Source organism: Nyctibius grandis, chromosome 7 (assembly GCF_013368605.1).
Source record: "Nyctibius grandis isolate bNycGra1 chromosome 7, bNycGra1.pri, whole genome shotgun sequence".
NCBI classification, from domain to species: Eukaryota; Metazoa; Chordata; class Aves; order Nyctibiiformes; family Nyctibiidae; genus Nyctibius; species Nyctibius grandis.
This window is the reverse complement of record NC_090664.1, coordinates 55216881-55361059: the sequence shown is the minus strand read 5'-3', so window position 1 is coordinate 55361059 and position 144179 is coordinate 55216881. Positions and strand designations below refer to the sequence as shown.

Sequence of the window (144179 nt, the reverse complement as noted above, 5' to 3'; positions counted from 1 at the left end):
CCTTTGAGTTCACCTGGGCAGGCATTAGGATGACATGAAATATTCCCCATTCTAGCATTTGTGCCACAGCGAGAAGACCAAGATGGCATCAGCAGCAAAAGAAATGATGGATGAACATCTTCAGGGCAGACATTTGATTTGGAGGATTCTTGTTACTTCTGCAGTTGAGGGTAGATTATATAGTTCCTGCCCCAAAGGCTTGCTCCTAACTACTCCAGGGAAGAAGTTATGCTATACTGCACTGTAATAATCCCTCATCGTTCCTAGTAGGCTGCCGTGTTTTTCCATTTCCTTTAGTTTGCTTGGCCACAGGGCTTCTACATTTTTTCATTTACTTTTATGTAACAAGAATATCAGGTAGAAAGATTAAGTGGCTTGATGCTTGGCTGATTCATTACTTAGGTTTATTAACTAAGATAGTCAGTGTGGAGCATTAGAGGGAGATTGGTAGAAAGGGGGTGGGATGGGCATGAGATATTATTTCAGATTGTTTATCTTCCTATTGTGTTCAACAGCAATAAACACCAGGGTCTCTCCACACCGCAAAATGAAGACTAAATTTCTCTACTTTTGACTTTTCTCAAATACTGGATTAATATAGCAGTAGTAGTATACCAGCAATATACTGGTAGTAGCCTACTAGTAAACAGTAGAAATATAATCAGCAAGCAGTAGAAAAATTCCTGTGATGACAGCAAAGGGTTTGTACAGTACAGGAGGTAGGAATAAATGATCCTAGAGTCTTTTCCAGCCTTGAAAGTCAATGAAGTCTAATGCAGCTTGAAATCCCTCACGCACACCAAAGACCCTAGGAAGAACAGCTGTATTAAATTGGACTTAAAAGCCACCATCCTTGGCACTGTCCAGTAGTCTCCAGCACAGAGGTGAGTAGTGTGGTTTTCCAATGGTATAAATTATAACCTGCTTCCAGTTTTGACTCCATTATTCCAAATTCATGAGCTGATTGAAAAAAGGGCTCTGATATTGCTGAATACAATACATTGGGCCATGAAGGAATAGTCTTAGATATGCATCCCCATAAATTAAACTGAGATAACTACATAATTTTACTGAACATTAAACAGCCTCTTCATTTGCTGAGAACTACAGCCTGATTTCAAAAGCTGTCCTCTGCTGAAATCTTCCATATCCTGTTCTTAATCTCCTAAGCCATCTCAACCCTGGAGCACAAATATTAGAGAGGGAGATGCATTTTCATTCCATGTGCTTCCTCTGCTTGGATGTGAACAGCATTCACAATATCTTAGCTAGCCCATGTGCAAAGAGGACTTGGTTTTGTCAGCATCTGTTGCTTCGAAGTGAAGTGAGCTGCATGACCTCTTCCATCATCAAATGCAATTCACCACTGTTAAAAAGAACCCGTACCATATTCTTGCTTCAGTAAACACTTAAAGCTCCATCTTACAAGCAGTTAGCTCTTTCTCTTCTTCCTCTGTTTCTCCCATTACAATGCTGTTCCCAAACTTCAGTGGAAGCACGACTAGGAATGTCTAATTTCAAAATATATACATATTACTTTTCAGATAATCCCCACTATTCCTGTGCCATGCTTTACCTTAAACAATTCTCTTTCTTTCCTTCATCTTCCCTCAAACAATTACAAAGAACAGCCAAAGCCTTTCTCAGACATTACTTTTAGCCAAGTTCTTATACTCTCTGCACTGAAGCCAAGATGACCAAGACAGAAACACTCGAGAGGAGTCTTCTAAATTTGCAAGATTTTACAAGTTTATAAAAGTGAGCTTTGACTCAAATTAAATTGTATTTCTATTAAAGTTCATCCTGTCTGCTCCTGTATCTGTTCAAACTGTCTATAATTTCTAGAAGTCTTATGGTTATCAAGTATTCCAGCACTGAACTTAAGCAGCCAGCCTGGTTTCTCAGGTTAATCTAGATTGATTCCATATGGGGCATCCTTTGGTATCATGTGGAGAGCCTGACAATGTGCTTATGCAGTTTGGATTACACTTTATATGAAATAAAATTACGCTCGGGGGAAAAAAAATCTCTTTCCTTGGTTAATATTGTTACCAGGAAGAACTTACTTCCTTTCTTCCTTCTGCTGCCCATACTCCTGGTTATATTTGGGGGTCACTGCGTCCAGCCAAGCCCCACGTTTCTGGCAGATTAAAGATGTGTTTCACTCTCTTGTTTTTTTAGATAGTTGAACTAAACTATCACCAATGTCTTTTCTGGCCCCAAAATAAGAAAATTAAGTGGCCTGTATCAGCCCTAACCTTGTACTGCTTATTGAGATGAATAATTCAATTTACTTCCATGGGTCTAATATGAATGAGACAGGGGGATGCAGGAGCAGATTCCCCCTGGCTGGTTTGAGCCAGCTGTGAGATCTGGGACCTGCAAAGCCTAGGCATACTGGGCAGGATAAAGGGGAAGGTGATGACCCTTTAATGCTCCCCTGGTTAAAATATCTCCATTTACATGTGGTTTAGATAGCTTAATAAGGGAAATGCAAAGCTTACTTCTGCAGCTACAGCTTTCAGACCTTTTTTCTCCTTGGCTTTCAGGTGTAGAAAATGATGTTTAGATATGCTCTGGGCATTGGATGCTAACCAAGACTGTCAAGCACTTAGGTGCTCTCAGAGACTTCTAGCTGCTCACTTGGAGCAAGCGTTTTCCACTGAGCAGAGAAGCAGGATATTGGAGTCAAGATTATGTCCCCCCCATCCCCCAGCACTGAATCAAATAAAACCTTCCTCCACCCACACATTGCTATCTCAGCTTAACAACAAAAACAACCTGCCAATCTCTCCCCACACAGAAACCTTCAGAGTTTTCATCAAAAGTAAAGGAAAGGTACTGCAAAATTTTTCAACACGCCAGACAGAAATTGCCATCATTCCTTTCAAATCATCTGCTGTTATTTTCTCTGAAACCACTGGATGAATCAGTTCAGGAGCAAAGGAGTGGGGTATTTCCTGTACCAAAAACATGGTACAAGTAAATACAAGAAAGTTTTGTTCCCCTCTAGAGGAGCACTTGTTGGCCAGATCTGTCGGTGTTTGCTGAGTAAAACTTCCATCCGGAAAGTCAGAGAGGCAAAAGCAAATGGGATCCTTTAAATGCAGTTGTAGGTATGGGGGAGACTAATCTGGGCAAGGCTACCAACACAAAAAAAAAGTAAATTCAAGAAAGACCTACTCCAAACAGGGACAAGAAAAGAGACAGGAAAATAACACAGTGAGATTCAATCTTGATAAAGCTGAAACAGCTAGGGAAAAGGAAAGCATCCAAAACATTTGCAGTGGCAAGGAACAAAGAGAACTAAAGATAAATAGAGTGTGATGGAAAGAATATGGCAGAATAAAAAACTGAATTTAGGTCCTCCCAGACCTGGTTATTACCGTAGCCATGGGGCTGTGATGACTTACTAGAAGCAAGCTGGAGAAATTAATTTATATTAATAAGGGATTCATAAGAGTAAATTGTTTATCCAAGCTGTAGGCTATGCAAGGCTTTGGAGTACCACATCGCTTAATGATGTGTTAAAAAACACAATCAGGAACTCATTTGAATCATTCGCATTATTTCAAACCTTTCTCAGTATGCCCCTCTCTAATCTGCAAACATGGACTCAGCCCATGAATTTATCTGGATCACAGCATCCTGCAAGTCTTCATTGACCACATTCATGCTAGTGAATAACAGAGAGGTTACACACCATTCTCAGGACAACATATGGCCAAACTCTTAAGCCAACCAGCTAAAACCTCCATTGCCCTTCTGCTCCCCAGGTGGCTTTATCCATACCACCCATTGTGAACCTATGGTCTCTGTTACCCACCCAAAGCATTATCCAGGCTCTTTCAGGGAAGGCACTGCTCATCCTGGACCAAAAAACAATTAGGGATTGTGCTGACAAATTACACAGTGCGGACAACTGCGAGCAGGCTGTTGAGTCCCTTTCCTGGCCCTCTGCACCTCAGTGGTGTAGGTTCAGCTTATGGGGTACCCATCCAGCTATGCTGAACTGAAGGGAACCAGCATATACATGGATAAAGGTGACACTTAAGTAAGTCATCATAAGTAGCAGTAGTCCTTATGGGCATGTCTTTTGCTGAACAGACAAGGTATGAGGAGCACGCTGAGTGGACAGCAGATGATGGAAGATGTACAAGCTTGAACATAACTTTTCTCTTACCTGTGAGTCACTTACCAAGTTTTGGGTTTTTTGATGGTCTTCACCACTGCTGTAAAACAAGATTAATTACAAATTGTATAGGATTATTCTTTGAAACCCCTTTTTGGCTTAATCTTGTTTTTCAGCTCTGTTCACTATGCTGTGCCACAAGATGGACAAAATGGAGTCTTTGAGCCCATTTCACTCGTTTCTTCTTTGGGTGGTTTTGATGCTATATGAGAGTGTGTATAAATTTCTGTACATGTGTTTTTGTTCATGTAAACAGACCTTGGCTGTTTTCAACCAAATTTAAAAGAAGGTTGAAAAACTCAGATATGGTAAATTGCTAAAACACTTATTAAAATAAGAAAGGGAAAATAAACACTTATATGACTAGTGCAAACCAGATTTCATTTATTCCACTGCTCATAGAACAAGCACTTTTTTGCTTTAAATTTAAGTCTCATTGCATATTTAGCCCTTTGGTATTTCATGCAAATCATCACACAGGAAAGTACATTAATCTAAGATTCCCAGCCATGACACAGTTTCTGACATTTACATTGAAGTGAAATCTGTGAGGAATATGAAGCCAATTCCTGTGTTATATGCATGAGAAATAAACTGTGTCATTAGCATTCAGGGTGTTTTAGACCTCCTTTTCTGCTGTAAATCACTATAATTTTGCAGAATTTATTTGTAATTTGCTGACAGCTTCCTACTATTGAAACTTAAAAACTGGAAAACAGTATTTCATTTATCCATCTTGGACATTTTCTGTTAATAGTGCCATTGAAACACAGACCTGCACTTAAAAAAACCTCAACAAACACAGCAACAGAAAGGGGAAACCTTCCCATCAAGACCTATTATATAATAGCTCCCCTGGGGAAGTGATGAGCACATAATTTCTTGAAATACCGAACATGAGCTTTTTCAAAACCAACAAGTGTGCACTGGAGAGAAAACCTCTACTGGCAAAGAATCAGACCATTTAATAGTCCTTTCCTATCTCTACAGTCTGTGATTCTGTGAAGATCTCTAGGGGCCAAATGAGCCACAGATATTTTGACAATACTTTCCAGTAGTTTGTTATCAGTCACAAGTGAGAAAACAGCTGGGGAGTTACTAGAGCAGTTCGTGGAATTTCCCAAACCAGGTCAGACTGAGCAACCTGTCACCTTGGTACATGATAGATCCAAGAGTGGAAGTGATTAATACCATGTAACATCTAACTATGCTACCCATACTGCTCTGCTGTAAAGACCTATGCCTGTCATTAACAAAGACATTGTTCATTAATCCCGTACTAATTTCATGAGGAAAATTCAGAAAAACAAGGATGAAGACAACAAAAACTGATGAGGCAGGGGAACAACATTTTTCTTTTTTTCCTAGATTTCTTTCCAGTGCACCCCTGTTGACCCACCTATCTCCAGGCTCTGGTCTGCAACCAGACAGCCAAGGGCAGCGGCTTTGCTCAACAAACAAGCTTGTGTACCCACTGCATGTGGATTTTGCCTATGAATCACCTTCTGATGTTGTTCCAGGTCTTTTCTGTGCATTTATTAAAAACCATTCCAAGAGTGGGATGGACATCAGACGAAAGACGGCTCGGTAGAAGAAGCTGTAATTTCATATGGAATTGCTTCAGGACTTATCAGTCTGAGGAAACTGCACAGATGTTGTATTTCTAAGCATTAACTTATCACTGAATAGGCGCTGTTTTAACATAATTTATATTTCAGTCTTGGGATTTCCCTGACAACCTTCTCCAAATCATTTCTAGCTGTTAATGTCCTGTCAGATTTAATGACTCTGGCTTCTTTGACAGTTTTATCCTTAATGTGAAATAAATGCCTTCCTGATGCTTCACTGTGTGTTGCTAATGGGGTAGTAGCTTAGCATTTTTATTCATGTTTGTCTTTTGGTCTTCAGAGGCCAATCAAAGCTGGCCGCTAAAGGCCACGAAATGGATCCTGATGGCTTCACTGAAAGTTAGACCAGTCTTCTGGACAGGTGGGACTGCAATGGTCACTGAGGCAGTTGTGGAGGGGGATAAATCTCAAAGGAAGCCACTCCTACTAGATAACCAAGGACAGACGAGTTACTTGAGAGACAAAATATTTTTGCCAGAGGAAGCAGAAAGAAGGGAAAGTATTGGGGCTTGTAGGACATTATCACAGGCACAGGATCAGCTGCTTTAAGCATAGGTCAGAGGAGGGAAAATTTTTGCTCACTTGAACTTCTTTTACTCCATACAGCCAAATATCCAGGTTTCACTGTGTACACAATCTAGTCACAGCACCACAACCTGTATAACCAGCCCTCATGTATCAACCACAGGTATTTACTCCAGACACAGAGAGGTCTGGCATTTCTTTACTCAGCCCTTGTAAGCAACAATATACTTGACTTAGGTCAGAAATCCTCCATAAGACTGTACTGACTCCCTCTGCTCTTGTAATGTAGGAGAAAACCTGTTCAAAAGCATCTTTGAACTACAATTCCCTGATCTATCAAATGCTTGATTCAGTGAGTCTGGATCCAATCCATCTCCAGCAGGATAAGTGGCTCTCTCTGGGAAGTTATCATCTTTGCAAAGACCAAATCCCTTCCTCAGGATTTGCCTTTGCTGGGCTGCAAATCTCTATACTGTAGCTCCTAGGGACTTATTATTATGGGAAGAAGATAATAGTTATGTGATTTGTCTCCTAGATGGTCAGTGTAAAGAGAGGCTCCTCCAAAGGCTGTCACCACCTCTCAGCCCCCTCCTTTGAATAGGGAGAAGTGCATGCAGCCTAGACTGCTGGCTTTTGTGTCAAACTTTGATGCTTAAATTAGGTGAATATCTCCCTCCCCACAGTGTTTCTGCTACAACAGACCTCCATAAGGATCCAGGAAACTTGAGGGCCTTAGCTACAGAGGTGGAACAGTGTGTTTGTATCAAGAAAATGGTGATCCGGGTGACACAGCTGTATGGAATACTTAAAACATAGGCAGCATGTTCTAACACTGACAGAAGACAGAAATTTCCAACCCAAACTTCAAGGAGTACCAATTCTCTTCCCCTATATCATGCAGGCTACTGAGTGATGCATATTGTTCTACAAGCATGATGACAGAAAAGCAAGACACTCAAAGCAGCATTTTCCCCATGGCAAGGCTTGATTCTGCCTTCTTTGGGTGATTTTTCTGTGCCTGCTTAGTGTGACCAAAACATCTTCAGAACAAGACAATGCGAGAAAACGAGCTGGCCCAGAAGCACAAAATGTGAGATGGAGAAGGGACTCTTGTCTCTAACACAGCAAATATTTCAGAGAACCTCATTTTTCATACTCACTGTTTCCTTCTCTGATTTTTTTAGTCTCTTTTTTTTTTCCACATAATAAGCCAGACCAAAAAAAACTCACAAAAAACAAAACCTTCTCAAAAGGTCAAAATAGAAGAATAATATTTCATACTGCAGGTTATGGAGCCATTGCATTCCTTTTCAACAACACCAGAACCACATAAGGAAGTTTGCAAATACCATTTAAAATCACGGGGAATGTGATTTTAAATTAAAATATTACCTATTTAGGTAATACTCAGACTAGCTAAAATTGTAATAACTGGTACCAGCTATCACTATGAGTAGCAAATACTTTATAGGCAAGTTATCCCTTAATCTGCCAGTACACTGACAACATTTAATTAATCTGACTAAAGGCCTGGTGCTGTCTCAATGGGGTAAAGGAATGTTTTGCCATTTATTTAGAGCTAAAACATAACCCAATTGCCATTTTTAGGTACTTGAACACTGTCTGGTTTTCCAGATGTGCAACACGGTTCATTTCAACAGCACAGCCAGCTAGCTGTTTTCTAAACAGATTTAGAAGCCTAATTTCTGAGCTGACAATATTTTTTTTGCAATATCTGTAATGTTTAAATGCCTGCCCTTCCAATGATCCCTGGTCATCATGATTTTTCTTTGCTCTGTAAATGAATATTCATGAAAAAAACCATTTCCAGGCCACAATGGAGGGATAAACTACTTGGGTTTCACATGCAGTTTATATATGTGAGAAATTCCAGGTTTACAACTTTTCCTTCTACTCCTTTTCAGTTCAATCAACCTACTGGAAGGGGCATTTGTTCCAGAAACCAGTCTAGTATGAAACCTATTCAACCCCTAGGCTGTGAATGGAAAATGCTGTTATCTATATAAAGTGCTCACATGGTATGTCCTTATGTATTGGCCCATTTAATCTTCAAATGGATGACGGATGGACCACGCGGTGGATAACGAACTGGCTGGATGGTCGCACTCAAAGAGTTACGGTCAACGGCTCGATGTCCAAGTGGACACCAGTGACGAGTGGCGTTCCTCAGGGGCCAGTATTGGGACCGACCCTGTTTAACATCTTTGTCGGCGACATGGACGGTGGGATTGAGTGTGCCCTCAGCGAGTTTGCTGACGACACCAAGCTGTGTGGTGCGGTCGACACACTGGAGGGAAGGGATGCCATCCAGGGGGACCTTGACAGGCTTGAGAGCTGGGCCTGTGAAAACTGCATGAAGTTCAACAAGGCCAAGTGCAAGGTCCTGCATGTGGGTCGGGGCAATCCCAAGCACAAATACAGGCTGGGCGGAGAATGGATTGAGAGCAGCCCTGAGGAGAAGGACTTGGGGGTGATGGTTGACGAGAAGCTCACCATGAGCCGGCAGTGTGTGCTTGCAGCCCAGAAAGCCAACCGTATCCTGGGCTGCATCAAAAGCAGCGTGGCCAGCAGGGCGAGGGAGGTGATTCTGCCCCTCTGCTCCGCTCTCGTGAGACCCCACCTGGAGTACTGCATTCAGCTCTGGGGCCCCCAACATAAGAAGGACACGGAGCTGTTGGAGTGAGTCCAGAGGAGGCCACGAAGACGATGAGAGAGCTGGAGCACCTCTGCTATGAAGAAAGGCTGAGAGAGTTGGGGCTGTTCAGCCTGGAGAAGAGAAGGCCTCGGGGAGACCTTCTAGCAGCCTTCCAGTACCTGAAGGGGGCCTACAGAAAAGCTGGAGAGGGATTTTTTACAAGGGCATGGAGTGATAGGATGAGGGGGAATGTCTTTAAACTGAAAGAGGGTAGATTTAGATTAGATATTAGGAAGAAATTCTTTACTGTGAGGGTGGTGAGACACTGGCCCAGGTTGCCCAGAGAAGCTGTGGCTGCCCCCTCCCTGGCAGTGTTCAAGGCCAGGTTGGATGGGGCTTGGAGCAACCTGGTCTAGTGGAAGGTGTCCCTGCCTGTGGCAGGGGGGTTGGAACTAGACGATCTTTAAGGTCCCTTCCAACCCAAACCATTCCATTATTCTTTGATTCTAAATATAAAAGACACCACTACATGTGTAGTCACTGTTTTGAGATAGAAATAGTCTCTTTTTTTGTGGTATCAGCAGCACTTTCAGCAATCACTACAACAGAGTGAAGTAATTTATGCCCGCTAGGTCTCAATTTCATACAAATCCTTTCACAAACTAATTTCCGAATTTGAATAATTTCTTTCAACAACAGCAAAAAAGTAAAGTTATTATATTCTTGGGATTCTCCAACAATCAGTAATGCAGAAACACAGGAAATAATAACAAAATTACTTTTTAAAAAAGCACATACATTTGCAAACTCCTTCTTTTTGGCCAATGACCACACCCAGCACAACCTGCAGTTCATCCTGTATCCATCTGTTCAAACAACTACAGAATAATGAAACATTTCTGGACATTCCTGCAATAGCCTTCTATCCATCAGCTCTGGCAGCTGCTTGGCAACTCTTTACTTGGCCTTTTAAAGTCAACCCACCCTAAGAAGAAAACACTGCAAACCTCTACAGGCAGCTTGTTTGCCTGCAAATTGATTAATTTTGAGCGTCTTGAAACCAAAGCCAGTGTGCTGATAACATGAAGCAAACAGAGGGAGCAGTGGGTTGAACAGCTCGGAACGAACTGTTCCTGCTTTTCAAGTCAGGCTGATATTCTCAGCACATATTAGGTTTTCCAAGGGATGGAAAATGAGCACCCTGGGCAAGTTTGAATGGCTTGAGAAGAGATCTTCCTCGCTATCCACCTCCTCAACTCAGTGATTGTGGACACACCCTTTGCTAAACATACAGTAAAGCTCTTCATGCTGCTCAAGTCTGAGATCAATCTCTCTGTTTGCTGAAATTCAGGGGCTTCTCTCTCTGAGACAGCCCTGAAAATTCCTTCCATTATTCCATTGATAAAACAGAAATATTTCATATAATAATATATACTGATAAGACACAAAGGCTGAGATGAAGAGGCCTCTTATGAAACCCAGTTAAGAAACACTTGGGTTATCTCAACCAGATGTTATTAAACTCACCACAGGAATTACTGGCTTAGATATGCTGGCCTGTGCTAGGAAGCATTCAAGCCACATGATTAAAACAATCTCTTTTAGCTTTAAATCCACATATCCTTGCAGCTATTGAATTTGCTAACTCCTTCGGAGTTCATGGGACAATATCAGTTTATACCATCTTTTCAGAAAAGTGTTTGCAAAGAAAAGCTTAAAAGCATCAAGAGAACAAAAGATTCCCTTTTCCTTTAATAATTTTCAAGTCAATGTCACAATCTGGAGGGATCTGCCTCAGGATTTATGAGTTATATGAAAAGTTAGCCTACTTACCTACCACGTACGCTCATCCCACAGTTTCTAGACATGCCCAGTCGTAGCCAAGGAAAATTTAATTAAGCTTGACTTAAGTCTAGATAAACAATTTAAAGCATTTTAAAATGCTCTCTGGGGCTCAAAAAAAAGCAAACAAGCTTCACTAATGGAATACATGATTTCATTCCACAAGCTATTGCTGAAGTTTCTTCAATTTGGCTGAACATCTGTAATGATTTTCCAAAAAGAAAGCAATAACTATTGTTTGTAGCTAGAGGGCTTGATTTTGTGTCTCATCTGATTTTTCCTGACAGTCCTCAAGATGCTCCCAGGAGTGCTCTGGTCTTTTTTCTTTTTTTAATTCCCTTCCCTTCCTTCATGTATAGCAAAGCATCCTGAGGAACCATGACAGACAGGGAACGGAGCTGTCACCTGCTTGTTCACTTTAACAAAGTGTGCTCACAGCATGTAATACATAACATCAGCGCATGCATGGGCATGGTATATCTAGAGTCCCTCTAAAACGTTGAGTTCCTCTTGCCTAAGTGTTTTTGGAAGGAGACGAAGATGATGTATCGTTGCAACCAGCTTCCAGCGTGCACCTGTGTTTACTTAACTTCAAAATTAAGTCTGTGCTGGACATTGCTGGATAAGGTGTTATCCTCTAAAAGCTGGTTAAACTCTTTATTCTCATTAGAAAAACACTGAAATTAAGTTGTTAAAGACAAGTCCTGAATACATTTCAGAGCATACTGAAGGTAATCTAAGTGGGTGGCTTACAGTTCATTGAACTGTGACATATTCACTGTTCCCATAGCCTGGAAAGATTTCCAAGAGGTACAAACCAGTGAGGCAGGGCCAAGCAAGAAGGTGTCAGAGAGATGAAGGGTACTGCTTACATTGCTGTCAAGACCCAGGCATGACGAAAGGCAAGAGAGTGACCTGAGAAAGGCGCTCACATTGAGATCGATGAACTAGGGCCAGAGACCAGCTATGAACAGCAACTTTAAAAGCCTCCAAGGACTTTTGCCAACGTTTGGTGATGCCATTGGGAGTCCAATCATGGCTCACTGCCAACGTTTGGTGATGCCATTGGGAGTCCAATCATGGCTCACAACTTCATCTTTCCTATGTAGATAACAACAGCAACCTGTCTGTGTTTTGTCTTGAACCTCAAAAGCACAATGTTCCTCACATTAAATTACCCAATACAGGGCCATGACTCTTAGAGAGACCAGAATACAGCTTCTAAGGGACTTTAAGGAAAAAATATTATCTATTGGTCTGTCTTGGGCCTTGGCATCCTGAAAGGAAAAGGTTACGGAAACTGTACCCTAAGCAAAAAGTGAAAGGGGGAAAAAGTTGTTTGTTTGGTTTTTTGTTTCCAAATATAAAATGAAGGGAATTCTCTGTTGCCTTATATAGGACTGTACAGTTCTGGGCAGCTAAAGCTAGTGCCACCAAATTTCAGTGCTCAGGAAACCATATACTTAGAAAACTGAGAAAACTTTCCTTTAAAGTTCCTAAACAGTGTTAACATTTACCATGCACAATATCAAGATCATCAGAATAATAGCTGCAAACTGCTCTTCCATGTAAAATCTTTCGAGGGAAAAGAAACACTAAGATATTACTTGTCCTCTTTCCACCAGATATGGGAAGGAGAAGGAGAATTATTTTAGGGTAGAGTTAAACTTTTTTTTTGGATAAAAGTCCATGTTCTGTTAGTCATCACAATGGAAATATGATGTAAATCAGCCACAGTCAGTTGAGTTCTGCATTTCTTTACTCTACCTGAATTTGTGTCCTTTGTTATTCCCATAAATAAAGAAGTCCATAAAGGTCACTCAAAACCAAGCAAGAGTGATACATTAGTATATCCTCATCAATGCAAGGTATCAGCCTATGAAGCCTTTTGGTTTTCTTCTTTCTGTTCGTCCACCTGTTCGGTTACTTCATAGAGACAATTCACTGTCCTTTATTTCTTCATTATTCTTTCATTTCAGGCATAGTTTACTCTTCATTTCTGTTCTTATTATTTGATTGATGTTCTGAAATATTAGAGCTGCAAAATTTATTTTTTAATGAAAAATTCTTTAGAAATGAAGGAATTAAAAAAATCAGAAAATACTGCCCTGGTGGTGTACATGTGCTCCACTTCTGAGCATTGTTATTTATTCATTTTGTTAGAATTTTTGGTTTGAAAAGTTTATCATTATAGTTCTGACAGGTGATCTCTGCCTTTTTTTTTTGTTTGGGGGTATTTTTTTTGAAAATGAACTTATGGATGCTTTAAAAATGTAAATGTGAAGGATGTCTATGAAAACATAAGTTGAAAATGTAATATGAAATGTCTTGGTTCTGTGCCATTGCCCTATTCTGGATGAAATATCAGACCTACCATTGATTTTGTGTTTTTATTACTTCATGATAACTGTGTCCAGGTCATAAAAACACACAATTCTAAAACATCAAGAAAATATCCAACCTTAGCTGAAGAGAAGTTTTCTGTTTGGTGGGGTAGGGGCGGGAGCAGAAAACATGTACCTGCTTCCACCATGAGCTGTGAACTTCAAGTATGACATTAATGGGCACTTGCTCAGAAACAGTCCACACACTTACTTATTACAGCCTATAAAAGCAACGTCCTGCTCCCATCCCTTGTTTGCTGTGAGCAGTGAATGTCAGCACAGCAGCGCTGGTGCCTGATGTACCAAACCAAAACATCCCTTGGTAGAATAATTACCCGGTGCTGAGATCTGTGCTACCATGGCTGCTTCACCTCCAGAATGAGAGCTGGCTTGGTTGAAGGTACAAGATACACTGGCTGTATAGGGTGTAAATACGTGCTGTGACACAAGATGTGCCTCATTTACAGTGCACAGCAAGACTTCAGAGTTAAATTTCCATTTACTCCTTGCAAACAAGGTTTTACTAATGTAAGGAAGCTCTTTGTTTGGAAGATTTAAGCAATCAGCACTTCACAGCAAGCACTGAAGATCTACATGACTGCAGCATTAGAAAGGTGAGGTTTGGGATTCCTAAAATTTGAAATTTGATCTACATATACTGGAAAGTGAGAAAAGAAAGAGAATGGGAAAGTATATCTTTCAAGCTGCCCACATATCACCCCTGACAATCACAGAATCACAGAATGTTAGGGATTGGAAGGGACCTCGAAAGATCATCTAGTCCAATCCCCCTGGATTAAATTATATTAAATATACTTATTTATATATTTAAGTATTAAATATACGTGTCCTCCCTCTTCATGGGTACATAGTCTTTTCCCTCTGTCCTCAAAGACATGTCAGAATCTCCTAAAAACCTTCCACCTAGCCAAGTCCCCGAAACAGGCTGCTATCATTTGTCTTCCCCTCCGCCTGCAAAATAAATCCTTCCTCCATATGTTCTGCTGTACATCAACAAAACAGGTAATAAAGATGCCAAGAAAGGTTATTTTCCATATTTTTTTTCTTCCTCAGCTTCTGTGAAAAAACATGACAGGTGGCTTCAATAAAACATCCTGCGTGCTTGCTTTTTGTTGTCAAAAGGCTGACAAAGAATGGCTTGTCTGTCATATCCCTCTTGCAGTCTTTACTGGGACAGGCTGAGACAGAGGATTTTTGCAAGCAACAGTGCTCCCGAGCTTTTCTGGGTGGCTGGCCTGAACACCGTGTGTGTGCAGATAGATATATCAGACAGTTTTGATGCACTGGAAGCTAATACCTTCTCTACAAGCCAACCAGGGCTACCAAGGATTTATTACAACTGAGCCTCGGCCAGTGAGTGTCACTAAAAATTAGCTGTAAAAAAAGGAAAAAAGCATGGTGGCAAGAAAATTTGAATATTAAAAAAGTATTTCAGAACTTATTTTTGGCCCCAAGCCTTGTTTTGAATCCTTCCTTTGGTCAAACAATGGCAATGAGATCAGAGCCAGGCATCTAGTGCCCACTAATTACTATCTGGGCTGATGCTTGCAGTGAATAGCTGGTGGGAGGCCCAGATAGGATGGGAAATGGTTTTGCTGAAGTATTTGCGTGGATTCCCTGTTGGTGGTGGCATGTTTCTTTATGGGCTTCCTACACTGCTCTCCCTCACACAGTGGGGGAACGCCAGCCAGGTGACTCACTGAGATTCTGCCCCGTGTTTACTGCAACAGCCTTTTCCACAGGGACTTGCTCACTGTGTGGAGCCTGATTTTCCCAAGAACATCTCAAAGGGCTAATTTTAAATTAACAAAAGCTTTGGAAGGCAGGGAGAGGGGGGAGGGGGATTTCTTGTAGAAGGAAAGAGATGGCAGAAATAGACTCCTTCCTTTTTCCTTTCTCTTGTCCAAGATAAGGAAACATCACACGCTAAAGGCAATTTAAAAACAACTTAAAAGGCAGATAAATTTAGTCGCAAGTATTCCACTGGGTGGACAATCGAGATATAGAACAAGTCTTCAGCCAGAAGTTTTTTAGGAAAAACTACCAATGGTCAAGGCAAAGGAGAAAAATCAAGGAAATACTGTTCATATTAAAACTACCATAGGACCAGGTCATAAATCCCTCTAGAGGAATGATGGTCCAGTAGTTAATGCAATGGACTTTAATTTATGCATTCCACCAGGTCTCCTAGTCCAGTCTAGGCTTCCTCTCTAACTTTGACAAAGTCACTGCAGCTTTTCTGTATCTGTCCTCCACTCATAACAATGATATTAACATGAAGATGGCTAGAACCATGAGCAGCTATGAGCTTTGCTGAAATTATCATTATATTAATGAGAAGTTGCACCCAGATCTAAAGAGGCCTATTGTACACTGCAAGAATTAAGGTTGGAGGATTTCATTGGGGAGCTCAGATACTCCTATTACTTTCCAATTCATGGTCCAAGTTTCTAGCTAATTGATAAAAACTAAAACACGTGAGCTCTGAAAACTGGTCCTGTAAGATGAAGAGATTTTCTTCCTGAGAATATGAAGCCAACAGCATAATTTCATTGTGTGTCTCTTGGAAAGGTGGAAGTCAACTCATCCACCAACAGAAAAGGGAAGCTGAATTGGGATGCCTTGATATACTTCGATTAGAGGTGTCCTTCTGTAGGAGGGGTTGACTGGCACATGATAAGAATAAATGTATAATCTTCAGAAAGCCTAAGAGGAAATGTCCTCTATCACATTAAAGAGTTCATGTTCCAGTTCTATGAAGACTCAAACTCTTTCAAATCTTTAAAAGAGTGAAAAGATTCATTATTCAAGGAGATAAAAACTGAAGTTGGTGAATGAATTTTTCAGGCACTGCTACAGTCTGATGGTTCTTCTGTCAAAACTTGAAGGGACTTGTAGCTCTGAGGCAGGCAGATGTTATCAGAAAATGGCACTGGCAACTACTCAGTAGAAGTAGAGGTTTCGCATGGAACCAGACCTAATATAGTCATACTCCAGATTTAATACAAGGAGTATAGTAAAGCCCTCTTCTTTTATATCTCTCATCGACTGTCCTCCTGCTACTCATATTGACTGCTTTCTCAGTGGTCTTTGGGTTATATGGAATTTGACCCAGCTTCTAAAGTTTGATGGGCCAACAAAGATATGCTATCCGTTACTGTGGTGAACACGTATCAACCATAGGTCAGCGCTAGCTTGAGGATGTCTCTATAATGCTCCATTGCACTAAGTAAACGTGTCTTTAATCTCTCTGTACCATTTGGAAAATAACAATATTTCTTTGATTTTTCCCTTTTGATTTTCTTTTCTGTTGAGATTACAAGTATTAAAAGGCAAGCCCTTCCTCTTATTACAAAAGGATACATCAACACAAGTACGACAAACAGTCCAGGACCTCTTCCTTGGCCCTGAAGGCAAGTGTTGTGATTCGTCTCATGGCCATATGACTAAACTTTCTTCCATGAGAAAAAAAGTGTGGCCCCACCCATACTGCCTACTGGGAACAGTCTCTGACCTGTGATATTACTTGAACCATCTCTGAGCATTGTCTGGGAAAGAGAAAAATTACATGGAGCAAAACTGTTTCAGGGAAGGTGCTAACAGCTGATCACTACAAAAGATTGCAGGTCCAGCCATGGTCATCTTAATTTAACAGCATAGACCCAGTTTAAGTGTACAATGCCCAAGACAAAAGGCCACAAGGTTGATTGGGGCCTGTAGGTATTGCCATAAAACAAACAAACAAAAACCCCATATTTTTCCAATTCACTTTTTGATTTGGCTTCTGTTAATTCAAATCACCAGTCACGAGCACCTCCCTGAAGGAAAATACTGACTTGGAGGCAGCATGCAGTCTCTACACAATTACTCCTCCAGCAGATGCTCTTGTGCTCTCCCAGCCATTCTCTGCTGGTTTTCCAGCTCTGGAAAAACAGCACAATATGTTACACCAGTGCATGAGAGGAAAATGCCATTAAAGTACATGACTCTCTTGACAGAGTGGTGGAGGTGTATATTGATTGGCTTGGCTGTGGTGCACTCGTTTGGCGTCTTTGAAACACGCAACTGTGAAAGCAACATCATTCAGAAAATCCTTCCCAAGTGTAGTGAGAAGGAACTGCTGGTGCTATGGAGCAAAAAAGATTTCCAAAGCTTGATTCTAATTTCCTGATTTTTAAAAAGAAATTGCTCATCTGCAGCTAATCATGTTTGCGCCTTTTGTTGTCTCCAAGAGCAACATTTTCCAAGGTGCTTTTAATGAACTGAACAGCCTCTTAAAGGCTCATGAGAGACAGAGAGACTGTCAGAGACAAATCGCTTTATTTGATTATGCTTCACAAGATCTTGGTACATTCTCAGCAGAAAAGAACACAAGAAAGATTGATCCTCCTCCCACTTAAATCAGTTGGACTTTTTCTCTAAGGTGGGATCAAATCCAGAACATAGTAATTAGAAATGTGTTTTGATGAAATGTTGTTATGTAGTGTGAGGCGTGTAACCAGAAAAGCAGATTAGGTTACAGGAGAGATGTAGCTGGAGATGACTTCCAAAGGCAAAAAAGGCCAGGAGAAGTCAAGGTGGTAGGTTTGAAAATGGAGGGCTCACCTAGGAACAAGGAGGGGCCTCCACACAACCTCAGCTTCACCTCTCATGGGGGCTTGGACCCTTCTGACTTGTAGGACATAGTGCTGTAACCCCACCTACATTCTCAATAGCTTTGCCAATAGATAAAGGCATTTATTTATAATGAACTCTTTCATGTGCCTTGGCAGAAAAGCACATAGTTGCTGAACAGTTGGGGAAATGTTTTGTCAGAGATAGTCTGGCTGAAGGCTTGACTATAACACTGTTTGCTAGAGCTCTATTGGGCTACATTTCTCATTTACAATCCTCTCTGCTTTTGCTGTTTTGTATTCTTTAATTATTATTTTTAATCTATCTAAAAGATCACTCTTCCTCAAACCCAGATGAAATTTTCAACATTCTTAATTTAGTCATTCAGCAGCAAATTCTTGCAATTACCCACAAGTAACACGGTCTTGATAGCAGGAATTTTCATGAACTCTTTTGACAGAAATCACAACAAGAAACCTTCTGCACTTTTAGATGCAGTCTGTGGTTTGTCTGTCAACGTGTCTCCCACTTTCACTCTCTCCGTCTTTCTGGAAGCCAAATATTGCATAGAATTTGAGCATAGAATCTGAATCATTTTAACATAAACTGAAACTTTGTCAAAAGTTTATTCACAAGCTATAGATTCAGCCCCAGAGAAAAATATACTTTCCTTTCTGCTCTGTCCTTTTGATGATAAACTGCTTTTGAACAAATGAAAAACCACTTAAGTTTTCATCTGTACCTTTCCTGACAAGTGAAAAATTGACGGACACCACGAAATAATGTTTTCTCTTACATATTTTCTTTCTTTGGTACAACTGAGATTTGGCTAGGACAGAACATCAGTCTGCCAGAATTATGTGGTAGGAGTAGGATTCATGGTATTTCAGACCCAGTCAATATAATTAAGCAAGATTTGTTCTATTTTAAATTCAGAGAACATGTCCATCAGCTTAGAAGTAACTTCCAGAATGTTTTGTTCTGTTTTGTTTTGTTTTGTTCTTAAACCATGCTAGTTCCAGGCTGATTTCCAGGACATTTGAGTTTCAAACCCAAATAAGAACTTCTGAGGAATCATCTAAGCTGAACCACCAGGTGTTTGACAAGACTTACCTGTTGAGAATAGACAGATGTTCTCTGCACACAGAGTTCTGTTTAGCTTCAGGCCTCCCTGTAAGATCTTCTGTCACTGCAAAAGTAGTATTTTCAGCAGTATCTAGACTCTCTACGAGAAGAATAGAGCAAAAACCTTCAACAACTGTGACCAGGTTTGTTAGGCAAATGAAAAATAAAATAATCTCAAAAGCCCTCCAATGTTCCAACAGTGCTGATCTATGCTGATGTAAAAAAATCTCAGATGCCTACATTAAAAAATACAAGCTATTACTCTATCTTTGTTCTTCTATTCGATTGTAAACTCATTCAAATAATATCAGGTTAAATCTAACTCAGCCTTTTCAGAGCTATAATAACCCCAAAGCAAATTACATCCTCAGTTTGCTGACAGGAGTCTTAAGGGTCAGAACTCTGAATTCCATCACTTTGGTGTAGTGCCAGGGATTTTGGAAAGGAAAAAAAAAGTAAAAATCAAGTAAACTTCATATGCGTCTTCACAGATGTAAATAATTTTAATAAAACTAAACTGTTGCCTGGGACTATGTGCAGCCCTAAGACTCATCCATGTTTTATTTTGACATGTAAAATAAGACCTAATGAGAAGTTACCATAGGTTTATGAGAAGAGAAAGAAGAATGTTATTTTTATTTCATTTCCAAACTGTTGTGGAGCCAGTAAGGGATAAGAATGACTCGTGCCAGATACAACGATGTACAGTTTAGACTGTGGTTACTGAATATTGTTTATTATATAATATCAGCAGAAAGACATGGAAAAGGAATAATTCCAAGGCATCTTCTGTGCCTGCTGTACCCTGAGTTTCCAGAAGATTTTTTTTAAATTCATAACCATTATGAATTTAACCATTATTTACCCACTAACCCTTAATGCTTCAAAATTACGAAGTAGGGTTCCATATTTTCATTATCCTATATCTCAAGCGAGATGCTTACATATATGGGTAGGTAAATGTTCAGGAAGAAAAACACTTCTGAAAATTAGATCACTTTTCTTGACATGTTTGAGTTTGGAATAAAGCATTGGGCTCAAGAATTCCAATTTTCATGGTGGTTGTTTTCCTGCTGGTGATTTAACACCATCATGGACTCTTCTCTGATATCTGTCATGCAGCAGAAACATGTTTTCCCTTACAGTCTGCAGCTGAATGTTTACAATTTAAATGGCAGTATTTCCTCAGATATTGGCGTGCTTTAAACAAATTGTTCAGACAGCACTGGCATAATTTGCTGTAGGAGGCAGAAATAAATTCTGAAAAAAAGTTTTGCTCACCTAGGTTGTTAGTAGAGGAAAATCTGGGCCACTGGGATTCAAAGCATGGAAGCCAATCACTTGGACTCCGTTATCTGGCAACAGTAACAAGTTCTTATTGCTTACATGACCCAATCATTAGAGGAGAATGTGAAATCTGAATCATTTTTTGGAAATAATATCTCTCTGGATATTATTGGAAGCATAAGGCAGCTATGCTATAACTTAAGACATCTCAATCAGATGTTTAAATGGAAATGGGATCAATCAGGTCCGTTGCTTCTAAGCACAAAGATAGAAAGTGAGGGAGTCCTGTCACTATAACAACAGTCCCTCTAGCTTTCATTAGCCTGACAGCTCTAAAATTGTGCAAACCATTAAAAGATGTCATTAATTTTCCAGAAATGTCTTTGGGATTCTAGTATTGAAGTGGACTGTGTGTGACAGATTTCTGTTCTCTTCTCAGTTCTTCCTCCTACAGAATAAGCCTAGGCATACAGAGTGCGACACACAGTAATAATCTGTTTTGCTCCTTGGCATGAGGAGGCTCCAGGATTATCCACTCCACATGGCTTCCCTAAAAGGAGAGGAGGAGAGCGGGCAGTGCACTCTATAAATTGCTTCCCGGGGAATATTAAGTGAGCGTTTAGGCAGTAATGATCCTCTCGTGCCTCCTTGGGCAGGGAAGGGTCCCGTTTGCTCTGGCCCAGACTAATTTATCAGCACATTTGCCTTGGTAACAGCGCTGCTTTTTCACATCCCTATTTTCTGTTGAATCAGTGATTTGGTTGTTTCAGTTCCAAGTTTTCTTAATGTTTTCTTTTCTTTTTTTTTCCTATGAACTTTGATAAACAGTCTTATTTTTCAGGTCCTGAATGATTATTTTCACCTGCCTGATGACTCCATAGTTTTCCTTCTCTGGTAAAAACTGCATGGAGGTAACAATTTATTTCCCGTTGCAAAAGTTTTCACTCTAATTAAGTGACACAAAGAATATCTTGGTGTAGCTTATTCTTTAGTCAAATGGACATAGTTTTTTTACATCAAATGAACAGAATTTTTCTCTTTCAATCAAGGCTATATTTTGTCTAAGAACCTGTAACTGCTCACCCTATTAATTCACCTGAAAGTGGCCATATGATCATTTGTGTGGGGAACCATACGTCGTTGACCATGATCCTCAACTTAGCACTGACAGTGCACCATGGCTATAAAACTGTCATGGTTTTTTAGCAAAATCCTGTTCATTTTGAAATGAAATCATAAAGAATGATAAGGACTTTCACCCTTAAAGCCTTTTAATGGGATACTGAACTTTTAAATGGAGTTAGTTTCTTCTTTTTTTGTCATAACTGTTTTTTTTCTCAAAGAAGCCTATGGGTAGAGATGCAGTCAGCCTCATTAGTTGGTCATCAGAAATGTGTAGGCCTGTAAGGCTCTACTATGAATTACTCTACACATCTTATGTCAATATTGACAGGAGGTATTTAAGATATCATGATGCTGATGAATACTGAGAAGTATTTAAAGGCAAGTCAGAAGTTTTCTGATTAATTCTCATAGAAATGTTCCATTTCTAATTTTACAATATCCACTTAAATTCATATGGGAATTTTTTTTTGTTTTGCAATGAGAACCTTCATGTTAGAGTATGAAGGTGTCAGTTTTGTTCTCAGACTCCATGTTGTTAAGAAATAGGAAACAAAAAATAAAACTCAGTTAACAAAGGTTTTCCCAAAAATCCTTAAGTATATCAGGACAGAAATAAACAAGACAATTGAACAGTGGTACCTTATATGTCCTTGATTTGAATTTATGTTCTTTCTTTTCTGAATTTCCCTTCACCTTACTGCAATCATGTGTATTGCTGTTGCCATTGTATTTTTTCTTTCATTTTCAATAACAGAAGTGCAACCACAAAGTTTTGGTTATTCACTTTCAATTTTGATTTTTTATTTTTACATATAGCAGTATTTTCTTAAATAGTCAACATGGACTTGGCTCTCCTTTTGCATATTTACTGTGAGTTTCAGAGTGAAACCAATTAGAACATCACAGTTTGTTCATCTGTTTATTTTACATGGGATTCTGAAACAGTAGTGGGGAACTGCTTAAAAATTTCTGAGATTTATTCTTTTTCTCAGCATCAGCTTAGAGCTCCAGTGCTCTAAGCAAATGAAGTTTGCTTGGAGCTGCTCTTCTTTGTAACTTGCTGTGCTCAGGGATCATCATTAAAAGAATTTGTCCTCCCAGAACTTCTCAGGTACAGAGGGCTCGATGAACAAAATAATTTACTTTGTGTGCTATGACTCTATCCTAGCACAACTGTTTGCTGTTGTCTACTTATGTCTTTATATTGGGACTCTATTAATTTCAGATGTCTTTTCTCTTGCTTGCTTCCCTAAGCTTAATAAACTGTGACTTTTCATCAAATATTAATAACTTAATAATAAATTGTAGTGTCGTTTACAACATGGGTGCATTCAGAAAGACATGTACACTCTTAAGTGGGGATGCCACATGCTGTTAATTTTGGATAAAGCAGCAGTTTTATGCTTCATCTTTAGAGAAGGTTAGGGGAATTCACAGTTCTTACTCCTAATTTACACAAAGGGCAACTGCAGCATGGCTTACTTTATTTGTTATAGTAGCAATCATTTTGGCACATTCTGGCACAGGAACTGAAAGCAGAATAATGTCACCAGAGGCCGTTTCCTACACACTACACTGGAATTGCTCAAAAATCTCAGCTGGAAAACAGCCTTCTGAGGCCTGAGATCATAAAGGGCTTCTCGTGCGTAAATGACACTGATCCTGGTGACGGAACAAGTAGTTAAACCCTCTGCAAGCTCAGAAAGAGCATGGAGAAAAAGCCCAGAAAATTACACTTGCTTTTGTAATTTTGTTTTATTTTTTTTCCACCAGCCTATGGTCTGCACACAGATGTCACTGGCTGTGACCCATGTAGAGAAAGGGGTGGGGGGATTTAAGAAAAACCCTGTGCTGTTACAGTTGCAAGCAGAGGGTCCCTTAAAGCATCCTCTGAAGTCATGATTCCTCTTGTATGCTGTGCTCCACTTTCAGAAGTGTATTTGTGTTTTCCTAAAGTAGCTGTAAAAGGCAGGTCAGAAGGAGGCATCTGTTCATCTGACCCTGTAGGGTGATGAGTTCAGACATAACATTTCAAGAATAAAATTTAAATTGACAGCTTCCACTTCTAGAGCAAATCAGCATTGTACAAAATGATGTTACTCAGGTAACAGTCTGTGTTAGGAGTGCTCCAGACCTGACCATCACTTCACACACACCCTCGCAGCCCAAGATAAACATATGGCTTTCATGAGGGGATGACAAAGCAAACCTTTTTCCCTCACTTTGCTCCATTTTTGATATACAATGGAAAACAGACCAGTGCTGCAGTAAATGAAATGCAGTTTTACTTTAACCTGAAGGGACACTTGTTTTTAAACATAGCAGTGACTACGAGAAACACGATAGCCATGGTTTTGGCACAGAAACTGGTAGTGCAGTTCCTCAGGGAAATACTTGCACACCCTGGTCTCTCCAGTCTCTGGCCCCACAGACACAAGAGCCCTGTGAGCCACAGCCCCTTCTCCACCTGCTGGCACTCAGACCCCATTCACACATGTGCATGCAGCACAGGGAGCCCCTTGCCCAGGAAAATATTTGGAAATGGAGTTTAATAAGGAGACAGGACAGACTGAGCTGAGCAAGCCAACCCTGGTTTACACGTTTGACTGCTTTTATCTCCTTATCCCTCTGTTTTCACAGAGTCATCGAATGGTTTGGGTTGGAAGGGACCTTAAAGATCATCTAGTTCCAACCCCCCTACCACGGGCAGGGACACCTTCCACTAAACCAGGTTGCTCAAAGCCCCATCCAACCTGGCCTTGAACACTGCCAGGGAGGGGGCAGCCACAGCTTCTCTGGGCAACCTGGGCCAGTGTCTCACCACCCTCACAGGAAAGAATTTCTTCCTAATATCTAATCTAAATCTCCCCTCTTTCAGTTTAAAACCATTCCCCCTCATCCTGTCACTACTTGCCCTTGTAAAAAGCCCCTCTCCCGCTTTCCTGCAGGCCCCCTTCAGGTACTGGAAGGCTGCTAGAAGGTCTCCCCGGGGCCTTCTCTTCTCCAGGCTGAAGAGCCCCTCCTCTCTCAGCCTGTTTTCCCACACTTGCTCCTCCCCAAGCCACACTGATTGGTCCTTCCCCCAGACATCCTATAATAAGTCTCACACGCTCTCACAATTCCCGTAACGACATCCCGCAATAAGTTTTACACCATCCTTATGCTCCTCCCTTGCATTCCACTATGAGTCCTGCTCCTGTGGAGGCAGTAAACCCTGCAGCTTTCAAGGCCACATGGAAAGCATTTCTTTGGCCAAGCCAAGCCGTCTCAGCAGGTTTCAGCCCTGACCATGGGCTGATCACCCTCTTGGGTAGCCTCAGGAGCGACTGAGTCAGAGTACTCCATTGGCACTAACTACATTATTGGGGTTCCTCCACCTATTGTAGTTCCTCAACTCCTTTATGAGCCTTTGTGTTTATGGTGATTAGCTCTTAATCACATACGCTAACGGATTGTGGAAATATCCTGCCTGCTGCCTAGTTTATTGCATTTCTGGCCAGCCTTTGCATGGCACCTAGCATGATTTGTCCTCTTGCTGATCCAAAAATATCATGTTTTGCTGCTTCCCATTGCCCAGGCTGCATTAAGCTCCCAAGGTCGGGGGAACCCTGTCTGGCCCACACCTCATTGTGTTCTCTTCCTTTCAGCCACCCTATATCAATCACCAGCTTCTCCTCACCCATATCTGTAAAGATTTTGAGATCCTATAAAACTCTTCCTGATATACAACCTCTGTCTCATTTGTTGTTATGCGCCTTTCCCTTTGTCTCCTTCCCTCCAATTAAGACACTGGTCTTCTCTCCGGGTCTCCTTCTCATTCACTCTGAGTCAAAGACGTGATGCCTGCAACTCTGCTCCATTCACGTCCCTACTCAAAACTTCTTTTCTCTGGAAGACTGACCAAATCAGCTGGTGAAACATCTTCTCCACCCCACTGTGAGATATAAAGGCAAGAATGAAGAGATCAGTGAAAAACAGCAGTAACTTCGTTTTATCAGGCAGATATTCTAGATTTTGCAGACTGATTTTAAAGCAAAGAAATCGATTTTGAAGCAGGGTCCACATGAAACATTTTCCCTTTCCCAAACCTGGTAACAAACATAAGGGTACATAATCTCTTCTTTCCAGACTCATTCCAGTAGCCACAGAATCTGCACAACCCTTCTGCTGCCCCCAGGACCGACCACAATTAGAGCAAGGCAATGAAAAACTCCACCTCCCAGAGGTGTGTATCATAAAATTTAGCAGTATCACAACGTACATTCTCCAAAACTAATACTTTGAAGACCCCAATAAGAACAGATTGTTCAGTTTCTCTATTTGTTATACCACCCATTGTAGGACATACTTTTTCCATGTTCTTTGATGCTTTACTAGAGCAGGGACTGTGCAATGTGGCAATGGTACAACTCAACTGAAGTCAGAGGATTTACGCAGTCTGAAGACCTGGCCCTGCATTTCACCTTGGCCTTTCCAGCATGCTGATTTAATTTATCCCAAGGCCAGGAATTAAAATAAAAAACAACAATTCATGCCTGGTTACATTTGTGCTTGCGACCTACGCCTGTCCGAACGGGAGTTGGACAGGACAAAGCACAATGCACTTCCTTGCTTTTATTGCTTTCATTCACTTCATGTCATGCCAAAGAAGGTTGATTTAGGAAGTTCTAGTAATTAACTGCTGATGTTTTTGACTGCTGTTCCCAAGAGACTTACAATGACTTGTAATGGCTGTTCTGCAGGAAACTCTTTCTGGAACGATTGTAGATAACGTATATTCTCCGTGCGGCTTTACTTTTACCTGATTATTTTTTTAAGCAAGGAACATAATTTTTCCTTTAAGCAAAAGTCACCTGTTCCCTGCATCTCGGAAACCTCACAAATCACCCTTCTCCTCTCAGACCATACTGACATTTTGCTGTCACAGTCCACAAAAGAAAGAGGCTTCCTAATTCAGTTACACATGACACATAGGATGTGTAAAGTGGACAAAACAAGCAAGGAGAGAGTAAAAATTAATGCTGTCTTTATAGTGTAAGTTATGGAGTGCCTTTCACTGCTCTTAGCAGCTGAGAAAACTCAGAAGGAGGAAGCACAGGAGCAACATGTATTTGGAGAGCACAAGTTGTTAGAAGAATTTAAATCTAGGCTGGTGCAATTAGAGAAGACTCTTTGCTCCATGGTCTCATGGCTGTTTAGTCTCCCACTCTTCAGGATGCTTCCCTGTATTTTTAACTCATTGTTCTGTTAAAAATTAGGGGATGCCTTAGCACTGTTGCATAAAACCTAACAAATTCCACCCAAAATTAGAAGAAATATAATTATCATTTAATTCCTCTTTCTGTGCCCTCTGCTACTCATACACACATGCATTTCTCAAAGCATATGGCGCACAGCCATTAGATACCTATTTTCTCTTTTATATGACTAAACAGTTGGGTATCCATAGCTATATTTCATACTGTAAAAAAAAAAAACCCTGATTTTCAGATTTTCACCTACTATGTTCATCTGGTATTGACATTGAAAACTTCTGAAAAATAATACCAATAAAAGCAGAGTAGATTCTAATGTCTGTGTTGTATTTGTCAGGTTTGTAAACTGGAATCATAACTTTAATAAAACTGGATTGTTTCTTACAGAACTGACTTGACCAAGAGCGACTCAGGAAGGATATCGTGCATGATAGGAATTCAGCCCTGAGAAAGACGTCAGTCATAATAAAACTCTTCTGTATTGAAGTGCTCGTAAAAGACTGGCTTTCTTCACACGCCATTGCAAATCATTACTCATTTCTCACACTATCTAGGACTGACATTTACCAGCTGTGATTTGCTATTGTGATATTTTTCCCTTTTACTTCTATTAACCAAATGCAAACAACATATGACAGCAAATTTGAAATCATATCAACAATGTATTACAGCCACTTATAAACAGGAATACAGAGATGTATCATAGACAATAAGACATAAAGGCACGACCCGCGAACATTTTCTCAGCCAAAATGTAATAGCGTGTAAGACAGTTATCTTCCATGTGAGATAAATAAAAGTATGGAGCACACTGATAACAGTATTTAGCTGATTTGCACTTGGCATGAGTTTGGCCCTTAGTATGTTTTTCTCGTGAATTTAATGGTCAATAAAGTAAATGAAGTGTAGGCCTAAAACTGCAGCACAAAGTAGAAAAAAATCTGGGTAACATGAAAATCATTGATTCATGATGTCCTGTACCTCTAGAGTAAAATGATTTGTAACCTCTTCCATGTTCAATCTTTAAGGTGGATTTTTTTTCCTTTTACTTGGGTTACTAAAATTAATTTACTGTTGCACCTTCCACCCCTACTTCTGATGACGGCTTTTTAATGTTTAGGATTTAATCTCTACCAAAACTTCACTAATGTGACCCATGTCATACGCACAGCTGACTGAGTGGCTACTCAGTAGCTGTGATCTTCTGTTGGGGTTTTATCTTCTCTTTAGAAATAACCTTGCGGAAACCTGATGTCCTCAGGGGAACTGTGCCACACAGATCTGCACAGGTGGAGACCACGGACCACTCCCTTCCCTTAGCCAGAAGTTATATTTGTCCACACTCCCTGCAGCAATGATCCAGAATTCAAGGTCTGGAGGCCTTGGCTCATACCCACAACACTTAACAAAACAAGTACATCTCAGCAAAAGGTATGTTTGCCGAATGTAACTTTTAACCTCATATTCTTTGTGTATTGTACAGAGAGGAGTTGAGCAGTTTATTCTTTTTTTGGTTACACATTCTTTGCTAGTGCTTTGTCAATTAATAAATATTTGCTGAATTCCAGTGCATGGAGTATTTATACAAATGCCCAGAATATTTCTTAGATTAATTTGGAAGTCTTTTGCCAAATGATAAGAAAATAAGCAGAACATCCACACAAGGTACAGATATCTTGGGTGTTTTATCAGGATTTAGGATTGTGACACAGTCCTAGTGCTGTTATACAAGAAACCTATGCTTGCAAAATCTCATATCCAGGACACGTTCCAGGTCTCAACTCTGATATGCCTCCTAGGTGCCCACATGAGCAATCAAACTTTATCAGCAGCTCCTTCTCCAAATGCTGGCAAACACCTGCTGCTCAACGCTGTGATTTCTTTCACAAAGAGCTGTTTCTCTACCTCACAGCCAAAAGCTGTAAAGTGGAAGATGGAGGTAAGAATGGTCCAGGAGCCAGGAGGAATCTCTAACCCATCATCTCATTCACTTGTTTTGTCAAGTATATGGGTCTATAAACACATTCTTCTTTTCTGATTCACCTGAACTAGTCATCCTAGCCTCCTAAGAATCAGTATAATCAGCAGAGATCCAGCCAGCAGCAAGCAGGGAAATGAAAAATGCAATTCACTTAGTTAGGAACCTAAAACAGGTCAGGTGGCTCATGCCCATATTGTGCCTATTTCTCAGCAGTGGCTTTAAAGATAGTCCTGAGTCACTGGTTTACATGGAGATACCTACCCTGCAGACACATCTGACTAGATTAGATGGATCCTGCATGAGATTCACAGGCGAAACTAAACTTCCTACAGCAGGAAGCCACCTGAGCAGAATAACTATTGCCAAGACTAGTTGACAATGTTGGAAGCTTTTGGTTTGGGATGTCCACTTTCAGACACATGAAAGACCTTTATTTTGAGATTGTGGATGCTCACTACTTGCCTTTATAGGCATTGGTACATCAAGCAAACAGATCATGTTATGAACTTTTCCTAGTACATCAAGCAAACAAATCATGTTATGAACATCTCCTAGTAAGGAATGTATGGACCAGCTGCGAAAAAGAAATATTGCATCTGAACCCACCAGCCTTGTTGCATCTCAGCCAATTAGCCTCCATAAAAGAATGAGGGTTTATAAGTTCTGCTTCAGAGCTCTATTAATGCCACCCTGATGCTTCCAGGTTTACTATCTCTGAGTATCTGAATCTAATCTCTGCACAGGACCACCTCATCTCAAGCTGTCCACAGCCAACTCATTATACTCTATTTTTTCATAAATTATCTCAGATTTCTCAAATGGGCCTTGAAAATTGAGGCACCCAGATCCATGAGTTGCTATAAGACATTTTAACTTGTGTAGACCATGGATGTACTATGTAAAGCACGCTGTGAATAGTATGTAATGTGTACAATGCCATGGAAGCCACACACTAGCTGAAACTCATCTTGATGCCAAGAGCCAGAGATCAAAGAAACAGTGCCCTTGTTTGAGGGTCTAGCAAAAGTCTCAATGCTATCGTTCTTCTGAATAGCTAAGAGCTGTGCCTTTAAGAACAACTTCCATGAAATGTCAACAGTTGCAGTTCAGCATAATTCCTTCCTTCAAGCAGAAGAAAAATTAAAAAACCCACAGCAGATGAAACTTGAAATCTTGGATTACTGATAAATATTTATCTTAGAAAAAAGTCACTCTGCATGCTTGAGAGGGTTTTCTTTTTAAAATCGATGCTTGTTTCCATGTCGATACAGTCAACAACTATTGCTAATGAGGGACATCACAAAAATAGGTTGCTTTCCACTGTAAAAACAGTCCCTTCCCACCCTGGTTGAAATGACAAATAAAATATCTGATTGAAAATGCCCTTTTTCCTTCTCTAGTTTCATAAACAAAGCTGCCAAGGAGAAACTGTTTCCTTATTTCAGAGCTACTGTTGGATTTATTATCTTTTAGCCAATGAAAACAAATAAATGAAGAGTGCTAGTATATACAAAGTGTTCTTAATGGGATGAGTTTTCCTTAGGTTATTCAGCAGACTGGGCCCTGAATCATACGAACACGCAGGAGCAATAATTTTCTTTCCATGAAGAAACCTCTCTGTTTCCTACATGATCTTATTGCTGAACAGAAAAATAAAATAATGCACTTCAGTCATAAAGTCTTTGGAGTTTGATTCTTAAGTTTTACGTTTCTACAAACATGAGCTGAAGAGACAATTATTACAAGACAAACTTCGATGTGAGTTAACTTTTTATCACCTGCTCCACAATAACAGTCCATAAACCAGGTGTGGTCAAAGTGAAATAATTCAGGGCAGCTTCCTCCATAGTAAACTTACCCTGAGACAGGAAAATGAAACAGTTACCAAAATAATGTAAATCTATATCTTGTATTACATTACATTTTTGGAATCATACCCCAAATCATGTAGGCACTCTGAAAAACTCACTATTTTACTCCTTCAAAAAATTGGTACCAGCATTTTCAGAAACAACCAGTGATTTGAAGTCCTCATGGTTTAATGGAGCTCCCAACCACCACCAGAAATTCATGCCTTCTCTAAGTACTTCAGTTTCAGCAATTGAATCTTGGTGGCCCCTAAGCCTCAGTTTATCACTTCTGAAAAACTTGGCTTACAGCTGTGTCATTTTTCCAAGCTCTTCAGCTTTCCTCTGATTTCTAAAGTGACCATTTCCTGTCATTTCAAATTAGTCCATTAGATATATTAGGAACAAAACCAAAAAGAAATCCGCCTCAGCAAAGTGGAGACTTGAAAACAACAGATTCAAGTTGTCCTTTTTGCTGTACCTGGGAACAAAACACACAGTGACAGCAGAGATTCATTCATGACAGTCAGTCATCATATCTCAAAGTTTTCACAGATTTGACCAGCATAATAATGGCAGATATGTAGAAAAACAAACACCAGCAAGTTCATCAAATTAAATCTGAATTTTATGCACAAGGATGAGTTTTTCTCAAGTGGTTGTTGCTATAATAATAGAACAATTTTTCTGCTGTAGAGTAGACCTGCAGATGGATAAGAAACCTACTCAATGTGTGCACGTACCCATCCTGTCCAGACTGCCAATAAAACTCTGCAACATGACTGCCTCTGCTCTGATTTTGATCAGGATGATACAACTCATATCAGACGAAACAATGACATGTAATCAGATCTTTGCAGTTTTCGCTACCGCTTGGGTAGGCTTCAAACAGAACATGGTGGACGCGTGTGCATGGAGTCAGACAGTAACTCATGCTTTAAACCAGCTTCAGACTAGTTGGTTTAAGTGTCTGTAGCTGCCTAGATGTAACACCACTGAGGTCAGTTTGGGCTACTCTGTCCCACTCTGACTGTGCTATGGTTCCTAACTTCTCGTTATTATTCCACTGATCTGATGAGGCCCATGAAAAATTTACCATCTAATCTCCCAGATTAATTTCCACTAGCAAATGAATTATTAAAAAAATGAGGAGGAAATCTGGGCTGTTACTATTGCCATTGCTTTGAATGTTTTATTTGTATGGGACATTCTGTACAAGACAAAGTTAAATATACATTTTGTACAAAGGAGACATATACGACACCTTACCAAAATAGTACCTCTGCTTACATATTCATCTACATACACAATATGCTGTGTCTGTTGTTAGCTAAGGGGTCAATTTTCAGTAGAGGGTGTATTTTTTTATGCCACAGAAGAAAAGAGAATGAAATTAAGACATCATGCAGACCAAATGCCAAAGTCACCAGTGTCTTTCAATGCTCAATTATCAAACTGTTGCTGTTTTGTTCATTTCAGGAAGTCACATTCATTGGGCAATGAAAAAGAAAATGAGAAACAATGAAGAGGAAAACATAATTAAAAAAAAAAAGATGCATGCTGCTGGAACAGGATATGATTCTACACAGATCTGTGCAAAGGTTTTTGCATTGCCATATAACATTTTGCATTGCTTTGATTGACACAAAAATCCGTGTAATGTCTTAAGGGAAATAACTTCTAGTGCTTTATATCAAATAAAAACATGTAAGTCTTCTTCTCGATGCAGACGGTGATTGAGGTAATGCTCTGGCATTTTTCTGAGAAAAACTAGATCTAAATTAATGTTTTGGTTACACATTTCCTCCTTATGGAAGGATGCCCTAGCAAATATCAAGAGCCATCTCTAAGGACACTGCCACTGAACCCTGGTGAAAGATACTGCTTTTAGGCTCCAGAAGCAAGGATGGTGGAAGGAGCTTAGAAATGCTGAGGTTCTCAGTGCTCCAGCTTGGTGGAATTACTGTACACAGGTGGTGGTTTGGTGAATGCTTTATTTCTGCCTTTGTGGGTGAGGGCACAGGTGAATCTGGAGTTAGTTCATCTTAAACAGATGACAGGAGGACAGTGGACTTTGCAGAACAAATATACATGGACACAGTGACAGAGAGTAGGTAAGAAAGATCTGTCTCACTGAGGTTCTGTTGTCACAGAAATTAAGTTTCAACAAAAATACTCTCCATAACCAGTGATGAAGGAGCCTCAAAGCTCTCTGTAGCTTGTTTTAGAAAGAGGGTCAGAGTTCAGGGCCTCTCCTCTTCTTCATTTACCCTCCAAGATAAACCATAAAACACTATTTCCAAACCCTGTTCACTAATCTATACTTTTTCTTGTACCCTGAAAAATCCTTATGTCTTCATGGGTGAAATCCGTTTGAGGCAATCTTCTTGGGCTCCCTTTCTACTCATCATCCTACAGTCTGGAGCACAGTTCTTCTCATCCTAAAGCAAAGATATATCACACCCTAATATCTCCCCTTCTCTGAACAGACAAAAACACCTCCTCTGAACATGTCTGCACTGTAGACATCCTTATTTTAGTCAGTTGAAATCTGGCCTGTCACAAGGCAGCTCCCTCCTTCCCCAGATGAACACTTATCTTCACTGCTCTCTATCAGGGAGTGGAAGGTTATCTCCAAACTGACATAAATTATGTAGGTTTACTAGACTGGAAAATCCAGAAAGGAATTTTTTGTTAAACCTGGTTCCAAAAATCTTCCACCATTTTTCATCTCTACAGGATTTTCTGTCCAAGTGCATTCTGAAAAAAAATCTTATTTCACAGAATCACAGAATCACAGAATCACAGAATCAACCAGGTTGGAAGAGACCTCAGGGATCATCGAGTCCAACCGTTGCCCTTACACCACCCTGTCAACTAGACCATGGCACTAAGTGCCATGTCCAGTCTTTTCTTAAACACATCCAGAGATGGTGACTCCACCACCTCCCTGGGCAGCCCATTCCAACGTCTAATAACCCTTTCTGTAAAGAAATTCTTCCTGATGTCCAACCTGAACCTCCCCTGGCGAAGCTTGAGGCTGTGCCCTCTTGTCCTATCACTAGTTGCCCAGGAGAAGAGGCCGACTCCCACTCCACTACAACCTCCCTTCAGGTAGTTGTAGACTGCAATAAGGTCACCTTGGAGCCTCCTCTTCTCCAGGCTAAACAACCCCAGCTCCCTCAGCCGTTCCTCATAGGTCAGACCCTCCAGACCCTTCACCAGCTTGGTCGCCCTCCTCTGGACTCGCTCCAACACCTCAACATCTTTCTTGAAGTGCGGAGCCCAGAACTGAACACAGTACTCAAGATGCGGCCTCACCAGTGCTGAGTACAGAGGGACGATCACTTCCCTAGACCGGCTGGCTACACTATTCCTAATAGAGGCCAGGATACCATTGGCCTTCTTGGCCACCTGGGCACACTGCTGGCTCATGTTTAGCCGGCTGTCGATCAGCACCCCCAGGTCTCTTTCCACTGGGCCGCTTTCTAACCACTCTTCCCCCAGCCTGTAGCGCTGCATGGGGTTGTTGTGGCCGAAGTGTAAGACCCGGCACTTGTTCTTGTTGAACCTCATGCCGTTGGTCTCGGCCCATCTATCTAACCTGTCCAAATCCCTCTGAAGGGCCTTCCTACCCTCCAGCATATCGACACTCCCACCCAGCTTGGTGTCATCTGCAAATTTGCTGAGGGTGCACTCAATCCCTACGTCTAGATCATCATAGATATTGAACAGCACCAGCCCCAGAACTGAGCCCTGGGGAACACCGCTAGTGACCGGCCGCCAGTTGGACTTTGCCCCATTCACCACCACTCTCTGGGCTCGGCCATCCAGCCAGTTTTTAACCCATTTAAGAGTCCACCCATCCAAGCCCTGGGCAGCCAGTTTGTCCAGGAGGATACTGTGGGAGACAGTGTCAAATGCCTTACTGAAGTCTAGATAGACTCCATCCACAGCCCTGCCCTCATCTACTAAGCTGGTCACTTTGTCATAGAAGGAGACCAGGTTGGTCGAGCAGGACCTGCCTTTCATGAATCCATGTTGGCTGACCCCGATGCCCCGATTGTCCTGCATGTGCTGTGTAATGGCACTCAGGATGATCTGTTCCATCACCTTGCCTGGCACCGAGGTCAGGCTGACAGGCCTATAGTTCCCTAGATCGTCCTTCCGACCCTCAATTTTACGTTATGTATGCCTTGTGAGGTAGGTGGGAGCATCCAACTATATTTGCTTCACGGAAAAAAGTGTGGACTATAGTTCACAGAAACTGCAAAAGCAACAAAGGCTTTGGATCTGGGATCTTTGACTGTTTGGGATCTCCCACTCCCAGAAACACTGAAGCTCACACTGAGTCAAGGTCTTCCTGGGAAACTGGAGTGCTTGAAGTATGGATGGTGAATGTATCTTAAAGGCAGTATTGAGTCCACCTATAGCTGACAGTACAAACATATCCCTATATACACAAAGATGAAAGGTCATGAATCATCCCTGTAGTAGAGTCAGGTATGAGGTCAGATCTGATGCTGCCTGTGCCTGAGTGGGAGATCTTAATATCACAAAGTTTAAAGAAGTTTGCCTATCTGATCTAAACCAAACAAATTATATTACACTGAAGTAAATAAAATTAAAATCACTGAAACTCTGAGATGCTTTACTGTATATAGATAGTTTAATGTGTATGGGAAGCAAAGGGGAGACGTTCATTCAAAGACTACACCTTTTTGGTACTCTGTTATGGCTTATATTCAGGTTGGTTTCCAAATCTAGCTGAAGTGCTAATTTCCCGAGATCTTTATTTGCATAGTCAGTTTGGTATCTCCACACTGCACACAGTAGGACATTGGACTTTTGTTGGAAATATTGATTTTGAAAAGAGTAGCTTCTTTATCAGGACCCAGAGGAGTTTGCATACTGACTAGGAAGAAGGTGCAATGATAAATAGCAAAAAGTAAAAGTTCTTTATTAAACTTCTATGGAATATTCACTCTCAAGACAGAGGACTAATTCTAGAAACACCATTTATCTGCCTTTTTTTCCAAGGCATTTTTTCCAATCTTCAGTTCAGTGACTTGTTCCAGTTTTGGTAAAGTGTTGCCAAAGTATGTCACTCCAAGAATTCATTTCGGAATATAAACTGCTGTTTCAGTACCTTGTGATACATCTCCATAGCACATCATTTCAGTACATGCACTTTATTTAATCATGAAAAACGGTATCTATCACAGATAGGCACCATTTAAATTTCAAACCTAAGAGCTCTTCTATTTTCTTGTAATTATGAGGAAGCAAACCACAGATTTTATCTATCACTTTGCTGTAAATTAAGCCTAGTGTATAAGTAGTTACAATGGCATAAATGTAAAGATACTGATACAGCTTTCTCTCATCCAGAAAGAAAACTGAGCTACATCAGTGTGAGGCACTGTTACACACCAATTGCACCCAGTATAAGGAACGTACTAGTGTTATTATTCTGGTATACAAAACCACAATCCTTACTGCAAGTTTTATGACACAACGAGAACTTTGTATAGATCAGGCTTTAACTGAAAAGCCCATACAGTTACCAATCTGTTTAGTGCAAAATGAGACTTACTAATATCAGGTAAAGAAATGAGTATATATTTCTTGGATGATATTTTATACTTGCACTGGAGTTTTGTAGGTGAAGAACTAGGCAGTACAGAGAAGGCATGTACAGTGACAGAAATCTGGGTTCAGTATCTTTCATCAGATGCTTTGAAACAATTGCAGGATACTGAGTGGATCCAGAAAGAGACCTCAAGGGGATGTTGATGACTTCACTGCTTCATCTTAAACCTTGATTTGGTGGTGGAAACTCAAGCCTGCTTTCAGAAGCTGTATGTTAAAGGCAGTGACAAGGAATTTACGTGTTATTTATATTATAAGCAAAATATCTGAAGCACGAGGTGATCGAGGTGAAACTCTTCCAGTCTGCAAACCATGTCATTCTTCCTCATTGTAAACTGCACAACTCTTGTCTTATTTCCCGTATTGGTGGGAATAGGAATGTGCTAATTCAGTCATTTCCTTTTTGTCTTTACAAATAAAGTGCGGGTCAGGTCAGTCACAAGATTGGTTCTGTGCCATTCCAGTCAATAACAGCTCCTTGCCACCTAGAAATGAAAGCAGTTGTTTTACATCCATCAGCTAATCAGGTCATTGGAAAGGTAACCCAACACCCCTCAACCACCCAGCGAACCTTAGAGAGACTAGGATGGACTCATTTGGGTTAATTAATCATATCTTCTCAAAGGGAAAGGAACCTAATTTTAGGTGCCCAAGTTTGGAGGTCAGTCTCCTTACCCTTCCTCCAGTCTCTTCTAGGCAATAGAGTCCTCAGCAGCAGATGATTCAAAACAAGTACCTTCGTGTTGCAAAGACTGTAGAGAATCCCCAAGATGGGTACAAGAATTAACGCTACATAACCAGAATGCTCAGTCTCAGCTGTTACTAGGTAATTTGCACACTCTTATACAGGCAAACCTCTGATAAGGAACTCTGTGACTCTGATAGCCTGAGACCGGATCATTTCATTTAGCAGCTATCTTTGCTCCTGACCTTGGTTCCTCTGAAGTATCCAGTGGCACACTTTAATGGCAACGTTTTGCTTTTCCTGTGCTGAGGTTTTGCTTTTTCTCTGCCCTCATTCCTTCTTCAGAATAACACTAAACATGTATACTGAGAACAATGTTTTCAAATGAGTCCACACGCACGTGCACAAAAACCTTCCATGTTTTTAATTCCTGGCTCTGTACTGGCTGCTACTGCTCAGCTGCCCACTCCAAGAATGGGACCAACACTGAAGGCAAAGAAGGTATCGATCCGGCATTTGTCACCAATGTCTTCAAATCATGGCAGAAAACAAAGATCTGAACCAAGACCTGGTGAAAGCAGGATGATACTCTCCAGTGACCTCATTGGGTTGAAGTGAGTCAACTTTCTGTAGAGTCAGAGTCATTCACTGCATGAGTTGGACCCTCATCCGTGGCATTTCTCACGTTTGCAAGGTCATGGTCCAGATCTTCTAAGAACTAAACCCTTGCATTCCCAGTGTCAAGTATTTATATCTGTTTTGAAAATCTGTCTCAGAGTACATGTGCACAGTAGTTAAGACATTGGTGAGGGGGTGGAGACAACTGTGAGTTGCCAGAGTGCCACATTCTTTCTGTCACCGAGGAAAGAATGTGTCAGCAAGGGTATGGCAGCTCAGTCCTTTCGCTGAGCAAGTCAATTAACTGTAAAACAAAACCAAAAGCTGAATTCATGCAGTGTTCAGTGCAAAGTCTCAAAGGAAGTGACCATCTGAGGGCTGTTGTGAAATTTTTCCTTCTTTTTTCATTTTGCTGAGAAAATAAAAATAAACATTTTGCAGAAAGACTGTCCTCATCCCAGGACTTAGTAGGAATACATGACAGTGATGCCTCACATCTTAAGCTAAAAGCAGAATATGTTCTAGCTGGGGATATTCGACACAGTCCAGCATTCAGCAGTGAGAGCTGTCCCTGCCAGAAGATCAGAATATCACCTTCAGAACAACCAAATGCAAGTGGGAAGTACAATCACCACCTTTTGTCCCCATTGCATTTTTCAGGTAATGCCATCAAATCATCCCTTATCTTTGTGTACAATCTTCCCAAGGCACCACCTTCTATCTCTCCAGGGCGATTAAAGCTTTGAGAGGGATCCACAGAGACCCCACAGAAGCCAAAAGACACTGAATGAAATCTGCTCTGAGACTACTCTGTACTCTGTGAAAATACTGACATGTGCTGATACCATTTTTGCTGTTATGGCTTAAGATGTTGTAATCTCTACGCAGTGAGGATCTGGTCTTTTTCAAAACAGGCTTTCAGTAAAGAGCTTAAACAGAAAATGTTATTTTGAAGCAGGACTCAAGGTAACTTTCATAACAAGCCTTATCTCCTGCGTTTATTTTCAAACCATTTTTCTGAGCCATTTGTAGACTGAAAAGGAGTCTTTGGCTGTTTGCTTTTACAGAGACGGATTCAAAATTTTTTCACCTATTGAATCTGCACAAGAAAAAGTGTCAAATAGTGAGGAACCTCACTCACAGGTGCTGAACAAGTATTTTCTTTACAGACAGAAACAAAACTGTCCGGACAATTCAACGTGACCATTTCCCCAAACTATCCTGCCACAATGTAATTCAAATGGAACCCAGATTCTAGCTGCTGATTCAATTATAATTTATCAGATTAGCAACGTGAAAACTACATTTGACTCATGTGGTTCAACAACAGCCTCACCCAAGGGTCATGGAATTAACGGGAACCCAAGAGGAACTGGTTCAGGCCCTGAACAATGCTCAGTCTGGAATAACATTCAGAGAGTATCTCCTGTACTAATCATTTGGTATTGTTTTAGAGCACACCAATAATTCAGGATGAAATGCCCATGATCTCCTCTCCTCTTATCCACTAAATTTCCACTGGATGTCTCACTTCAAAGCCAAACAGATGAACAGATGAATGTATCATACAGCCTCACTACCACAGAGGAAAGCTGATGCTAGAGGGTTAACAAAATATACCACTGCATTCATATTATAATATCAGATCAAAGATTTATTCCCCTCAGGCAGAGCTAACAGATGTTATTTCCGCCAGTGCAGAGAGACGCCGAGGATCGTGACTGTGATATAAGAGTATTCTTCAGGGAAGAATGGGATAAGACGTCTGCACGGCATCTCCCAAACCACCCAGAGATGCACATTCCAGACATCCCTTGGTCAGAATCTGACTGCTGCTACAGATGTCTAGGGCTGAAAGCCACAATAAAAGCACATGACTCTTTGGTTGGGAGCCTGCAGGTTAAAGTGATACCTGTTAGTGACTAGTCACTGTGGCCATATGAAGTGTTACCTGCTCTAAATTCAAATCTCGCTTTTCTGATGTTTTATAGAATAGGGATTAAAAACATCAGTGTCTTCCTCCTGCAGAAGCAAAACAATGCTTTTCCTCTGATAATAATAACAAAAATACCTAAATAGAGAAACAGCCTATTAAATAGGCAGTTTTCTCTTTGGGAGAGGATAAGAGAACAAAGAGCAGACAGATGTTAGGCATATAACTCAATGCATTACAGGACGGTGGTGGTCAGGTATTGGGGTAAACAATGGGTAAGGCTCTTCATGGATTAAAACAGAACTGAGTCATGCAAATGAAAGGAAAAACCCCAATCAACATTTGGAAACAATAGTTAATCTTCCCAGTTCTGATTGTTCAGACTGTGAAATTCTCCACACTGCCTGAGAAATTATCCTGCATTTTTTGATGAGAAAGCTTTGATAAGGAGCTTCATCATGAATGCTTGGTCAAAATAAGTAATGACTCTTTGCTTGCTTGCTTGCTTGACTAAAAATTAGTTTAGGAGTGTTTTCCATGATTGTATGATAGAAAACATTTCTTTTTTATCTCCCAATTTGTTAAAATATCGGTTTGTTTGGTTTGTTTTTACTTTTCCGTATATACTGTTTCATAGTTGGAAGAAAAAGTTCTTAAAACAAAAAGGAAAAACATAACATGAAAAACCTTTAACAGTAAGGCTGTGCTTAAATAAATACGCTCAAAGCAAATGGAGAACTCTGAAAACAAGGGGCCAGGCTGATCAGGGTAAATCAGACAGTCCTGTTAATGGTATAAACAAAATAAATTGACACTGAAATTTGCTGGTAATTTACTTCTCTGGTAGATTAAAGCAGGGAATTCAAAATAAACAAATATCACCATTACGAAACTGCATAACTTTGATACAATGCCAGGAATGGAAGATGTTCTAAGAGCAACTTTAAGTAGTTGCATGCATTATTCATCCCCACTGTGTGGGTTTCTAAGGCTATATATTATTTATTTTTGTTTGTAGTCATGCTTATGTGTCACTGAAAGAGAGGAAACAATACAATCTATATGTGCAGGGAGCCTGGACTAATGTCACTGCTGTCATGTTACAGGATGCATCTTCTACTTTTCTGTAACTTTATAATGGCAGCCCTGCATGAACACGCTGTTTGGCAGCCATTGTCTTTTTTTTTTTTTTTGGTGTTTTTTCACAGGACAAATTGTGGCAAGGAGAGAAGGGAAATTACAACAGAAATCTGAAGCTGCTTGGCTTACTGATTAAATAAATGTTACGGTCTTTGACAATGAGGCTTTTACTTCTTGCTCCAAAGATTTTCAGATAGCAGCTTTCAAAGCTGAGCTGATGGAGTTGATATAAAGAGGATTTTTCTACTTGGTTAAATTTCTCCATTTTGCTTCTTTCATGTCTCACTAAACTGAAAATGTTCTCATTAGCTTCAGTATGACTTGGATAAATTGCTTATAAGTACATCATTTAATATTATATAGACCTCAAAATGCCATGAAAATCCTAACATGACAGGAACTAGCCTTGTATTTAAGGAGAGAATATGACTTAAGAACCGTCAAGAATAACTTCACAAAATACGGTGTTTTGTGATCTTGAGAAACACTGTGCTGCCCATAGACACGTGGAAAGTTTGAGAAAAGTGAGACCGTTGAGCACAGGGCTTCATGCATCGACAACGGTACTCAAGTCCCCCAGTGCAATTACATTTTTCGGAAAAAACTGATGAAGATGGAAGAAGTCTTCTCCTTTTCTCATTATACCTCTATAATAAAAATCAATTATTTTTGGAAATCTAAATTTAGATCTATTGAAATCAAGTCGTGCTCTCAAACTGACTTTGGCTCAGTCAGTTCTTGGTGATATAACGAAGGTTCCTCTAAGAATGAAGTGAATGTCTTAGCCAGTTTGATGTTAACAACAATAACACACAATTAAATGTGTAATAAATATTATCACAGCCTGGCCTATTCAAATCCTTTCTGATTTTTAAGCAGTAATTTTGCAAGTTTACTTGCTGCAATATTTTTTATCACACTGCAGACTTACATATATTATTTATATCAATAACTGAATATATCTGTATGAAAAAATGTAGTTTCACTTACTTTGTCCTAATACAGTGCTCAAGTGGAGGAGTAAGATCATTTTCTTTATCTTCAGCACACATCTGAGTTGTGTCTGCAGAGACATATGAGATATTGTTAGGGGCTGGAGTATATTTCTCTTCATACAGAATAGCTTCTAGGAACTCCACCCATGGAAGTGATGGACTGCCACTCACACTGTAAATCTCCTAGCCCACAATAGGCACATATCCACTTTGGATTGAAATACCCTGGAAGAGGAGCACTGATGGCACTTCAATAGCATCTCATGCCCTTGTTCACACCATCTGAACAGAGTGGCCCCAGACGGGGCCAGGAACGCTCAGCGTAGATACCACGACTATGGCTCTTTGCAAATAGCATGGGCTTTACAGATGACCTTAGACTGCAGGCACTCACTGCTTTGCCACATCTTAAATCCTTTCAGCCTGTGGTCTACTGCCTGTTCATGTGATGGCAAGCTAAAGGCTGAAAGGGGGTGACTGAATGCAAACTTGCTGTTGGAAATGATCCCCAGATTGTGCCCAGTATTAGTTGTTCTGGGTCAGAAACTTGCCCAGAATTGTGCTGACTACTTAACAGTAAGGATGATCGTGGGACAGTGTTCAGATTCATGCCCTGAGCCAGGTTAGTTTACTAAAATAGAGATGGTTTCAAGCAAAACATGGATTAGATGGTGAAAGAATATGCTGGAGGGCTGTCATGAGGTTTTTCTTTTGCAACTGATGTCATAATTAGTAAGAAAGCAATTTTCGTTACTCAAATGCTAAGGACAGTGGTAGTTGAATAGTAAACACCCAGTCCAGTCCAAACTGGGTTAAGATTCCTTCATCCTGGAAAAGAAGATTGTCCCTTGACTGTCAAGAAAGCAGTGCACAGACAGGAGAAGACTGAGTTGTGCTGGATGTAAGAGAGCTACCATAGGCTGTGAGCATTCCTTTGGGACGGAGAGACAATTGCACTGTTCCGGGGAAAACAGAGAGGTCAGTGTCTCAGACACTGGATCTGTCAACAGTGAAAGTAGTCGCTGAACTTCCCAGGGAGAAAACATCCTGCGACCAGCTTGGATGTCAGTCTGCTCAGCTGTTTCCTGTTTTGGAGTAACATTTTAAACTGCAGCAGATTAGGGTTTTTTCTTTTTCTTCTTTTCTGTCTCTGATCCAGACAACGGGCAGGCTGTGAGCAACAAACGATGCCAAGACAGGGTGTAGGATATGGGTCTGCTTCAGTGAGACTGATGTAGACAGGATGGGAGGCAATTGCTCTTATGTTCACAGCTGCCAGTCTCAGATATATCTGGCTTCCTCACGTCAGAGAGAGAACCTGGCTCTCCCTTGCCTGTTGATCTTGTCAGTATAAATACATGCAGAAAACTGTGAATGACTGTAAGGGCTGGAGTAGTAGGAAATAGACAATATTTTAAAGTACATAAAATACTGGCAGTTTTCTCCTAGATCCTCAGGATCTTAAAGGTACACAGGAACCTTCTGAGTTTCAAAGGGCCTCTTTTATCCTAATATTGAAGAGTTTATAATGGTTTCTTAGAGGTCTCCAATAATATTTGGACCCCTCTGGGAATTCCTGATACTGATGTTCTGGATCTTCTCATAGTGAGAAGCAACAGCCACCATCCTGACCATAGTACTGGTAGCAGGATAGGCATATGGCATGGCTGCCTTTCGAAGTCATTGCCAACTTGCTGAATTTTGTCATTTCTAGACTTGTGTTCTTCTGACCAGGAGGTCTGAATGGAAGTTTTTCATACAAAGGAATAGTAAAAAAGTATCACCAAAGGTGTATCTTACAGGAGTAGGCGGGGAATATCTAGCAAAAAAACTCTTCTGAAAGAAAGTGTTGTAATCAATATACCAGCCTTCCCTAGAAGCTGCCTCCAGCATCTGAACCTCTGCTAATTTCACTGTTTGTGCTACCTTCTGTGGGATCTGCAAAGGGGCTGAGGATAGTGTCTATGACTCTGGAAGAATCTTCTGAGAAATTCAGTTATATTCTTCTTAGCAATTATTTAGCTGCTTTTTGAAAACACCTTTAAAAGGATACTGAGTTGAAGGCATGCACCAATGAGACATAAGAATGAGTTATTAAAACAGATTGTACAAAAATTCCCTATATCTTCACTTGGAGACAACATACTGTAAATGTAACATAGGTAGGCGTTAACTGTATATATTGGAAAGGAGGAGCAGTATCTCTCTGAGCAGTACAACACGCTCTTTCATAAAGTGCTCTCTGTGACATAACAAAAATCCCACAATCTCCACTCAGTCCCTAAATAGCTGACAAAGGAAGATGAGCAAAACGCAGAGGATTATTCTCAATATAAAGTGGCAATTGCTATAACCCCCAAAATGTAATTCTACTCCTTCTTTCTGCATTTTTGCCTTTCTTGCCCAGTGTAATTTCTTCAAGATTTCCCAAAATGTGACCTTGATTGTAACATTCCTAATTATAAACAATATTCCCAATTCAAGGAATTCACCTTCTTGCTAATGAAAAGCAAACAACTTTGCTAACCAGCACCAGTGAGATGTGGCTGTGCAGCACCCAGGATCTCATGTTGTATCTCTAGGTAACACTGCCTAACCATTGTAGTTTGTTGATATTTCCACAAAGGAAATACCAGTAATACTTAGCATTCTGATACTTCCATCTGGTACTGTATGCACGGTTTAGATGTATGATCAATGTCACCTTTTGGATGTAAAGTAATTTCAGTTTTTCTCCAGACCTAACAAAGGATTACTGTACAGCCACAACTAGGAACGCCTTTCCCTGGAATGACAAAATTATTTGCATTTTACAGCCTGTTGCAGAATTTCACAGATAACAAAAGATTTCCTAGGACACATCCCTGGAAGAGGTTATAGCCACAACAAAAAGATACCTGTCTCTCAATTCAAGTTTAGCCTTTAAGGAGAAATATAAAATGTGCCATGACAGGTTGAACAGTAAAGGGAAAAATTTATCCAAACTCTGAGCACTTTCTCATCCAGGGGTCTCAGAGTGCTTGGTAGCTCTGGATTTTGGAAACGTTCCTGATTTATTAATGATGAAAAGACAGATAAGGACACCTGTGTTGGACTGTATGTTACATGGTACAACACAATAGAAAAAATGTGTCTTGATCTCTCTAGTCCTACGCTGAACTATATAATCTGTGTAACATACAAAGAATATTTTATCTGGGACAGACCATGTGGGGACAAGTTGGCAGCTATAGTCCTGTAAAGGTTAAGCAGTTTTTTGAGACAATATATAATGTGATCACTACAATAGAATGACAGGGATTTTAATTAAAATAAGAAGATAAATAACAGAGAGAAAGATGATTGAATTCACTACCAAATCTTGTAAGATGTTGAAGCCCCCAGCACTCCCACCATACAAACAGCTTTGCCACAGGGACTCAATTAGAACATACAACACTCGTGTATATCTCATTCTGTCCAAGAATCAGAATGTAGGTGCAAACAAGGAATACAGACAGCTTATTTTTAAAGAGTGAACTACAATAGAGTGGCTCCTTAAAATTCAGAAGGAATTTGATATAGATTGTATAAGTATATTGAAGGAAAGAAAACAAGAGATAAGTAGGATATTATTAGCAAATAGCAATTTAGTGGTCAAGAATGTCTTAATATGGCAATAAGTAGGAGCTTTCTAAGCATCAGAATACTTCTTGTCCAAATGCCTGCCAGTTGGAGAAATACGTAATTACTGTAAAAGCAGCTGCATAATTTGGCATGGTTTCCTGAAAGAATGAGTGTAACAAGATCTTTTGCATGCTTGTGTTTCCAGGAATGCTTACAAGCAGGTAAGAGACTAGACTTTGTTAGCAGAATGCTGCCATCGTCTGAAGTAGCTGGTTTTGGAGGCAAGGATTTCATGCTTCCACACCTTCCCTGCTCATTTTACTACAGGCATGAAGGATTGAGGAACAGAAGACTTGCACTTTTTGTCTGTAGAAATTATGTGAGATGTGAAGGAGAATGGGAGTAGTTAAATACCATTTATAGTCCTGGGAGCATGAATAGACCATATCACAATCTGTTCCTTGGAAATCAGTGTCGCTGAAAGATTTACTAGTCTGTATAAAGCAGCACATGCTCACTTTTAACCCTTTCAAGAGCTCATCCTCAAAATTTCCTCGTGAAATCTAATTTCCCCAATTAATCACCAAAACCAATTACGGAAATTAGGAAACAGACACACAAATAATCTTTAATGCCTGAGACCACCATTGTTTGTATTACTGGATTCTTCTTTCTGATGTGATGCCACCACCAGAGATGAAATGCAGAGTTACAGGTTGTTACATACCAACAGTTAGCCGTATTTCTTCTTCCTGGTTGGCCAAGCCATCATAATAATATAGATCAAACCTCCGCTCTGTTTTCCAGTCACCTAGTAAATCCTTTTCCAAACAAAAAAGCACACTGAAGTGGCTTTCACTGCATACCAACCAAATTGGGTATTTAGGGGTCTTCAAGTAATAACCAACCTAAAAGAAAGATACAAAACATTAGAACATCACGGGGGGCAGGAGGAGGAACAATTTGCTGTGGAAAACATGAGATGTATAAGACCACTTATTTATTATAGTCTACAAACATTAATGAAGGCTCATTATATACTGCTGATGAAGCAGACCAGGATAGTTCTGGTAAATCATGGAACATATAAAGCAAGTGTCTGGCTTTGAGTTATAGGCAGGTAATGAAATCCAGCTGTAGCATCCTTACAGCAAAAAGATCATATCCCAGATGATTAGAACCAAAAGAAACCCTATCCTCTTCAATAGCTATAAAACCACAGTGAGTTTAGGTCAGGAATACTACACGAGATCAATGGGAGACCGTGCTCTTATGCAACAGTACTTGGAAGCCAGGCAAGAGACTTCATGGGATCTCAGATGACATGAGACACCCTTGTGTGGGCAACTAAACTGAGCCCAAAATATTTTCTTGGATTAAGAATATAACACATTCCCTTCATTTGGGCATCTTCTTATAGCTCACAGTCCAGATATGTAAAGTATTTTCAGCTACTAGGAGAAAGCAATAACAAGTACTTGTTTTGATTCATCATTCTTAAAAATGAAATATTGTCAGCTGGAATGGTTAGACTCGATGATCTTAAAGGTCTTTTCCAACTTAAATGATTCTATGATTCTATGAAAAAAACCAATTATTTCTTTACCAGATGCCTTTTCTAAGCTTTTGCCCTCCTTTTGAAAGTTTGAAAGTATATTTTTTTATAAATATCCTAAATATTCTGTATCAAATTGCATATAAATTATTTTCATACTCATTACCGATTTGATGTATTATTCTTAAATCTACCAGCTATTTAAAATGTGAGCTACTACAGCAATTCTTTGGATTTGTGAGTAATTGCTTTTAACTATAAACGTATACATTTATCAGTTTAATCAGTTTTTTTCTGCCGCTTCACCCCATAGTCTTTAAGGTTCAAGTCCAGCAAAGGATTGAGGCTAGTTTTATCTATCTCTCAGCTCATATCTATTATTTCTCATGGAATTTATGTTTTAAGGCAGACATATATATGCTTTAATACCTGGAGGAGTGTATCTATGGCTTTGAAACTTAATATATGCTGATATAAACTGAGTCATGGAAGACTCCTGCATCCCCTGAGGTCAGTGAATATCTTGTAGTATTTTCTTCACCTCACACTAATGTGTTCTGAGACAGATACCATCTTCGTATTGCATGCTGCTGCTTTAGAGCTGCAGTATCAGTTAATGATTTTAGCCCTTTCAGTAGAATATAACAGAGTAAAAATAGTGAATAGATTGTTTAATGTAGCAAAGAAACCATATTTTTCCCAGCTGGGGTTTTAATATTCAGCTACAACAGATATTTATTATTCGCTATATTCCTGTCACTGAAAGCTTTATTCTAAGTTCAAAATAAGACTGTTTTTTTCTGCCATTGAATTGTTGTTTTTTGTATCGTTGATAGATTGCTCAGGGAAACTAAAAACCCAAATAAAACTTTTTGCTTTCAGTGGAATGTTTCTGACTGCAGCTTTGCTAATTATTCTTATAGTAAGACAGAAACACTACTGTGCAGGATGCTATGTATAACCGTCTTTATTTTATCCCCAGTTTCATGTATCCTTTGTAAACAGATGTTGCACTGCTGGTATGCTACCAATTGGCAAAATAAGGAATGGCAGCCAAGTGTGCAAATATATGTGCATAGAAATATAATATCAGTTTCTGTCTCTGTAATACAGACGCGTGGATTAAAGAAACTTTGCTAGTTTAGAGGCTCAGGTAGTTTTGAAGAGGTTTGCATAGTAATATGGTAACTGTTATAATCTACAGAAATCATCTCTGCCTATTGCTAATTTTACCTTTACCACTATGGGATTTAAATCATGCTTCAGCATATGCAGGGGGTGCTAGTGGAAACTGGAAGACTTTTAACAGAAAAATTCTCATACATGTTTTCTAGATATAAATTTGCAGATACAGCTTCTACAGCACAGCCCTCAGTTCTTCACCTTGGGCACGCAGGTGCAAATGTCATCCAACATACTGCTAAAAGGCAGAAGCCAACATATATGCTGTTGTAATTAAAAGTCTAAACAGCATCCTAAATGATAAGGAGTGCGTGGGTTGTTTATTATTGAGATTTATAATTTATATCTGAAGTGTTATATGAGTACAAAATAATTTATCTACCCCAATGAGAATTTCTTCAGATGTTAGATAACAAGCCTCTAGCTATTTAAGTAACTGTTCCCTGACTCATTACTTTGTTAATATCTATTTAAAACAGCCTTTTATACAACAGATTTGTTTTTTATGTAAATTCTTGGCTTAAAAGTACAGAAATTTTTTTACAAGGTTACAAAAATACTCATAACAGGAGTTATCAAGAAGGGAAATACGCAGATGCAACAAAAGACGGCAAATTAGAAGGACACGGATGAAAAGATTCCGTCTCACAAACATGCATATTTTAGTATGCAGATAAATCAAAGCCAAAAGGAACAGCCAGTCTTCTCCTAAAAATGTGTTCTTCCTACATATGTCTGCTGAAGTAACTTCCAAGCTTCATCAAACAACATTTGACAAAACAAGATCAGAGAGATACAGAACTGTTTCAAAGCACACATCCACTCCAATTCTTACTCACATGAACAGTCCTATTGAAGTCAGGACAAATTGTTCAGATGAGTAAGGTCTGTAGGAACATTTTCCAAATATGTATAGTTTTCAATTACAGTGTGTGCAGAAGAAGGCAAGGACATGAACTTTAAGACAATAACGAGAGTATAAAACATTGAGGGTCAAATCCTCATCCCCCGTAAAAAGGGAGAAGTCTTCATTTCAGTTACATCAGTTATACTAGCTGAGGATCAGCTGCCACGTTTAACATCAAATTGCATTCCAGGTGTTGGCTGATCCCTACAGGTGTGCTTCTCCACAAAACTACTGGCCACTCTATCCCACTATCACCACCTTCTAAGGGCTTCGGTCTCTCCAGATACCTCACGTTATTCCTACACTAGTAGATTAAACAGGCCCAGGATTTGTTTCCTAGCTTTAAGGTGAAGTGGCATGGAACGATTTTATCCATAAGGCTAAAATTTCTTCCTCTCCCCAACATGTTACTTTGTCTAGACTTCTTATAAGGAACATCTCTCTCCCACAGTGTTCCCCAAATTACGTCCAGATTTTTTCCACAAAATATAATATGGAATCATGTTACTGACAAAGGACAATCCTCATTGTGAGGATTCCTTTGCCTGCTTCTTCAAGCATCAGTTGTTGCGTGGACTAAAAGTATGCCCTCATTTAACTGGTCCAGCTGGTAAGTGGTGAGTTCTTCTTCAATTGCCTGGCCAGGTTGGTCGGTGATAGTGATCCTGGAATACAACTGGACTTTGAAGCAGAACAGATAAGAACAGGCGTGAACACCCAATGCTCTGACTCCTCAGGAAATCCTTTAAACTCAGTCAGAGTGTGCGTCATCCCCCAAGTGCTTGCCAGAGAATGGAGCCCTTCTTTCCAGCTGTTGTGTGCTGCCCTATGAGTATAATGCCAGCTCTGACTTCCAAAGGTAAATCAGGGATATGTGACTTGAATTTATTTTATTAAACACTATTATTTTTATTAAGGGCCCAACGGCTGTACTTCTACTTCGCAGAACAAAAAAAGAATACTTTTTTTTTGCTGCTTGCAGTATCATAATACATTAAAAAGTAATAATGCATTATGATTCAAATATTTGTTTTCAAACATACTCATTAATCTTCTTCAGGAAAAAAAAAAAAAGTAAGGGCGGGAATGACTTAGGTGTCTTTTCATGCTGCATGTTTTCAGTTCCTACGGAGACTTCACTAACCCTAATCCTCTCCTTTACAAATCCCTTAAGAACGCTCACAAATTTCAGGGACACAATTCGCATCTTTGGAAAATGCCAACCTTTCAAAAGCAAGCACCTTCAGAGGGCTCATTTTCAACACTATGGGTGGTCTTTTTCCACATCTGACTTTAGTGTGTATTTGCACAATGGTGAAATTAAACCTACAGACAACTATTTATTACTGGAGATTTATTCCAGTGTATCTGCCACAATGAGCGTACACTACTTCACCATTCAGATTTTATTTGCTTATTGAACAAGGCTATATTTTGCCATGTGTATACCAAAAGAAACAAACAAGAAATATAACCTAGATTCTGTGTCTCTTGAACTCCATTAAACAATTTACCTTGAACAGAAACAAACATTCGGTTATCATCGCTATGCAGTGGCCACAATTCAAAGAAGAAGAGAAGATTATATCAAAACCAAGGGGTATCATTGGATATGGCTAATGTGGTGGCATTTTTCTCCAGGAGTTTTGTTATCATTTAACATAATTTCATGTCCTTGCTTGCTGGACTTTACTTTTTTTTTTTTAATTAAAATTACATTCTGTTATAGTGCAGACTTCAGTCAGTTCTTGCTTTATGTTTGTTAGCCTGAATACAACTATCATAAAAGCTTATTTTCCAAAGTAATCATGCAGTGCAATACTGAGGTCCATGTGATTCCACAAAGGTCTGGGTTCTGTTAAACTGAGTAATTGCTAGTTGTACTGAATCCAATAGGATTGATAGACAAAAGGATAATTGCACAAAGCTTTCACAGTTACAGGCCAGAGCCTATTGTTTGTTCTGTCAATGTTTTTTCCCTGCTATTGCAATGACCTTTACTGAATTAATATTAAACAATGTTCCAACAGTGTTAAGACTGAAGTATCAATGGTATAAAAACAGATACCCTTGCAATAGCCCTTGGGTAATCAAGAACACCACTGAATCAGTTCACTTATTCCACCAGCACTATTAAAACACCAGGTCAGCCATATTACTATTATATTTGCATATAGTTAAGGGACACTGTGAGGGTAAAGCTATTGCCATTAATATGTATTTGATTTCAATCAGATTAAGAAAAATAAAATCAATGTTCACAATATCTGACATTCAGAGTATGATTAATTTAATGACTATGCCAGGTTAGGCAGAAATTGAAGAGGTTTTGGCCAGATATTTATAAATTGTAGTAGAAAACATTACTTCTACGTGGGAGCCCTAGAGAATTTCTCTGCAGCTTTGAATCCTTTTTGTTGTAGAAAAGAAAATCTTTCTGATGACGAACTGGGGAGAAAAAAGGGCAACATTAATGAAGAAGAACAGAAAGAGATGTGTGTTCAACCCCAGGACTACCAAACCAAAGGAAAGACTCCTGGAAAGCACTGGCTTTTGACTGAAGTTCTCTTATGCTGCCACAACATAAAAGGAGACAGCAGTTGTGACAAGGCAAATAGACCTCAGGGTGCCAGGTAGCCTCAGGATCTATTCTTTATCCTTGTTCCATTCTGCTTCTTTTCTGGTATGTCCCATCAAGTGAAGAAATGTTGAGAGAGGTTCAGATCCTCATTCAGACTTCAGCACTTTGCTATTCCCTCAATACACCTAAAGGAGTTTGTAATTTATTTCAATAAGTTACTTCACTGCAATGACAAAGATAGATAAGTCAAAATTCAGTCCACTTAACTCTTCAGCATCTATTTCTAGGCCCTCTATCTTAGGTTGGCCCTTAGTTTAGGTTAGCTTTGGCTGTCTGTAAAACTAAACAAGGAAGCGAGGAGTATTGTCAGAAGTTTGGACCCCTCTGTTCATCAGCTATAAAGGAGTTGGCTGGACTCTTACCTGAAGCATTTTCAGCCTATAAAGGACCTAAAGTTAGATGAGATAAATCCAGATTTAAATGCAGGCACTTATAATCTAGAGAGACATGTGGAAAATATTTAACTTATCGTTTTCTGTTTTGTCTGTTTGCAAAGCATGCAGAACTCTCTTAAACATGTGGGGTTTGTTATTCTTATTGTCTTAAATAAAAACTCTGTGATTCTATTTTATTTGGAAGGATGTTGACAAGAAATCAATGCCAATATCCCAGCAACAGTGACTAGCCTCTGGGAAGACAACTGTCTACGGACAAGTAGGAGGACAATAGGACTTCATTAAAGTAAATTTCATTTTCAGGCTAGAAAGGGAGATGTAAAAATAAAGAATGAAGAACGGACTTTTAAAATGGCCAATGCCTTGTCAGCCTTATTTCAGTTTAACTTGTATGTATCACGTGTTTTGCCCACAGTGGCGCTCACAAATGTCTTACATAAATAGCAGGGTCCCTTGCCGAGTGCATCCATGCGGCACAATATCTACCGCATACCCATTACTGAAAAATAAGTGGAAAATTAAAACCAACCATCAATTTCCACTTCGCACATGCATATTTTTGTTGTTGGTTTCTTAAACGAGATGGCTAAAAACCTCTTTCTAAACCTCCCCCTCCGCAACCCCACCAATGACCTGGCTTGAATCCAGTCCATCTGACTGAGAAAGGCGCCTGTTTAGCAGACATATTTCCCAGCGAAGAAGGTTATAGAAAGGACGTTCCACAGGGCAAATAAACAGGTGAGGTGCCAGAAGACAGAGCATGTGTGCTGAATTTAATAATTCAAGTAGGTCTTGTTATAGCACAGCGTGTGCTGGTTTCATCAAAAAGACCAAAGATAATATTTCCCATCTGTGGAATTTTAATGAATAAATTCTGTTTATTTATGTTTCTCTCGCTTTTTAAAAGAAACAGGAAAAATGAGCATAACTTCTTTGTCAATGCCACGTTCTCCATTTTCAGAAATGCAAAAACTAAAAAGCATCAGTCTTCAAATGCTGACAGCTGAGGCAGAGACTTGGACATTGTCAAGAATCAGAGCAGGGTGAGTTTGGGAGATCAGATGACAGGAGGTTTAACTACTATAGCAGGACAGGTCAAAAGCAGGAGAGAATCAGTGAAGACAAAGAAGAATCAGAGACAAGGTTCAAAAGAGATAAATAACCTTGAATGCTTCCATTACTTCATGTACAACAGCACATACCTAAAGTGGTTTCAAAAAGCATTTCAGAATGATGGCCACATTCATCAGCCAGTATTGCACTAACTTTAGAATGAAAGATTCAAGAGGTCTGTGCTCTCTTCCCAGTTCAGCCACGAGCTTACTGGATAACTTATTGGGATAAGCACTTCGACTTTTGTTCATCTGTTACCTCCCCAGTAAAATGGAAATGATACTTGAATCTTTTGCAAAGCACAGATCTGTTCATAGGAAATGACACATAAACGCTAGATATTGTTATTGTTATTATCTTTATTAATTATAATAATGATAATAATGATAGTAGTATCTTTTAAATTCTTCAGATGAGAATGCAGATGATTCTTCTCTTTTGTCACCGTTAGTCTCTTAAATGATCTGTTATAAATACAAGGAGCATCTGTTTCCATCTGTTTCTACTTTAACGTCACAATAAGTTTTGAAAAGAGCATTTCATCATTCAAAGTTTTTTCACCTTCAGTTTTAACACGGCATTTAGGCCAAAGACTCTGACCCAAATGCAGGGACTTTCTCACTCACAACTTCTGTAACTGGCCCTGCCCATTTCTGTCCCTCAACCTTTTCTCTGACGTCTTGTCCCTGCTGCAGAAATGACCCTGCTTCCCTGACACTACTGCTAAACTACTGCATGCTGCAGCCAAGCAAGCAGAGGAAAACCTGCACCAATTTTTTGTGGGCTGACGACCTTTTGGAAACGTTTCTATTGCTTTAAGAGCTCCAAAGAAATCCCAGGAAACCTAAAATCTTAATTTAGGCTTCTTAATTAAATATGTAAGATCAGATGGAATTAATATAGCTTAAATATGGGCTTAGCACAAAGAAAAGAAATCCAAAGAAGTGTAACTTGCCTACTGAAAAGTAAAAGAATTGGACTTTTACCTTTTTTCATTAAAAAATACGGAATCTCACTATGAAACTAAATGTTTGCATATGAAATAGATTGAATGAATCCATCTGTCATCGTGCAACACTTTGCAACAAGTAATTACATTACAAAAAATATACTGAGTATGGTGATATTTTAGGACTAAGAGTGATGATTAGACATTAATAATTCCAGACAAATTACACGAAGCACACATTTTTCCAGTCAGCAAGGATAACACCTTCGGCATGATCCACTGGATCAGCAATAGAGGGATTCTTCAGGCAACCACTGGGAAAAAGGGACTGATCATTTTGTTTTGATTTGCTACTGTTGACGTTTGACAGAGGATTAATTCAGTTCTCATGCCCTCATGATATTTTCAACTCAGAAGACACGCCAAGGAAATTGTGGATCGTATACAAATTCCCCACATTTTAGACAAGGGAGATAAAAGAGTATAGAAATCTTTCTCTATGTGGATTTACTGCATCTCGTCTGGAATCTTGCACAGCTCTTCCTAAATGCGTTGGTAAGTTGGAAAAAGTCTAGAGGAGAGCAATAAAAATAAGCTTTGGACAGGATGTACTGATGAAAAAGGGAGGAACTGTTACATCAGCTTGCAAATGTCTAGCGGATGGGGATGAATTGTTTAGGGGGCAGGCTGGAATAGAAGTAAGAATGATAAGCAAAGGAAACTAAGTAAATGAACAGTCAGATTTAATATTAGTACATCTAAAGCACAAGCTGTGTAGTAGATATTAAAATCTCCACACTTGCAGGTACCTGCAAACCTGTATTTGCTCTTCCTCATATTTTAAAGTAGAAACATGAGAAAAAAGGTAAGATCACAGTTATATGCACTACAGTCAACTAATAAATGGCCATCTGAACAAAAGGCAGGAACTTCATGGATACAGATTTTTAAAAGAAAGTCTACTATATAACAGGACATAAAAATATCCTGAATTATCCCCTGAGAGACTGGCTGGATATGACCTAAAGGGAGTTTTCCAACTCTAATGTCTATGATTCACCATACATCACGCTCAGGATTTTCTTACTCCTGGAAACAAAAAAAAACACCAACCAAAAATGACAGTCCTTTTCCATTACTGGTTTCAGTTACCATCCTGATAGCCACAATGTAATTGGATGCTGAATCCACTTACTGAAACACTGAGAGGAAGAAGAGAGTCAGTTTGAAAGACCTACAGGCAAATGCTATTCTCAGTTCTACTGCAAACTATACCAGTGACACTTATTTTTCCTAAATTGTTCTAAACTTAAATCTTTGTAACAGAAAGCAGAATCTGGCCCCTCATGCTGAAGCCACAGAGGAGACTCCCCGGACTTTAGACCAAAGTCCACCAGAATTTGACTTTTGTGCTAGTCCTAAGGCAGGCATTGCAGCATGCGCTGAGACGTACGAACTGAAACGCAGAGCATTCACACACGTTCTTATTAAAAAGCAACACAATTTGCATCAGACGCTTAACTAGTGTAGACGGAAAAAAAAAAGGAAAATACATCTACTGGAGTTTCTGTAACTGATTAAGAGTCACTGGCTTGGAAAACAGATCACTGCTCATGAGTCCAGCTCCCATGCAAGAGCACAGAAGTAGAAGAAACAGACCCCCTCCACCATACAATTTGCAGAATAAGTGGAAGACAGTGTCTGATTTTCTGGATAACTTTTTATTTTATTTTTAGAGGGCAGATGGAAAGAAATAGCTCTTACCTGCACTGACCTCACTTACCATATTGCTCCTTAGAAGTCATTTTCCTCACTAGGGAATGGAAAAAATGCTACAGTGGTGCATAACCATTTTTTAAGGTTTTAAATGTTACACCGTTTATAGAAAAGGACAAGGAGCTTGAACTAGACACAGAAGCTAATTTATTTTTACTCCAGTTTGTTCGGAATTAATCTGATTCGGATACACTGATATGCTGTCTTGACTGAATTTAAGCTTTATTATAATCTTGTGAATAATGTAAAGGAATGCATTAATTAAAAATAACAAAAATTATGACTTTTCAGTAGCAGGAAAATGTAACTGACTTTAGCCATATGGGGAACAGTTAAAATCAAACTTTGTTTTCAGTCACGCATTTATATTAGATCAGTACAAACAAATTCTTTGCTAATCACTTTCAAATTTTTATAGAGGCACTGACTACAAACCCAGATGGAAATGTTACAATTATCTAATCTAGCATCTAAAACAAGCAAGAGAATTTCAAATAATATCCTTGCATCAAACACAAGACTGACTGTTTAAGATAGAACATATCCTTAGGAAAGATGCCCATCTTGACAACAATGTCTGTTGATGGAGTAACAGTGAAATCCTTATACAAGTTTCTCCAGAGTTAAATTAATGGCTGTCACTTCTTTGAAATTTTTAATCTATCTTTTAATTCTCATGATCACTACAATTAAAATACTAATTTCAAAGACATGTTAAAGGAAACATTCCCATTATATTGACAGCTATTTAATTGTCTATTATTTTCCTTACTGATAATACAATATGACCACCATTACAGCATGGAGTAGAGGATTCAATCAATCTGGCTCCCCATCACATAGGAACTTGTGGAAAACTGCATACTTAGAGTGAGTTTCAGCTCCAGATTCAGTTGCTTATACATACATGACTAAGATACAGACGTCCATATGTGAGCTGGGTATCCAACTCCACTATAACCAGGCTGCCCAGGGAAGTGGTGGAGTCACCATCCCTGGAGGTATTTAAAAGATGTGTAGATGTGTTGCTTAGGGACATGGTTTAGTGGTGGCCTTGGCAGTGCTGGGTTAATGGTTGGACTTGATGTTCTTAAAGGTCCTTTCCAACCAAAACAATTCTATGATTCTATGATTCTATAATCAGTGGAGATTTAGTGAATACAGTCAGGGGAACTTCTTCAGCCTAGAGTACACAATTATGTTTAGTCGGTTGAACAGCTTTTAACTCCACAGACTGCACTGAGCCAGCCCTAATTCATCTATACAGATCTATAGAGTAGCCACTTAGATGGAAGTGTGTTAGTCTGTAAGTGGACTCCTGCTTCAGGAGATCAGTTAGAAAATGACACGGGCATGTAAGATTTGAGATGCTGTAGACTACCCAATTCATTTACCAAGGGGTGGCAGTTGTAACACAGAACCTGCATCCAGAAGGGAGACCACACTCTGCCTTGCGGCATCTAAAACAGCACTAGATGCCTCTGAGTGAGCAACTGAATCAAGCCCATAATTTCTTAGCTGCTATACTCACTCTAAGCCAATTAAAATTTAATTGTTTCCTTTTTAATTAAAATCAGAAGAACGGAAAGCATACCTGACAAACATCATAGTGCTCGAAGAGAGACAGCAAACCAATATCACTGCGGCTTGTGATACCTTTCAAAATTGTGATATTACCATTTCCAGAGTCCAGCTCTATCACATTGTTGAAAACATTGGACACAGCTTTGCCAGTCAAAAGCAAGTTCACCAATTCCTGTTTGTGACATGTTTAAACAAATAAACAAAAAACACAATAGTTAAACATCTTGTCTCTACCAGACGTCAGTACAAGATTGATTCAAGATTGATAAAGTTACACATGTACCAGAACCTTAATTTATGTGGTGCCTTTAAGTTTAGGGTTAGGTTTAGGATTGTTTATAAAATTTTTTCCAGATATTTTTGTGAAAGTCTACTCCCAAAGTAAAATGAGGAAATATTAGCAGAGTTTTCAATGTTCATCTTTCCAGAGGCAAACTGCTGATAATCAATTTACTCTTACATCCAACTCTCAACCTTCTCATATTAGTGTTGGGTTCTTTTTTTTAATTAAAATATTTTGGTGTCCCTTTTTCTCTACAATGAAAGCTACAGCATGAATGATATAAATTAAAAGCCTGTACAGTACTATCTGATATTTCCACGTGTGCTTAGTGATGTATTTTGTATGTTGGACAAGATACGCTACAAGACTTTTTTTCCTCACTGATTATTTCTGGATGAACTTAAGTCTCATTCAGTAAGACATTCACTCATACGGCTTCACATCTGATCCATATCACTAATATGCTCATACTTACTATAGCAAATTGTTGATTATTTCCTCTACAATTGAACTAGAAGTACAGGTGTGTCCAAGGCTAAATACATGTGAGAGGTGGATGTGTGTGCACGTGCACGTGCGAGTGTGCATAAAGTTCAAGGAACAGAGACACCAGACATTTTGCTTAGCGTAAGATCCCACAAGGGTCAGCTAGGATGTAACAGCACGTAACAATATCTAGCAGCAGACTGTGCTACAGCAGTGAACCGGTAAACTATTAATAAATAACATATGTCAAGAAATATGAGGGGAAATAATAAGAAGGTTTACAGAAAAAATAGTCCAAACTACCATGCCCAAAGACATGAATAACACTGGTATTGTCAGTTTGGACTTGATGTATGATTTTAAAAATACTACACACATTTATAGCCCCATGTTTCTCCTGAAGGACTCCCCGAAGTTTATAGATCCTTACTGATGTTTTTAGGACTTCTAATACACCAGTGATGTTCCTTCACCTTCTTGAGGAATCACCTTGTAACCACAGTATAAAAGTCTTCTAGCAACAGTACAAGAGAAGAACATGAAGCTTGCCTTTTGCAGCCAAAACGGCAGTACATTTAATAGCTGTGGACCATATTAAGACCACACAACTGCCTATGTCCCAGTTTTGGAGGAATCTGTGTCCCAGAATTTTGGGATCTACATTCCACCTACATGTCCAGGGCAATGCATTTCCAACTGGGTGAATGAATGCCTCTGCAGGCCTAGAGCCAGTGGGAGACATTTGGTACACGAGCTGGAATTTAGACTACATAAAGTTGAGGTCCTAAGTGTCAGACAGCAATCCAGACTGCTTATTTTGAAGCACCACATGCCTTTTAGACACACCTATAATAAGTCAGTATCTCCAGTTTGAAGTACCAGTTAGCTGCAGTCAGCATCAGCTCAGTTAGCTGGGCAGTGACCGTTTACATAGGAGCTGGACGTCACCTTTCTGAAATGGCAGGGAGGAAACACAGTTTGCAGTCCCAGTGGTATCTCAGCACTAAAACCAACTAAGGAGTTCAAAGGAGGCAGATGAGAGGAGTATGAGCACACACACACAGAGGTGTAGACACAGGCAGACCAGAAAACCAGGCCAAAAAGCAAACGCTCTGAAAGCAAAGACAGCAATATGCCAAAACACAAGGAAAAAAGAACAAAGGTTGAAGGTGCTTGATATTATGGGGAAAAAGGAAAAACATAAGGAACTGAAAATAAGAAATGCCATCTCTTCACAGAGGTCAGTTCACAGCTCCGCGTGCAGAGGTGTATAACATCCCCAAGACCGTAATCTTAACTTACCTGAGTACAATAGCCATGGCTGCCAATCAGTCGGTTTGTAAGCACATCAAAATCATTGCGCACCCTGAAAAGGAGTGGACGATACAATTAAATTAGGAGTGGAGAATACAATTAAATTTAAATACAATTGCTTTTTTTTTTATTAGACTTAACATCTCTAAATCTTGGGGGGAAGATTTATGGTTTCCCAACCATATAGTTCTACATTTTGGAATCCTTTCAAGGTGATTTTTTGCATGGAAAAAAAAAAAAGTGTATATATCAAATAAACCTGTGGCAAGCAAAAGTTTGTTAGAGATAGACTACAGAAAATAGCTGTAGAGGAGAAGTGAAGCCATTGTCACCACTAGTTAGAACTTTAGAAATCAGAACTACTGGACTACTTGTCTTACAGAATTACAGAATCACAGAATGGTTGAGGTTGGAAGGGACCTCTGGAAGTCACCTTGTCTACCTCCCTGTTCAAGCAGGGCCACCTAGAGCCAGTTGCCCAGGCCCATGTCTAGATAGTTTTTGAATATCTCTAAGGAGGTAGACTCCACAATCTACCTGGGCAACCTATTCCAGTACTCAGATAAGATGTTCTCACAAATGCATGTATTTGTTATTCTTATCATCAATACTTGGAATACACCTACAAACTGAAGATGATATAATCTATACACTATATTGCCCTTGAAAAGAAGAAGAAAAGAAAAAATGAAAAATACTCTAGGTGTACACATTTATAATACCCCTGTGTGGTCCCTTCTTCTATTTTATGATATCAAGGAAAAAAGTCTGTGAAATTGTATTATTAATAATTACAGAGTAATATCTCCCAAACTAAGTTACCTCTCCCATACCTCCATACTGAATTAGTGATTGGTTGATGAACTAAAAAATAAAGGTTGTAACTGTGATCATTTTTATTCTGCAGATATAATGTATTTGCAAACACTATTTCATACATAAATAAACGTCTAATCTAGTTTTGAGAAAAAACTGTGTACTATATTCTGGGACAGCTAAGATAATAAACTCCACAGATTAATTCTATGGTTCATAAAAAAGCTATTTCTCTTTAGTATAAAATACGTCGATCTCAATTGTTTTGACTACGTACTTATTTTGGTATTGTTACAAGGGTAGAGCGAATGCCTGAATGATCATCAACTCAAACTTAGTTATTCTCATACATCTGGCCTTCTCACTCTCATTTGACTTGTAAAATCTTCTATGCGCCCAAATATTCATATTTCCTGGCAATTAGCACAATTAGTTAAAAATAAAAAATATTTTGTTTGTAATAAAATAAGAGTTAAATTGATGTGGTTAGAGTACAGCTAGCTAGAAATTTCCCTTCAACATTGCTATACATGCTCTGTTAAAAAATTGATTTCGTAATAAAAAGCTCGGACATTGCCTGTCTTCACCCCAAACTTTACGTAATTATTTTCTCATGGGATTTCTTTGAATGACAAAATTAAAATGTAATATATAATTTATAAGATTTCTAGCCCTAATAATACTTAAAATTATTTAAATCAAGTCATAGCCATTGAATCACAATTCCCTTTTTAAAAATATGCTTTAAAGATAATTTACAAGTCAGTCTCAATCCTAACAAAGTGCCACAATAACATCTCTTGCTAGTGTGAAATCAAAGACAAGACCATGGAAAGTGTGCCTGTGATATGGAAAATTCTCTCATGCAACATTGCAAGGAGTGGATGAGGCGATAATAATCTTTGGATTTTGGCCATTTTTTAGTTTTAGAAACAGCTTCATCTTGAAAACGCCATAGCCTTGTTTGAAATGAGTAGACTATACAATATGCGTCAGTTAGGGACGATGGGACATACGACAAAGACAATAGGAGGAAGTTCTAATTTCATCTGTAGGTACAAACAATATGGGAGTTTAGAGGTGTATCTCAGATTTTCAAGAAGAAGAACATCTGCCTTTCAAATCATCTCTGCTAATGAGGAAACAAACATCAGGCATATAGCTACGAGATTTACACCTATTCTAAATGGTTTTAAGATTATTATCCATACCTGCCAAAGACTTATCAGCTTCTCTGCAGGTGTATTTATCGTGTTATAATAAAAGGGATCAGTTTTTAAGTGCAAGTATGCTTCAAGCATTGTAAAAATAACAGATAATGATAACAATGTGTTTTGTTTTCTGCCGGGCTGTGAAGACATTCATTGATGACAAGCAAATCTGAAGCATTTGTTCATTCTGGTGTCTTGGCTATCTGATGTCAAAGCAGATGTAATGAATAAATCACTACTACTAATACTACTTTGTCCCTGCATGGAATTTTCTATTTATAATTTTTAAATCACTTTAAAACAGAAAACCCCATTAATTTTAAGCCAGGAGACTTTTAAGCATATGTTCAAATACTCTTAAGCGGAATCTTCAGTAGGAATAATTTCCTGAGCTGATACATAATCAAAAAGTTGACAATGAGATCTGCTAAATTTCAGATCACTCTGTAAGATCTCCCAGCTTGATTTTTATTTTTAGTCGTGCTTTGTGCAAAGTAATGTGGCTTATGTCTGTACTGAAACCAGGGAGGAGAGAGCTTGAATTCTCTATGGAGCGAGTGAAGCTGTGTCTTCTGCTAAGGCAGAAGGAGCCTGTTGAGATGAGAGACAGACAGCAGCAAATACACTCAGATTAACTTCCTCATGTGCGTAAAGTCATAGTTTCAACTTTTGCTGTGTTTCAGTTTTTGCCCTGGGACACCTGAATTGCTGAATTCTCCATTCAGCAGCACTGGAATTCCTTAGTCCAGCTTTTCTAACATCTTGACAAAATGTGGACGCATTTTTATATGCTCACAGAACTAAATGACATGGTAAAACTCATCTCCATATACTTTATTAATTTTGTGCTGTTCTTTTAAAAAAATATTTATTTAACTATCTTTTTTCTTTTTTTTTTCCATAACAAGGCGATCGGAGTGAGGTACCTATATCCTGAGGCTTAACTGTCTTTTCATTCAGCATGCAACCAAACATTTTTTCCTCACATTATTTTTGCATAAAATGAACATTGTTATGTGGCAAAAACAAAAGATGGGCAGGATGGCTTCAGAGCAAATATCTACTTTATGGCAACTGAAGAAATTCTGGAACCGGAATTCAATAACATACATCTGGGTGAATGATACATATTTTTTCATGTTTTCTAATGCTGCTGGTTTTAGGGCAGGAATGCCTGAAATAGCCTTTCCAAAAAATATCATTATATATTATAAATCTCATTTTCTCTCCATGCTCCTGTTGGTGATTCTGTGTTAATCTTCAGCCTTGTTGAAACTGTTAGTTTCAAGTTTTAAATAATGTATTTATTAAGGATGTAAAGTACTGAAGATATATAGATGTTCTGAGCTAAACCGTTGACTGCTCTGAATTGTCACAGCCATACTAACATAACTTTCTGACTTCAAGGTAGCCGTGACAGTTCTTAATAGGAATCCACCTCATGTTTTCAATTCATTCGTCCATTCTGGGATATACAAATTATAAAAAAAATATTCTATGAGTTTAAGACAGATGGATAAAAATAACAGAGTTAGAAGAAAATGTAACAGCAGTACAAACCTTAGCACTGATAGTGGATTGATAAAATAAATTACAGTGATCTGTATGGAGTCTACTAAAGTTTTAAAAGTACATAAATATAAATCCAAAATATAAATATTTTGAGCACTGGATGCTACAGTATAACATATTCTGTTATCAGATTAACTTTTTCTTAGCAAATAACACTGAGTTAGATAAATAAAAGATTTTTAAAATGCTTCATACACATTAATTCTCAATTTACTTCCAGGAAAACTCTTGCCAAGTCTTAAATGGAGAACATCTGAGCATTGAATATTAAATACAAAAGTCATATACAAACTGTAACACTAGGAATAACTCCAGACTATCAAAATACGAGTTAGTTCATGTCAGTTATTTACCCTCGATATCGTTTGGATTGACGGCAGGACAAATAAAGCAATATAAAACAAAACATGGTGCATTCAAGTAAGTGCTAGCTGTTTTACAGTCCTTAGCTCTGTGGCAAAGCTGTAACAGAAAATTGATGACCTCACTTTGTTCATGGCAACAGACAGCTATATTAACAAACACACAATTACAAGTCTACTCCGAAAATAGAATTTGGGTTGGGAGGGAGAAAAACTCATTTTCAAGCATAAGGATTTCAAATAATTACAATGGGGATGTGGAAAATGACAGGCTGATTGTGTAAATGTTCCATCATATTTTTTTTTTTATACTGGCACACTGCAAAGGTTTCAAATGAATGTTCAAAAAAGAAGGGAAGAGCCCCTCTGGAATAAAAAAAAAAGAAAAAAAAGATTGCTGTTTGGGATTCAAACCAGTGAAAGCAAGGAAGTGGCTTCATTCTTTATTTATCACTTTTTTCACGTACCTGCTAATTTCACAAAGTTCTTAAAATGTACATGTACTGAGGTAATCATGCACATTTAATTTATCAGCTCTGCTGCTACAGGATGCTAACACACCATAGGAAGTATTTATATTTCAGAGGGATAGATCTGATGTGAGAAGTGATTAATCTATTGGCACATTCAACCCACTATTTCATTTTTTAAAATAAATTATATTTCTTATTGAATACGATATGTCTTCCTGGGCACAACACATTAAGTAAATATGCTAAACCCGGATCTGTTTAATCATGTTGAGCAAACAGCTGAATAGTACATAGTATGACAGTACACTGGCTGAAATTTGGCAAAAATATGACAGTGTTTTTGTTACTACTCTATTTTGTAGTAGAATCACACTTATTCTTTCACATCTTTGGAGTCTTTTTAATAAATATACTTTATGCCCCTAAAATCAAAGGAGTTCATTCCTGAAATGCTTTGATTTCCTGAAGGAAAGGGAAAAAAAAAGCTTGGGAAGATGACAAAGCTGATCAATCACTTAGGGAGGGGCTTCATATCACTAATTTTTTTATATCTAAGATGAACACATAAACATCAGCTAATCACTCTGGGCTTCTTTACATTTTTGTACATTGAGAGAAACTGGTACATCCTGAAGGAAATTTATGTGACCTTGTTTAGATAATTTTCACAGTAGAGGAATAAACTCTACTGGAAAATACCTTTTCTTGATCTGACGAACATAAAGTAAATGGAGCCTGCCATGACTCAGGCTTGGCTATCTAATTGCTATATACCAGGGACTGGACAGATAAATCATACTCACAAATATGCTGGCACTGCAGACAGGCTGAGTATATGGGTTTTTTTTTAGATTACAAGCTGAGGAATAAGGTTGCTATAGAAATGACAACACCCCGTAGCCAGCCTTGAAAAAAGAATCCTCAATTGCACAAGCCAATTAAAAGCAATGCATGAACACTCAATTTCAAATAGTTACCTTGTTATAAATTTTAGCTCAACAATAACAGAATTTGAGCCCTTAGATATGGTAGAAGCAGAGGAACTTCAGATGTTCAGAAGAAGCCACTGTCAAGTTATGGAGCAGCTTTCCTATGAGAAGAGACTACTTAGACGAGGATCATTTCACTACGAAAGGACACAACTGATGACTGCAAAAGAAGTCCAAAAACTCCTCAATGGCAGGGAGATGATTAAGGAACATTTACTCACTACTTTTCATAACAAGAAGTAGGCAACACTCTGTAGACTTATTGGGCAACCAGTTCAAGCAAAAAAAAAAGGAAAAACTCTTTCACAAAGCACATAACTACATTGGGGAACCCATTGCCACAGGATGTTGTGAAGGCCAAAAGAATTAAAGGGTTTAAAAAGGTTTTAGAAAAATTCATGGAGGATGGGTTCATCAAGGGCTAATAAACTCAATGGTCCGGATACAACTGCCAGCTTAGGAAGTCTCTGAATTACTGACTATCGGAAACATGGAGAACATACCAGCAGAATAATTGCTCTATATTCACCCCATTTCTTACACAGTTTCCTTCAGCTTTCCACTATCAAAGACAGGCTAATAAGTTAGATGGACCTTTCCTTTGATCCTATACGGACAGTCTTATGGAACTGAGGGGCATTTAAATCCACATATCTCAGATACTTCACAGAATCACAGAATGGTTAAGGGTTGGAAGGGACCTCTGGAGATCATCTAGTCCAACCCCCTGCCAAAGCAGGTTCACCTAGAGCATGTTGCACAGGATTGCGTCCAGGCAGGTTTTGAATATCTCCAGAGAAGGAGACTCCCCACCCTCCCTGGGCAGCCTGTGCCAGGGCTCTGGCACCCTCACAGTGAAGAAGTTCCTCCTCATATTCAGATGGAACTTCCCATGTTTCAGCTTGTGCCCATTGCCCTTGTCCTGTCACTGGGCACCACTGAGAAGAGTCTGGCCCCATCCCCTTGACACCCACCCTTATTTGTAAGTGTTGATAAGATCCCATCTCAGTCTTCTCTTCTCCAGGCTGAACAGCCCCAGCTCTCTCAGCCTCTCCTCATAAGAGAGATGCTCCAGTCCTCTGATCATCTTTGTAGCCCTTCACTGGACTCTCTCCAGTAATTCCTTATCTTTCTTAAACTGGGGAGCCCAGAACGGGACACAGTACTCCAGATGTGGCTTCGCCAGGGCCGTGTAGAGGAGCAGGATTTCTCAGAACAATACTCTGTGTTTATATTAGCCATGGTGTGGACTACAGACGTATCCCATACTGGGATAAAGCAGAGTTGCGGAGAGAGGGAAGAAAGGAAGATGAAGTTCTCTGCATCTGGCAGGTAAAATCCAGCCATCCTAGTTACTCTCTTTTACAGAAAAACACATTTCCTAGTTGCTTTCTTGGCTTTTCATACTTTTCTCAGTGGTAGTTTAGGAACTTGTAATCTAGACACACTTTGACCAGGTTTATTGAGTCACAGGGTAAGTTTACTGATACACTTTCATTTTGTACTAATATTGTTCTTTAAATTAAATAACTCTTCTCGGTCCTTCTTGTTTACTTACAACTGCTACCCTCCCATTTTTTAGAAAATAGCTATGTCCCCTCTCAAAATTTGTTTTTTAGGCTAGAAAAGATTAAAAAAAATTTTTCTTCTTTTATAAGACAGATTTCTCATTCCCCTGGTCTTCCCTTTCCCTACATTTCTCCCAGTTTTAATCAGTGAACCCAACTTGACATGGTATTTCAATGAGGACGTGCCAGTTCCTTGCAGAATCTATTAATATTTCTTCACCTCCTAAAACTATTTATGCTGATACACCCTACGAGTAGATCCAATGCTATTTTAGAATGCTGGCTCAAAGTCACTGTGTGCTCCACTACTCTTCTCAACTCCTCATCCTGCCATTTACAATTTATGAACCCCCATAGTACAGTTGTGAGTAGTCTTTGTTTGCATGACCTTGTAGTTGCTGTAGTTAAAAGAAATTCATTTTTTATAACCCTCATCATGAAGCTAAGCCAACTCTTTTTGTACAATATAATTTCTTCTCTGTACTGACAGTGCCTTTCGAGTCATCAGTACATTTCATTAGCACACCACTCCCTTTTTCCAACATTACTGTAGGGAATAAAAACTAAGTTTAGTCCCAGACTGATCATTGAGGAACTCTATCAGTAACCTTCTCCACGCTGATAACTGTTTTCTGAGTCCCTTTCCTTTATCACCTTTAAAAATCTTAAAAGATCTCTTATTTTCACATTGGCAAATGACTTCTCATTTGGCATGATATCAAATACAAAAACCTCTTATTACCTCTCCATTAACTAATTTTATTCTAATTTTTTTTTCAGTTTAACTAATGATTCTCCATTTGGTACTACAATTGCATGCTTTACTGAAGTTCAGATAGAAATCACCTATTTCATTTCCCACTTTAAAAAAGTATCTCTTTCATGGAAGTAGAATATTAGTTCAGTCTTGTATAACTTATCTTCTGTAAAATCAGAGTGCATTCCCTGCCATTTTCCATTTATCTCTGTAGTTATCACTCTCTTCAGAATTTTGCCTACAGCTTTTCAACTTGCTGAGATAAAGGCTAAGTTGCTTGGTCTGCTTTTCCATCTTTCTTAAATCTAAGCATTGTTTGCTATTAAACAGTTATATGGTGACCTCTATTGTAAAAAGGTATTAAGCATCATTGTCACTGTATCTGTGATTTTAGATGCTAGTTATTTCAGTATTTGGAGATGGAAAGCATCCACTTCTCCAGACTTACTGCACCAGAGATGCAAGGTTACTGTATGTTTTAATGGGGCAAGTGACAAAGCATATAAGCTTTTAGGATCAAGTCCACTCATAAAGTCGGAAAAAAACAAGAGAGAGCTCAGAAAGTCTTGCATAAGTTTAGGAATGAGATATAGGCAAAAAGACATCTGGTTTATTCTTTCCTTCATGTTGTGTAGCCTTTACTTTTTCAGGTTCAATTCTACCTCCCACAAAATTAATTCAATTTCTATGCATGGATTCTAGTTATCCATCCTAACTTTGCACCATGTTGTTCTCCTTACTGAAATGTAAGGCAGAATATTAATTTAGATTTGGAGCATTCTTTACATTATTCCTAGTATCAGCCACATCCACTCTATGCAAAAACTTCACATCTTTTCCTGATATCTTTTAATTGATAAGGAAATTGCTTGTTGTTGAATTTTCATGACTGAAGGTCTGGATCTGACCTTGCCTGAATCACATTATTTCTATATTTTCCAGCACCAAGACTCAGACCACTAGTGCTAGAGCTATTTGTTGCTTACCACACTTTTTTCATTCCTTTGCACTCTTTAGAGATCAGAAAATTCTCCACAGAATGAGCTAATAAGCTTCCTTCTCTTCAGGCATGTTCCTCAGCTTTATGATTTATCCTGATCTTCTCTAGAAGGAACTGGATGTGTCAGGGGAACAATCTAGATTTTTTCCCCTGTTGCCGTAAGAAATCCTTCTGTTGCGTATCCACACCATATTTGCTGTCGCCCACTATATAGTCCACTTCTCTGTTCTGTGGACCCATGCTGACCCATGCTGGTGACAGGCTTCCTGAATTTTCTTAATAGGGGGACAAGAGTCACATGTGTCTCTGCATTATCAAATCCCAGGTTTTTTCCTTTTTTTTTTTTTTGCATTATTTCCCAATATGCCAGTCCCTTACCTAGCAAGATGTCAAACAGAATCAGTATAACACCTATTTGTCTTCTTGATTCTTCCTTTTTTTGCTGTTTGGTTTCATTTTTTTGGTTTCCTTTGCCACTAACCCTTGTTTCTTGTTCTTCAGTACAGCAAACTTCTTCAAACTCTTCCTCTTCTTTGCTTTTGTGGTCATGTTTCCAGCTGGGTCACATTCCTTATCAAGCAGGCTATATAGCTTCCTTATCTTCAGATATTATTTGACATATGCCTACATATTTGTGTGACCCTACTTTCCTTTTCTGCATCTTGTCTTCAAAATCCCATTCTACCATCATCTCTAGCTTTCTTCTTTTGTCCTTGAGTCCTCTCTTTCTCAAGTGTTATAAGGTGACATTTCATGCATCAATATATTCCACTGCATATCCACTTTTGAAAGAATATAAATCTCATAGCTTCAAATCTTGGTCTCACATCCTCCTTCAAATACTGCTAAGGCTGTCTCATTAACTTCTTTCAAGCAAACTCCCTTCTTTATTGCTTCTTAGCAGCTGAACCTGCAACCAGTGCAAGCTGGTGAAGGGTCTGGAGGGTCTGACCTACGAGGAACAGCTGAGGGAGCTGGGGTTGTTTAGCCTGGAGAAGAGGAGGCTCAGAGGAGACCTTATTGCAGTCTACAACTACCTGAAGGGAGGTTGTAGTGAAGTGGGAGTCGGCCTCTTCTCCCGGGCAACTAGTGATAGAACAAGAGGACACAGCCTCAAGCTTCGCCAGGGGAGGTTCAGGTTGGACATCAGGAAGAATTTCTTCTCATAAAGTGTTATTAGACATTGGAATGGGCTGCCCAGGGATGTGGTGTAGTCACCGTCTCTGGATGTGTTTAAAAAAAGACTGGACATGGCACTTAGTGCCATGGTCTAGTTGACATGGTGGTGTCAGGGCAATGGTTGGACTCCATGATCCCAGAGGTCTCTTCCAACCTGATTGATTCTGTGATTAGGGTTCTACATTTATTAAGATATTTATTTAGGTGGCAAGAATTCTTGCCCAGTGAACACTCCAGCTAGAAGGGCTTCTGTCTAATTCACACAACAGAGCCTCAAAGACAAGGAAGATCATGAAGATTATGAATTACATGCAACCTATCAAGCAGGAGACACAGAAGTTCACTTAGCCAAATAAACAAGGACTCAATTCTTCCCTACCAAGGACTGTATCCCACACAAATTCTCCTATTTGCTCTCCTCCCACTGTTCCTGGTAAATCTAATCTCATGCTTCCTCCATGTTATAAAATCACAAATGGGTCTTGGAAGGTCTGAGACTCTCAAATATGGATTTTTCAGTTAGGTCAAGCCGCTACTGTAATGTAATTGACAGCTGTTTCCCCTTAAAAATAGCTGCTTCCCTATCTTTTTCAAAAACCAAAAGACAAAGCTGTAAAATACATGATGACATGTATTTATATTACATAACTGTAAACACTGAGTGAAAGCTGCTCACACACGTAATTTCCCCTTGCTGTTGGTCTCCCAGGCGTTCTCAAGCAGCGTGAAACTACCTCTGAAAAAGTTTTCCCAGAAAACTGTCACATGGAAAAACATATTTTCATCAAGAACTGAGTATGCCCCATGTGATTGGATCTTTTACGTGAAGTTCTAATTGCATTTACCATTGGAAAAGCCAAATGGTCATTTCACAGAACGCCTTTCTTCACCAGTCAAATAGCATGAGGAGAGTAGGTGCATTTTAGGGAAACTCTAAATTAGAGATTGGCTCTGAGATAGGAAAAGGTGTCAGTTAAGGAAAGTGGATTGAGGGTGAAGGACTCATTGTTCCATCTGCAATTCATGCGCCAACAGAGCATCACTTTCTTTTTCAATGTCCTACGTGACTGAAAGAGTTTAAAGTCAAGTAACATGTCACAATCAGGGTTATTGCACAGTAAATGATACAGAAAAGGATATAGAAAGGATATAGAAAAGGATACAGGAAAAAAAAAGCTTCATACAGATTACTACAACGATGACTATCTTCTGTTACACATCTCAATAAAAACTTGTCTTATTGAGAAAAGGTAGTCTTCCCAGAGCTTGGCTTTCAATATGTTTTAATTGCACTAATAGTTTATAATTTTAATATGGTTATTTGAGGTTATTTACGATTATTTATCGTAATGAAGTGTATGGTTGTTTAAGAGTGCTTATTCTGTCCTTGCAGCAATATGAAATAATCCAGATGAAAGTGGACCAGCAAATCATGTCTGAAAGGCAGGTAACATCATGGCTAGAGATGCCAAAGTTCAGTGGTCAATTTACAGTTTCTTCTCTGATTTGTGGCACCTCATTCTGGCCATCGTAAAACAATGTGCTCACATGCTTATAGCCCATGCCCAACAAATTACGCGTATCTGGAAGCTCTTTGATAAATCAGTTCCCACGGGCTTCTGCTTCCCATTTGTCACATGTCCTTCCTGTTCTATGAATATTCTGTAGAGCAGGAATTGCGTGGCTATGGGCAAACAACTGATCTTGAGGCCAGGTAGAGTGTGAACCATAGTAATTGCATACATACGTGCTCTTACCCTGCAGCAAATCTGAGATAACTTTCTCCTGCGTGAAACAAGGATGAACACATGCTTGTGCATATATGGTCAGAGCTATTGGGCAGTAATAGGTGGCATGCTGAGGTGACTCTGGATCTGGCTTTACTCTTTCTGACTCTTTGGCAAGGAGAGCTTCTGATCTTTATTACAGCCCATAGGTATTGCTGCACTACAAATACACAATGTACATATATAACTATGTCTCACAGTCAAATCCTGTCCTATGGAGATGAGTGAAGACAGAACTGTGATATTTTTTAAAAAATTGCTAAAAATAGTTTGCCAATGGACCAAAGCAGGAAGATTCTTGGACTATGGCTTGCAACCAGACAAATAATTACAGAAGTAAAACCAAGTTGGCAAACGGATAATTTGAGCATAGTACAGGGCATAATAATGATAACAATGCATAGTTTGTCCAACATCCTCAGAGCACTCAAAAATCAGATTCATCAGATAAGCAAGTTATTAATTCAGGAAGGTATATTAGTTCTGAAAATGCTGAATCTAGATGCTCTGCATAGCCAGAGAGGGATAGTAGCCACTGGTCCTTTAACCTGTCTGATCAAGATTTCCTCTCACATGAAGTTCAAACAAGTCAAAAATTCTCTCTCCTATAACAAGACAAGTGCAGCTCAGCTTCATTTCTTATAGGAAGGGTTTTTTTGAGACGGAATAGGTATACTGGACAGCTATTAACATGACTCGATGCTTCTGTGTGTTTATTTCAAGGATGGATTAGAATGAAAGATGAAGGAAATTTAACTTCCCTAGTTCAGTAAAACGGTACCACAGGAACGAAGAATAAGTGCTCAAGGGCACAGAACAACATAGTTTTAATCATATGATTCTCCCTAGTAAGAAATTGTTACTTGATAGAAGATTTCAGAGAACTAGATAAATTACTAATAACTAAGGGCAGACTTACTTGGTGTGAGAAATCCTAGACTGATAAGGAATGAAAATGTGATTTATTCCATTTAATAAAAGGCATTGGCTTTTGGGAAAAAAAACCAAACAAACAAACAAACAAACAACCAAAACTCCCAAACTCAGAAATGAAAACAGCACAAATAATTTTTAAACGGGGCTGCACACATTTCTGGAGCAGTAAAGGCTACAGAAGGGGAATTATTAGACTTGTGGGATCACAATAAGGGAAAAGGTGTTGACGTGTATTTTCCTAGGTTTATAAGTGGCCAGCCTTAATGAAGTACACAGCCTCCTCTCCACTTGAAAAATTAGTCCCTTTTTTTTTTTCCGCAGATGAAGCCATTGTTTTCTTTACTCTCACACAAACACTTTAGAGAAAAAATTGAAAAGATACCCAAATGATCAATGCTGACTGTAGAATTACATTGTGATTGGCTATCAGTAAGGGATAAAGCATCCCTAAGTCAACAAAAGAGAATGTAAACACTGGTGTTTTGATTCTACTGGTCAGCAAATTTGTGAGTAACACAATGAGTCTGTGTTTCAGATGAGGCTCTATTTATTTTCTCCAGGTAGCCTGAAAAGGGCAATACACTGCTTTTCCACAAAGGAATTTGACCTAAGGAATTTTCTCATTCAATATGTTCTTTCCTATAATAGCTTCTAGTAATTATGGTTTTATGCAATAAAGTTATTGCACTGATTAAGCGAAATATGGCAATGAAAACAGACAGTGTGACTGGTTGGTAAGAAGCTGAAATTTAAAGAAGGCTTTTCAATGAATGGATCAGAATCAGTCACACCCCAATACAGCAATGCTTTTGCATGAGTAAGCACAGTGAGGAAGGTGCCAAGTGTTAGAGGTGATGAGACAGCATCTAGCAGAGAAGCTTGTGCTGCAGTTCCACTATGTGTTGTAACTTCAGTAAGGCTGTGGGGTTTACTGAAGCTGCCATTACTGGGTCAGTGTAAACCACTCCTGAGTATTTCCTACATGAAATGTAGGAAATTTCCTACATGCAATGTGCCATTCTCGGATGCAACAGTGAGGCCCACATGGGGGCTTGCAGCCCACCTTTAAGTTCAGTCTCTCCCAGGTACGTGGAAAATATCTTGTAGCTCTTAACAACATGAAGATTGTACTACACATTTTGCACATTCAGGAAGATTAGTCCCCTGAGCTAGTACAATACGCCCACTCTTTTTTAATTTTTAACTGGTTGTAAAAAAAAAAAAACAGATTACAATTGTTAGTGACTAGCATTCCTTCCCGTACCAGAAGCAACAACACGTTCTCAGCAACTTCCTCAGGAATTCTCACTCCTCTTTGGCCATTTGTTATCAGTTCTACCAGTGATGACGGCTAGGGTATGCAGTATGATAAACTCATTACCAAAATCTACAAAGCAGTGCAAAACCCTGCATTTCCTGGCATGTGTTCCCATTAAATAAAAATACTTAGACTGTCAGCGATTTAGAACAACTGCCTGATAGACCTAGCTGAAATCTGGAATTTACGTTTACAAGAAAAATTAGTAACAATGCAAAAATTACAGAGCCAGACCAAAAGTCAGCCTAACCCAACATCCAGTCAGCAGCAGCTGTAGCAAACGTCAAGGCAGAACACAAAACTGGGGCACATGGAGATTACATCTACATGGGTGGGTTTAAAGTTACTGAAGCATGTATGTTGCAGTAATTTGTCTAAATTTATTTGAACCTCTTCATACTTTTGGCCTCCTCATCTCCCAGTACTGAAAATCACTTACACTGTGGAAAAAAAGTACCATGGTTTGTTTTAAAATTGAAGCTTGAGCATTTCCATGACAGCCCTCAAGTTATTAGACTCCGAGAAATAATGTATAATCACTCCTTATTCACCTTATCATGGATGTCTAAATTTTTATCACATTCAAGTTATTCCTCTGCAATGAAGAGGAAAAATTTCATCTGTCCTCATGCAGAAGCTAGTACACACTAAAAGGAAACTTTGTTTTTGCCTTCTAGTGTGTTCTAGTTCTGATGTGTCTTTACTGACCTGGGGAGACAAGACTACATGCAAGATAAAGACAGGAGAGGATCATATATTTATACAAAGACATTACCATGGTTTTATTCTGCTCTCATGTCTTATCACCGTAACTCCCAATACATTAGTTCTTTTTTGTCTGTCATAGAAAATTGAACTGATATGCTCAGATAATTAAATTACTAGCAGTGGTGCCAGAATTTCTCTCCTTTTTTATAATAACCTATTTAAAGCCCATCACTAGTTGATGTATAATGCTTTGCATTATTAACACTGAATTTCATCTCCCATTTTATTGACCAGTCACTATAAGACAGAATTCATTTCACAACTTGATGTTTATAGTGTAAAGCCTCTATATGAGTAGGTCATTTAGATTTTCTTTTTATATAGAGGAGATAAGTAAGCAGGAGGTGATTTATCTCATTCTAAGGTAGACATTTAAAATAAGTCAAGCGAATGCCCTTGAAACAGCAAACATCTAAGAAACAGGAGTCTTAGCTAGTAGTTCTCCCTCCAAAATCAAAGAAAAAAGATAGGCACTGCCCACAGCAATTCTCCTCACCTTTCTTGACATTTCTTTTTGGATGGGATGACTGTCTCTTAGAAGAGCTTCTCTCTTTTCATTGATTACAGAGGGAGCTGGGAGGACGGAGACTTGGCATAATTTTTAGAAGGCTAAACTTAGATAACATTACTCCATTGTTGGCACTGTGAGATCCTTCTGAACTGCTAGAACTTAGTCACAGATTTAAGAAGGTGCTAACGTGTCTCAGTCAATCTGAACCACACCAAGTACTGTAGCTATCATCCCTGAGTTGTGTGGCATGGTCACAACTTCATGCCGTCTTCCATCTGTCCAGACATGGGAAGCATCTGTCCACAGATGTGACTGCTCTGAGGAAGTCTGTAAGCTTTGTGGTCTCATTATCCTGCACTCCTTCCAGATCAGTTCTGGATAGGTTGAACTGCACAGGTCTTGGTACAGTGGTACTTTTCCTTCAATTAATCAACCTCACCATTTAGTCCACATTCAGTGCTCTGCCTTTTAACTTGCAATTAATGCTTCTCCACCATCTAAAATAATGTATTATTATTTTCTTCTAATTATATCCTGAAGTGAAAGCTTCAATAAACACTGGAATTATTAATGGAACAGCAAACATTGGGAACAATATTTTTGATTGAAAGAAGCATTTCAATATTCATTAATCAAAATGCCAGTCTTCTCTTTCTTTGAACCAAACGTAAATGCTTTGGTTTGGTTTCACTGGACATACCTCTGCATCTTACACAATGTTGTTTTATGATAACCACGGTTCAGGACAATTCCACCCTTAGTCTTCAACTTACTTACAAGAAATGCCAATTATTTATAGAAGAGTTATTTAACCCAGAGAGTCAGTATTGTGGGCACATAGTGAAGAATTGACCCAGACAGAAGCTTTTCAACGTGATCTGAGAAAATAAAATATGTCAACTTCTCAACTAAAATTAAATAATCTATCTAGCTTGTTCAATAGAATATGAACACAAAAATCAGGACAATTGAAACTTCCATGGAGTTTTCTTTTTTTTAAAAAAAAACAAAAACCACCACACTGATTTTCTGTTAAAAAACTGGGACAAAAAAAAATCCCAGGGAGATCTATTACTGGTTGAAAATTCCATTACCTAAACCAACTCTTATTTGTCTTCAACTATTCATCCAGAACTATGCCAGTTATGTAAATAACTACTTACAATGCTTGTAACACTCACTAAATGGTACATACTTCTTGGCGATATGAGCAGTGAGTTATTTGTCTTGATATTTGCAATATTCTAAGTACTATGACATAGCCATTCAAATCTACTACTGAAAATCACATAAACGAAATTTAGTTTGCACTTCTAAAAAAATTTATGCAAAGGTCTGAAAACACATTCCAGTGTATCTCGTGACAGAGAAAAATTCCTGTTTCTTATAAACAAAAGATAGGTACAATACACTGTATTACACAGTACCAAGGTAAAAGAGTAACAGTACTTTAAAATGAAGTTCTGTGAGAAAGTCATGAATCTTCCTCAAAATAAAGCTAAGGTTTATAAACAATTCTGACATTGTGGACAAGAACTGTAAAAATATTTAGATACCTAAAAATGCAAATAGGCACCATAAGGAATTTTCATGTTCACTTTAGACACTTAGCTCCCCCAAATACAAACATAGATGATTGATTGGCCTTGTCATAATCCATCTGTTAAGAATTGAGAGGTGTTGGGAAAAATAAGCTCCTTGCTTATATTATTAAAGAATGTTTACTATTTTATAGCAAGTAAAGCAATGCAATCAATGGCAATTAGGAACATTCCTGCTTTTGGTGATCCTACCAAATGCCAAATATGTAATTACTTGCTCAAATACCTTTATTAATCTGGACCTCTCTGCTGTAACTAGCTCAGAAAAATGAGAATAAAATGACACATGCTATAAAATTATCATGTCATTTGTGTTAGAGTGCAAAAGTGGAGTTAAATCAATGGCCTATAGTGTTACTGTAAGCAAAAGAAAGAAATCTGTAAGCACCTGTAGGAATCTCAGTAGGTGAGCAACTGAATGCATATCACAAATTTGGACTAAGTTGCTATTTATTTTCAAGACAATGCAGAGATGTAATAAATAAAAGCTCACATAAATCAAACCCATGCTGCTTTCAAGTGCAGCTGCTCTCTTCATGTCACTTGTTATTGCAAGTTGTCAAGGAACAGTTCTTTTCACTTGCAGATAACTCTAGGAGATCTTTACAAAAGTGGAATTTGACAAAATGAAGAAAGCTTTTATATTCTGATCCACTCTGATATTCACAGTACCACAGAAATATGTTTAATCTGTATAAAAGCACAACTAACTGCAACTGTGCTTGGGCCAGCCTCAATGAGCTTTCAAAAGAGGCTATAATGACTACCCCTTAGTTAGAGCTCAGCATATTTATTACACCAATAAACTGAGACCAGATTTGTCATACCTCACTTACAATAATCCAAAAATTAGCTGCCTAATCCATTTGTACTAGCCTTTATCATTTTAATTGACAGAGAGATTGAGGCATCACAAGCAAGTTATTCATCCCTACCTAAGACAGATACCTAAAGTATGTAAAATAAATAAGCCTCTAAATGAGTCTTGCTTTCAACTGTCAAGACAGGGAGTATAGGCAACTACCTTAGACATGATGCCTAATGTTCAGATGGAGTAATTTTTATCAGTTGTGGTGGACTGATCACTGCCACTTTAACAGCATAAACACATATATATGTATACAAGTCTCTGTGTATACAAGAAAAAAAGCCAAGATTAGGTGAGTATATCTGCGTAACTTCCCTATATTTATCAGAGTAAACATCAAGATAGATTAAAAAGGCCAGAGAGTTAAGTACATCATGTTTCCTCACTTTGCACAGCTCGTTTGCTTTGCAGTTTATGAAACAGGGATACAAAGACACTCACAGATTGATAGATCTTGATAAGATGACAGACACAGTCAGAAGAATGCACCCATAGGGACCAGTTTCAAACTGAAAAAGAAAAGGACAGTTTTTATTTTGTTTGTTGTGTACATTTTTGCCCAAACCTAAAGAAATAACAATAGAACTGAAAGCAGAAAGAATTGTTCTCATTTATGCTAAAACTCAATTTGTTGCTCTGTTTGTTAAAATGCAAGGCATGTCCAAATAGTGTTTGAAACAATGTTAAGAAGACATCATATGAGACTGATAAACACAGAAAGACTGGCAGCAGGTTTAGTATCTTCTCTATACACAGTACCTGGTGAATATTCTGCTGAAGAAATACAATCAGATCTTCATATCTTGTGACGCTATGTAGTATCAGCTGAGAAGAAATGTAAGAAGAAAAAAAAGTAACTGAAACAACAACTCATTTTTATAACCTGAAAGCTGAATTAAAGTAGCCAAAAATTTAAATCTGACTGGAAAGATTTGAACTAACAAAATGAAATAAAGCTCTAATGAAATCTGCCTCTGACTGTTGGTACTTGGTATAATATTGTATCTCAGCACTTGGTATATTCTGAATTTTGAAATACTGCTTCTTGGTGGTTTTAAGCTCATTTAACAGTTTGATTCCATTTTAAGCATTGTTTATGCAATGAAAAACACCTCCTAGAACAAACAGGAATACAGAAGCTTTAGAAGACAGAATGGGCAAGTAGCTCAGGAGTTTGCACCTATGTGGTGAGCCATCTACGGCAGGCATGTATTGGAGCACTTATCATACTGAGAGAGTACTCCCGTGAATATTCCTATTTAACATGAAGTTCAGGAGAATTCACAGATCCAGGCCCTTACTTCAACATTCTTTGTCTATTTTTCCGTCTTCAGATTTTGATAGAAACGATGGTCTTGTGGATACTGTGTGAGGAAAGATCAAGCAGTCTGGATTATATTCCTTTCTGCCACGTTGTCACTGTGGCAATGTCCACGTGACCTTTGATAAGCAGTACTTAGAGGCAGGACAAATGTGCTAGCATCTGAAATAGCCAGCAGCTGAGAATTAGGTAAACACACTAATTAAATAATCTAACTCCTCTCTTGGAAGAGCATATTATAGCCAAGGTTTTCTACAGCATTCACCCTATTTATACAGGTTTTCACTTCCAATTGTTCCAAAACTGTCTGGTTCTGAAAATTTGTTGACACATCCATTCCTCCATTTAGGAGGCCAGTAGTATTTCCTTAAACCACTAATGCCTGGCTTATGGCATCACTGTTTGCAAAGCCATTTCAGAACTTCAGATGGAAATAAAGGCACAACTGGAAAGTATTTTGCCATTTGGAGCTGCTGAAGGAGAAAAAAATGCAAAGAATTCTGGGTAAGACAAGAAGCAGTTGCAGCCTTTTGATGCTCGTGGCCACGCTGGTCAACTTGAAAGGATCCATGTTCACTTTACTGCATATCAATAAAAACAGGCACAGTTTATAAGCTTGAAAGGTAGATGGAACAAAAAGGACTTCAGACAGCCCAACTGCCCACAGACACTGAGACAACTCAGAGACAGACTGACTACAGGATTTTGTTATTTCCTATCAGTTTTTGGATCACAACTAACTCATTTCACATAAAATATTTTAAAACAGTAAGAGAGCAATGGAAATCCGATTCATTGTACTAAAATAAGAAAAGCTATAAAGAGGATATATGGAGAATGTTACTGCGAGTTACATAGAGCCTTACAGTTTCTAAGATTCCATCTGCCTTGTATTTTCCTATGGGAGTGAACTGCTGTCTTCCTGATGGCCTGAAGAGGATATTCAGACAAAATCAAAGCTCGTGTTAAAAGGAATAAAATGGCATTAAAGAGAAATTAACATGTTATATGAACTGAATGATGAGCCAAAGATTTTGTATTATTATTTTTAACCACTTTTTTAAAAAAGGATCTCTTGCATAGTAAGTACATATTATATATTAAAGAAAGTTTTATCATTGAAGCATATACTTTAACTGTGCTGTGCTTTCTCAGTCTGTTTAATATGAAATACAAGTTTCTCTATGTATAGAAAGAGGATAAATATAGGTTTAAAATGTTAATGATCATTTTTATTGGAAAAAATATTAGAGCAATGACATTAAAACAAGCAGAAGAACATATGTACAATATCATCACAAAGGAAGCATTTTATAGATGTAAAATATGCAAAATATCATTTGAAATGTCTTTGAATTTGCTGCTTCTATTTCAGGTTTGAAGAAGGACTTCTGTGGCCAAAAGCTTCTCTGTTATTTTTCAGCTATCTTAGTTGATCTAATAAAAGAAATTAACTATTCTCACATAACCTGGCTCACTTAAAAATATTGTGTAGGATCCAGTAGAGCCAAAGCTAGAAATCTAAAAGTCAGATGTCTTGTGTACAAGCAGCCTAATTGCATAGCATAAACTAAGTCACTAGTAGGCAGTTGTAGCAAAAGGAAATTAATCTCTGCCATGATAGAATACCCTGTAATACAAAATTGTTGGAGTAAAATGCTGCATCTGGAAAAATAACTCTTGGTAAAGATTTTGGAAGAATCCTAGTCTCAGTGAAATCCACAGGATCTTTCACAGCAATATCAAAGAATTTGACTAGTCTGTCCCAGGTAGTGGGACAGCAGAAATGACATTTTGCATTTCTCCCTAAGCCATTTTAGACTGCATAAATACATCTTAGAAAACTTTAATTTTGTAAACTATGTACATATGTAACAGACACAAATATAGCAGCATTGTACAATAACTAAAACTGCTTCTCCTACTTACAGTGCCACAATTGCTTTTTCATTGCCTCCTGCACGCCACAATATGTCTGCAATAGCCATGGTGAGGCATTTGGTCCTGTGAACTTCTGAAGGCTGAAGACAACTGCAGTCCAGGAATTGCAAGAAACAGACAGGTACCAAAATGTATTTTGGGAAGCTTACTCATTAGAGGGCAAACTGCCCCAATTACAGTATACACAGATTCATAGCAGGTTTGCAGCTAAAAGAACAAAAGTATTGTTTTAGAGACTATTTAGGTGTTGTAATGCCTAATAATGAGGCTCTGGCAAGTTGTCTCCGAAAATTATCATTAAGGTATCTCAGTTCCTTCTATAAAGAAAGAGACAGCTTGGATGGCCAACTCAAAAAAAATCTGTGAGTTGAACAGGGAGCTAGTATTGTTACTGAGAAGACATACCAGGTATAAAGGTACCATTGAATATGACCTTTCTCTGAGGATTAAGCATCTGAATGAAATGCCATGAGAGCACTCACTGTGCACGCAGTATGAAGACTTCTCAGCACTGGACTGGACAGGTGACAGGAGAACGTGGTGCTGCTGTTCAGCACCTAACGAGCTCTAAAAAGGGAGATGCAACTGAAGTCACCACTGGAATATGGGCCTTCTGGAACCATGCTTTGAGGTGAACCACCTTAAATCTCATTTTAGGCATTTAAGAAGGTACCTTAGATCGTACTGAAGATAATCAGATTCAATGAATAGAGCTGTATCTAGAATAACTTTCTCTTTAGATTCCTAGTGGAACAAACTGGGCACAGTGGGTAGGTCTCTTCTGAAGTCAGAAGCAAAACAGAAATTTGAGAGAAGTTAATTCACCTAGGTCAAGTGTTAACAGCAGTGTGCTGCATTTGGGGGATCTGGATGAGCTTAAGTTGCTGTTATGGGTACTTAAGCTAAGCAATTGTAAGCTTGCTAGCCTATGTCTATGTTTTATGACAATACTCTTGTAATATAGGTGAATCTAAGAGATGAAATGCACAATCTCTGCTTCTAGGAGATTAACACTAAAGATGATGTCTGATTTATAAGGAATGATTAAAACAAAACTATTATTACCATTAAGAGCAATGGACCAAAATCAAGAGAAGACTAAATAAGGTATCATCAACAACAGGAACTGCCTGTATACAGATCTATAATCATACCCTGAAAAGCAATCGTCTAAAAGAAATAGTGGATGCTCTTTCAGAATCCATATTTATAATTGGTTGGACAAAAAAACCCATGTAAATGTACTTCAGCGAACAACACTGTATTGGCAAATAATGGACAAGAGAAGCTAAAATTTTAAATCTTTAAATCTGTAATAAAATTGTTTTAATATTCTGTTACAGGATTGGTTTATATATTAAATATGATTTTTGGTTTATAAAGGCCTTCATGCTTAATTTCTTTCTTAAGTTTTTCTTTCTTGACTCTTGTCAACAAATCTACACCATCATGTTCTTATCTACTACTAGACTTTATCTAAAGTACCATCTGCAATAAACACTAGTAGTAATGTATGCCCCAAAGTGGTAACCTAAAATATTATGGTAACTGACCCAGTATTGGTCTGTGGAGCCCCACTGTTCCTGAAATATTTTCACTTAGATGCTTGACTTAGAACTTACACAATGTGTGCAAAACTATGGATTGTTTACAGTAGTCCATTGATCCCAAACATGTAAGCAACGCTGTCAACACATTTCCTACAAACTGTGTTTTGTGAAGTCTTCTAACACTTCCTGTTGTTCTAACTTCGAAGATGTGAATGCAGAAATAAAGGACCAGGAGGCCAAAAGTCACATAATGGAAAACTGGCAGATTTAAGAAAAAAACACAACATCCATGAGCCTGAAGAAGTGGACAACAGATCCATGCCCCTGGGAAGCACAGAACTGGAATTTTCTCTAGTGCCTTCAAGAATGGCAGTCTTTGAAACTCAGATATTATCAGCCTTAGAGTGTTACCAGCGTGGGACATGATGTCAAAATCTGTTCCCAGCATTTGAGTAAAAGATCTAATAATTCAAAAGACTAAACAAGAAACACCAAACATCAAAAAATTAAACAGACTTTCAAGTTCAATGTCTGCCTTGAATATAATGTTCATTTAGAGAATGTTTCCCTCTCTGAAGGATGTGAGATATGGGAAATAATTGGTGAGAGTTTTCAAGTAAAAAGAATATAATCACAACTTTCTCTTATCTCTGCCTGTGTTCTAATACAGACACTCAGAAATTTATGGGAAGCATAGCAACTAATTTATGTGTCTGAGAGAGGTAGCAGAGTAAGAAGACATGATAATTATTTCTTGAATGTTGAAGAAGCCTGAAGTCAAACACTTACTGTGAAGTGGCTAATAATTTGAAAATTCAGGTTAGAATTAGAAAGAAATATTAATCCTCTCATTTCAAGCTCTGAGAGTTCCCTTTCTTTCTGCCTGCCTAAGAGTTTCTGCCCATGGCAAACACATCATAAGAAGAATATGTTTATCTCATGAATAAAACAGTCTGTCTTGCTATTCATTTTTAGGAGCCTGGAGGCTTTTAGCATTTCTGTGCATAAAGACAAAGAGCTCACCTGCTAACCTGAAATTCCTTGGAGACTTTCTGCATACTTCAGCAGCATTTTTCATATACAAAATATGTAAAAACAAAATCTTTTAAAACTATGTGGATAATAGGAGGGGAAAAATAGAAGAGGCAAATATTGCCAAGTAAACAGGATAGGTTGTAGCTGGGATGAGTTGGGACACATAGTTTAAACAGTCTGGCCCCAATCCACATATTCGGGTGCCACATAATTTTATGACATTTATGATCACTGAACCATGCTGAAAGAGGAAAAGGTTAACATCTCTATTTTTACTAAGGATGACCTGAGACTCAAAGGGACCAAGGAGCAGATGATCAAAGGCTGTCCTCCAAGCTGAAACAAATTCTTGCTTTTCACAACCAGAAATAATTCTTTGGTGAATTCTGTGGAGATTCCTGGTCATAAAATCTAAATATGTACTGATTTTCTTGCATGGAAGTTTCTGAGTTTTTTCTTTTATGTGGACAAGAGCCTCATCCTGCCTTGAAAAGTCTACTCTCATTATAATCTGAATTAAAATAATAAAGTTTTACTAGCTAATTTTTGCACTTTTTAAAAGTGTGCTCTGGACAGCAGGCTCTTGATATGAATTACAGACAGATGTGATGTACTGAGAGAACTGAACAGAAGAAGAAAAAACTAAACTGCATAAAATCGGAGAATTAACTTGACATTACACTCTGCACATGTGTTATACCACTGACCCTATCTCCCTATCTCTTTATCAGCCCATGCTAATTGCTTTTAAGTGACTTCAAGGAACAGGCAATTTTCAAGTGATGAATTCACAGCATCTTGTTTATTTGGCCCTTGTCTTGGGGGCCACAAGCAATCAGTGCCAATAATAACTAGCAACAGCAATAGTAGTAGCAATAGTAGCAGTAATGGTAAAACTTTCAATATTGTCTTTTGACTCTAAGCCTGGTTTTCAACACTTCTAACGGCTTACTAGGTGTCTCATATCAGGACTGCCTACTCACTACTGGACCTGAGCATCTGTGTGGACCCACTAGGGCCTGGTAATCCTTTGATTAACTGTCACCTCCCATCCTGGGTGCTGAAGACAAATAATAATGATGTTCTACAGGTTCCTTTCCATTATTGATGAAGTGCCAGTCAGACAAAACTAAGGAAAATCAACAGAGACCCTGTCACTTTCCTAAACAGTACCAAGAAGAAAAGTGTATATTTAAGGCCAAATTTTTATACATAACAAACATTTTTACAGTGTAAGGTAATGAAGTTCAAGAAAAATCTCAGCATGAAAGCTTTTCTTCTGACTAAACTGAGGTCAGTGTATCACCCACAAATAACACAAGGTGGTGGCAGCATAAACCATTAAAATACTGTTATCCCTATTCAACAAACTGTACCTGTAAAGCACATGAAAGAAACCTTTGAAAATTTTTCTTTTGTAATGGAGTTAATCTCTTATTGAAAACAAAAGGCAAATACAAGAAGTCAGATAATGAAGTAATTTTTTTAGACATTATTTTCCAGCATTTCATTGAATAAGCTCTGTTCCTTTAGCAAAGCGACAAGTAGGTTAATATTATAGCAGTCCAAGGAATTTTCCTTGTCACTAGCAGCACTTAATATTCCTTTAAAGTAATTAGAAAACACACAGAATTTAAATTTAAATTCTATTAAGGAGTTTAACTGTGAAAGATCAAAAACAGTAGCACCAAGAAAAAGAATTTATAGCTATAACTTTAATTTTTCAAACTCCCTGAGATTCTTAGTGTCAAAAACTGCATGAATTTCATGGTCTTTCAAATCTTGATTACATTTTCTTTGGAATCATATCTCCATGGGATCTCAAGGTTAAATAATTTTCATTGGCCTCAATTCAAGCTGTTGGATTTTTTTAGAGGTTCTTGGGTTAATCACAAGCAAGTAATTATACAAGTAATTATACAAACAAAACGCCAACCTCTAAATTCCTACAGTTGAAAGGGAAGTAAGTACAAGTAAATCATATGTTACTTTCTTTCTCTCTCAGAGACAAAGAGAAGTTCAATAAGTTCAAACTCAAAAGGCTCCTGAGTGGCTGCAGCAGAGAAAAAAACTTTCGACTTCTGTATGGGAAATATATCTGATGTCAATTGCTGACTTACCGAGTGTCTTTATTCCTGTTACTGTCTGCAAAGATAAGCTGCTGTAGGACGCACGCTTGAACTGCAGCCAGTACTCCACATGGGCCACCCTGAGGGGAATAATGGGACACTCCGTGAGCAAAACAATTTGCACTGTTTGATGCTGGTGAAAATTTTTGCAAGCCATGTGCTTCCATTCAGGCTTAAGCCATGTTTTCAACTCTCTCTTCCCATCCAGGACTTTGTAGTGCTCTCTGTTGCTATTTTTTTTGCAAGCCAATGAAAATCAGTGTTACAAACTGGTATTGTTTCCCACCTAGTTTTCCTGAAAATGCCTAGACATCTCTAACGTCAGTGGAAAGGTTTTTTTAAATCTGTTCTGTGATTATGCAAACAAATGAAAGATCTCCTGATCTCTATTGAGCCACAGTCTACTTTAACTTCTAGAGAGAAATCAAATGTGATTGTTTTCCAAAGGGTGAAAATAAGTCTTGCTCTTTACTCCTCTGAACACTATGTCTCCTCTCAAGTTCCCACTTACATCACTAAACAAAGATTTCAGTTTTATGTGTAGCCCTCTGCGCCAGGCAGCTATCTCACTGGGGAAGAGAAAGAAAAATGAAGGAAATCTGAAGATTTCAAATGATTAATGTTGGAAAAAAATTCACAATACCAACAAAAGCCATTTTAACTTTAAACTTTATGGAAAATAGATTTATAGCTGTTTTGAAAGACTGTGGGATGGGGTAGCAATGTATTTCCTTCTCCTTGCTTATTGCCTGCCATCTAGCCCACCTCACCCCACTGCATGACCAAAACCTGTTCCTATGGGTTAACTATATGGCAGAGACAGCTGTACAAGTTATCCTCAGAACCAAATGGTATGCCCTCTTCTTGTCTAGAAAACTTCATCCAGCATAACTCTCCTTCCCTTGTCACTCAGTTCTCTCCCAGGTGCCTCGTGTCACATTGCTGAGGAGACAGAGAAAAGCCATCATTTGTCTGGAACACCTACGCACGAACAGAGCAGGCTATGCAGGACACAAGACTAACATCACAGATACCACAACACCACACATCACATTGGTAGTACTGGGAATTACTGCAACTTAATAGAGGATTCAACATATTAAATCCCACAGATGCTGTCCCATGTGTCTGTCAGCACATGCTGCCACTCTCAGAAATGGGTTCATTCTTAACATTAGGAAGTCCATTACTTTAACACAGGTCCTCCCTAAATCAACATCCCATATAGGCTGACATATCAGTGCTAGCTTTGTCTACCCAGGTAAAGTAAGAAAAACAATGAGGGTAAGAAAGTTTGGATCACCCAGCAGGTTTTCTGGAGAGTCTGATTTTAACCCATGCCAAAGTCTGTGCTGTTGTTACTCTCCATAGCCTGAGATTAACCCAGGATTGCACTGCTGTCAACATGCTACAGTTGTACCCCTGATTTCCTCTGATTTCCTCATGACCAGGCTGTGATGAATCAGTTTAGGATCTGTCAAACTCCTCTCAGAACGCTGGAGGAGAATGAAAAGTGCAGCCAGCACTGCTATTTTCAAATGGCAATGTGATCAAAGTGATCCTAAGTTGCCCTAAGTACAGCATCAAGCCTGAGGGAACAGGACTTGCAGGTCCTGTAAGGTCCTGCAATCAGAGAATAGCTTAGATATTGATACTTTCTATTTCCTCATTTATATTACACACACACTACCTCTCTATAATTACTTACATAACTAAATAATGAGTGAATCATCTGAAATATATTAAGGAAAAAAGCAAGGTTTATTTCAGTCTACCAGGGAAAGCTTCCCAGTCAAAAAAGTTATAGGAACCATTCTCAATAGCTTCTTATAGGACCACAGAAACTTAACGTAGGAGAGAATCAAACAATTGTTCAGCTGAAATGAAGTTTGGAAGTGAAGAGGAATATATTAGCTACCTGAAATAAACACATCTAAGCAAAACACTCTGGTTTACCATTCCTGTTGTAGAATTTATGTCAGGGAATTTAATGGCCAGTGAGTTGCTAGAAGAGGTGAAACATCCTTTCTCTAGCAGCAGGGTCTGGAAACACCAAAGTAACATTTACTGTGGACCAGTGAACATTACTGCCGTGGTTCCTTTTGGAGTCTAAATTAACATTTAATATTTTTTTTCTGCTAGGTTTTATTTAAACATAAGCAGCTTTCTTCTGAGATCCTCAGCCTAATGAAATATTTAACCAGAGAAGGTAAGTTAATTAAACATCTTAATGACATGTTTATTAGCCATTGTCCTTGCCCCAAAGCCTCTCTTCCTCTCATTTCTGTATAGTACATAATGGTCTGCTTCTCTCAGGCCAGATAAAGATTTTCTGCATCAGCGCAGAAGCTCGATGAGTGTTTTGTAAAGAGGAGTCTACTCCTTCCCTAGTCTTTACTGAAGTCCTCAGATCCTTGCTCTTAAGAGAATAGAACTGGTGCATGGATATCCCATATGTACAGTCACAGGGTAGAGAGAAAAGCATTAAGCTGCAGCTGAGAAGGATGAATTTTTACGATGGATCTGTTTGGTTTTGGAGGCAGCTACATAATCTGTGCCCTGCATGTGGTCCCTGGTCTGAGTCTACGCATCGGCCAGCTGAGAAACCAGCCTGACTAACTGCATTCGGCACATAGAGCTGAAGGACAGTCTGAAGCACTGCAGTCTCAGTGTGTAAGAGTCACGTGCCCAGGCGAGGTTGACAAGATGGACACCAGATGAGTGAGTCTCTCACTGAATGCCCTAGACCAGAGAGAATTTTGTTAGCACCAAAAATTCCTATGCATTGGGTACATGCTTTCCAGGCTGACCCTAGTCATGGCATGGTGGTTTTACCAGCTCTGGTCACCACAGGAACCTGCTGGGGATTTTAAAAAGGGCCACTTGGCAGATGATGTCTAGGAATTGATTAAAACCTTGTTTTAGGGAGGAGTTGGCATCCTGTGGCTCCAGTCCAGAATTACAGAAACATGGCTGCAAAAGAGGCAGTCCCACCAGCAGTCCCAGTGACACCGCAGGGGCATTTGTTCCCTTTTATTTTAGGAATGAGCTACCTCATGTGACCCCCCTATCTTTAAGAGGCAAAAATCTGCTAGTGATTTCCCAGGCACTGCAGGCAATTCTTGCTCTCTCTCCATTTTGAGACAGATCAAGCTGCATCTCAAACTTGTTAAACATTGCCCCCATATATCCTTTTTCTCTTAAACTCCACCCTTGACTTATGCCCTTTTATTCTTTTACCACCACTAGCTTTCAGCTGAAGTAGCTTGTCCACCTCCCTATAAATAACTCCTCGTCACACACACACACGTGCACACTTTCTGTAGCTACTTTAAGTTTCCCTCAGAGATATTCCATCCATCTCAAGTCTCCTGACAAGGCTTGACAAGGTGACATCATCCAGTGGTAATCGGAGAAGATGAAGACAGAGAAGAGTCTTTAGAAGACATTTTTTTACTGCTGAAACACACAGCCTCTGTAAACTCAGTGTAAAAAGCAAAGATCACTTTAAGGAAGTTATTTACAGTACCTTTTTTTGCACAATGCCGTATTTTAACTGTGGTATGTTATTAAATGTAAAACTCTGTATTTTCCATTCTTCACTGAAGCAACAAAGACTAGAGCCAAACAATAGATTTTTTAATTCCTATTAAAAAAAAAGAAATAAAAAAGTTCTTATTTTAAAAACAAATCCAAAATACAAGTACATTTTCTTGCAGTAATTTGTAGAAAAGAAAGGAAGAGTGTGGAAGGGTAATGACTAACTCACTATAACCACCCTTTTCTGTTTTATACATACTGTAAATAGCAACACTCAAATGAAAAGGAGCAATTTTTTCCTTTTCCTGCAATATTCCTTCAACTCGTAATGCTGTGTGCTGCTCAGCATAGGAAACTATTTATGCAGACCGTCTGGGGCACAGTTTCCCATGAAAGCATGACAGAATATTGCCTAGAGGAGCAACGCCTACCAATGGTTGCACTAGGGAGAAAAGGACCCTGCTGGACACACTGCGGAGAAACGGCAGTCTGTTTTGCCTGTCAGAGTTGCTGGGATGAGATAAACGTTAGTCAAATGTTTGACTGCTGTATGTCAGATGGCGTATCAGCATCTACCAAATTCAGAGCTTGGCCCTGAATGACTGCAGACCACCACTATTCAGGAATAGCTAAACTGAAAAAATTGCATTCATGCTAAAGTAAAGCTGAGTAAAAAAGAACAGACTGCTCAGTGTTTGTATAGTTACTTGGACATCTTTGATCTAGAAATTAAATTGGAAGACACCCTCATTATCTTTTCTCTGTTTTTTTTTCCCTCTGTTTGAATGGGAAGGAAAATACGAAAAGTATTTAACGGTTCCATCTCTGCTCAAAATAAGGAAGATAAGCAAGAGAGAAGCAGTGATAGGGGAATAATAAACTTGTTCTGAACCACTGTCAATTTAAAGGACTGGTGAATAAGCACAAGGATCACTGACTAGAGGCATTAATAATACAAGCTTCATTAATTAAAGCTATTATCTGTGCTTCAAGCAGGCTGATGCATTCTGGCATGCTCTTATGGTATTTTTCTGAATTTTGGACAGGCATCCCTACATTACTTTTTCAGCTGAATACCAAATAAGGAATACACTCAGGAATGAATACAGCACATGTTAAATCACACACAAACATGCAACACAGAGCAATCCATTCCAGCTTTGGCTAACTTAACTGAAATAACATTCTCACACATCTATTTGTTTTTACCGTCACAGTTAGTCTTACTTTTGCAAGAGAAATATCAATTGCTTTTGATACTACTTGAAGCGTACACACTGTTGAAAGATCTGGGTTCTTATTAACTTGTCCAGTTGTTTCTTCATCGTCAACATCAACTGAAAGAAAAAAAAAATCATATAATGTGTTGGATGAAAAAAAGTGCTTCCCCCAGCAGGCTCAGTGCCAGCAGGTCATCAATATGACAATAACACTTTCTTGTCATTTGTCTTTGTAAAAAAGAAAATATAGTTTTAGCCAGAAAGGACAGATAAAAAATTCATGAGCCAGCCTTTGTTTGATTACTTCTTAATGACTTCTTTACACAGTCTTACCCAAGAAGTTAATAGCAAATCCAATTACTCTGAATCAACTAAGAGTTACAAAAGAAGCGACTCATACATATTTGGTTACAGCTGCTCTGAAGAATACGATGGCAAAAAAATGAAGCTTGACATAACTTACCTAATTCTAGGACATCTTTCACCTGGTCTTCTTTATAGCAAGTGGATGTTGGAGACTTCCTACATAAAATTAATCAAAAAAAATGAATGAGCAAATGTTTATTTTTAATTAGAAAAGTTGTTTGAATAAGCAAGAAGAAATATGGAATATGCCCACACAAAGATATAATTTTTAATGTGTGTGTATATATATGTGTGTATATATACATACAGGGGGGTGGGGGTGCGTGCCTGTGTGTGGAGAGAGAGAGAGACGTAATAAAAGATCCAGATAGATAAAAAACATATTCAATGGCTTTCACCTTTAGCTTTTAAAAGGTTCTGTACAAAGGAGTTCAGTCTCACTAACATTTTTGTATAAGGAAATAAATGGTGTTAGAGCAAAAACTTTTTAAATGGAAGAAAACTGAACTACAGCTCATCAGGAAAAGCAGCCAGCACAGAGCAAGACACTGCAACTGATTCAGGATTTCAGTCCTGTTTCAACATCAGTTTCATTTCATTTGTGTGATTTCAGTATGTCAGGTCCTGCAAGCTCATGCACAGGGATAGATTTTATACTGCCCTGAATTTCAAGTGAGGATATTCACATATATGTGACTGCCTCTGAGTTCAAAGGATCAGGACGTGAAATAAAATTTACATCCCTGACAGGGATCAGGATGAGATTCAAGTTAGTTATTAAACTACTTGAAATATCCAAATAATATAAGTGGGAATAGGTGTTAGATTGGCTTCCTTTACCAGGGTATTTTTTTAATCCACTAATAGGTAGCAGTTGTTCAACTGCCCTTGTGATTTAATGGTATATTACATAAAAAAACAGGTTAAAAATTCATATAAACAACTACTAAAAGGACTAAGCATTTATATTTGGCTGTGAAGTCAGAACTTAAATAGAATGTTAGATTTTTGGAGATGAGATGGGTTTATTCTTCCTGTTGAATTCGTACCAAAATGAATTCAGAACAAGGGAAAAGTTTCAAATAACTACTGTAAAAAGATGATCTTTTTTTTTTTTTCAAAAGAGCAATACTGCATCATTGGCCTTTGTTTTGGAAAAAAGGTATTGCACTGACAGTCCTTTCAAAAATAGTATGGAATAATTTCCTCAGCAACATGCTTTGTATGCACGATATTATTATAGCAACAACTGCTGTCATATCACATACTTTCCATTAACTTAATTTCCTTTTTCAGTGTGTGAAAGATGAATAAAAACAGAGTACAGACATAACAAACTCAGGACTTTTCAAGTTTAAAAGCATTTTGGCACCTTTCTCACTGATAGTCTTTGATACTATAAGAAAAGAAACACTTCTCTATAAAGAAGTTAAAGGATTTATGCAATGAAATGTGGATGGCCACAGTTCAGAAAAGATAGAATGGAAATAAATCACCCATGTTACTAGGGACCTGAAGTAAAAATAAACACGATGCCCAGCAAGTCAGTATAAATAGGACGACTGAGAGCAAATTTGTAGAGTGGCATAAGTAGTATTGAGCTCTCACTGAATATAACAGTACTTTTATGGTGATACAGAGTTTAATATAGTTGACTGTGGTACATTTTAAAATGCAATCAGATTGCCCCTTGCTTTCTGCTAATACTGAATTTCAGCTGAGTTTTCTTTCTGCTAGCTGCTTTCTAGTATTTTCATCTCTCCTGGTCAGGGAAAGGGTCTCAATGACACTAAATTTGCCAATAAAATGTTTTTCAGCCAAGCACTCACGTCACTTAACTGCACTTAGACATAACCGCAACCCACGTTTTTCATTTGTCTGAGACTGCACACTATTGTCTCTTGTTTCCTAGAGAATAATGTGTTTCTTCTGTATCACATCTCCTAGCTTTATTAGATGTCTTGGATACCTTAGTGTCTCAAAGAGCACTATATGCCTATGTTTAGGCACGTAGATCAGTCCTTACATCAAATTAGCACCCTTGATTCATCGTTGTCCCAAACACACCTCCTCAGTAGTGTTACATCTGAAAAGATCTATAAATTAAAATCAAGTCAACTATGGCAGAATTCATATAAAGCTCACCTGGCACCAGTTTTTGCAACATTATTGCTTTCTGGAAAGTCTAAAAGAATTTGGTTCTACACCTATTCCAGGAAGAACCAAGCCCGGGATGCAAAGTGCGTTGAATTCTCAAAGTACAAGGAAATTCCCATCAAGCTGAGGAGGGTGGTGACATCAAAGATTGATGTAGGGTGTTTTCTGGTTAAGTGGGGTGTGTTTGCAGGTGTGGGTTCCATCCTTAAGGGGAACTTGTGTTTCTCAAAACACTCTCAGGACATTTATTGCAATTTCCACTTCAGCAGATGGTTACTGTTCCAGGAAAGTTTATTGTACACGTAAAACCATACAGTTCGAATACTTAGGAAGGGGGAAGTCATCCATCGTGGCAGAAAAATGGGACAGGAAGAAAATATGTTTCATTATAAACATACTATACAGTACTTTCTCTAAATATTTGAACATTCCTATCTGATCTTCAGGCATTGTAGAAAACTGAATTTACGCAGAATAGCTGAACTTGCAGAGAAAGCACTTCTCAGCACTATAATGCATGTACATTCCACTATTTCCTATTTACACTAGCACACACAAGAGGTCAAATAAACAAAGGGGCTTAAAAAATAAACACTGATCATCAGTGGCTTTAAGGTGACTCTGTTCGTAAACTTATTTTCACTGCCTGATTACAACAGCTTTTCTGTGGACATACGTCTTTTATGCGTGATAATTTAGTGTCAGAAGGATGCCTAGAAGTCACAAAGCAATCCTACTGTCTTGTGCTGTTATTTCATACACAGACATATATGACATTCTTGGTATAGTGAGTAAGATCTGGAGAGTAGGTAAGAAAAAAATTAGACTCTGTTACTATTTGCAAAGAGTAAACAAGGCTATTATATGCGATGCAGCTTGGCACTGCTTTGGGGCAAAATTATAAAAACAGAATTATTAAAAGCTACTGTAAAGAGCCAAAGGAAATTATAATAATCAATACAAGGCAATATATTTCTATGGGAAAAAGACCTTGTCAAGAAGATTTAATATAAATTCTGCCTTGCTTGCAAGCCTGGTTGACAAAAGTAACAGAATTCATACACTTAATTTCTCCAAACTTCCTTTTTAGTTAGGCACTGCATCTGATTTGATTGGTAATTAGCAGTATGAAAAAATAATTCATGAAGAGATGGTTCATTGACAGACATAAAAAGTAAATGAAAAAAATTGTCATTGAAAGGGTCATGTCTAACAAGCTCACACACTAATTTGGTTTTGTCCTGATGAATTTTAATAACTGTAGTGACAACTCAGGAGAAAACTACATCTTTGCTGGGAAGGTTTGTATATGAAAAAAAAATGATGATAATCACAGGTTGAGCTACAAGAAGGTTCAAACTGCCGGATGAGCTGGGCTCACCTGAACAGAATGCCCCCTCATAGGTAATTAATTAATATTTATCTACAGCTATAAAATCAGACCTACTATAATAAAAGTGTAGCTCCTTTATTCACACTGTACTCTATCAAAGACTTTTCAGTGCAACACCCCCACACTGGAATTTTCAAGGAGCACAGTAACACTCGTGTGAACTGAACATTACATTCAGAAACTCAAAACAGTTGCCAGCAAAATAAAGAAGTATCAGTAAAGTGAAACAGGGAGCTAAAATTCCATTAAATAAATATGCTTACAAGACACCAGCTAAGAGACACTATGTCAGGCATTAAGAAGGGTTCCCAGACTTCAACACTCAATCAATTCACATCAGTGGAGGTGAATACAACCCTCCGTTCTGCTTGTCATATGAAGTACCCACTCCGTTTGGTTTTGGCCTTCAACTTTTAGGCCATTTATTTTTATGGATGTGGAATTTTCGTGGCCTTGCATTTCCTATCAGAAACCTCAGATTTTTAACAGTCCAAACCACTGTAACCTGACAGATTTTAGCAAAATAAATTATCTTCCTAAAAGCTAATATCAAACGTTAAATTGGAAGAAGACGAGAGCTTACACTGAGGAGGGCTAGTTCTCTTATTTTATTATGAGAAAAGGCGAACCCAGGTAACAGCCTATTGGTGAGCACACATACTGCAGAGAGAGCTTCTACCTCCTGTTAGAGTAATCTTAGGGAGAATAACACATAGGGGGGAAAAAATTCCTTGTGCTACCTGCAGACAACTGATTGTTTTTAAGACGCACGTAACTTCTTATGCTGCTTCCTACTGTGCTCCCCCAGATGCCCATATGTAGACACAGTGAAAGGAAATGGTGTGAAGCTCTACCAGCAAAATCGGATGTATACTGTCCTTGGTTTACATCTGAGAAGATCTAGAGTGCCTCTGTGTTTGCATGAACAAGGCAAATTCTCAATTGACTGAATGCATTTCAGGCAATGGGCTGGACCTTTCCAGTTTTACATCCTTTCCAAAAATAAAGAAATGATACAGAAGTCATTTGCCATTTCCAGTAATTGCAAAGTGCCTCTTCCTATGGAGTGCTGGAAAAATACTAAAAGGGCAAATGGCAGCACACACAGATGTTGAAGGCTCTGATGCCATAAATCCATTGGCACAAAACAAAAGTCACAACAGTTACTTTTATTTTAGGTTCTTTTTTCCGGTCCAAGCATTATGTTATAAAAGGTGTTATGCAACTGCAGATACTTGAAGGTTTTCACTGCTGAGTGACTTGGCAACTACAATCCCTCTCTCTCTCTTTGTATATGGGCTAGTTAAATCCATGTTCCCCAAAGATGACCCCATTTTGTTTGACAGCCATTCTTCTGACTGCCAATTGCAAGTGTCAAATACTTATTCCCCAGCTGGCAGCTGAGCACACTCCAGGAGGGTTTGGTCAGTCTCTCAGGGAAGGTGCCAACTGCACTATTCTTACCGCGCTTCCTGCCTACAAAGCCACACCGAAGCATTGACGAAAGCTTGAGATGACGCCGTGTGCTTCTTCGTGTGGCTTAAGGACAATGCCTGGTGCTACACACAGATCACAAACAGACAAAGATGGAAGGAAACATGCAAAGGTAATTTACTATTAGGCTGCTCCAACTCTGCATTCCTTTCCATTCTTTTATCTGAAACGTTGCGCTCTGACTAAACTCCTATTTCCTAGAAATGCCATCATTGCCCAATATATCCTCTTCCTCTCACAGGGGGAAAAATTTAATGAATTCCTCAGATGTTACTCATACACACTGCATGTCACTGAGCATGCTGGCATATACTGAAATCAGTTGGGGTTTTCTGACTGATTTTAAACAGGCTCTAGTTTATAAGAATATGTTCATCTGAGCTCAGACCTCATTTCACAGAACAGGCTATCAAGGTGATGAGTACCTTTAGGAACTGCTCAACACCTCACAGGATCAAAACTTTATTACTTACCAAAATGCCAGGTATTTTAGACAAAGCAATCTCACCTGACACACCAATTTTGTATATAACAGTGAAGTATTACAGCCCACTGGGCAAACAGTACAGACTTAAAAATACTCACTATTCCTAGAAAACCTATTCTTACACCAAAATGCATAGTAGAAAAAAATGGAGACAATCATAACTGTTGGGTAAATAATGTACATTAAATAACTTTGCTGGAACTATTTTTCCTTTGAGTTAGAAATTCAATTTTATTTAAACAGTACAATTAAAACCGGAATGTTGACTAGTATCCTTTATGAAAGCTGACATTCATGTATTAACCTTCACTAGGCACTGTATTTTCCTGTTTCAGTGATAGCCCATATTTAAAAGAGGGCAGCTACTTCAGCTCTCTTATTTCTGTCATGAGTTCAGAATCACAGAATAGCTGAGGCTGGAAGGGACATCTGGAGCTCACCTAATCCAACCCTCTGCTCAGAGCAAGTTCAACTAGTGCAGGTTGCTCATGGCTGTGTCCACTCATGTTTTAAGCACCTGCAAGGATGGAGACACCACAGACTCCCTAAGCAGCCTGTTCCAGCATTTCCACCCTCACAGGAAAAAAGATTTTTTTTATGTTTAAATGGACCTTCTTGTAGTTGTTTGTGCCCATTGCCTTTTTTCCTGTCATGGCACCACTGAGAAGAGTCTGGCTCTGTCTTTACTCTCTCCCAAACCCCATCATATATTTCTACATATTGGTAAGATCCCCCTGAGCCTTGTCTTCTCCAGGCTGAAAAGTCCCAGCTCACTCAGACTCTCCTCATATGTCAGACACTCCAATCCTTTGTGGCCCTATGCTGGACTCCCTCCAGTACGTTCATGTCTCTCTTGTACCCAGCACTGGACACATCACTCCAAGATGTGTCTCACCAGGCCTGAGCAGAGGGGAAAGATCACCTTCCGTGATCTGCTCACAATGGTCTTACTCAGGCAACGCAGGATGCTGTTGGCCTCCTTTGCCATAAGAGCGCATTGCTGGCACATGTTCAACTTGGTGTTCACCAGGACTCCTGAGTCCTTCTCTGCAGAGCTGCTTTCCAGCTGGTCAGCCCCCAGCCTGTGCTGATGCATGGCGTTATTCTTCTATAAGTACAAGACTCTGCATTTGCCTTTATTGAACTTCATGAGACATTCACCAGACCATTTCTCCAGCCCACCAAAGTCCCTCCGAATGGCAGTATAACCATCTAGTCTGTCAGTCACTCTTCCCGAATTTGTGTCACCTGTAAATTTGCTGAGGATGCACTCTGTCCCATCATCCAGGTCATTAATGAAAAACTTAAACACAATTGACCCCAGCATCAACCTCCTGTGGTACACCACTACTGCCTGGCCTCCAGCTGGACTTCATGCTGCTGATCACAACCTTTTGAGCCTAGTTCTCACAGCTTTTAATCCATCTCAGTGTCCATTTATCTAGCCTATATTTCATCAGTTTATCTATGAGGCTGTTATGGGGGAGTGTTGAAAGCCTTACTACAATCAAGATAAACAACGTCCACTGCTCTCCTCTCACCCATCAAGCCAGCCATCTCATCACAGAAAGCTATGAGGTTAGTTAAATACAATTTCCCCATCATAAATCCATGCTGACTATTCACAGTCACCTTCCTGTCCTTAATATTCTTGGAAATGGCTTCCAGGACGATTTGCTCCACCACCTTCCCAGGGATCAATGTGAAGCTAACCAGCCTGAAGATCCCTAGATATTCCTTCTTGCCCTTCTTGCAGATAGGAGTGCATTAAATTTCTTCCAGTCTTCAAGAACTTTTCCAAATTGCCACAACCTTTCAAAGATAATCCAGAGTGGTGTGTCATTGACAATGGCCACCTCTCTCAGCACTCAATACAACCCATCAGGTCCCATGGACTTGTGTATGTATAATCTGCTTAAATCTTCCCTAATCTGATCCTCCCCTATTGAGGGTAATTGTTCCCTGCTCCAGGTACCCAGTACTTCAGACTCTTCTGTGTCTTTTGTCACCAGGTCCTCTGCACCATTCAGCACAAACTGTGCAGGTCCACAGTTTCTCTAGTCCTTCTTTTCCTGATGATGTACTTGCAGAAGCCTTTCTTGTGTCCGTTCATACTCCTCACCATATTCAACTCCAGGAGGGCTTTGGCTTTCCTAACCTCAACGCTGCACACTCAGACAGTGTCTCTATATTGCTCCCAGGTCACCTGACCCTTCTTCCACTTCTTCTATGCTTTCTTTTTGTGTTTCAATTTTCTCAGGAGCTTCTTGTTCAGCCATTCAGGTCTCCTGCTGCATTTGCTTGACTTCCTGTATGTCAGGCTAGACGGTTCTTGAGCTTGGAGGAAGTGATCCTTGAAGATCAACCAGCTCCACGGGATCCCTCTTCTTTTAGACCTATGTTCTATAATATTTTTCCCAAGCAGGTCCCTGAACACTCTAAAGGCTGCTTTTCTGAAGTCCAGGGTTGTGACAGTGCTGTTTGCCACACTTTCTCCTCTCCTCTCACCATCTCATGGTTGCCACAGCCAAGCCTATTCCCAACCTTCATATCCCCAAGAAGTTCTCCCTTGCTTGTAAGGATCAGGTCTAGAAGAGCACACCCCTTGCCAATTCCTCGATCACCTGTATCAGGAAGTTATCATCAGTAGAGTCCAGAAACCTCCTGGATTGCTTGTGCTCTGCTTTGTTGCTTATGCTGATGGGGGGGGATGTCAAATCATGCTCTGGACTTGCTCAGAAACTCATGGCCAACATTCTCTGCCAATGTTCTAAAGTAAATCAGCACACCTTGTGGCCAGGAATGATGCAGAATAAAAATGTGTGAGAGGATCTTGGCAGTTTTAAGCATTCAGTCACATATAGCTGGAAAGCATAGGCTTGGTTCTCATATGGATAATAAGATGGTTTACTCCTGTTAATAACAGAAAGCATGAATATTGATCCTTTAAGGACCATAACACTTTCAAAATATTATTCTGAAAGTCTCAGATATCTCAAAGAATTAAAAAAAAACCCTGCATATATTTTAAAGGATTTAAAGGATTTCTTTGAAGAAGATTTCTATTTATTTTCCTCTAAGGATGTCCTAGCTCCATGAAAGTAATTTTCAGGGACTTTTTGTTGGAACATATGAAACGGAAAAGGCAGGAATTTTCACTAAGACAACGGGTTCACCTGTACTGGTCTCCATTCAGGGTAAAGAAAGCCATAGGTAGTTCAGAAAGCAAAGTAAAGCCATTCACTCCTTGTCAGTCTCACATAGAAATGGAGTTGAAGGGAGTTACTTTTTCTATAGGACACAGAAGATTAGACTGACTTCATAATTATACTATAAAGGCCATTTTGGAGGAAAACACACTAAAACACTGAGGAGACATTTTGCATTCAATGTGCTTGAAACTGAAAGTAATAAGGCATATGTCTGTGATAAACTGCAGTGACAAACGTGCTAATGTGATATTATAATGCTAAGAATCATGCCATGAGCAGCGGGTGACTGTTCTTACCCTGTATTAGTGAGAATCACACTGCGACAATGTTAGAACAGTACCTAAATACATGTAAGAAATATAAAACAAATCAATAAAACCTAACAGAAAAACAACAGCGAAATTTCAGAGCAGGAAAGATAAAAATACAAGCAGATGATACAAACTTTAGACAAAAAATGCCTAAAGGAACATGATAAATATTTAGAAGTATTTTAATAGAGGCAAACATGTAGCAAGGAACAGAAAGATCAGTCAAAAATCAACTCCAGCTATGGATAACAGGGCAGAAAAAAGCAAATGCAAGGTGAATATAAGGGAAAAATTCCTAAGACTAAGGACTGCTAGACACTGGAATATATTCTCAAGGGAGGTTTCACTTGAGTCATTTAATAGTGGACTAGACAAAACCCTGGAAAAAGTATTACAGCAAATATATAGAGAAAGTAATGAATAATCTACCATAGAAATAAATGACCTTAAAAGGTCTTTTCCATCTGTAATTTTTAAGATTCTATGGGATATGAGTAATGTTCCACTAAGGAACTTGGTATCTATGGCAATTCACTAACCCCACCCTATCTCTGTTAGAATGCAGAACATTGCTAGAAAAAGGCTTATTACCAAATAATGCGTGATATTTTCAGAATCACTAAAGACTGCCCAGCTAAGGTGAACTCAGCTGAGAAACTACTGCAGGAAAAGAAATTCTGTCTCTGAACTCACTGGCACTTGCTTTCCTGATGGTGGAGATGAAGTGCATCAGAGATACTTAGGTTTTGGTTGGAAAAGGCATCTGAAGCCAAGCTACACAGTCATAAACAGTCCCTACTGTCTGAAATATCCATCTATACTGGCAGACTTCTGAAAGGAAACCACTAGCTCACATTCAGTTTGTAGCCAAGACTGATGGCAAGGCAGAGGAGGGTATGGCAGATGCAATTAGAAAAAACGGATAAGTAGGGTGATTGTTCACAATGAAAGGATGAGTGGAGAATCAATTATCTTCCTTGCTCCTGAAACTGTATTATAGATCTCTGCCTTTGGACAATGGGATCCACTGCTGTATCCTTTTGCTCACTAATGGCAGGAGAAAATTTTTGTTCTGATGAAACAATATTCCCATTTCTTTTTGCTTTTCTGATAGCCATTCCCTTTTAGTTTCTATGAAATTGGCAAGATATCCTTAACTTCAGGTCCTGATTGCTGAGTCCTTTTGTTCCCTTGGGTCTTTGATTCCAGTTTTACACTTTTTCTTCTTTCATTGCTCTGATTCTGGTTTCTATGCTATTTTTCTTGGAATTAGGGGAGGAAGGATGGTTGGCTTTATACATGAAAACTAGAAGTTCAAACATGGCAATATGTTCTTCTTCTTAATTAACAGAAGTGAAACTGAGGTCTACAGATAATATCTGCCCATCTAACTCAGCATAAGGTGGTTCCACAAGGCTGCAGAACTGCCCAGTCAGAACACAGCTGGCCAGCTCAGGTTTACTCATTTAGAAACTGTTCAGCTGAGAACTGGAGGGTTTCCACATAACCACTACACCTTACACTGATAGAATTAAGGGGCATGGAAAATTAGGAGGGCAGTTCAACTTCAGAGGCTGTATAAACAACTGTAGTATGTCTCTACATCTGAGACAAAAGAACTGTATCTCAACTGCTGTGAAGTGGTTTTGCTTGCCTTTCTCCAATTTTGTTTGCTCAAGCTGTGAAACATGGGGAAATCTTGACCTTCTAGCACCATTTATGTGTCCAAATAATTCGTTATTCACCACGGTCTTTCTGGAAAAGCAATAGAAAGATTTTAATCCAAGGTCATGCATCAACTTCAACAGCTAGTTATTTTTTTACAGTTCCTAAAGATCATGAATTACATTCCACTATAGACCCTAATTCTTTATTCTGTGTGCTCAGCTTAAAGATAAATACTTCTTTCTTGCAGGATATTCAGCTTTAAGGAGAATCACAGAATGGTTGAGGTTGGAAGGGAACTCTGGAGGTCATCTGGTCAAACTTCCCTGCTCAAGGGAGGGTTGACCCCACCTCAAGATATCAAAGGTGGCAGAGAATCTTTCCTCACTGCCATTCAAGGCTCTGCCCAAGTTAAAAGACTCGGGAAAGTCTTTAATAGTTTGCTGCATTTCATCTGAATACGTTCCTTCAACATCGTCCCTCCCAAGTTCCTGTGGACCTTGCAGCATTTTGACAAAATCATAACTACAGATACGGCAACTTTTTAGTTGGAATCCTGGCTCATTCACTTGAATTGTGTATTTTTAAACACAGAATTTTTTATTCCCTTGAAAATCTCAAAAAAAATTAAAAAGTAGTGAGTCATCTACATTTCACTTGTGCCTTGCACACAACACTACTGAGAGGAACAAGGACTCAACAAAAAGGAGAACACTGAGAATACTCCCTTGAGAATGAACTATGAACAACAACATCAAAATGACCTGAAATGATAGATGGGGTTTCAAATTCTCCACTGAAGTGGCACTGAGACATAAATGTCATTTTTAATTTGTTAAGTTAAATAAAATTGCTATGACGGAGCATGGAGGAATCACTGATGTAATTCTGTATACATGTGTGCGTGTGTAGGATGGTATCAATATACAAATACTGGATTATGTATTTGTCTCCATATGTTCTTGGAGCAACATTTTTCATTTCCTTAAAATGGAAGGTTCTACAGTAAAATGAGTGCTGTATACATTGGATTAGTTTATACAACAAGAAAACTCATTAACATTCTGCCTTTGCATGCTAAAGTCACATAGGAAAATACCACAAACTGATTCACTGTTAATTACTTCTGCTGCATGATTTCTCTGTCAAAGCAAACCTTTACTTTTCCTTATTTACTTCATATATTTATGATTGTACTACTATTACGTAGTTTAGGTAGGAAAGAAGAAATGCATTGTGGCCACTGAAGCATTATATCTAAACTATTAGAAGCTAGAGCCATTGAATATGAAAATTCAGACATCCAGCTCCTTAGAAAAGTAAGTTTAAAACTCAGATTGAAATACCCTCCTTCTAATTGCCTCCTGTACCTACAGCTTCCAGGGACCAGCACGGTTACCATTACCAACACCACAACATACACGGTACAATAAAGAAAACAGTATGAACTCAAAAATTAAATTAGCTGCTGTTTGTTGTCAGCTGAGGATACGTGAAGATTTGCTGCCACCTATATATTGCTTTTTTCCTGGATTAATTAAAAATAAGGAATTCTAAAAAAAAAAAAGGCATATAGATTGCATTCACAATTACATCTGAGTAGGTATGCAAACTGAACAGTATATTATACTTTCTTTATGGACTAACTCCTTGTGACATGGAACAGAATACAGTCATGATACAGAGAGCTATCATTGACCCAACAGAAGAAAAATTTCTGTTCCCCCTGTAATACAAGGAAGAAAATAATCCTTTTGTTGTAACTCTTTGTGATCATTATCCTCCTTTTCTAGGGAAGAATTCAGACATCGTATTGCCAGGCACTATGCAGACAAATTAAGATGCAGGTGAACAAATTGTTCTTCACTTCTGTCTTTCTGTGATTAAAGGAATGCAGTGCACTTGTTATGTAATGACAATATGTCTGCAAGGGGATCAACATTAAGTCCAGAGAATACTGAAAAAATAACAAGCTGTTTTCTATTCAAAGTGAGTATTTTATTACAGTTATGAGCAATTAGGTAATAACCGCAGTTAAGCACTGGCTTTTTAAACCATCACGAGAGTTATATGAATTTGAAAGCAGATGCTCTCAGCAGCAGCAGTTCAATAAACAAGCAACTACATCTGTATCATTGACTCACTAACTTTATTCCATTTTCCTAAAAAGAAACAAGGAATTGCAGCAATAACAATGCAAATAAATGAATTTGCATATTTTTTTCCTATCTGTGGTGGGTGTGTTGGTCTGTCATTTTGGAAAACTTAGTGCTCACTCTTGAGTTACCCAACCCTCTTTGCTGGTAAGCATTTAATTTGGGTCATCACAGAAATCCAAATGCCTCCTCACTGTCAAGATAGCAAAATGGTATCTATTTGAAGAAAGACAGAACCTCCAATTCTTAATTAGGCCAAACTTTTAAGTGAAATACAGTACTCAGAGGTCTAACTTCACGTGGATACTGTACGATTGAAATATCAAGTCACAAATCTGGCCTTTCAACACAGTTACCCCTGCGCACACACTTCACGGAGTAGCTAAGAATTAGACAGCTGATAAAAAAAGCATGATCATTTCTTTCGTTAAAACGTGTGAGTCAAAATACTGTGGATCTGTATTTCCCCGGGATATTTTTATAGCTAGGTATTTCTGCCCACTCAGTTTGTAAGCATTTATTCAATAACATTCAGCTTGTCTTTTGAAGCATGGCAGTGGTTTTGCTTCATTTTTTTCTCACATGTAGACAATGGATGCCTGCAGCCTGTATGCAACAATAGCATTTTTTGCATATGAGGATCTTTCCTCATATGAAAATGTCCAGCAAATGGAAGGAAAAATAAGATCTGTTTGTCTTTAGTTTTCTATGAGAAACAAAACCAGAATTGCAGATGCCTGTGAATGAACTAGCTGTGGTTAATCCTGTATAGATTTTCAGCTACTCATCTAAATATTTAGATTAGCACTTATGTCAGAGGTGTCAGGTAGCAGTAACAGAGAATGGAAGAGGATCCAAACAAATATCCGCTCCTACATCGTAATTTTTCATGCCTCAAAACGCTGAAGCACTCTGGCCAAATCCTGAAAGGTTCTCACACACTGCAGGATTTGGCCAAAGGGATATAAAAGTCTTGCAAGAGCCAGGCCTTGTATTGTAATGGTCGATGTTTATTTGGAGTCTCACTTCCACTCTCTGTTACTTCCACTTAACTTCAGGAGTATCAGCAGTCCTGCTGATTTCAGTGAGAGTTTTCAGGAGCTCAAAGCTCAGCATGAATTCAAATATTCTACTGGCTTTAACTCAAATCACCTGGCAGGAATGTCCCCGCTTAGCTTTGGAAACAGATTACATGGACTCTGCTTAGGAAATAGCTCCCTCTTCTGTTCTTGCTGAAACCAAACCATTCCTCTGAAGGAAGGAAACTTATTTCAAACCACTTACTACATCAACGGAGGACCATACTGCAGCCCATTACACACAATGGTGCACTGGGGCAGTCCCCTTTCAGTCCAGCTTCTCCTTTTCTGCTCACTCGACAGTTACTGCATAAGGTTAGGAAGTGTTAGCACATGTAACTACAGCTGAGTGAAGTTAGTACAAGAGATTCCTTGGTCAGACACAGTCTTCCCAAAGAATTTTATCCAGTCCAATATGGCTTTGACACTCATAAATAACGTACTATATATATTCATTGATTGTCAATCACAAGGAAGACACTTATTCTTCTCATCTTTGTTGGGGAGCTGTCAAAAGCCCACTGAAGCTGTATTCTCTACCTCAATTAATGCTGAGCATGAAGTAATAAACCATCCTGAAACCGGAAAGGATGAAGTGACGGGCTAACACTACCTTACATGCTCTGTCAAGCCATATGAAACAAGAGTTTTATGGAGTCAGACCCCATTGTTTCTGCTTCCACAGTGACTTATGAGCTGGCTCTCTGCATTCACACGGAGTCCCACAAGACTTAATAAATCCTTCTGGAAGCAGAATATCAGCGGTGGATCTGCAAGCACCAGTTCCAGTTCAGCAACAGCTGGACTTGCGCTGCCTGGGTTCAGCCATTACCTGACATAGCTCAGCTTTCCAGTACAGTACATAATGGAGAAATGACCTCTTGTGGATTTTAAGGCTTAAGACCGTAGTACTTTGGCCCATTACTCAATAATCTTTTAAAAATTAAGTTAGTTAAATGCTGGTGGCTATTTTCAGTTGCTTTTTGGTTCCAGACAGGAAGCAGCTGCCACTCCTGGCCCATTTGCAGCTCCAGAAGATTCCCAGTTTGTTAACTCCCACAGCAGCTAACATAAATGAGGAGGGACGTAATATATCATTGCTTCCTCATGATCTCAACAGAGCCTCAACACACTGTGTCTCAAGATTTATTAGAAATTAAATAGGAAAACGAAATAGTAATTAAAAACATCTGTGGTTGCAGTTTTAGCGTATTAATGAGGTTTTTCAGCACTTAAAAAAAAAGGAACAAAGCTGGCTGCTGTTAAATTTAGTCAAACAGAAGAGGACAGTGGCATGTGCCTTAGTTTATGGAGCAGCAGGTGATATAAACTCGAAAACATTTCTGTGAATTATAACACATGCTCACCTCTAGCAATGGGAGTGCACCACAAGACCAACACTCAGGGTACCTAGCCCTATGCATGACTTTACTACTGACATGCTGTGTGACCTGTAGCATGCAGGTTTCTCTCCCTGCTTCAGTTTTCACATCTGTAGTATGGGCAGAGTGATACTCACCCCCTGCTTAAAGTTGTTTGAGAGCTGCTAACGAGAAGTGCTAGATAATGAGGCAGCAGTTTTTATTATCCTGATTTTATATATGCATGGACAGGGCATAGTTGCCTTGCATAGATACTCAAACCTAAAGCATCTTCAGCGTTTCAGAATTCAAAACTGGTTAAACTCTCAAGGGTAACTCAACCTGAAGCATTTCAAAACCCAACCCAAGTCACAGCCTCACTACAAAGCCAGCTTTGACATGCGGCAGTCTGAGTCCTACTGCTTTAGCAATCCCCAAATAAACCAAATCCCATGCCTCTCACTCTTCTCAAATTTTGCACAGGAAAAAAAAAAGTCAAAAAAAAAGATCAATTAAGACTACAAGACAGAGAAAAGCCGAAAATACATATTTGGAGCTCACAGAAGGAGGTTCTTTTAAACCTTTTATATCAGTGTGAAGCAATGCAGCACAAAAAAAAAAATCTGAGCTTTTTTGAGTAAAATACTTTGAGACACAGGAGCTGTGTGGCTGCAGCATTATTGTGCATGGGGATGCTAATTAGGCTTAGTCTAAACACTGCAATGACATGGGCTATCCTGCTTCAAAGACCGCGGTGTCTCTACATGGTACAGCACTATGCTGGTAGCTAAACCAGCCTGTTTGGGCATGGCTTGGATATCTCAACAGAGCATTGCACTGAACCATGTGGACATATGTATGCACTTGCCTGGAATTCCTTAATTTTATCATCTGAGGTTTTCTGGATGTACTACTGCAATATTTAGAGGTAATCAACACTAATTCCTAAGGAGAGAGCAATGTCTCTGTGGAACACTGTAGATGACCTCCACAGGTCGGACTCACCTGTACTGCTTCGATGTCTAAGTGTTCTAAGTCTGAACTAGTAACCAGCTGCCTTTTGAAGCAGCAAAGAGAAAACAGCACCTCTAGGTTCTCTCGACTGACCAAGAAGGGAGTCTTCAGTGGTTTGGGATATCAAAAGTTAGTAAGTTAAGTCTTAAAACTTCTCTGCCTTTCAGTATCTTCACCTCTTCCAGCTACTTTCCCTCAATGAAATCATAAGGCGCATCTCAGTCACTCCTAGTCCTCCATCAGATTTCCTTAACATTTTAGTATAATATTCTTACAAATATTCTTACCTGTGGCCTGACAACCGACTCTCATTTTTCCTGAGGGATCTTTCTCTCTTATCTCTTCCAGTCCCTGAATGTCTGTGAGGGGCACTCATTTTAAGGCTTTTTTCATTGCTCTCCGTACCAAAGCTTGAAACTGGTTTTCTTTCTTCTGTCTTGGTCCTGTCTCTTTCAGACAGCAGTTTGGCAAAAGAGTCATCTGTATCTTTGGGGATGCTTCTTAGTTTTTCAGAGGCTGAACTTGTGTGGGAGCTTGACACAGGCTTTGATGCAAACTCCGTATTTACTTGTGTTGAAGATCCTTTGCTTTCTTGCAAATCAGTACTTGGGACACTCAGTTCATTTTCTTCACGTTCTTCACCCTTGAACTGTGCTGTACTGCTTATGCTAGTGGATCGTTTTGAAAGCCTCCTTTTTTGCAGATCCTAGAAATAAGTGCCATTAAATCCACAAATTAAAACTTCAGCATCTTTAAATAAACATGAAAAGCAAAGGAAAGCTCTATCACTAATTTCTGGGCTAAGCAATTTGTTTCTTATTGGGAATCAAGTTATATAGTAAAGCAGATTTTTAAAAAAAAGTGATAACAAATAAGACAGACATACACTTTTACTTAAAATTTGAACAGTATTAAAGATGCTATATACCATTAAAAATTGCTTTCTTTTACCCAATAATATCAACAAAATAACTCCTAAAAGCTTAATTTGGAGGTTGTATTCAACTGAGGAAACCAAGACATATAAGACATTTTACTGGGAAGACTGCCCACTACAGTTATCTAGACTTTATTTCCAAATCAGAGACATTTAGAATAATCCAACTAATTCATTTGATTTCCATATTTTCAGTATTATCTAAATGATATGCTTAAAATATTTCAATTTCTCATTATTACAAGCCTAATTTTACACAGGGAAAGTTCCTGTCTATATAAAAGCAGCATGAAGGGGAAAAAAAAGAGGCAAGAATTTTAGAACTCTGTTTTGAAAACACTTACTGATGGAATATCGTCTGATTGGACCAATTTAAAAACATATTTCTAACCAAAAGTAATTTTCAATTCCAAACTGCTACTGATTTAATGTGAGGTTTAGGAAAAACCTGAGTAAAATAGACACCCATGGCTAAGAAACCTTTGAAAGCTGTAGATACTGCTAAGGTAAAAAAGCAATTTTCCTAGGCAAATGGAAAATCCCATCTGTCAAGAGATATCAAGAATGGAAAAGATTTATAAAGAAATTCTATAACCTGAGATCGCAGATATGCAGGAGGTTGTTGCATGTAGTGCTTATATGTGAAACAGTTTGAATTTCTGAATTAACCAGAACCACTTCCCTAATTTACCTCATATTTTCAGACTGCAGATTTAATGGATTTGCATGCAGAAGTAATTCTAATATTATATGCAAATGACTTTATTGTGGAAGGTTAGATATAAAATCCATGGCCAAGCCAAATATTTTGGAAGTGTTGGAAATCACCTCTGGTGAACTTGCTACTGGTCCAGCCAAGATTCCTCTGACAATGAGACCAGACCTGGGCCTTGGCTTCTCCTTCACTGTGGATTTCAGCTCCTCAGAAATCGTTGCTGCTTTTAAATCTTCTCGACTATCTTTTAACTTCTTAACCCCATCAGAGGGTAAGTGGCTGTTGTGTGGTGTCCCTGTGTGGCATTTTTCACTTTTGTGCTGATGTTTTCTGGATGGAAGGATTTTATCTAGTGGATTCTCAACATCATATCTACAAGGAAGAAAAAGGCAAAACTTCAAACAGAAAAGTAATGCACAATGAAATCAATGAAAACATCTGCTTGGCTAATTAAAGCACTGCTGTCTAATTAAGTTACTTATTACCTAGTAATGATACTCAAATACAATCACTTTTCACTTCTACACATGTAGGTCTTCAGGACATTATTTCAATATCATTATTATGTGTCACAATTGGTTATACTAAGTGTAACACTTTAACCTTATGCTTACTTATTTTGATATGTACCATACAATAACAGAAAGCAAACTACATATATCATACTAGACAGGTCCTAAGCTACCACCAGCAGTTCCCATTCCTTCTCCATCTGCTTGGTTGGCAGTTTGAAAATTTGTTAACACTTTTGCTAACATCCTCTGTTATCATATAACTTAGACTGACTCTACTGACCCCATTCACTCTTTGTTCAAATGTAGAGCACCTATTTTAGTTCAAAAAGAAATATACTTTTGTATTTGGGCTTTTCCTTGATCATAGATTGCTACACTACTCTCATTTGACCTCTTCCATATTCTTCAGCCTGGTCCTCCAGCTAGCAACACAAGGTGTAGTTCACTGTTTGTATCTGTTTTCCTATACATATATAATGCCATAAAAAAGCTTTTCTGAAATGCAAGTGAGATTCACCGGTATCTGTGACTCTGTTTGTACAATGCTACAGGCATTTCTTTCTTCAAAATATCTTTTAACAAATCACAGAATCACAGAATCACAGAATCACAGAATCACAGACTGGTTGGGGTTGGAAGGGACCTCTGGAGATCATCTAGTCCAACCACCTGCCAAAGCAGGGTCACCCAGAGCACGTTGCGCAGCGTCGCATGCAAGTGGGTTTTGAATATCTCCAGAGAAGGAGACTCGCCATCCGCCCAGGGCAGCCTGTGCCAGGGCTCTGTCACCCTTAAAGTAAAGAAGTTTTTCGTCACATTGAGATGGAACTTCCCATGTTTCAGTTCTTACTAAAAAAAGAGTCATCATTTGAGCCTGTAAGAAATCATGACAAGTTCGATTTTCTTCATCAGGATCTGCTTCACCGTCTGCATAATATTAGATCACTGTTAAATTGAATTTCTTTTATTGAGTAGTTCCCACTTCACTGAGACCTCTTTGGTGTCACTTGATAAATTTATATTCTGTGTAACTTGAAAGTGCTGTCCTTCTTTATGATAACTGTCCTTGAACTTGTTTTTCAGTCTAGGATGTTTTTCTCCATCCTGTTTCACAGTAAGGCAATTCCATGAGTTGAAGCATCTTGTACCACAAAAACATTCCTTTTATTCAACCAGTTAAAAATCGGGTTTTTTTTAAATAGTATGTCTCATGTTGTGAAGACATGCTGCATACGTAAACTGAAGGCAGCATGATCAGTCTCTGGGACCATTAGGAAATCCGAGGACTGTTACTCCTGACCTGGGACAACATAACCCCTCATTGCAGAAGGGAACAGTGTGCAAGCTTAGAGACTGTTTAACAGTTACAGACATTCAAAAAAATTACAAGAGGTCAGCTAAAAGGAAAGAGGACTCGTTAATAAGGAACCAGTGAAGAGTACCTGTCTAATTACACACTCGACTCCTGAAAGCATTGTTAAAAATTATCCAGGTAGTTGCAATTAAAACTCATTTCGGTAACTGACTGGGTGACCTGGTAATGCCTGATTTTTTCTTGGCTGGAGGGGAAGGAAATGGCGAGGAGGATCACAGAGCTATGCTATGCCATGGTGTTTCTCTCACCGCTTCATTTTGTGGGCTGAAATAGGTCGTGGTTGAGCCAACCCATCAACCTGCCTGCAACAGTCCTTGTTACGGCAGCTTTGCAGCCTCTTCCTACGGCCATGCCGCAGAAACACAGCTGAACTGCACAGCTGGGACAAGACATGATCCAAGGGAAAAATGGAGCCACCTGTCCAGGAGTGCTACCTGTGTCCGAGGGTCAGATTCTCAGCTGGTTTTGAAAGAAAAATCAGTTACGAATACTGATTTATATCAGGTCAGGCCCCGAATCCCACAGTCCCCCATGACACCCACTCAGCACATTGTTCCTTCCTTGCACCTCCAGACGACTTTGGCCTCCTCCACCTCAGGAAAGCCTAACCCGTGAGTTTGGTGCATACAATGGCATGAAAATCAGTAAAAAGTCACACAGGATTTAGATGGAAACCTGCAAGACAATATGGGATTTTGCCCCCTCCAGCGCTGGCAGCTTTCATTGTGCGATTGGGTCATGCTTCCAAGATCGTACTCACAAAAAGGCTGGACATTTCTGGCTTTTGCTTTCCAGTTTCCTTTTAATCTGCTGGTTTTGGCTTCCCTTGCAGTATTCCCCCTTTGCCTGGGGCAGCGAAGGGGAACACTTCACCCCTTGAGGGACGGTGCCTGAGCTACGCTGGCGAGGGGCCCTTCCTCACAGCACCACAGCATCCCTCACCCTCTACCATCTCTGACACGTTGCTTCTGGTGTGGGGCTTTGTTCTGCCTTTTTGCATTTGTGCGTTCATGTATGTGAACATAGGAGGGGGCTGGAGCATCTCTCCTATGGAGACAGGCTGAGAGAGTTGGGGCTGTTCAGCCTGGAGAAGAGATGGCTCCGAGGAGACCTTCTAGCAGCCTTCCAGTACCTGAAGGGGCTACAGGAAAGCTGGAGAGGGACTTTTTACAAGGGCATGGAGTGACAGGACGAGGGGGAATGGTTATAAACTGAAAGAGGGGAGATTTAGATTAGATATTAGGAAGAAATTCATTCCTGTGAGGGTGGTGAGACACTGGCCCGCGTTGCCCAGAGAAGCTGTGGCTGCCCCCTCCCTGGCAGTGTTCAAGGCCAGGCTGGATGGGGCTTTGAGCAACCTGGTCTAGAGGAAGGTGTCCCTGCCTGTGGCAAGGGGGTTGGAACTAGATGATCTTTAAGGTCCCTTCGAACTGAAACCATTCGAGGATTCTGTGTGTGTGTAATGAGCGTGTAGGTGTGTGTGGGCAGTGTGCGCGGTGTGTGTGTGGGTATCAACTCCCACACTGCGCATGTCTTTCCCGCCGGCGGACCATTTAAAACCATAGAGTGCCCTCCAGTGTAAAGCAGAGCGGCCCCGTAGCGCACCACTTCCTGAGCGATGACGGCCACTCTGGGCCAGCCGCTCAGCACTCTCTTGCTGTCACCTCCCCCCCACCGCCTCGCGGGCCGGGCAGCGGTCGGCTGCTCACACGCATGCGCAGGGCGGGTTATAAGTAGCTACAGAAGGGGGGGAGCGGGCGCTATTTTGTTCAGGGTTGGCATGGGGAGTATATCTTACAGTTTGGTGTTAGAGGAGGGTGTTAGTGGATTCCTCTGTAGGAGGCAGCTTTTTGTTGTAGTAAGAAAGGTCTGCAGGCACTAGAGAGTGTCGCAGAGGGGAATGGGACAACCGCAGAGTCTTGCAGGGCAGAGGGAGATAATGAGGGAGATCTGAGGCAGCAGCGTGAGGTGGGGTAGTGTCAGGAGGAGGGAGGATCACTGAAACGTGCTAAAAGCTCCTGTATCTGAAAAAGGGAAGCAGCTAATTATTCTTTTGCACTGCCTCCTCTTCAAGTGTTGCTTCTCAGCTGGTAGCATCAACTTTAAAAATCTGGGCTTTCTTCCCCTGTAAGGAAGGACTTGCTGGGGTTTTGCAAGCACTCCTGCTCAGACTCAGCTACTCTGAGCATGCTGTGTTTAGGAATAAAATGAGATTAATTCCCTGAGGGTCAAGGCTGGAAAGGTGAATTACTCTTTTGTGCCCATTTTAAAAGCTTTTTATTGAAGCACAGTGAGGGCTGTGCCTCCGCCTTGAGGCACTAATAAATGCAATTGAAAGACTTGTTTACATGCTGTTTGCAAGATGAAAATAACTGAACCTATACTGTTCATAACAATACTGAATTTAAGATAGTAAGCCTTGCTTTTGACTGTGTAAGGCAGGAATATACTTGCAGTTTGAGTGCAGGTCATTAGTTTCTTACCAGAATACACTTCGAGTGCTTCCAATTCACAAGGCATAAAAGCTCAGGTTTCTATGTGCTTCACTGACTGAAAGATGTAATTGAGATTATCAATCTTTATAATCAGTAGGGAACATAAAAGCATTTTTGAAGGGCGGCTTGCATAGGAGATTTTAATAATCTGAAAAATTAAGCTTTGAGTTACTAGGATAACTAACAAAAGGTAGTGTAGCTGAAGTGTAAATGCTAAAACTTTTTAACACTATTATTTCCCTTATTTAATTGAAAAAAATAGTGACTAGACAGGGCAAAGAGAAAGAAATAAGGCTGTACCTGTAGGCTTGAGTTTCGCTGTCATCGGGTGTAATGTCAGTCCCACACCCATGATCTTCATCCAAGAGGTTGGGTGGATGAGATGTTGAGCTCTTACTTTGAGGAGCTGACAGAGCAGAACTTGAGCTGATGCTTCTGGAAGTCCCACGGTGCTCAAGGAAGTAATTAGTAATAATTTCAAGAAGTGTTTTCAGTGGGTTCTCCTTTGCCTATCCAAAAAGAAAGTTCTTGGTGACTATTGAAACTCTTTGTTAGTCTTGCTGCAGCCTAAGGTAGGATATTATTCTTACACTGTACAGAAGCTGAACATATTAGTGACTTTCTATAGTTAGTTGTGTATGGCTGTATCCCAGATACGACTGTACAAACAATCCAGGAAACTGGAAGATGTCAGCTAGAAAATGTCAAGGACTCGAAGGTGTCACTGTGGTAAATGAAGTGAGCATGATACAGAAGAAACAACCTGTTACAGTCATTCTTTATTCTCATTTTCGCTAAACATTGCAAAGTATGGTAACTGTGCCAGAATACACCTTTTCTAATGTTACTTGGTCAACTTCAGAAGAACACAGAATGAACTGCAAGTATTTTTAGTACCTGACCAGTATTTGTGGTTTATTTTATTAGAACTTGGTAAGAAGCATGGACTCTAGCACTTAACTAATTCTTTAAGTACAGGGCAACACCCCACCCCACTTGTTACACTGTTTTTCACAGAATCACAGAACCATTTTAGTTCCAAAGGTCCTTTAAGATCATTGAGCCCAACTATTAACCTAACACTACCAAGTCAAGCACTAAACCATATCCCTAAGCACCACATCTACTTGTCTTTTAAATATCTCCAGGCATGGTGACTCCACCACTTCCCTGGGCAGCCTGTTCCACTGCTTGATAACCCTTTCTGTGAAGAAATTTTTCCTGATATCCAATCTTAACCTCTCCTGGTGCAACTTGAGGCCATTTCCTCTCGTCCTATCGCTTGTTACCTGGGAGAAGAGACCAGCACCCTCCTCGCTACATCCTCCTTTCAGGTACTTGTAGACAGCAATAAGGTCTCCCCTCAGCCTCCTTTTCTCCAGACTCAACAACCCCAGTTCCCTCAGCCGCTCCTCATAAGACTTATTCTCCACTTGTTCAATAGTACTGTGGAAATTGTGTTCTGTGTACATGAGCATTTCATTTAAAAACAAAACAAAACAAAACACACCACAGAAGTTTAGGGCTTAAGTAAAAAATGCTCCAATGTCTGCTATATTGATGCAACTACACTGGGAGATTTTTTTGAAATAACTTATTACAGGATAGCCTCATGCTGCTTACCAAAAGCACCACAGTGCCTTAAGTCATGAGTGAACTGGAAATAAAAATTATGCATTGATGTCCCTGTCATCAAATATTGCTGTGTAATTACATTTCAAAGAATAATAAATGCTAGAAGTGTAATTTTATCTGCCAGGTCTTCTATAAAGTTGCAAATAGAAATGGGCATGTAAGAGTATTTCCAAAATGGAATAATCTAGCCATAATGATTGAAAAGGTGTTAAAGTGAATAACTTCTCCTGGTTTATTGGAGGTTGCAGTTTGTAACAAGGGCTCATGAACTGCCAGGTTCTCAGCTTCGTCCCATGAGCTGCCATCTCTCCTAAACATTAAGCTCTCCATTCTTCAAAGGACAGTCAATGTGTCCACAGCAATGCAGTACCAGACACGAGCTTGAGTTCTCTGCAGTTTGGACATATGCTACAGTCTTGATCTGGTTGGCCTGGTTTCATGGTATCTAATACCACATTTTGGGGAGTATGATGTGTTTCCTTACCTTGTTCTGCTTGTACAAGGAGTGCAGATGTAGGACATTTCGAAGTTCATTCCTGTTATTGATGCTAAGTGCAGAACGTGGAAGCTCTTGGTCCATGGTAGTGATGGTTTTCTTCAAACCCTGAGAAGGAAAAGTGTCAGATTTTTGAGTACTTGAGACAATATAACTTACCAAAGCTCTTATTCTTGACTTCATTGGATGTAATATGAAACATCTGGATACATTAAAATGGCAGTAATTAGTAACAAGCTAACCCTTAGAACCTGTACTTTAATGGTGCAGCCTTGCATTACTACAGCCCACAGACGTGACAATAATTAAGGTGGCAAAAAAGACCTGCATGCAGGTGACTTCAGCTGCTAAACAGCCTCATAAGACTGACTGGTCTGTATGAAGGCCCCTGCTAGTACCTGGGCTTCTGGTTCAAGTAGTTCCAGAAATACTGAGTTTGTTTTTTCCGTCAAGATGTGATACAGGTTTTAATAAATGCGATTCTGACTTGGGTAATTACAAAGTCTGAATATCAGATGTTCGCTGTCTCTTGGTGGGTTCAGAACAGGTTTCAGAACCTTTACCAGGACTTGAGGTTATTCTGATCAGTCTCAAGTTGGAAATCAGTCAGATCTCCATGGCATATGCTGGTTTGGGGTCTTCAAACTTCCTCAACTACTTTGTATCTGTAGTCAGCCTACATGGGCACTTCAGAGACATAATGTATGGGCATCTCACTTTCTGGAGGGACAGACTGATCTATTGTGAAATGTCGGAGTCAGATCCCGCACCAATTCAAGTGGTTCAACAGCAGACCCCCATTTTGAGAGAGGAAGTCCTGATTTCTTCTTTGAAGGGCTATTGTTACAAGAAAGGATTTATTTTTCTGCAGCAGGATTGTCTGGCTCAAATTTAGGGAACTGTGGACAAGTTGTGGCAAAGAAAGGATGGTTCTCAAAGTTGGCCCTGATGTGTATTAAAGGTCTGGGGGAAGCAGGGGAACACTTGTGCAGAAGCATGAAGGATTATTATCAGTGCCCCTTGTTTTTGACTCCAGAGTATATAGTATGAAATAGATGCAGAAATTCAAGTATAAATTACTATTGTAAGCTGCATGGTCTGTTTTACGAGCAGGGCATTCCCTTTCCTTTTATGCTTTTATTCAGTTTTCCATTTACACATATCTAACTCAGAAATGTAAGTGTCTTTCATTTGAAAAATCTTTGCAATCGGTGAAACAGACTGACTTGAACCCCCTCATACTTCTGGCAGCAAATGGCAAATGATGAATTCTGCATCTGAAATTCTGCTGGCAAATGTTTCAGCTTTGTTCACAAACATTGAAAATGTGCATCTGGAGACTGGATGCAAAAGAAATGAAGAAAATTGAGGTTTGTGTAGTACTTAATAAGACAGTGGCTGTTTAATTTCTCATACAAGCTCACTCATTCCTGACACTGGGGGACTGACTGGGCTGGATATCAGCAATATTTCCTTAGGATTGAACACAAATACAAGGTGGTAGGTACTTTCACCTGGAAACGTGAAGGTGCCTTTTCTTCTGCTCAATCCCACACTCCCCACACGTATGTACAGTGCGGAGTTTCCTTTACAGCATTAAGTCTGTGAAAAGTACAACGCTGTCTCTTTCTTCCCCTTCTCCCTGTCCCCTTCCCCCCAGATAAATCTGCTGTCTGCCAAACCGTTACTGAAAACTGCGAAAAAACATGTTACCAGTTCCTCTAGCATTGCTCCCTTTTGCCTTTTTTGTTTAAATATTTGTCCTGGGAAGTTTTCTATGCCTCGTGCAAACACAAGGACATCAGCAAGACAGGTAATTAACGAGAAAAAAAAACCTGAAACTGCGTTTCTTGATTTAATCTTGGGTTTTGCAGGCGTGTGTGGGTAAGAATCCGGCTTTCTCAAACAAGGAGGAAGCTCCCTTCCATAGTCAGCAGTAAAAAGGCATCGTGGGAAATGTAGTGCAGATACCCGACAGGCTTGTTATAGTTCAGGTCTAGCTGCTTTAAGGCTGGAAGAAGTCCCCCCTCCCAGTATTCCTTAATCTTTTAGCACTTAACATTTTTCATGTGTCATTCTCATTTGTACTAGCTGGAGAAAATCGAGACAAGTTACCTTTCTACTGAGAAATTCTCTCACCAGTGATGCAGCCACTTCTTCCACAAAGGAGTTGTCCATTTTTTTAGCCCAAAGTGTGCTTAGGGGGCGTATTCTTGACTTCACCTAACAAATCGTTCAAGTCTGCCGACATTGCGGCTCTTCGGTGCGGCTTTAACCGCTGCAGCGCTGAAGCAGCAGGGCTGTGTGCAGGCCAGTTGCTGGAGGTGTGTTGCTGCGGAGACAGTGTCATCGGAAGCAGGGAGAACTCCTCCCCCTGGGAAGGAAGCCGATGATAGACTTAAAATTGCAAGAGCTCATGGTGTCACACTGCAGCAAGCGGCTCGGTCATTGCTTTAAATAATAAAATTTGAGAAAGGAACGTTCAAATCTGAGAGAAGGGACAGTTTTCTGATTGCTTTCTTTTTAAGAAGGATACATAGTTATTTGCAACCTATTACTCCTGTGCTAATGCAACTGTTAACCATATATGTTTCTTCAGTAAAATCGCACTCATACAAAACAAACAAAACCTGCAGCTGCTAAATTAAGCTTAGTCTCTCATAATAGCAACATCTAGGGTGGGAGCATTCATCAATTGAATCTTTCCTTTCAGGTTGCACCTGCCTTAGCCAGTAATACAATATGCTCACAGGAGGAATTGTGGTGACTAACATTTGGGCTTGGGGATCTGATTTAGGATGGAGAGGTCATGTAGCTGAGTATTGTGCTAGGATGGAGATTCTGCAACCTGGGCAACCTCTTCCAGTATATGACCACTCTTGGGTGGGTAAATTATTTTCCTTAGCTAGTTAAAATTTCCCTTGCTACAGCTTCTGACTGTTTCCGCTCACTCCTTTAAGGTGCCCTCTGAGATGAGTCTGGCTCTATCATTTCTTTAACCCCCATTCAACAGTTGTATCTGTTGATCTAGACCCTCCCCTGGTCTTTTCCTCTTTAGGCTGAGCAGACAGTGCCCTCTCAGTTGCTCCTTGCGTCTCCTGTGCTTCAGCCCCTTAACTGCCTTACTGGTGCCTTGCTGAACTTCATTCATCTCTCTCTTAAACTGAGTAGTGAGGGAAGCAAAATAAAATATGGTGCTCCCTATGCGAGCTCAGGGGTGCTTCACAGAGGTGCATTTGTGCTTTTACTAGCGCATTCCAGTATGTGGTTAGGTGCCTTTGCTGCAAGTGCATCCTACTGACTCATTGTGAGCTTGTCTACCTACTCTCCAAGATCCTTTTCTGCCAAGTTGCTTTCTTGCATAACCAGCACTTAAGCTGTATTTTTCAGTGGATTTATTTCATTCTTACTGCAGGACTTTGCATTTGACCTTCATATCACCCACCAGTTTTTCCATGTGCATGTGTAGCAGATCAAGCAGAGCACCCCACTTCACCAGCTTCTCTATCCAGCATAACATCAAAACATTGTTGTCAACACACTCCAGAAGTCTCTCGAGTTGGTTGTGCCAGGCCATGTTTCTCTTCCAGGAGATATTGAGGTGCTTAAAATCCTCCAGGAGAAGCAGGACCTGCTGATAGTGAAGCTTCTTTCAGTTCTCTGAAGAAGTTGTCATTTCTTCTGAGTGGAACAGACTGGCAGATCCCCACAGCAATGGCTCTTTTGTTGACCTTCCTTTTGGTCTTGACCCATAAGCTCTTGACTGGCCCATCATTTGTTGCATAGTAGATCTGTGCATTCAAGCTGCTGCTTTGCATACAGCACAGTTCTCTTCCCCCCTCTTCCTTGCTTCTCTTTTCCTGTAATCCTGTATCTGTCCAGTCAGGTGAGCTGTTTTTAGCTACTTCCAGACCTAGTGTTTTGCTTACTTATGGGTTAGCTTTGTGTCTAGAGGTATCAAATGGTATATCTGCAAGAACAAGTAGCTGGGTTTTGTATAGTTTCACTTGGTCAGGCGTTGGCTGAAACCTCAGCCTTAAGTCTGCCACACATGCATGTCACAGCTGTGACTGAGGAAGGGTGGAATGTAACTCACTGAATAAACCCCAACGACAACGGAAGAATGGTCGGTGGAGATGGGCAAGGGTGATAAGGGTGATGTGCCCTTGAAGCTCAGAGGATAATGCGAAGATGCAGACTTTATCTCAACACAAAGGAGACCAGAGGGTGGTCTTTGTTTTAGATAAACAGCTATCAACAGTTGAGTGGATCAACTGGTGGTGTAAATGTTTCTTTCCGAGTTCGTTAGAACAGTGTGAATATCTCCCTGAGTTAGCCAGACCAGCGGGGGAGGGCGTGTATGCATGGCTCATACAACTGAAACAACTATCAAAAGCATTTTTAAGAGAGCAATGGGCTTGACCTGACTTCGACCCACTTATTTCTTCCCAGTGTCATAATGATGAACATATCATAGAGACTGGTAATGGGGATCATACTGGTATTGTAATTGAACTGCGTGTTGCAATTGCTATACTTTGCTAAGTGTAACTTACATTTGTACTGTGATGTTGATATATTTTATATCACTCTGCTAAATCAGAAATTCCATGTAACATCAAATATCTTCAAATAAGTAAATTTGGTATGAAACATTATATCCTCCAAGTGTGGAATATCTAAAAGAACGTGGTCAGAAGGTATTGAACTCTGACAGGCTCCTGGAGAGCTTGAGGAAATGGCATTTTGCAAAAGTTTTGGTTAGTTTCTCCATATGTATTTTGGGGACATCTGGGGAAAAGAAGATTACCTTGCAGTGGAACTGAACTATGACGTGCCTTTGGGATATCAGGGGAGGTGATTTGCCATCCGTTTAGAAAATCAGACCTGGAAAGGGCCTGACTGTGCTCAGGGTTACTGTTGTCAGTACCGGCTGCCTGCTGTGCATTAACTCTCTGGCATTTTACATTGACCTAGAACATGATGCGGCATGTGAAGGAATGCTTGCTGTGGTATACATGCCCCTGTCTCCTCCTTCATTCCAGGAAACTATATTCCAAAATTAAAGTGGAACATGATTTTGATAACAACAATTTAGCAGTAAAGGTGCTATCCTGTGGGCCTAGATTAAAGTCAGGGAGATCACACACCGACTACCATAATGGGCAAAACAGATTCAACTAGGGGAAATTTAATTTAGTTTTTTTTTCAATTTGAAAACTAGAGCACGGTGGTGAGAAACAAAAATGAAAATATGTTCCCCTCACCCCTTCTTCTATCCCAGGCTCTGCTTCACTCCTTCCTTCCTGACTCTTCTAAGTCCTCTCCACCAAGTGAGGCAGGGGGGATAGGGAATGGGGGTTGCAGTCAGTCCATAACAGCTTCTCTCTGCTGCTCCTTCCTCTTCACACTTTTCCCCTGCTCTGGCATGGGGTTCTCTGCGGGCTGCAGTGTGGTTATCTGCTCTGACGTGGTCCCCTCTGTGGGCTGCAGGGAATGCCTGCTTCACTGTGGTCTCCTCCGTGGGCTGCAGCAGAACCTCTGCTCTGGTGCCTGGAGCACCTTCTACTCCTTTCTTCACTGGCCTTGGTGTCTGAAGGGTTGTTTCTCACACTTTTTTTTCCTTACCCGTAACACTCTGCTGCCCAACAGGTTTCCCTTTCTTATATATGCTTTCACAGAGGCACTACCAGCAAGGGCTCAGCTGTGTCCTCCAGTCAGCCTGGCGTGGAGCCATCTGGAACCAGCACTGTCCAGCATGGGGGCAGCCCCTAGTCTCTTCTCACAGAGGCCACCTCTGCAGCCACTCCCCACCCTCCTGCCACCAGCACCTTGGCATGTAAACCCAATACACTGACCACTGAGATGTCTGAAGGAACAGGGGTGATATAATGTAATCACTGCTCAGTGATTGCAGCACAGCTCTGGCTGTGAAGGGCATAACACACAGTATTTTCAGCTACTTGGAATTAAATGTTCTCTGCAAAAATGGCAGAATTTCTGCTCACAAGCTGATTCCACATGGATCTGGTTTTGTAGAGCAGGAAGAACTCGCTAATTCCTTGGGAAAGAAAAAAAAAAAAGAAAAGCAGGAAACTGGTATTGATCAGATCAGGGTAACATACCGCAGGCGTTACTGCAGTGGGAAGCTGCAGAAAGCCTGTGGAGAAAATTGCATCAAGAGTCTGGGTAGTGGGTGGAGGGAAAAATATAGGTGCAGATAGTGAAATGCAAAGATAGTATAATAAAATACAATGACAAAGCTGAGGTCTTAAGAGCTTTTACTTCTGAATGTCTTACAGTCTTTTACTCTCCGTTTCTTTTAGAAAAGATGGATGCTGTTATACATTTATAAAAAGTGCAGCACTGTTTACCTGTAGCCAGCTTTTGGTACCTCAGTTTCCTTACAAGAGAGGTAACAGCTCTCAGAAGTTCCCAAGCTGAAATGTGCGTGCCAGGAATGCCCTCTGGCTCCCATAGGTCGCTATTGCAGCACCGAGAAAAGCTCTTGTCGATGCAGCAACCGACTTCGGCACAGAGAAGGTGACTTTGGTGCCCTCTGTACCATCTGGTTGTTGCTGTTACTGTCCATTCCAGTGACAGTGTTCTCAGGGTTTCATTTAATGCTTAGTAGTTAAAGTAGGTATAACCCGACAAAGAGATTACCTGAGGTGGTGATGCAGGGATTGATGTTCCCTGAAGCAGCTCTTAGGGTACCCCTAATAGTGGGTGTTCACATGCGCTGTGATGCCACTTCTTGCAAGGACACAGAAATCAGTGTCAGCTGGGATACAAACAGAAACAAATCAGGAAACTGCATTTCAAAGCTGGGGAAGGTTTACCCTTAAGCTATGCCAAAGAATAGTGGGCTTCTGAAAGAGAGTTTCTGTAACAACCTTCTTATAATGTTGATTTTATGAGTTTTACCTTTATCACTAACTAATCGACGTGAAGTGTCTCATTCTTAGCGTGTCCACTGCAGTGGTTACAGTATATAGTGAACATCACAACTGTTACATGAACTGGGTAGTTGTGGAGCACGTGGGACAGCGTCTCTTCAGTACCCACATGTATTAAGAAGTACTCAGCAGGCTCTGTAGGTCTAAAACATTTGCTGCACTGGCATGTGGCAGATCTCCCAACATAGCCCCACTACAAAATTAGGTGCCAATGACATGCTCCACCTCCCCGCACCCCAGGGCAAGCACCCCTGGGGTCTCTCAGCTGAATAAGTTTGCATCAGGCAATGGGGAAGGGGATGTGCTATTTCTGGAGAAAATTAATGTAGGAAAATTCAATGTGAAATCCTATGGAAGGGGATTTTTTTACAATGCAAAATCTTTCTTGCTTTACATACTTTTTCTGTTGGTAACTTTGTTACCCACATACTCAGAAGCATCAAAGCCTGTATGTTAAAGTGGTGTGGGCAGGATCACTTCCGTGCAACATGGAGGGACCAGGGGCACTGGCTCTCAAGCCCTCGCTCTGTCTTTTGGGTTTCTCTTGATGACCAGCGACAGGAGTTGAAAGGCACCTGCTGGGGGTGCATATCTTATGCTCAGCATGAGCACAGTTGGGAGAACATTTAATTAGAAGCCTCCGATGATGTTGTCAGTTTTCCCAATGTCAGAGAGCAGTAAGAGCAGATCTGCTCTGCAGAGGAAGGTTAGCTGGGCATCAAGGGTTATCACATCACGGGTAAGTGGTGGTGACATCACCGGCAAGAGTGCAGTCCCACATTGCCCGAGCAGGGCAGATCTGGAAAATGCACTAGTTATAGACATTGGGAAGTCCTGTTCCCAAATGCTGTATTAACTAAAAGGAATTGCTTAAAACCATTGACTAGACTATTTTTACTGTGTTTCTCCAAACTTACTGCCAAGTCTGGAGTACAGTAGCCACAGCCTTCTGGATCTCCATAACTGCATATTCTGATCATATTAGTAGTGATAACACCAAGATGTTTCTCTGCAACAGCCAGGCAAGCTCAGTCATCCCTGGTGTTGCCAGTGTGGTATCTTGTATCACCACTACTCGTGGTGTGTTCTGCAGTCACTTTGACCAGAGAGCAGAGTTTGGACCTCTGCATGGCCAGTGCTCCTTGAGTTTGAGAAACAAGTGTTGCAGGAGTAGCAGTCTATAGTTGGGGTGTTTTACTTGAGCTAGTTAGTTGTCCACCATTCTTTGACCATGATTTGAGCACTGAGGGGAAAAAAGAAGAGAAAACCATCAGAAAAACACTTCTGTCTTCCCCTTTCCCAGTCTCATATTCCCTTATTTTCACCAAATGGCACATGGAGTCCATAAAAATTCCGCTGATGAATAGATGGGCAATGTGGGAGTTTGAGGCAATAAGCATACTGGTTCCTGCTCCAGCATGGTGTCAGCCATAGGCTGGAGTTCTCTCAGGAGCATGGTATATTCTTTCCCCTTGAGAGTTCCCTAAACAGTTCCAGATGTTTCGTTAAACATGTTTAAGCTCAAGTACTTCTCTTGATTTGATTAAATTTTGGCACAGAATGGGTTTTTCCACTGCTGCTTCATTTGTCTTAGGGCAGCCTGGAAGTGATTTTGCCTGACACATGGTGGTTGGTGGTGTCACAGGTCACTATTGTAGCCCACTGCTTCTTACAGCCTTACAGGCTTCTGATTTTAATTAGTCATCAAACTCCCAACTATTGCCACCCCAGATTTCAGGATCCCAGTTGGTGACAATCATGGCAGAGACTGAGCTCACCGACTGTTCACATAGCAGGTGGGGTAGCACGGCATGTAGTTTAATCTGGCTGGTTCAGCACCACTAGCTACTGAATGTGTGTGATCTAGAAACATTCTTCTGGTTAAGGGCTAAGGGAAATACTGTCAGTAATGTGAGTGACAGTTCCAGCAATCCAGCAAATGTGAGGTCTGGAAAGACTTCTTAAAATATTCTTTGAACATTGTGGTGTCTATAAATACTGTTATTTTCCAGAGTGAGTAATGCACAATGAGTAGAATAGATCTGGCTTTTAAAAGGCACCTGGAGTTAGCTGACACCTTTTTGGTATGTAATTTGGAATACAATAGTCTGATATCAATGCAAAGTAATTAGAAGAAGTTAAGTATTGCTTGTATAATTGCACACAATTATGTATGTGCTGCAGTTTGTTGACTCCCGTTGTTCTCTGCTCTGTGCTGTGGAGAACATAATTGCATTTAAGCTTGATGTGTTATATACTGTTTAAAATGACCTTTTTTTGTCTAGTTAATGTTCCTGTGTTTTTTGTAAAAATGCCAGACAATTCCTTGGATGTTAAAGGAGAAAGTGAAGATTTTCTAAATGTGAAATGCATAAACTTTTTGTGAACAAAAGGCATTTTTGTAAATACGCATTTTGAAGAGTGACTGATTTGTACAGGAAAGGACTTGGCTGGTATTTGGGGTGCTAAACAAGAAAGCTGGTTGAGCTCCTTGTTGCCAAAGCATTTTTTAGGTCCACTGTTGTTTCTTTTTCTGTTGCCTGTCTTTTTTTCATCCCTTAGCTCCATCAGAGGTGTGGGGAAAAAATGAGTTAAAAGTATGAGAAGGAAGTGGATGACTCAGACCTCCTTACACACATAGAGCCACAGAACAGAGAGACGGTTGCCCAGGACAGTAGTTAGTTAGAAAGAAAGTTTAATGAAGAGGCAGGACAGGCTGCACTTGCACTGACCAGGTGCGGAAAGACAAGCGTGCTGAGCAGCCCTGGCTAACACACATCCAGCACCTTCTAACTCCTTACCTTTCTATTTTCACGTATCTAATCTTTCCCAAATCACTTTGATCCCTACCTTACCCTGCCTTTGTTTCCTTCCCTAAACATCCCTAGTGAGTTCTGAACAATCCTGTAAGGCTGTTCCCTGCATCGTATAAACCCCCTCTCAGTCCTAAAGATGCGCAGGGGAGCCTTTTCATTGTCTCATTGATAGCTCTGCTGTGACAACCCTGAGAGGAGCTGTGGCAGGGGCTCTTTTTCTCTGGATAAGTTATTGGAGTTCCTCTGCCTGTTGTTCGTCTGTGCTTCTTCAAGCTGATGACTCCTGTGATAGCCCAGAATAGTCGGGGCAGGGTATTATTCAGGTTCTCCTGTTTACCACTATCTCTCTGTGCTTCTTTGTGTTTGTGAAGATGAGCCTTTTCTCACACAGCCTGACAGATCTCTTCCTACCTGTGTCTTTCTCTTCTTCAGGCTGAAAAAGCTGTTTTCCCTCAGCTGCTTCTTACAGGACATGTGCTCCAGGCCCTGACCATCTTGGTGACCCTCTATTGAACAGTTGATCAATGTCTTCCTTGTACCAGGGGTCCCAAAATGCATGTGACATTTCACGTCTGCAAATCTTGTAGATGTGATCAAATGAATACAGAGCCAAGGGGGTTAATAATTTCCTTCAGTCAGTTTTCCTCAATTAAGAGGCAATACTCCTTTTAATACAGCCCAGGTTGCTGTCAGCTGCCTTTGCTGACAGGGCACACTGCTGGCTGGTGTGCAGGTTGCTGACTATCAAGACCTCCACGTCCTTTTCCATGATAGAGACCAGCCTTGCTGTGATACCAGTCAGTTCTCAGCACCCATGGGTGAAGCCCATCCGGTCCTATGGAATTGGATGAGTCAAGCTTTCAGCGGTAATCCCTGACTTCAACCATATCCACTGCCAGTAGTTTATCTTCTCCTTGGAGAGAATCTCAGAGACCTGGGAGACCTTGTCAGTGGCAAATGAGGCAAAGAAGAAATTGGCTAACTTAATGTCATGGTTTAAGGCTGGGCTGGCTACTAAACCAGTGGCAGATGCTCTCTGTTACTCTCCCCCCTTCCCCACCCCAGAAGGGGAAGGGAAAGAGAAAAGGGAGAAGGACTTGTGGGTTGGAAAGTTAAAACAGTTTTAATGAACTATAATAATGAAAAAGAGTATAATAATAATAATAGAAATAATTAGATATATACAAATATATACAAAACCAAGATCGAGCTCCCCCGATGTCAGTCACATCACCACCGGCACTGCAGGGCAGGTTCCGGGAAGGCCCAGGCTGGGTCCAGCGATGGATGGGAACAGGATTCAGGGATGCACGGATCGGGATCGGGGGCAGCAGGAAAACGGACAGAGTCCTCTTGGGACACCGGCCATAGCAGAAGGGGGCGAGACCCTCGTGATCCCCCCGCTTTATACTGAGAATGCCGTGTATGGGATGGAATACCTTCGTTGGTCAGTTTTGGGTCACCTGCCCTGTCCGTTCCTCCCTGCAGGTGCGACCCTCCTGTGGCTCTTCACTCGTAAGCAGTGAGGAATTTAGCAGTGACCTTGGTTTCTCTAAGAACAAGTACAGCAAGAGCCTTTCTGCACAACATCCCTACCGGTGCCTCAGTGATAACTACAAACTTCGAGCGTTATCAGTCCTGGAAGCAGACACTGTCTGCAAAACATGCAGTTAGTTTCAGAAAGTGCAGTTACTTAGAAGAAACTTATCTGAAAGTAAAAATCACTGAATGGAAAAATGGTCTGGTTTAGGCCAAACCAGGACACTTAACCTTATGTGTCTTTGCTGTTATAAAGTCACCTGGCCTATTGAGCAACAGGCCCACATTTTCTTTGTTCAGCCTTTCACCACTCATGTGAGAGAAGCAGCACTTCTTTTAGCCCTTAAAGTCTCCTACAAGCACGAACTGTGGGTGAGCTTTGGCTTTTCTACCGCCATCTCCATATGTCTTGGCAGTATTTCTAAATTCCTGCATTGTAGTCTGTAATCTGTCTATCACAGAGCTCTAGTCATTCAGGCCTTTTGATGTGCTCATGATCTCCCTTGACTGTATCATTGCTACCCATGTGAATGAGCAGCAAGTGTCCAAGGGCTGAATGAGCCTTGGCAGTCTCTCCTCAGCATCCTTGATCCAAGCCCAGGGGAAACAGCAAATCTCCTTGGACAGGGAGGTGATTCTTTGTCTTGTCATCTGCCTCTGGGGTTCTCCACATTGAGGTGCCAGACCCCAAGGGAGTGTCGATTTGCTGGAGGGTAGGAAGGCCCTACAGAGGGATCTGGACAGGTTAGATAGATGGGCCGAGACCAACGGCATGAGGTTCAACAAGAACAAGTGCCGGGTCTTACACTTCGGCCACAACAACCCCATGCAGCACTACAGGCTGGGGGAAGAGTGGTTAGAAAGCGGCCCGGTGGAAAGAGACCTGGGGGTGCTGATCGACAGCTGGCTAAACATGAGCCAGCAGTGTGCCCAGGTGGCCAAGAAGGCCAATGGCATGCTGGCCTCTATTAGGAATAGTGTAGCCAGCCGGTCTAGGGAAGTGATCGTCCCTCTGTACTCGGCACTGGTGAGGCCGCACCTTGAATACTGTGTCCAGTTCTGGGCCCCGCACTTCAAGAAAGATGTTGAGGTGTTGGAGCGAATCCAGAGGAGGGCAACCAAGCTGGTGAAGGGTGTGGAGGGTCTGACCTACGAGGAACGGCTGAGGGAGCTGGGGTTGTTTAGCCTGGAGAAGAGGAGGCTCAGAGGTGACCTTATTGCAGTCTACAACTACCTGAAGGGAGGTTGTAGTGAAGTGGGAGTCGGCCTCTTCTCCCAGGCAACTAGCAATAGGACAAGAGGACACAGCCTCAAGCTTCGTCAGGGGAGGTTCAGGTTGGACATTAGGAAGAATTTCTTTTCAGAAAGGGTCATTAGACATTGGAATGGGCTGCCCAGGGAGGTGGTGGAGTCACCATCTCTGGAGGGGTTTAAGAAAAGACTGGACGTGGCACTTAGTGCCATGATCTTGTTGACAGGGTGGTGCCAGGGCAATTGTTGGACTTGATGATCCCTGAGGTCTCTTCCAATCTGGTTGATTCTGTGATTCTGTGAGTGGGTTTAAAGAGGTTTTCTGGATGGCATGATAACACCTTGACTGACTTCATCAGAATCTGTGGTGAACCAGATTGCTTAAAAAAGAAAAAAGTAGTGTATGTAGCTATAATTGTACCCTACAATTTAAATCTCCTTTCTTTGTGTTGCCTAGTATAATGGATTGATCTTTACATGTCTGCATTGTATAGATATAATTTTCTCTCCTTCATGATTCATGTTCTCTTATTCACATCAATAATTGTCTTTCCTTGTTCTCTACATTTTTTCCAAGGTCAATTATTTCATGCAACAGTGCTTGAAATGCTACATTTTAAGCATTAAATTAACCTTGGATGTGAGACATAGATCAGCAACATTGTGCTAGGAAAGGATTTCTATTAAATAATTGACAGATTCTTTTAAAGCAGTGCTTAAGCTCTTGAAGGCTATGACACTCATTTCAATTTACAGAATTTGGGTTTGAGCACAATGATGCATTTAGCTTGAACTTGGCTCATTGGTGCAGATATTAATTAGAAATAATTTCAGTTCTGTAATTGTACGTTTTATTTAAAAGTGTAGTTTGTGTTGACTGTATTCTATTCTAGAACAGGAATATAGGAAATTACTGCTGATAAGCTGGAAAACTATTAAAATACATAGTAGGAAACAGTATTACACAAGGAAACTTGAAAGGCTTTTGAAATGTCCCCAGGGTGATTGGAGGCACAGTATTGCACTTTGATCGTCATCTGGAGGTGGTATTAGCGTGTTTCTGAGCATGGATGCTCTTTGGTCATGTCCTGGATGTGATGTCTTCTTTCCAACCCTGAGGCAACATAGCTTATTAATGAGAAGTTATTAGAAATCTATCATGTCCATGGGATTCCCTTTACCCAAGTACTGACTGATAACACTCATACAAGTCCAGTAGCTTAGTGAGGCTGGTTTTCCCTGTATGAATCTGTACCAATTCTTTCCAAATAGAGTGTATTTGTGCATGTGCTCAAAATTTATTCTTTATTATGGACTCTGTCATTGCCAAGGAGGTCACTCACGAGCCCATAATTCTAAGATACCTTCTGGAACCCTTCTTGTAGATGGGAATTGTGTTAGCAGCGCTGCAGGGCTCTGGCAGAGCGTCTGTTTGTAAGGGTGGGTAGCATGCCTTTGCCAGCAGTTTTGCAGATTCACATTTGAGAGAGTGCTACCCAGTTCTGGTGTTTTATTAGCATTATTGGTTTGGTCCAATATTTCTTGTGTATTGAAGTTGATTGACTATAGAGGATGTCAGAGATGTGGGAATCTTCCCAAGGTCTTCATCAGAAGAGACCTGTGCAAGAAATGCACTGAGTGTTTTTGCCTACCCCCGAATGCTCCTATTACACTTTCTTCACAAGCAGTCCTGTTGATTCCTTAGCTAGCCTCCTGCTTCTAATGTTTTTAAAGAACTTTTTTCTGTGAAGTTGGGTATCCATTGTCAGGTGCTGTTCGACTTAAATTCCATCCTCTTAATTTCTTGTTTACATATGACCTGCCATGTTGTATGGCTTTTCTGTTCTCTGCATGTGGGCAAGTTTTGCATTTCTTTAAATTCTGACCTTTTCCTTCTGACAGCCTTCTTAACTCCCCATTGAGCCAAGCAAGAATTAATTGGGTTTTTTTCCTCCTCTTTTCCCTTTTGGTACATGTTTTATCTGGGCTTCTAATCCAGTATTCTGTATAGTTTTAGGTAGTTTGTAGATTTGATTGTTCCTGCTTTTGGGGCTGTTATTTTTGTCTTTTTCTTGACTAATAGCCTTGTTTTTATGTTGTTCCATTTCTTCACACTTCACACTACTAGTGCTTTCTTCACTCACCTGCTTTTTTTTATAGTAACCTAATTGTGTTGTGATCACGGCTAAAGAACAGCTCTTTCAGTGATTCCACTTGAACTGGTTCCCAAGCACCACTTGAGTCTAAATCCAAAATAGTCTCTCTCATGTGGATTCCTATACAGGTTCTTCTAGGAGTTTTGTTTCTGCATCTCATCCTGATGAATCACCAGCCCATTCTGTATGTAGGTAATTTAACTCCTCCTATTGCTAACGGTCCAAAATTTACAGTTTCTGTGCTCAGCATTTCATGATTACGGTCATTGCCCTGACGGGGGTCAGTAGTGTCCAGTTCCAGTCCTAAAATAGAATTAGATTATGGGATTCCTAACCTTTTCCATGCTTCTATTTTCCTATAACATCTTCATGCTGTTACACTACAAACGTATGTAATTCTTTAAATATATTGGAACACACCCGCTCATACATCTGGCTCTATTACTCTTGCAAAGTTGATATCTTAGCATTAGTTGTCCCATTGTTGAAAGACCCTGCTTTCACTGGGTCCTTGGGATGTCTGTTGCTATTGGGGTGGTCATTAGATGTCAAGCGTTTCAATGAACTCCCTACCAGGTCTCCAGATTCAGTAACTTGACCAGAGCACACGTGCCTTGGTGAGGCTGCTGCAGTCCCAGCCCTGGACTCAGGAAGGGGGACCCAATGCTCTGTGCAGCCACATCTTTCCTCATGGGCTCCCGTCTAGCTCAGGACCTCCTCCATCCATGGAGAACATCACCATTGCACTGACTTACCTTCCTGGGCTGCCCCTCTGGGCTGCCTGCTATGCTAACCAGTTAGTCCCTGTTTGAACACCCTGGCCATTTTATATTTGTGGGTGTAGGTTAAATAACAGATCTGATTGGAGCCTGCCCTGCCATCTCCCTCCAGACAACTGAGCATCTGTCATTTAAAGAGGAGACTTAAAACAAGTATCATTTTGTTGCCTGTGTTTATCAGAACTATCTTCATTTAACTGTTAGAAATCAAAGGTAGAAATGACTGGAAGAGTAAAACAGTAACAGCAAGAAATTTTGAAAAGCTTTTCAAGGATCAGATGTTAAATTCTGATGCTTAAAAGCTGTTACACTGCTTTTCTGCTCAGGACTACTGCTGTAAATCAGTGCTGCAAAAATTAGCCTGTCAAAAATGATACATGAAGAATGCACTCTTAAGAAAAAAGCACACTGAAATACCACCCTCTGAACACCTGAGCACCAAGGTAGCTTTCTGCTGTTCTGTTGACTGAAACCAGCAGAATCTGCCTGGTCCGCAAGTGGATTCTGTTTATCTTGCTATGTATTCTTTAACAAGTATATTAAATCAAAAGATTTGTTTTAATAACTGTCTTGTTGGAGATTATTTGGATTCCTCCAATGTGGTTTGGCTAATATTTTCTTAAGAACTTTTTTGATGTGGATTGAAAAGCTGTTTCATTTTGTAAAAAGAAGAGGCATAGCACCGCGCTTTTTTTTTTTCAGCATTTTTCACTCCACATCAATTTAAGCAGGATTACAAACAAAGGATAGGGCTTCCAAAAAACCTTTATTTCTGTACTGCATGGTAGTGTGGCTGTTTCTCTAAAGATCTGTGAAGTTCTGCGCATTTCAGAGTTACAAACGTAGAGCAAGTAATCACAGAGATGCCCGACACAGTTTGAAATACAGGAATGTAATCCTTTGTATAACTCATGAAGCGTGAGTTATGGCATTGTTTCAATCTGGAACTCCATCTGTCTTTTTGTCTTGCTTCTCTGAAAAAAGGAGAACCTCAGCTTTCTGTTATAGAAAAGGGATGAAACACAGGTAAGAATTAAATTTCTTAGAAGCACACCAATGAAACCAAACAATATGTAGTTTTCTACCACTGAGTTTTATAATTGCATCTGAGGCCTTGAGAGTAAGCAGCTGTGTATTTTTTAATATTGTTGTAATATTTCATCCAGGAATGTGATGGATGCCTTGTTCTTCATCAGCCCTGTCGTTAAGAGACTGCTGGATGTCTTGAGGCGTACTTCACTGTTAACTATACACTTGTGTGTAATGACATGTGTATCTTTTGTGTACGGTGCTGCTATTAGTTTCCTAATATCATGTTGTCATACTCCTGTGAATATTGCATTTTAAATAGTTAAAAACTAATTTAGTCAAAATCTCTGGGACTATTTGCTAATGAAAGACATTAAGCAGCAGGAGTCAGAGACAGTACTCTTACCTTAATGCTTGGAAAATAGTTATAAACAAATGTTTGTCATTATCCTGTTGGAAATATGGAAGCAATACAGTGTAACAGTGAGACTGTGCTTGGAGCATTCATTTCAGCATCGGATAACAGCAGGCTTTGTTCTTCATTCTTTGTGCAAGTCTTACGTGGTAGCTGGTAGCCTGTTTTTCTCGTGTTCTCCCATTTTTATTTCAACCTGTCTAACTGCATAACTGTCCTGATGCCTGCTGAGATTCTTACAGAGCTTTGTTGTCTTACAATTTATAAAGCAGGAGAAGAGAGAGAACACAGAGGCCATGGATGGATGCCTTTCATATCAGCCAACGTCTCTTCACTGCAGTCTATTTTAGATGATTATGCTTCAGCCAAACTTTTTTTTTTCTTTTTTTTTGTGATATGCATTCTTTGTGTACTGGAGCAGTTGTGTGGGTATAGAAGTACTGCTGAGCCCATACTACCATGGAAACAAGCTCCTTTGGCTTGGTACGGTGGTAACTCAGATGGCTTGCTTGGGATCCTGAAAGTATGAAGCTTACAAAATGCATTACATTAAAACATTGTCCATTTTTCTTGGCTGTGTAAACACCACACATTAAGATAGCAATTCCTCTGGTCCATGTGAGGGGATATTCATCTAGGTGGCTGTTGCACTCCCAGTGAGTGCATCTTTCTGGGTGGTGGCCATTTGCAACCCTCTCTGTGCTCTCTCTACCCTTCATAGGAACAGTTGCTACTTTCCTGCACAGAAATGCTTTGGGAATGACCCTTCTTCCTTTGCTGAGTCCACCTGCCACCATCCCAAAAGTCAAATAATCAGAATAGGGCTACTCTTTGTGTCCAAAAGGAACAGGCATCTTATCTCTCCTAGCAGCTCATGCAGTGCAGTAAGTGAAGCTGCTGATACTTATTTCTGGACAGAAGTTAAGGGGCTGCTGCGACCGATATGCCACACTGAACTCAAATCACTCACTATACAGAGGGCACCAGATCTGCTGAACAAGTCTATACATTCTTCCTGGGGTTAAGCAACAAGAAGCAGCGAGGGTGCTCTTCCTGACAAGGCATACTCAGGTATACGTAAGGGATTTCCTCTTCTGGGATTCCATCAAAAGAAGAATGGCAGCGGAATAGGGCAGCTGATAGAAGGTGGTAAGCACAGAGCATCTTAGGGTACCCTAAGACAGCATATATGAGCTCCTAACAGCACCCACGGGGACATCAACAGCACTCATATAACCAAGAACATAGATGGCCCAGTGCTTTTACCCTTTTCCATCAGATCTGGATTGGAGTTCACTAGTGAAGAGACATTTACGTACCTTGCCTTTCCAGATTCACAAGGACACCACATTGGCAGATCTCTCAAATATTATCACAGGGTCTTTCATCTAATATCCATGCCTGGGCTTTGCCCAAGGACCTTAACAAGTTGTCAGCTGAGACCTTTGGCTTTACCAGATGTAGACCTTCTCCTACTCACAAGCTAATCCAGCTTGAAGTTTGTGAGCAAATCTCGCTCAGCATGCACACAGAATTGGCATTCCCTGGCAAAGCACCCACAGCCCCGGTGCCTCCAGTTGCTTGCGCCAAGACCTACAAACCCCTCTGCTGACAGTCTGCTCTTCAGTTGCTGACACTTAGATCGCCCACGAACACAGAGAACAGAGTGAGATCTCACACAAAATAGTTAAGATTAGGATTTAACGAGGAGATAGGGTAGACTGCGTTGGTCAGGCACAGGGTCAGTCAGACAAGGGTACTGACCTGCTTATACTTGGCTAACCCCATTTATTCTCCCTTCTGTCTATTTTCCCATGCTTTTCCTTGCCCCATGCACTTTGATCTCTTCCTTTCTCCACTCCTGTGTACTCCTAAATGAACAACCCATCCTTAATTACCTTTTCCCCTTTGGTCATGATTTTACTATATCTGCATCCAAGTTTGGTATTTCTGATACTGTTACCGAGGTCATCTGGGCCTTACGTGGTACTACATTACCTGGGTCCTGTTGGCCTTGTAAGATCCTGGTCCCCAAATGGTCCCCAGTGCATCCCTCTAATTACCTCTGGAACGTGGCCATCTCTCATGTAACTTCCCCCTTGATCGTGTGTGAAATGCAGCCATCCCTCACAGTGCTGTGTACAATTTTTTTCAGCTTTTCACTCTGCTATTTATATTCAGCAGTTTCTGGTGTCCAGTAGTTTTTATGGTCTGTTCAGTTAAGTAAAGCTGAGGCCAGTGCCCAGTCATCTACCTGGAGACCCTAACAGAAGCACCTGCAAGTTCAGTGGCTCAACTAATTTTCTTCTACAATGTTCTACCTCTCAAAGATCCAGAGAAACTGATAAACTTTGTGGGAAGATTTCACTGCTTCTGAATTATCTCTAGTAACAGCAATATGACTATGTGAAAAATCAAGAGTGTATTTTGTTATTTAAATAGGAATTGACACTGTTGTGAGGAAAATAATTAACTCAAGTGCAGTAGTAAACAATAATATGCTTTGGCACATAGACTGAGAAATAAACAAAATGCAGAATAAAATTACAGGAACAAAATACATGCTCTGACTGTCAAGTCAGTTTTCAAACATCCTTTTTAAGACTTTTTTTCCCTTCAGATACAACATATGTTCAATGCAAGAATATGAACCAAAAGAATACAGGAGATGTTTAATTTTTCTGTGCATATCATTGTCAACAAAATAAATTGTTGCCTTGACTCTATCATGCTTTTTCTTGCTCTTATGGATTCTGTAGGGTTTCCTCTCCAGAATAGCCTTGCTCTTACATCGCCTCTCTAAAACCTTTACCCTCAAGCTGTCGCTTCTTGCAGAATCCAGTTGTTCTGATTGAGAGAGAAATAAGAGATTTTGATTTGGGATTGAGGTCCCCTTTCCTTTTTTTTTTTTTCTTTGTGAGGGGATTTTAGGAAGGGGTTAAGAAGAAGACAGAATAATCAAAGGGCCCTACCTTAGCGTCCTTTCAGACACCTTTAAAGCTGTTAAGAATAAACAGAAGTGCTCTACTTCCTTTAGTTTTGCCCTCAAATTTCTCAGTCCATCTCTAGCTTTTCCTTCTGCTCTGTGTTTGCAGTGGGTTTTGACTTCGGGTATGAATTGGTCACCATCATCTCATACCAAATCATTGCTATTCTGTTTCTTTTATACACAGTTACACTGATACATTGGCACAGTCAGGCAGTTTTCTTCTTCGTATCATCCTATTGTCCCTTTTTCTAAGGGAAAATACCATAAATAACTGCATGTCTTTGGAGCACAGTCCTGTCTCAAGGAAATTACAGTGTTTCCCCCCTGCATCTCTGCAGGGTGGCTGAGAACAATGCTCTGCATGCTGCAAAATGGTTTTCTTCCCCTAAAATGTGCAACCAGCTTCTAACTATTAACAAATTCACCTGCCGCGGGCAACATACTGGGGTTTTTTTTCTCAGTACTGAGCAAACTACAGAAGGTTTTGCATCTGTCCTTGAAAATCTTTTCCTACTGTAGTTTTCAAAGGCTTGTTTTGTAGTTTTCAAAGGCTTGACGTCTCCTTCCTTTCCTTTTCTCCCACAATTTGCAGCCCACTGCACACTTCTGTTGGCATTGAAGTATATGCCATCCCACTCCTCACGAAACTTTCTGTCCTTCTCTTCGTAGGCAGACTGAAGAGGGTCCCTTTGCCAATTTACGGGTGATAGGTATTGCTTTGTGAAAACCCCGTGTGGGTTTTTTTTCCTCTAAGATGGAGTGCGTCATCATTAATAGCATCAAACTGTATGCTTGAAATGTATTGTTTTATTGGGAGTTAAAAATAAAAAAGGCAGGAAGAGGAGGAAAAATTAGAAAGACAGCATGTAGCTGCATGCAGACTGTATTTATGTAAATGGACTCGTTTCTGAAAACCAGGTCATGAATGTGGGAATTTCTTATAAATCCCACGTGAAATGCTTCAAATTTTTAGCTATTGCTTTTTTTCCCCTCTCCTTTCTTCCATCATGTGTCTTATGCTGAAGCTATAAAGTAAAACCTTAACTTACAATTTGCTAAGGATATTCCATGAGAAATGCTGCAATGCTTGTAGTCTGCAAAATAAACAGTAATTTATGGCTTTGATCTTAATTGATTAACTGACTTACAAAATGCACATCAAAACATTTGAGTATGGTCAGTTTGTTGTAAAATGGGAGATTCAGATGAGTAAGCATTTGTTAAATGCTAACAAGAGAAATCAGAGTTTAGGCAAGCAATTTTTGGCTTTAATATGGAAAAGGTAGACAAGTAAAATGATTTATGGAAATGCTAAGTATAACATGAAGGATTTTTTCATTCCTCACTGCAGTCTTAATTTAAAACACTAGGGCGAGCTCATGATTCATGGTTTCTTTTTGCCAAGACGCTTGTTTGGAGAGCCGAGCATCCTCATCTTCTCCTAACAATAAATAAAAGAGAAACTTTAAACAAAATACTGCCTTTTACTCCATATTGTAGCAAATTTTTTTGGCTAATTGAAGTTCAAATGTAATTTAATGTAAGACTTAAATAATATTCTCAATAATGAATTAGCAAAACTGTATTTTTTACAGATCCTCATCCACTTCTTGTCCAAAAATGCTTTTTTTTTTTTTTGGCCAGTAACAGTTCCAGGTGTTTTGGAACCCATTTAATATAGGCTTTTTTTCTTTTTTACCCTTCTGAGAGCAGCACAGGATTTTTTGTATAATGTTAGAATTTTTATCATGCATTTTTTGAATATTTTCACTGTCGTAGTGGTCCCAACTATTCTAAATTTCCGTTGTGGCATTTGGGAGCATTTGGGTAAATGAACCACGAACAGTAGTAGCATTTCCGTTCCTTGATTGGATGAGCAGTTCTGGCATGAATAACATACTTGTGTGTGTACAGATATAGTCTTTGGAGCCTCAAATATGCACCTGTGAGATCTTGAAACTAATTTCTTATGAGTATTTCTGCTAAAAAAGGAATGCTTGGGTATTTGCTGAGAGACAATGTAAAAGGATGTCTGTCCCAAGCTCCTGCAGGAGTTCAAGCCTAGTTGCATTTATTACACTGTAATTTGAATCACTTCCAGTCCAGCAGCTTACAAACTTCTTTGAGTTTCGTACCCAGACTATGTGAAAAAATAAATTTATCAAAATCTGCAGAAACTGCACAATAAGTGAGAATGGTTAATGTTTGGATTGAAAAATAAGGCTGAAGTTAGCCATAGGTTTGCAGGCATTTATGTAGAGTCACGTGTATGTGCACATGTTAAGAACAATCATACAGTTTCTGTGGCTGCTGTCCTGGCCATTTTTTCAGTCGTCAGCATTGTCGCCGTCAAATACAAGGCAACTGTACTGTATATTTACACCACAACCCTGGGTTATGGCAAGCTCCCAAATGGTCTTGTTAAACATGTTTGACTCGGAATTGGTTTAACTGATCCAGACCCTACTCCAGGGTTTGGAGTCCAGCTCTTGGAGGTAGTTCCATAATTTGGAGTACCAACAGGATAAAATGGGATTTTTTTCAGACTGGATCTATCCAGGCCATACTGGATATTTCAAAAGAAGGTGCAAGAAAATCTGCAGTGGACAGGTCTGGCAAAACCTTACTTCTATTCTTAAATATACTTCTAATAGCACCCAGCAGACATCACTTTGGTTGGATTCTCCCTGATATTAACAGTTCTGGTGGTGGGGAGATCCATCCATGCCTAAAAGACTTTAAAACCAAAGATTCACAGAAATTGAGTAAGGAATGAGTTTAGTGAAGTCCCTGAATGGCAAGTGTTGTGAATTGGAGAGGAAGTAAGTCACAGCTTGTCTACATCTCACATGGGGCACACAGGTTTTGCTGCACAAACCTCAAAAAGACAAGATTAGTTTGGATGTTACCATCACCAATTACTTCCTCCATGTTTTGAATCAGACTGAGGGAGGAAGCCTAGTGGATCTTCAACTTTCAACGACAGAGGCTTCACAGAACTGGCTGTAAGTGCAGGAGCTCAGACATAATACTGTGTACTTGCTTCCAAAGAGGTGTCTATAGTCTTTTTATTTGCTCATATTGTTTGTGGATGTTCGCAAAGTTTAATCCTTTATTTATTGAGACCTAAGCCCTTCTTATGTTTATGCATGAGCAATTATCTATTTATCCCAGCGTGGATGAGAGGCTATAAGGTTACAGTTGTTGCTAACATATCTTTGAATGTCAGCTCTTTTGATTGCTCTGTTTTTCGAGGTGTTTGTTTCCCTCTAACAATGCTGTTCCTTTTTTGAACAACTGTTCTCATTAGTGTTATGTTGTTTAACAATAACGTCTAATTGTTAGAGCCTCTGCTTCCCCCAGGATTCATCCAGATATGTGGAGAGGTTTTGTTTCTGTTACAGGATTGTTTAGTGAAAACCTTCATAGAAGTGGTGTTGGATTGGAAAGTGGAGTGGGGATTAAATAATTGATTACAAGAAGAACATTCAATTGAAATTAGGCACCGTGAAATTCAGGAGAACATGGGGGAAGTAAAAATTATTTTTAATTGAGATTCTATAGAAAAAGTAGGGCCAAATCTTTCCACTTCAGACAGTCTGTACTTTACAGTTGACGTATAATTAAAGCTTCCAGATGTTAAGAGTGTTCATCTTCTATAATATCAAACTTGTATTTTAACTCCGATGTCAGTTTTGTTCTTCCCTCCTGTAACAGACAGTCCCTGAACCTTGAATCTCTTTCAAAATTCGGAGGTATTTAAAATTTGGATTTAAAATGTTTTGTGCCTGAGGGCTGTTCCTACTTCACATGTTCATCTAATTTGAATGAAGACCTTGAGGTCTGTCCAACCATCAAAGCTATTGGAATTTGCTGTTCTGGAGAAACATTAAAGTTTTTCGCTGGGGGAAGGGAAAGGTAAAATTCCAATGGAAATTGTATCCTGCCTTTCCAGCAGCCCTAGCAAGCATTTATCATTCTGTTTCCGTTCTTACTGAGGGCATGCCTTCGATATTAGAAGCTTGTTATAAATTACAAAACATCCATAAGGCAGATTTGAAACATTTGTGGCTCTGAAATATACTTGTGCTCTCTTTAGGATCATCACTCAAACTTTATCAAAAATATCTGTGGTCTTATGTTCATGTTTTTTGATAGAAGCTAATTATAGATACTAAAACTAGCTGAAGTGGAGGATTCTTTTTTTTTTTTTGTGGAGGCATAAAGCCAAGATCATCATTACAAGGTTGCACAGTTTGTTGCCTGCGTAGGCCTGGGGAGCAGATGGAGGGAGGTATAGGGACTCTCTCAAGTAGAACTGGCTGGGAAACAGTACATCTGCTTTGTGAAAAATGGGGACGTTTTGAAATATGTGTGGATGCTAGTGCAGAGCTAGGCATGGTGCTTCTGTGATGGATTGGGAGGGAAAGCAGCCTTCCTGCAACAGCAGGCTTCGCTGTTGAAGACAGGCTCTCGGCGATGTCAGATGCTGTGCTCACAGCGAGATTTGAGCCCAGGTGTTGTCCTCTCTGAGTGATATAACACTGAGGGGGGGAATAAGGAGAAAGTGTTTACGTGTGTAATTTGTTCTAAAGCTTTTTTAGTCATTCTTCCTCATTTTCTAGCAATTTAAGAGGACAATGCCTTTAAGCCTAAAATGTCACTGGAGAGCTGCTCTGCCCAGGTTTTTGATAAATTCTGGTTCAACATTAGCTTCACCTCTGTTACACCCACTTGATGCTGAAGGAATGTCTGTGATCCCAGCACTAGAGACCCTGTTCACATGGTTTCAGCTTGACAAGTGGAAGTGATCTTGCATCAACCTTGCCTCTGCTTCACAAGGTTAGAAATGCAGAATTACAGAGTTCTGTCTCTGCTTGTTAGAATTATAGAACCATTTAGGTTGGGAGGGATCTCTTGAGGTCTCTAGTCCAACCTCTGCCCCAAGCAGGATTCACTTCAAAGTCAGATCTTGTGGCTTGACGTTTTCATCAGCTGAGTGCTGAAAATCCCTGAGGACAGAGATTCCACAAACACGCCAGGCACCTGTCCCAGTGCTGCACCAGTCTTATGTTGAAAAAAGCTGTTCCTTCATGTCCTCCCAAAATTCCCCTTGCTGCAGTTTGTGTCCTTTGCCTCTTGCCCTTCCAGCATGCACCTCTGAGGACAGTCTGGGTTTGTCTTCTCCATAACCTTCCACTAGATAGCTGAAGGCAGAAATTCAATTCCTTGCAATAACCTTTCCTACTTGGTGCAACTGGAACAGAAAAGGAGGGTGAATGCAGCCAAAGGAAAACTCATCTTAAGATCGCCATATATTTGTGGACGTTTTTGACTGCTGACCCAACTCACCCAATAGAATAGACTTCATCAGCATGCCCATATCCCCCAGGCTAATTCCTCTAAGCAACACATACAGGAGAGTGGAATTTTCCTGCCTTTTATTTTAAATGTTCTAAATTAGATAATTACTTAGAGCCCTGACAGATTTACAAGAGTAATTGCATAATTTTATGTTGCAGCACTACTGAAAACAAAGATTACTTGATCTAAATCATGTCTTGAAAAGGAAAGCTTGCTGAATGTGTTTGAATAACAGCTGAGAAATGCACTATCTAAAGTCCAGCTGGTCACTGAAGAAGAGCCAGTTTAGCATCTGGACAAGCCAGCTCCTGGGAAGCAGCCCAGAGGAACTGGAAATGCATGAAGCATGAGATCCCTTGCTACATAAAGAAGGAAAGGGAGGAAGCAAAGGACTGCTGGTGGGACAGAAGTAAGGGGGTCCAGAAAAATCATTAAAAGGCATTGATGAATCCTTCACGCCAGTCAGCAGGCTGAGTTCAATTTAAATCAGACTCTTTTCTTCTCCATTTCCAGTCGTTCAAAACAACTGTGCTAGTTCGAGCAGTATCGACCCTGAGAGGAATTTGGTCTACTGTAGCTAGTGCAAAGTATTCTGTCCTCTCTCATGTTGGCTGGCAGGACTTTTGGACTATTAAAGTGCTAGGGTACTCTAGAAGAAGTGTGTATATTGGAAAAAAAAATAAAATACAAAATTGTAGGAAATCCATCTCTTGCCATTGTCACACTCTGCTCAAGCATTTTTCTGACTCTCCTCCCAACCATACAATGTCATAATGGCAGTTGTAAATCAAACAGCAGGTTTTTGGCCTGTCTGTCCCTTCCTGAGAAACCTGACGTGCAAGTGCCAGTTACTCCCTACACGTGGTATTTTGTCCCCTTGCAGTGATACCAAGCCAGAATAGCACCCAGCTAAATTTCATACTGTCTTTAGTACTGCCTTCAACACATCAAAGTGGATTCTGGAGCCAGACAGTTTTAGCTTTGAGTCGATGTTATTATAGTTTTGTTGTATTTAATAATTTCAGAGGCACTTTTTCATGTTGTTTGCAGAACGGAGATGCTGGGAGAGCTAATAATGGGCTCTTCTGCACATCCACTAAATCTGCACCAAAAAACAAGCTGCCTTCAAAATTAGAGGGCTTTTATACTAAGAGCTTCTACCCTGAAAGCAAGTGCTACAGTTTCTCTGCAAAGTGAATCCAAGGGATTGAGGACACCACAATACATCAGATAACTTAAGGAGCTGGACCGATTTCTTCTTGCAACAGGGATCATCTGACTTTGCACTAGGTGCTGAACTTCTGGGTGACTGAGCTAGGTTGGCTTGCCAGTGCATGACGAAGGTGGCATTTAGTGAGTGACTTGTGCCATCTGTTTCAGAGATGGATCTCAAATAGGTGGAATAAGTCACGTCCCGGAGGTGCTCATGTCTCCATTTACTGGTAATGGAAGTCTAGAAGAATAGCTGGGACCCAATAGCCAGATTCACCATACTAACTGAGCAGCTGGAGCTTACTATCCACCTTAAGAGGAGAGAAATTCAATGAAATTACTCTTCCTTGGATGTCATTTTAGTTTGCTTAGTAAACTTTGGTCAGACCAAACTATTGAACAATTAAACAAACAGGATATTCCGTTGAAGGTTAAAGGAAGAATGCAAGTTTGTTGCAGAAGTAAGAGTAACAGCTGATCTCCTGTCTTACTCAAATAAGACATTGTCTTTATGTTGAAGTAGCGATTACTAGCACTTACAGTGACAAAACTCTCAGAGGTACAAAGGTCTGCAGTATCTGTTCGTACCATACTTTTTACTGTTCACCAGTGAGTTCAAAGTGACAGCCTCCTGTAAAAGAGGTTGTGTTGGTTATGTTGGGTATGTTTTTACCAACAGGTATGCTGGTTATGGTTTTGGTTTTTTCTTCCTACTGTGGCTCTCTAATATAGGTCTTTTTTTTGTCTGGTCTATCAACTCCTGCAATTTTCAAAAGGCTCTGTAAGCAAGAGAACCTGAGCTCTGTTCAGTCCTGGCTCTGGAAGGTGAGGACAGTTGAGGAACATTGGCAGAGCCCTGTCTTTGTGGGGAAAGGCGAGGAGACCAGCAGAAGTTAACAGCTTTGATTTAACCATTCCAATTGACTAACTCATATGTCTTCTTGCTATTGCTCTGATACATGGTGCTGATATGTCTAAGCATTAAGATACTGACATTGCTCCTCTTTTAATACTGCTTACTGTTGCACTTCCCCTACTGAACCAGTGCTTTTTCAGTACCAGCCATCCCACCGCAGATTGCTATGGCAATAGAAATCAAGCACAAAAAGAATCCTTCCCAAACATGTAAAAGTTTATTTACCCACATGAATTCAACTGCATACTTTCTCATGAATATTTTTGGGGTATCAGTCTCAAAACAGAATGAACTGAAAAAAATTGCATTTAATATGAAAAATATGGATGAAAAAATGACAGACCCTAGATGCCCAGTTATCCTGAGGGGACTGACTTGCAGAAAGTAGGTATCCTACATCTTTCAGAAACCATGAATCCTTCCAGTGACAACAAGCCACTCAGTCCCTGATGGACTAATTTACTTTCTTGGAAAACGGATAGCTACAGACTCCACTGTACTAATCTAGGACATGTCTACACTGTCAATTAACTTGGCTCCCTGCTTTCTAGGGTCTGTGACTTACCATGTTAGTTAATTCCCAAGCCTTTATAGGAGCCAAAAATCAGCTCCTTCTGGAGTGAAGCTTGGGTTTGGTTCATTCCATGGTCACTAGAGACAAGCCTGAGCTACTCCTGTCCTCCAGTGCTGCCCCAGCAAGCTCTGTGTTCTCAACCTTGCACCATGTGTCCTCCAGTTTACATCTTAAAAACATCTGGTCAGCTCCTGTGTAGTCTGTTGCCATCAATATTTTGAGTGGTGAAAAGATGTTCACTACAACAGGAATTGTCTAACAGCCCTGGTAGTGCCACATAGTTGAGTCAAATGCTCCTGAAGTAAACCCACCCATTCAGCAGGAGCCTGGGGTTGCTCCCTGGTGTACGTGCATATAGCAATATAGAAGTAGCAACAGGGGAAAAAAACCAGTGAAAACCCACCCAAAACACCTTTTGGTGTATTCAAACTTCTTAAAGTGCAAATGTTTAAACAGAAGACTTGCTTTGTATAAGTTCTGTGCTATTGCTAAAATATAATCCTTCAAAATACGCTGCTATATTTTAGATGTGCTTCCTCAGCACTACTTCGGGTCCTTTAAATCACCCCATATTGTCTGAATGCCACTACTGAATCACAGGCGGAGGCTTTTCTTTCCTTGAATCATGTTAACAGAGGTATACTTAAAATGCTTTAAGTGTATACGTTCTGTGTGAAAATAAATGAAACTGAATTAAGTGTGATAGAGCGCTTTCTTGCTAATTAAATCCACCATGTAATTTATTACTGTTTTATTAACAAACTCATATCTCAGCAAGTGATTTTTCATATCATCTTTTAATTAAAGCTGATTTGTGTCTCCGTGGAAACTCTTAAGATGAACTACCATTTTCATACGTCCATAATCAATCATTTGTAGCATGTGAACAGACCAGTAACTGCAGATTTTTTTTCCAACTATTAATTAAGAAACATTTGTTAAATTTCCCTTTTTCCAAGTGAATCTCTGTTCTGACAATGCATCTCAGAAATCAATCTGAGTTTAAGCTCTTGTTGTTTACAGCCCGATGAGTAGAGCAATGATGGTGGCCCGTATGTTTCCTCCTTTTCGGAGGAAAGGAGGTAGCTTTTCATGATGCTTTGAAGATGGGTAGAGTGGAAAAAGTAGCTGTTTCTGAGGTGCAATATACAATGAAATGACCCCTCCATCTGAAATTAGATACACCCATCAAGGAGTGTCATAAATCTAAATGGCAGCATCAGATGAATGCCACTGTGCTTGTAGTAAAGCTCCATCCATCAGAAAAGAAAGACTTTTTAATGGGATGGTTATTACAAAAGAACATTTATAGAAGTCCAAGTTCAATAACTTCCTCAATAATGTGTCCTGAGCGAGTGCTGCTTCATCTGACTGTTGGGTTGCTAAGAAGAAGTCGCTGAAAGAACATTACTACACCCAGCAATGGAAATTAATCAAATATAAATTAACCACATAATCATGGCAGCAGATATCCCATCTGTTCTGCTTCCAGCATTACTGGACCTGGATGAACTATTTGGAGATGCCAGTCTGTTCATTGGCCATTGTTCTGGGTTTCTCACCTCCTTT

The 144179-nt window shown here is 39.8% G+C and overlaps 1 protein-coding gene across 1 annotated transcript; it reads right to left on the bottom strand.

Moving 5' to 3' along the window:
- Positions 1-35419: 35419 nt before the first annotated feature.
- Positions 35420-116911, bottom strand: MINDY4 (MINDY lysine 48 deubiquitinase 4). Its single transcript, XM_068405081.1, has 18 exons — positions 116727-116911; positions 114600-114719; positions 112781-112989; positions 108209-108467; positions 106731-107149; positions 90212-90270; positions 89756-89865; positions 88518-88634; positions 84980-85068; positions 80263-80364; positions 79200-79263; positions 77772-77837; positions 77454-77521; positions 59285-59348; positions 57224-57385; positions 45839-46019; positions 41501-41573; positions 35420-36619 (listed from the first exon to the last, which is right to left on the bottom strand). Exons 1-18 carry the CDS (start codon positions 116787-116789, stop codon positions 36571-36573), a joined length of 2274 nt encoding a protein of 757 aa, XP_068261182.1. The 5' UTR covers positions 116790-116911; the 3' UTR covers positions 35420-36570.
- Positions 116912-144179: the final 27268 nt, after the last annotated feature.

Coding starts and splice junctions, on each gene's coding strand:
- MINDY4 (XM_068405081.1), bottom strand. CDS start 116,789: ATGGACAACTCCTTTGTGGAAGAAGTGGCTGCATCACTGGTGAGAGAA. Junction 46,020..57,223: donor AGCACTATGATGTTTGTCAG/GTATGCTTTCCG, acceptor TCTTTCTTTTAG/GTTGGTTATTACTTGAAGAC. Junction 36,620..41,500: donor GAGCACTGTATTAGGACAAA/GTAAGTGAAACT, acceptor TTTCATTTCTAG/GTGGCAAGGAGCTGTTATTG.